The sequence below is a fragment of the Lepus europaeus genome, chromosome 22 (assembly GCF_033115175.1).
Source record: "Lepus europaeus isolate LE1 chromosome 22, mLepTim1.pri, whole genome shotgun sequence".
NCBI lineage: Eukaryota > Metazoa > Chordata > Mammalia > Lagomorpha > Leporidae > Lepus > Lepus europaeus.
Genome location: NC_084848.1, coordinates 32,287,232 through 32,431,410, shown reverse-complemented (window position 1 = coordinate 32,431,410; position 144,179 = coordinate 32,287,232). Strand labels below are relative to the sequence as shown.

The 144,179-nt window shown below is 47.4% G+C and overlaps 1 protein-coding gene across 3 annotated transcripts; it reads right to left on the bottom strand.

Annotated features, from left to right (window-relative positions):
* Positions 1–29,129: 29,129 nt before the first annotated feature.
* Positions 29,130–141,744, bottom strand: DCAF5 (DDB1 and CUL4 associated factor 5). 3 transcript variants are annotated; one of them, XM_062181263.1, is made up of 9 exons: positions 141,656–141,744; positions 102,373–102,516; positions 100,132–100,168; positions 99,069–99,208; positions 97,932–98,061; positions 73,568–73,781; positions 55,681–55,747; positions 40,059–40,186; positions 29,130–31,866 (listed from the first exon to the last, which is right to left on the bottom strand). In XM_062181263.1, the coding sequence occupies exons 2-9, from the start codon at positions 102,482–102,484 to the stop codon at positions 30,100–30,102; spliced, it is 2,595 nt and encodes an 864-aa protein (XP_062037247.1). In that variant the 5' UTR covers positions 102,485–102,516; positions 141,656–141,744; the 3' UTR covers positions 29,130–30,099. The 3 variants fall into 3 exon arrangements, with proteins under 3 accessions (XP_062037247.1, XP_062037245.1, XP_062037246.1); XM_062181261.1 differs by having other exon boundaries at positions 141,477–141,725; XM_062181262.1 differs by having other exon boundaries at positions 99,069–99,205; positions 141,477–141,725.
* Between the last annotated feature and the right edge of the window lie 2,435 nt (positions 141,745–144,179).

The window sequence follows — 144,179 nt, the reverse complement described above, 5'->3', positions numbered from 1 at the left end:
CTTGGCCAAGGACAGCCCTCCATCCTCTCAGGCCCTGTGGGTGAGAAGCAGGGAGGTGAGTGGGGAGGGCTGTGCCCCAAGTGCCTTTTCTCTGCCCTGCCTGCTTCCTGGGGAGCGTGGCTCACAGCAGGAAAGGGGGTCATCCCCCTGGAACTCATCATTGTGTAGACAACTCCGTCTCCCTCCAGCCACCTCCCACACCACAGCCCCACCCTACACCCTGGCACACACACTCTTGCACACACTTACCACTCACACACACACCCCTGCCCCTGCACGCACACACCTGTGTACACCTACCCCCAAGAACATACAAAAGCCCAAAGTTTAGTACCTGACATCATTTTTTAAAGTTTTAAGAATTGGAGAAAAATGACAAACCCAGGGCCAGCGTCGTGCTGCAGCAGGTTAAGCCCCTGCTTGTGACAACGCATCCTGCATCAAAGTTCCGGTTCCAGTCCCCACTGCGCTGCTTCCCACCCAGCTCCCTGCTAGTGCGCTTGGGAGGCAGCAGATTAGGGCCCAAATGCTTGGGTTCTTGCTATCCATGAGGGATACCCAGGTGGAGTTCCAGGCTCCTGGCTTTGGTCTGACCCAGCCCTGGCTGTTGTGGCCATTTGGGGGAGAGAAATGGTGGAAGGAAGACCTCTCTTCCTCTGGGTCTCTCCCTTATTCTCTCTGTCATTCTGCCTGTCAAATAAATACATAAACCCTTATAAAGTAAAGCTAGGAATTTCATAGCAATGATTTTTCAGAACAAGGCTAAAGTAGGCAGGATGCGATTTAACTAAAAGTGAGTGAGCTGTTTTAGAGAAGTGTCACAAGTTATGTGAATAACACACAAAGACCCCGGGCTTTGGGAAACACATGGGGGTGGGATGGGCGGCTGGGGGCTCTGACATGTGAGACCCAGGGGAGACCATGCACCTTCCAAGAAGGTGGGGAAGTTGACTTGATCGAACTTTTTCTCATATATGCTTATGAAAAATCCTCACTTCTTCCTCTCTGCTTTCTGCTAGAAGATACAACATTTTTGTTTTGAATTAATTTTTTAAAAAATATTTATTTTATCTATCTGAAAGAGATCATCCATTTCCTGGCTCACTCCCCAAATGGCTACAGCAGCCATGGCCGGGCCAGCCCAAAGCCAGGAGCCAGGAACTCTAGCCAGGTCTCCCATGTAGGTGGCAGGGGCCCAAGCTGTTGAGCCATCTTCTGCTGCTTTCCCAGGTGCATTAGCTGGGAGCTGGATCAGAAGTGGAGCAGCCAGGGCTTGAACTAGCTCTTGTACAGGATGCCGGTGTTTCAGACAATGATTTAACCCACTGTGCCACAACGCTGGCCCCTTTGAATTCATTTCTGTGTATGGTGTGGGATAGGTTCTTTTCCCCACAGGAATAGCCAGTTATTCCAGCCCAACTTGTTGATAGAACTCTTCTTGCCCCACTGGAGTGGTCGTGATCAGAATTCATGGGCTGCATTTTGTGTGGCTGTATTCGTACTCACCTACCCCGCTGAAGTCTTTGTTTATCCTTTGCCATTACAAAACTCATTCTCACAGTAGTCTTGTGGTAAGTCTTCACCGGGGGTGTAAGGCCTACAGTTTCCTCATTTTCGCTACTCCAGGTCCTTTGCATTTCCATCTAAGTTTTAGAACCAGCCTGGGGCAGCGCTGTGGTGTAGCAGGTAAAGCAGCTGCCTGCAGTGCCGGCTTCCCATATGGGTGCCAGTTTGAGTCCCGGCTGCTCCACTTCCAATCTAGCTCTCTGCTTTGGCCTGGGAAAACTGTGGAAGATGGCCCAAGTGCTTGGGCCCCTGCACATGCGTGGCAGACCTGGAAGAAGCCCCTGGCTCCTGGCTTCGGATCGGCACAGCGCTGGCCGTAGTGGCCATTTGGGGGGGTGAACCAACAGAAGGAAGACCTTTCTGTCTTTCTCTCTCACTGTCTAACTCTGTCTGTCAAATAAATTTTTAAAAAATTAAAAAAGAAAACTCAGGCTGTCCTGATGGAATTTTGATAATAATTGCATTGAATTTGAGGAACACCAACATATGTACAATATTGATTAATGAAAATCATACAAAGACCCACAAATAATTTAAATAAAATATGAGCAAGACCTGGACACTAAAACTACAACACTGCACTGAGAGACTCTAACCCTATAAATGGAAGAGCACACATTGTGCTGATGGTTAAAAGCACCAGTGTCCACGTTTGGTGCCCAGCCACTCCCCACAGGGCTACGGCCCTGACCTGTAGTAGGGATGTAGCCACTAGCTGAAAAGCAGCTTGGTCTCAGATATTCAGCATTTTCCATCTATAAAATAGAAAATGGCACATTTGTTCATTTACACAGGGGGACGCTGGGCAGCCTCTGGTTGTGGTTATGTCTTCATGATCCATGAAGGCCGTCTGAGCTAGACGTGGTCAAGTCAAAGAGGTCATAGGGAGAAATCATTTTGAATAAGAAATAGAGTTGCTAGAATATAAGCACTTAGAATATTCTAGGCAGCTGTGAACTGCCTTATTTAAAAACAACACATTACTTATCTATTAGATGTATTTTATAATAACTAACTGTATAAATAAATAGCATACAAATAATTGGACATTATTTTATCTAATTCTCATGCCAGCTCTGGAGCGGTAATTCTCTAAGTTTGGATTGCTGGACCCTGCGGCCGCCAAGACTCTTTCAGACGATCCTGCAGCGCCACAACTCTTTTCAGGATAAGATGCTGTTGCTGTCTTCCCCGTGCTGACATCGGCACTGATGGTGACTTGGCATGAATCAAGGCAGTGGCACCAAATCCCAGTGATGGTGACTCCTATTGCACTCCAAAGTACAGTGGTGAACTCAAGGAAAACCACTTGTATGATGGCCAGCTAAATTAGTCACCTTTTTTTCTTTTTAAGAGTATTTATTTATTTGATAGGCAGAGCGAGAGAGAGAGAGAGAGAGAGAGAGAGATCTTCTATCAGCTGGTTCACTCCCCTGATAGCTGCAATGGTTAGGGCTGGGCCAGGTAGAAGCCAAGGGCCCAGAACTCCAGGTCTCCTCTGTTTGTGGCAGGGACCCCGTCACACGTTCCATTCCCTGCTGTCCTCCCAGGCACATTAGCAGGAAGCTGGATTGGAACTGGAGCAGCCGGGCCTTGAACCAGTGCTCTGCTACAGGATGCTGCAGCCTAGGCCACTGTGCTGGCCCCAGTTAGTCACTTTTTTATGGCATTTCATTTGTTCTAGAAAGAATGCTTGACAAACAAACCAAGATTCTTTAGAATTGAATATTTGAGAGCCACATTTTCCAAAAATAAACAAAGTGAGCCTGCTACTTCAAAGAAAACAACTATCTGCTGCCAACAATAAAATCTGAGTGTTCAAGAGAAAATTAGAATCTAGGGAACAGATCTGCTGCTGTCAGCTGGACAGCTTCCTGATGTTTCCAGACTTCTGGTGGGGCTGCTGGTGATATTAGCCATGTGCTTTTCCTACGCTGATAATGAGATGTGTCAACTTTGGGAAGATGGGCATATTCAGTAAAGCAATGTGTGTACAAATGCTTCATGTGCAAAGCTACAAAGGCATGCAGAGGGAAAGGATCCATTTGAAGTGCAAGATAAACCCATGGATTTTAATGCAACAGCGTATGTAAAGGATGTTGATAGAGTTTCAAATTTCACAAGATAACTGACCTTTAAGAAACTATGACTTGTTGGCTTTTAGTTTGGTGTCAAAGAAACTCTACAATAATTTGAAAAAACCACTTAGTCCTCCCTTTTCCAACTACAAATTCATATAAGGTTGGATTTCCTCCGTATTCTTCAAGTGCAAGGTCCAAATCCCAACAGATTAAATGCAGAACAACTGTGAGAATCCAGCTATTTTCGTCATTATTAATAATGCCCGCAGACAGAAGGCCTGCTAAGAGACTGACACTTGGGCGCCCCCCACTCCCCCCGGCAGCAGCCAGACAGGAGAGGGGGCAGCATCCTCAGACGCAGGAGAGAACAGATCCTTCTCAGACCAATGTTGACCAAGCAGACAGAGCCAGTGCAAAGACAGAGCAGGTGAGAAATGGTGACTTTTTTTTTAAAAGATTTATTTTTTTATTTGAAAGTCAGAGGTTACACAGAGAGAGGAGAGGCAGAGAGAGAGAGAGAGAGGTCTTCCATCCGAGGGTTCACTCCCCAGATGGCTGCAACGGCCAGAGCTACACCGATCCGAAAGCCAGGAGCCAGGAACCTCTTCCAGGTCTCCCATGCAGGTGCAGGGGCCCAAGGACTTGGGCCATTTTCTACTGCTTTCCCAGGTCAAAGCAGAGAGCTGGATTGGAAGTGGAGCAGCTGGGACTAGAACTGGCAACCATATGGGATGCTGGCGCTTCAGGCCAGGGCATTAACTCGCTGAGCCACAGCACCAGCCCCATGGCTGACTTTTAAAGTTTAGACTTATTTCATTGATTTGAAAGGCAGAGAGAGAAGGAGCAAGATCTTCCACCCGCTGGTTCACTCGCCAAATGGCTGCAATGGCAGGAGCTGGGCCAGGCCAAAGCCAGGAGCCTAGGACCCATCCAGGCCTCCCACATGGGTTGCAGGGGCACAAGCACCGGAGCCATCAGCTCCTGCCTTCTCCAGCGCGTCAACAGGGAGCTGGATTGGGAGCGGAGCAGCTGGAACTCAAGCTGCCACTCCAACGTGGGATGCCGGCATCACACATGGCAGTTTAACCTTCGAGCCACAACGCCAGCCCTAGAAATGGTTGGTTAAAGGGCAGTTTCACCAGCCAACCTGCCAGGTTCCAACTCCAGGTTCCCTTCCGTCCTGGTAATCAATGTCTGGAACCAACTAGTTTAACTTGAAGCAGTGTACATGGGCCTGGAGAACAAGCCAGTCCTCATGGGGTCCACACACTGCGCACCTGCTGGGCCAGGCGCTCTGCGCTCACCCTGGACGTGCTGCTCTGGCTCGGATCCCTGCAGCCGCCTCCCAGGTGGCCTCCCTGTCTCGGCTCTTGTCCCGCCTTGATTATTTCCCATACAGCCCTCAGTCACATCATGCCATCCTTGGTGCAAAACGTGCCAGTGCTTCCGTCTCACTCAGAGCAAGACTCCCGGTCCCAACACCTGCCGGGCGCCAGCCCTCGGGTCCTCACCTTTCATCTGCCACACTCCCCATGCTCCCTGTAGCTCCACGAGCCCCCTTACCCCCCAAACCACACGACTCGCACCCCTGCCTCGGGGCTTTTGCTCTGGCCGCTCCCTCTTTCTGGAATCTCTTAGCCCTGAGACCTGTGTGATTCACTCCCTCACCTCCTAAAATCTTCTCCAAAGTCAATCTGCATCACGGAGGCCTTCTAGTGTGATGCTGTTTGAAAACTGAGCCTTGTCCCAGGTGTTCCGGCTGCTACAACACAATAGCACAGACTGGGAGGCTCATAAGCAACACAGTTATCCCTCACAGTCCTAGGGCTGGGAGGTCCAAGACTAAGTGCCAAGAGACTTAGTGTCTGGGGAGAGCCCAGGTTCTGGTTCATGGGCGGCCGTCTCTGCGCTTGCCCTGCTTGGTGGGAGGGGAGAGGGAGCGTTCGGGCACCTCTCTTATGAGGGCCCTAATCCCAGTCTTGAGGGCTCTGCCTCCGTGACCTTTGCACCTCCCAGAGACCCCCGTCTCCAGATCCCATCACCTTGAGCTTGGGATTTTAACCTATGGACTTAGACGTCCGACATTCAGTTGCTGGCACCCCCATCATCCTCAGCATCCCGACACGCTGGGTGGTTTAACGCAGCAGGTAACACCGTGCCACGCACCACACACCCTACCTGGGAACTGAGTGTCTCCTCCGTCTTCCTCTCTGGAGCATAAGATGAAGATCTCGCTGAGCTGAAGACACCTAGGACAGTACCTGGCACGTAGGGTGTGCGCAGCAAATAAAAGCGGAACTGATGCATTGCTTCTTTCTTCTTCACAGCGCCCTGGAGAGCTTGGCTCTAGTACTTCTCATAACCCACGGGTAAACGGTTATACAGTTGTTGAAGTTGCCTGACCCACTTTGTTTCCTTTCCCACAATTTGTCCTCTACCGATCACCTCGGGAAGGAGCACAAAAATTTAAAAACAAATCAAAGTTTATGATATGCAGCTAATGCAATGCTTAAAGGGAAACTCATAGCACCAACTGCTTATATAAGCGGTGTTCAGAAAGTCCATGAAAAATGTGTGTTATGAAAAAACTATGCTGGATTTTGAAATTTTTTTGCATCAAATAAACCTAATTTTCATTACATGTTCCATAATCTTTTTGGAGTTCCCTCGTATTAAAGAAAAAAAGTATTTCAAATCAATGAACAAAGTCTGCATCTTAAGAAACTACAAAATAGGGATTGGTGTTGTGGTGCAGCAGGTTAAATCGCCACCTGGGACGCCGGCATCATATACAAGAGCCAGTTCAAGACCCAGCTGCTCCACTTCTGATCCAGGTACCTGCTAATGGCCTGGGGAAAAAAGTGAAAGATGGCCCAAGAACTTGGGCTCCTGCAGCCCATGTGGGAGGCCTGGATGAAGCTCAGCCCAGCCCTGGCCATTGAGGCCATTTGGGGAGTGAACCAGCAGCTGGAAGATTCTTTCTCTATCTCTGTGTCTCTCCCTCTCTCTCTGTCACTCTGCCTTTCAAATAAACAAATAAATATTTGAAGAAGAAGAAATAGTTAACCCAAGTAAGTAGAAGAAAGGTAACAGTGTGGAAGCCAATGAAATAGGAGAAAACCAATGAAATAAAAAACTGGATCTTTGAAAACATGAACATAATTCATAAACATCTGGATAGACTGACCAAGAAACATGAAAGGGACACAAATTTTTAATATCAGAAATGAAACTAAGGACATCGATGTCGCTCCTACATAATATATAGTAAAAAGAAAATAAGGTTGTATTATGAACAACTTTATGTCAATAGTCAATTTATGCATAAATTCCCTGAAATACAACAGACAATGAAAAAGCTGGACAGCCCAGTATCTGCTAAACAAATTTATTTTTGTGTTAAAAAAATCTGTCTGCAATAGTACAAGATTTTTACTTTGGAAACCACAAAACAATGGTCAAAGAAATTGAAGATGTAAATAACTGGAAAGAGTCCTTATTCCTTGATTGGAAGAGTTTGTATTATTAACAATATTCTCCAAAATGGTCTACAGAGTCGATGCAATTTCCATCAAAATTATAATAGCCTTCAAAAAAGATTTATTTATTTGAAAGCCAGACACACACACACACACACACACAGGGGGGGGGGGGGGAATCCTGCATCTCTTGCTTCCCTCCCTAAAGGCTGTGACAGCTGATCTGGGCCACACCGAAGCCAGGAATCACCCGGTCTCCTACATGGATGCAGGCACCCAAGTACCTGGCCATCTTCTGCTCCTTCCCGGGCACATTAGCAGGGACTTGGATAGGAAGAGGAGCAGCTGGGACTCAAACGAACACCCTGATATGGGATTCTGGCATCACAAGTGGTGACTTAATTTGCTTCCCCACAGGGCCAGCTCTACAATGGTTGTTTTTTTTTTGCAGAAATTTAGGACAAGTTGATTCAAAAATTTTGTGTGGAAGGGTAACTTTGTTTTAACAATGTTGAAAAAAAAGTACAGGGGCCGGCGCTGTGGTGCAGCCGGTTAAAGCCCTGGCCTGAAGCGCCAGCATCCCATATGGGCGCCGGTTCTAGTCCTGGCTGCTCCTTTCCCGATCCAGCTCTCTGCTATGGCCTGGGAAAACCGTGGAAGATGGCCCAAGTCCTTGGGTCCCTGCACCTGCGTGGGAGACCTGGAAGAAGCACCTGGTTCCTGGCTTCGGATTGGCTCAGCTCCGGCCGCTGTGACCATTTGGGGAGTGAACCAGCGAATGGAAGACCTCTCTCTCTGTCTCTCCCTCTGTAACTCTACCTATCAAATAAATAAATAAAATCTTTAAAAAAATAAGAAATACTGGCAAAGATATGGAGAAACTGGAATCTCACCCTTGCTGGTAGGAACGTAAAATGCTACAACCACTTTGGAAAACAGTTTGGGAGTTTCTCAAAAAGTTAAACATAGAGTTGCCCTATAACCCAGCAGTCCACACACGAGAAAACTGAGGACACGTGTATATACTTCCGTATTCACAGCAGCATTATTTCTAGTAGCCAGTGAGTGGAAATAACCCAGGTTTTCATCAACTGACGAATGGATAAACAGCATCCGACCTATGTATACATCAGGAGCTCAGTCAGCAACAAAAGGAGTGAAGTCCTGATGCATGCTAACCATGGATGAACCAGGAAAATGATACACTGAGGGAAACCGGCCACAGAAGGCCACATTTTGTAATCCAGAACAGGTTAACCCATGCAGACGGAAAGTAGAATGTGGTTAACTGGTGACGGAGGAGGGCAAAATGGGAGGCATGGGGTTTCTTCTGGGGGTGATGAGAGCATTCTGGAGTGAGATCATGGCAGTGGTTGGCAAAATTTTGAGTATAGTGAAAATCACTGAACTGTACATTATAAAATGGCTATTAGGGGTCAAGCATTTGGCCTAACAGTTAAGACGCTGGTAAGACACCCACATCCCATACTGGAGTGCCTGGGTTCAAGACCCAGCTCTGACTCTTGGTCCCAGCTTTCTGCCCATGCAGGCCCTGGGAGGCAGTGGTGTCGGCTCCAGTACTTGGGTCCCTGCCTCCCACGTGAGGGACCTGGAGCTCCCGGCTCCCAGTTTCAGCTTGGTCCAGCCATTAGCGGGTATTTGGGAAGTGAAAAAGTAGATAGGAGCTCTCTCTCTCTCTTTCTATCTCTCCCCTCCCCTGCTTCTCAAATACATTTTGTAAAAATAAAATAAAATGACTGAAATGATGAATTTTATGATATAAATAAAAAAAAAGTTTAAGTAAGTTGAACTTAAAAAGAAATCTTCCCACAAGGAATCCTCCAGGTTTAGATGGTTTCCATGGTAAATTCTACCTAACAGTTAAGAAAGGAATAGGATCAATGTTACACAAACTCCTTCAGAGGACAAAAGCAAAAGGACACTGCTCGGCTCATCTTTTGAGGCCAGCGCTGCACGGATCCCCAAATCAGGCCAAAGATTTGATTATAGCATTACAAGAAAAGAAATGAATCTCTAATGAGCGTGGACACATAGATGCTTAACAAAATTTTAGCAAATCAAATCTAGCAATAGAGAGACAGGGAAATGAGGCATGACCAAATCAGGTTTACCCCAGGAATGAGAAATTTGTTTACTATTTAGAAAATCAGTCAACAGAATTCATCACACTAACATCATTTTTAAACAAAACAAAACAAAACTGTATGATCGTCTCATCAGAGTTATTGTAAAATTTTGCTAAAATGTAAAAGGTGTTCAGCAAACTAGAAATAGAAACAACATTTCTGAACTTGATAAAGGACAGCTATGGAACTTCTTGTTATCTCTATCTCTCTCTGTCTACCACTGGAATGAACAAATAAGTACATTGAAAACCTGTTGGGGTGGGTGTTTGGAGCAGAGGTTGGGCCTTGGCTTGGGATATCCGTACCTGTGTTGGAGTCCCTGGGCTGGGGTCCTGGCCGCACTCCCCACTCTACCTTCCTGCTGATGCACAGCCTGGGAGGCAGTGAGGGCTAAGCAGCCGAGTTTCTGCCATCCATGTGGAAGACCCGGATTGAGTTCCAGTCTCCCTGTGGCATCCTAGCCCAGTCGTGGCCAATGTAGGTATTTGGGGAGTGAACCAGAAGATGGAATCTCTCTTTTTATCTTTTTGTCTCTCTGCCTCTCAAAAAAAATAATAGTACAACCACTTTGGAAAACAACTTGGTAGTTTCTTACAAAGTTAAACACTTACGTGATTCAACAATTCCACCCGTATGTGTAGGTTTAAGAGAAATGAAAACATATGCCCACACAGATTTGTACACAGACATGTGCCTTTGGTCATAGTAGCCCAATGTGTGAACAGCCCAAATGCCCATCAAAAGATGAACTGATACACGAATTGGGTATGTCCATACAATGGAATACTACTCAGGGAGGAAAAGGAATACATCACTGATATGTGACCACACGGTGCATCTGAAACATACTGTGCCAAGAGCAAGAGCACAGGCACACAGAGTGCACGCTGTGCCACCCCGTTTCTTTGACTCTCCAGAAAAGACAGAAAACAGAGCTATAGTGATGGAAAGTGGATCAGTAGTGGCCAGTGCTGTGGCCATTCCACATGAGCACCAGTGCCAGTCCCGGCTGCTCCACTTCCGATCCAGCTCCCTGCTAATGCACCTGGGAAAGCAGCAGAAGATGGCCCAAGGTTGGGCCCCTGCACCCATGTGGGAGACCTGGATGAAGCTCCTGGTTCCTGGCTTGGCCTGGCCCAGCCCCCTCCATTTGCGGCCATTTGGGGAGTGAACCAGCAGATGGAAGATCCCTGTTTCTGTCTCTCCCTCTCTCTCTGTAACTCTGCCTTTCAAATAAATAAATACATCTTTTTAAAAATATATATAAATTTATAATTGTACACTTAGAATTGGCACAACAAATTAGAATAAAATTGTACTGTACTCTCCTGAAATGAAATATATTATTACTGTGGAGAATTTAGAAATTATAGAAAGGAAGAAGAAAGAAAAAAGCATCTCATGGTCCCTTCCCAAATGCCTTTGGTATGATGACATCATTCTACAGAAGCTTAAATACAACCACTAATTACTGAGGGCTCCCAGGTGTGTGCCTACGCAAGCACTAAGCTTTTTCGTTTTTAAAAGATTTATTTATTAATTTGAAAGTCAGAGTTACAGCAAGAGAAGGAGAGAGATAGAGATCTTCCATCTGCTGCTCTACTCCCCAGGTGACCACAATGACCAGGGCTGGGCCAGGCTGTAGCCAGGAGCTGGTACTTCTTACAGGTCCCCCATGCAGGTGGTAGCGGCCCAAGCACTTGAGCCATCTTCCACTGCTTTCCCACACTATTAGCCAGGAGCTGAATTGGAGCAGCCAGGACTGGAAGTGGCACCCATTGTCCACTATGCCACAGCACTGGTCCCAATACTAAGCATGTTACATACATGTTCTCATTTACTTTTCCCAGCAAATCGTTGATAAAGCTGCATTGTTCCCTATCATCAGCAGATGTAAAGGACATTGTAGAATCTATCCTAGGGGGCCCGGCGCTGTGGCTCACTTGGTTAATCCTCCGCCTGCAGCACCAGCATCCCATATGGGCACCAGGTTCTAGTCCTGGTTGCTCCTCTTCTAGTCCAGCTCTCTGCTGTGGCCCAGGAAGGCAGTGAAGGATGGCCCAAGTGCTTGGGCTCCTGCACCCGCATGGGAGACCAGGAAGAAGCACCTGGCTCCTGGTTTCGGATCGGCGCAGCACTGGCAGTGGCGGCCATTTGGGGAGTGAACCAATGGAAGAAAGACCTTTCTCGCTGTCTCTCTCTTTCACTGTCTATAACTCTACCTGTCAAATAAATTTTTTTTTAAAAATAGGTAAAAAAAAAAATAATCTATCATGGGTAGATATCGGGAAATACCTACCTCTGCAAATTTCCCCAGTGCACAGGTGATGTGACAGGAAGCTAACACCACGGGCCATGCACCATGGGCCATGCCAAACCTTTCTCTCACACAAGTGTAGCGTTTCAGCTATACCGTGAGGCACGTGTTGTTCTCTTGCATGACCAGCAATCCGAGGATCACAGAGGTTCAGGGATGTTCAGAGGCCGGGTAAGTGTGCGGGTTCTGCAATCGTAATTCCTGCTGCAAATTCCAGCTCCATCACTTGCTGTGTGACCTTGAGCCTGTTACTTAAACTCCTGGAGCCACGGTTTCTTTGCCTGTCCCACTGAACGATAAGTTATCTACTCAAAGTTCTGCGAAGTCAATGAGAGCGCGTGCACACGGTTCTCAGCACTTTCCCATAATTACGTCACAATCCCTCAAGAAACAATACTTGTGGTTAAACTGGTGAACAGGCTACAGCAAGCCTTTCCAGGGCTCCTATCTGACCTCGCCCATGTGGGGGCAGGGGCTCAAGCACCTGGGCCATCCTTCCATGCTTTCCCAGGTGCATCAGCAGAGAGCGGGATGGGAAGTGGAGCAGCCAGGACTGGAATGGCGCCCGTATGGGATGATGGCGCGGCAGGTGGAGGCTTAACCTTCTATGCCATAGTGCAAGCCCCTAAACAGCACTTAAAAAAAAAAAGACTTACTTATTTGAAAGGCAGAGTTACAGAGAGAGAGAAAGAGAGCTTCCATATAGTGGTTCACTCTTCGAATACCTGCAACAGCAGGGGCTGGGCCAGACCGCAGCTAGGAGCCCAGAACTCCATCTGGTTCTCCCATGTGGGTGGCAGGGCCCCAGGCACTTGGGCCATCTTCCCCTGCTTTCCCAGGTGCATTAGCAGGGAACTGGATGGGAAGTGGAGCAGCCAGGATTCGATTCAGTGCTTATACGAGATGCCAGTGTCATAGGAGCCGGCCCCTATAGAGCAGTTTCATATATACTGTCTTCTGAGGAAGGTATTATTATTTTTTAAAGATTTTTATTTCATTTACTTGAAAGAATTACAGAGAGGTAGAGACAGAGTGAGAGGTCTTCCATCTGCTGGTTCACTCCCCAGATGGCCGCAATGGGTGGAGCTGAGTGGATCTGAAGCCAGGAGTCAGGAGCTTCTTCCAGGTCTCCCACACAGTTGCAGGGGCCCAAGTACATGGGCCATCTTCTACTGCTTTCCCAGGCCATAGCAGAGAGCTGGACTGGAAGTGGAGCAGCCAGGACTTGAACCAGCAACCATAAGGAACGCCAGCACTGCAGACCAGGGCTTTAACCCACTGCACCATGGAGCCGTCCCCAAGGAAGGCATTATTATGATGCTGGTTTTACAGAGGAAGAAACAGAGCGGGGCTGGGGCAGGTACGTGAAGAGCGGAGACCTCACACTCACCCTCCCCGATCGGTGCTCAGGGCTCAGCAAACACAGGAGAGAGGCGTGGCAGGCCAGGCTCAGAGGCAGACACCCGCCCCTTGTCCTGACCAAGAGCAGGCGAGTGGGCACAGGTCTGGGGTCCCTGGGTGGCATCCTCCTCAAGCCAGCATCTTCACAGCCGGTCTACCTGGGTCACCCGCTATACAGACATAGGAAGGTCAGAGCCAGGTCCTCCCAGCAAGCTCTGTGGACAAAACTCAAAGGTTTCTATATATATTTTTAAATATTCTTAAAAAAAGAAAAGAAAGAAAAGAAAAAACATCAGAGACCTGCTCCTCCACAAAGAATCTGAACAGCCCTCCCCCTAAGGAAGAGAACGCTGGAGCTCCGAGTGTGAGGGTGAAGAGAAGACCACGCAGGCCCAGGGGTCTCGAGAGCCTCCCCTCACTGCTGCCCTGAGAGGTGCGGGTGGCCAGGGGGCTCCGAGGAACCCAAAAGCTGTGGGGAGCCTGCCCAGGCGCCCGGGCCTCCCCGACACCGTGGCGGTGCCACCTGGCGTGAACCCCAGGGATGCTTCGGCTTTGTCTCATTCTTTCCAGTGCGGGCTGCGGGGGCTGGCTCGCCCTCCTCCCGCGTGTCCTGAGACCACAGCCGTTCTCACTCTACATGTGAACAGGAGGCCGGCTCTCCTCAGCAGATCTGAGAGCCCCATGGGTCTCCCTCCGGACCCATTTTTAAACTAAGTGCTCAATAAATACCTCGCCTACAGCCGTAAACCTGTATCGCCAGACAAATAGCAGCTAATTATAGACAGCAAAAACCATTAGAGATGCAAGGGGAAGTCTGTAAAAATTAAAGTGGGACGTTTTCGTGTGTCTCTTAGATTAGCCAGAACTAGTCATCAAAAAATAAGAAAGAAGATGGGGCTGGTGTTGTGGCACAGCGAGTTCAGCCACTGCTTGAGTCCCAGCTGCTCCACTTCTGATCCAGCTCTCTGCTGTGGCCTGGGAAAGCAGCAGCAGATGGCCCAAGTGCTTGGGCCCCTGCACCTTTGTGGGAGACCTGGAAAAAGCTCCTGGCTCCTGGCTTCAGATCAGCACAGCTCTGGTCATTGTGGCCATTTGGGGAGTGAACCAGCAGATGGAAGACCTCCTTTTCTGTCTCTCCCTTTGTCTGTGACTCTGCCTCTCAAATAAATAAATAAAATCTTAAAAAATATATTTTCAGGGGCAGGCATTGTGGTTGAGCAGGTGAAGCCACTGGTTGGGATCCCACAATCCAATATCCGAGCATGGATTTGAGTCCCAGCTACTCCATTGGCTCCTGGCTTCTTTTTTTTTTTTTTTTTTTTGACAGGCAGAGTGGACAGTGAGAGAGAGAGACAGAGAGAAAGGTCTTCCTTTGCCTTTGGTTCACCCCCAGTGGCTGCTGTGGCCGGTGCAGATCCGAAGCCAGCAGCCAGGTGCTTCTCCTGGTCTCCCATGCGGGTGCAGGGCCCAAGGACTTGGGCCATCCTCCACTGCCCTCCTGGGCTACAGCAGAGAGGTGGACTGGAAGAGGAGCAACCGGGACAGAATCCAGCACCCCAACCGGGACTAGAACCCGGTGTGCCGGCGCCGCAGGCGGAGGATTAGCCTAGTGAGCTGCGGCGCTGGCCAGGCTCCTGGCTTTGGCCTGCCCAGCCCTTGGCTGTTGCAGGCCTTTGAAGAATGAACCAGCACATGAAAGATGCCTCCCACCCTCTCTTTCTCCCCCACTCCGCCTTTCAGAAGAAATAGACAAATAAACATTAAAAATCATTTCCCCCTGCAGTTGATCGGCTGATGGTGCAGGCCTGGTGGACTCAGAGGGCCAGCTGTGCAGGTTCTATGGGCTACACTCTCTGATCCTGATCCAATAAAGTCAGACAGGAAAATGATCCCCCAAGCTGTAATCATATAGAAATTAACAAACACACTAAACACACCTAACCCACGGGGAGGAAAGGAAATTACAACTGAAATTAAACATTATCTAGAAACTAATAAAGAAGACACGCTCCTTGGTTCAAGCAGTAGGTGTTGAGTACACACCGGGCCTGGTTCTGTCCTCAGCACAGAATGGTGCCTGGTTCATTCCCCATGGAGTGAGCACACGTTCTCAAAAACAAAACAACCGTCATGCAGTGGCGTGTGCAATACCGGCGGAGCAGGTGGGCAGTCAGGGTGGGGCTGGCTAATTCAGACCAAGTGGGCAGGGAAGCCCTCCGGGAAGAGGTGACCTTCAGACAGACTTGAGCAAGGCAGGGCAGCAGGCCTGGGGGAACCAGGCCTGGAGCTCTTTGGGATTCCTGGGAAGGAAGTCAAGAGTGAGGGTGGGTGACAGCCAGACACAGAGGTGGCTCAGGCTCTGGAAAAATGCAAGGGCAGAGGGGTGGTTCGTGAGTCTGGCCTCCCACAGTGGAACAGAGACTCGGGTACAGATCCTGTAGAGTTCTCACCAGAGCCCTGCAGCGTAGATCGTATCAGCCCCGACTTCCAGAGGCGGACGCCTGGCTCAGAGTTCAGGTCCCTCGTCCAAGGTCAGAGCTGACAGATGAGCAGGGCTGCTTCTCTCTGCCCTGCCACACGCACTGCCTGAGCCTTGCTGGCTGAGCTTCCGCGTGGGGGACCCACAGGCTGCTGTTGGCACAGAGGGTGGGATGGCCGGGCTGAGCTCTGCAGTGCCCCCCTGGCTCTCCCCCAGGAAGTCTCCTGGATCACAGCCCTCATGTCCAAGGGTGAATCTGTTCAAATGCCAGGAGCGCCTTGTGCCACAGCCCTGGGTGACCAGCCCCAGGCCCTGCACCTGGGCTCCCCAGGGTGCTAAGATCGGCTATGAAGCGCCAGCACCAGGTGTGGCACGTAGTAGGTGCTCAGTCACGGGCTGCTTAGTATACGGGACACTTGGCTTCCTTTGGCAGAGATTGAATTGGAGGCTGAATTTCCTTCTGGGCTGAGACCGCAGGGCGCTCCCGGCCAGGGCTGCGGGACGCAGATGAGATTTGTGCCTAATGGGCCTCTGGGCAAGCTCAGCGAGGAGCTCTATCGAATTAGCAGGCCCAGTGGACGCAAGGGAGGGGGCCGGGCTTCTTCCTGAGCCTGGGCCTTGCCTGCCCTCCATCCCTTGGAAATCCGATTACAGGGAGGGCAGGGCCAGGGAGGAAAGTGAGCTAACACAATTAGCAGCTCTGGCTTGGGCAGGGGAGCAGCCTGGGCATGGGCAGGGAGGAGGAGAGAGCAGACAGGAAGCCAGAGCCTCTCGCAGGAAATGACAAACCCCAGAGCGTGGACAGGGCCAGCCCAGCCCTGCCCAGCCAGGGGCCCATCCCCAGGCGGTCCCTGCCGAGCCTTGGTCAGTGGGGCCGTTCCCGTTCCCATTCCCACTGCGATAGCAGCAGCCCCCGTTTGCACCTTCCCATGCAAGCCTTCTAGTGCGCCCCGGCCGCCGCAGCAGCCAACTGGACTGTAGCCAAGGCTGCTGAGGGCCCGGCTGGGACTTGCCTTACACTAGATGTTGAACCTCAGGAAGTCTTCAGCCCAGATTTCTGACCCCAAGGCAGCTGCTGGGTCCCTGTCCTCAAAGCGCACCCGCCCTCCGCCATGGCAAGGCCAGCTCTGGTCTTCTCGGCTGGCTCGAAGCACTGCCGGCCGAGGCCTCGCCTCTCCACTCAGCCGCGGGAGGCCCGGAAGGCGAGGTGCTGCCCACGGTGGTCCAGGCAGAGCGGACCCTCTTCCCGCCCTGCCCCTCAATGTGTGTAGGGGGCGTAGAACGAGGCAGCCTGGGGCCCTGACTAGGGGCGGTGGCCGCCTCCACACCAGCCTGGGACAAAGCAGAGCCCTGAGGGCAGCAGAGGGAGAGACCGCAGCCACGGAGCTCCGAGCGGCCGCGCCAGCCGCAGGTCACCCCCATGGCCGCTCGCAGGTCCCCAGGACGAAGCAGAGGCTTCATCCAGGCTTCAGGAGGCTGAAATGCGTGATGGGCAGTTCCACTGGCCACGCCCACTCCCGTTCCCACAGGAACGGAGCCGGGGGCTCTGGGAGACGATGCCTCCTCTCACGTCCCACTGAGAGTGGCAGGAATTTTCCCAGGCCCCAGAGGAGCGTGCCGGGGAGGGCAGAGCAAGTTCCTGCAAATCTGCCCGGCTGGGGAGACACCAGCTTCCCCGGGCAGCTGCGCCGTTGAAACTGGGTCTCCATCACTTGCAGCCCAGACAGCTGACTCACAAGACCATTTTCTTCATCTTGGCTTCCCGGCAGCCAACGTGTCAGGCACGTGGGATCTCAATTAAGATTATGACTCGGGTGGGGATTTAACCCAGCAGGTAAAATGCCTGCGTCCCACACTGGAAAATCTGGGCTCGATACCTGGCTCCGGCTCCTGATTCCTGGGAGGCAGCAGAGATGGGGTCCAGTAATTGGGTTCCTGCCACCCACACGGAAGACCTGGCGTGAGTTTCCGGCTCCCAGCTTCCGCCTGGCCCAGCCCAGGCTGTTGCAAGCATTTGGAGAGTGCGCAAGCAGGCGCTCTTTTCCTCTCTCAGCCTGAAAATAAAGAATTGGAGGGGGGAGAGATCATGACTTCCCTGGACCCTTCTAACGGTTTCTCCACGTTCAAGCCTGCATCTGTATTTTGGTTTGCTGTTTGGGGCAGCATGCTGTGTTTTGGGGAACCACAGTCCCCAGGCACTGTCTGTGTACAGTACACTGACGGGTGTTCCCACACGAGTTACAACATTTACTATGGAAACTGTTCTGCTTTATTTTATGTCCACCTTCCGGAGAGAAAAACCAAGGCACAACATCACCAAGCCAGGAAGGAAATGCACACGGAGAGGTAACAAAACACCCTGGGCCCTGCATGTCCCTGTCATGGCAGCCTGGTGGCTGGCATTTTTAGGAAGCAGAGGAGATGGTCTGGGAGCTGGGAGGGGAGGTAGCCTGTCCACCCTCCTTTGGAGTCAGCTTTGAGGCAGCTCCCGGGAGCCCTTGGCCAGTGCTGGGTTTCCACGCCCGACGGGGCAGAAGCAAGGGCACCTCCTATGAGGGCAATGGCCAGGGGCAGGGTTAAGGTAGGTGACTCTCACTCAGTTCCCATATGAAACCAGAAGCACAAAGAGGAAGCACCCAGAGGCCACCCACATGAGCACCCTCCTCTGCTCAGTTTTAAAAAAATATTAATTAATTAATTAATTTGAGAGGCAGAGAGAGAATCTCATCTGCTGGTTGACTCTCCCCCCCCCCACAAATGCCCACAATGGCTGGCACCGAGGAGGGCTGGTTTGTGACCAGGCTTCCCCTGGCTGGTGGGCAGCAGGACTGGGGGCACACGGAGGAGATGGGATGGCTTCTCTCCCTTTCCCACGCAGAAGCAGTCGCTGATACACGCTCAACACCCAGGCGGCAGAGCTCCAGGGCACGCTGGTGGGGGGCAGAGGCACACTCCCCCCGTCCTTGCCTGTCTCTCGTCACTTTGTTTCCGGGACACGGCTTCCCCGGCTTCCCTTTGCACATTCCGCTCTCACCCAGCGAGGTGGTTCTTTATCCCCCCACTCCCCCATGGATTAAAGTTTCGAAAGGGAAAGACACCCAAGGAGTTGCCTTTATTCTTGGGGAGCAAGGACCTTTGCCCTCTAACACCCACCTCTGTGTGTTAAGCTGGGGAGGAGGTGCTGCAATTCCTGACTCCCTCCCTGGCACCAGTATCATCAGGAAGGGAGAATTCCAGTGACTCACTGGGGGCTGGGACTTCCGACAGACAGGAAAAGCCTTACGGAGAGAGGAGCCTGAGACAGCTCCTCTCTGAGGAAAGTTCCAGTCTGGGGGCCGTCGGCCACCTCAGCAAAGCTCGGGGTCACGGTGACATCAGCACACTGTGGCTCCACTGCAGACAGGTGGCTCCTCTGTATTTCTTTTAAAGGCAGAGTCACAGAGAGAGGGAGGGAGAGAGAGAAAACCGCCATCTGCTGCTGGTTCACTCCCCAGCTGGCCACAACAGCCAGGGCTGGGCCAGGGTGAAGCTAGGAGCCAGGAACTTCATGTGGGTCTCCCATGTGGGTGGCAGGGGCCACTGCCTTCCCAGGTGCATTAGCAGGGTGCTGGGTTGGAAGCAGAGCCATTGGGACTCAAACCAGCGCTCCCCTATGGGATCTGATGGTTGCAGGTGGCTTAACCCCTCAGTGCCACAATGCCAGCCCCTAAAGGACTCACTCAGAGCTTAGCCTGTATCCCTACACCCACGGGACCTCTTTTTATGCAGCAGATGGGTGGTGGCACTGAACCCATGTGTGCGCCATGTGAGTCCCTTTGTCCTCATTTCGGTTTCCTAAGTTTGGCTTTCTCATAACCAGCTTCTCTTTTTTATTTTAAGATTTATTTTATTTATTTGAAAGACAGAGTTACAGGAGAGGTAGAGACAGAGAGAGAGAGGTCTTCCAGCAGCTCTTTCACTCCTCAATTGGCTGCAACGGCTGGAGTTGAGCCAACCTGAAGCCAGGAGCCAGGAGCTTCTTCCAGGTCTCCCACACGGGGGCAGTGGCCCAAGTAGTCGGGCCATCTTCCGCTGACTTCCCAGGCCATAACAGAGAGCTGGATCGGAAGTGGAGCAGCCGGGACTTGAACTGCTGCCCATGTGAGATGCTGGTGCTGCAGGCCAGGGCTTTAACCCGCTGAGCCGCAGCGCCAGCCTCAACCAGCTCTTCTTACACCTGCTGGCAGACCGAGGCTGGGAGCGAGCAGGCGGTGCCTGCACAGTCTCAGGCAGCCACTGGCAGGGAAAGCCACGGCTGTGCGCGCTTGGCGTGGCCTCCAGTGCTGCCACTTGGTTCCCCTCAGCAGCTTCTGGTTTTCAGAGCCTGGCTCTGGGGAGCAGCTTCTGTGGCTGGCTTTACTGGGAAGTACTTGGGACAGAAAGGGAAGCCTGCATTTCACAACACTGCTTCATTGGCAGTTATGTCCTCGTAACTGGTGAGTGGGAATGGATCAGGAGGAGTGGACGCTGTGAAGTCACCAGGGCTGCCTTCCCCTACCTCCAGCACTTGGATTCCCAGGAGCGTTATGGCTGCTGGAGCCGTAGGCGAACAGGTTTCTGGACCTGAAGGAAGATGTGGTTATGACGGCAATCGCTGTAAGCTCTTTATGTCCGGTGCCTCCCGCGTGCCGGGCGTCATGCTAGGTGCTTGACACGAGGGTGCTCCAAAACGTCCGTGGGAAATGGAATAGAAAGATGCATTCTGGGGTGGGCTGCGGTGCAGCAGGCTAAGCCGCCATGCGGGAGGCCTGTATGCATCCTTGGAGTGCTGGTTTGGGTCCCGGTTGCTCGGCTCTCCATCCGGATTCCTGCTAATGGACAGCCTGGGAGGCGGCAGTGATGGCTCAAGCACTTGGGCCCCTGGAACCCACACGGGAGACCCAGGTGCAGCTCCTGGCTCCGTCCTGGCTGTTACAGGCATTTAGAGAATGAACTAGATGCTGGAAGATCGGTCTCTTTCCGTCTCTCTGTTGCTCTGCCTTTCAAGTAGATGAAAAACAAACATTTTTTTAAAAGCTGCATTTATTTTGGTGCAAGAAATTGGAAATCCATGAGTAGTGCATTTCCCATGACCTTTGGGGAGACGCCTCGTGTTTTTTCTCACGACTGCCCACAACCACACTGCAAGGGAAACTCACCTGCACTCGTGTGTGACCGACTGGGGTGACTGGGCTCACGTCCCAGTGCAGAGAGACTGCCTGTCTTTCTGGCCTTTGTACTACCCCTGCCAAGCGGGACCCCCACTTTCCGCCTCGCGCCCTCCCTGACTCCCCATCTCCACCCCAAGCGTCGGGGCAGGGGCTTCGCGGGCACCAGAAAGGGCCGCAGAGCTTGGGAAGTGACGCAGAGCCGGGACGCGCTGGTTAGTTCCCTCTCCGCCGGCACTGAGGGGGAGCAGTCGCTGGGGCACAGAGAGCCGGGGGCAGCTGTGGTGCAAAAGCCGCTCTCAGAGCTGCCCTCCCAGAGGGACCCACGGTGGTCCCCCTGGGGAAGGTTTGAACAGCAGAAGCCCTGGGGGAGCCGGGGCAGCTGATGCCCTCCTGAGCCCTGGAGCCACACCGAGGACCGGCAGCAGAAAGCCCCGGTGACCGCAGGCACAGCAGGGGTCCGGCGGAGGGTGCTGGGCCCGGGCTTTCCCTGTGCATGTACCATGCAGGAGCCTGGGCTCCTGAGCGAGGCTGCTGGGGAGGGGGGTGCATCATGAGAAAGGGAGACTGGGTGGGGAATGGGTGAGCTCCAGGCAGAGAGCCGGCCGTGTGCTCGGCACGGGCATAGGGAGGGGACGAGGGAGAGGAAGGGGACCTGCTGGCTGAGAGGCTCGTACCTCCCCCAACTCTCGGAGGTCCCCCGCCCCTCCCCCACCCGTGGACCCCAGTGGGGATGAGTGCAGAAGCCCACAGGGCAGGCCCACCCTCAGGGCCTACACATGACCTCGGAAGCTTCCGGTTGCTCTGGATTTTGAAGGTGGCAATCCCAGAGTGTGAGGAAGGTGGAGCCCTGGCACCAGGAATTCCAGGACTCACGCAGGTCTTCACCTGTTGTGCAGCCGGGTGGTCTCGGTAAGGGCCTGGCCGGAGACAGTGCCTTCCTGCCGGGCAAGGCCTTGCCCTCCCCCCCACCCCCCTCATCGAGGCACCCAGGGCTGAAGAGCAAAAGCCTTGCCTATCACTGGATTAGCAACCACGGGAGCCAATGCCAACTAGATTCCAAAGTCCAAATGATCCCGTGTGACACAAGCGGGCTGATGGTCTTGAATCCTGAATGTGACTATAGCTTGGCCTATTAGGCAACAGCCCGGACAACTCCAGCTTATCCTCTAAGTTTGACCTTTTTTGTGGGTGGTCCTGGAGGCCAGCTGGCCTTGTGGTCCAGTGCACGGGTGTCAGGACCAGCCTGGCCAACCCTGAGCCCCTCCCTCCTGCCCTTCCCAGTGGCCCCCCTGGACTCACCTGCTCCTGAAGTCTGCACTTCCCGCACATTGACCTGGGAGAAAAAGTGGATAAACACACTGAGTTTAGCAGGCAGGGGATGCAAACCCCACTCCTCAGGGCCACCTCAAGTGCACCTGCTGGGCTTCGGGGGGTGAGGTTGTCTCCTGGACCCCAGATCAGGGAGTGGGTCCCTCCAGGCTCCATCAGCCTCGTGAGAGCCACGCCGAGCACCCAGCTTCCCTGGGGCCCAAGCCTGTGCCACCTCCGGGGGTCTCTCCATTGAAGAGCAAGCTGGGGGAGCTGCAGGATTTGGCTTTGTGCCAACTCTCACCCCCACAGTCCTCTGACCTGGAGGGAGGCAGAGGCGGGGCCAGCTGCCACCCACCCTCCGCACGAAAGCTAAACTTGGCTGCCCCTGCCCCTGGGATTCCAACCCCAGGGGGCTGCTCAAGGAGCAAAGCTTTCGGAGCAGGTTCACTGAAAACTGGGATAAAGCTAAGAGCTGCGAGCTGCAAGCCGCCTTAGCACAGCTCATTTAGGGAAAAAAAGATCTTCCAGGACCCCGGAGGATCTGAGCCAGCCTTCTTGGGCCCTGCCAAAGGGGCAGAACCCATTAGAAACGTGTCCTTTTGCCTTCCAGCCCCAGGGTGCTGACAGCTTGAAGGGTCCCGTTCCTCCCCTCTTAAGCCGCTACATGCCTGCAACCCAGAGAACACACGTCTCACCCCCTGACCCCTTCTGTCTCTTCTCTCCGAAATGTCTATTGCTCTTTTCTGGAAGTCATTCAAGTGCTAGCTTTGTCACCCAGAGGCTGAAACATCAGCACAGACACCTGAGAGGCGTCAGTGCCCGGGAGAGGTGAGGGGGAGGGTGGCCCGCAGCCAAGCTCGGCAGGACCCAGTCCTTGCTTTGCCAAAGGTGGGACACCCCTCTCCCAGCCTCCTGATGGGCATTTCCAGGCCCTCGCTACTGGTGCACGTCCCAGTTGGCGTCCCCGGGGAGGTTAGGGTGTTTCCCCCAGTCAGGAACTGCAGCAAGACACGAGGTGAGCACTGCACCCCGCCAGGCCCCTGCCTCCCTGCATCGAGGCGCTGGGTCCCCGCGGCCGGCCACGCCCACTCCTGCAGGACGGGCTCCAGGATGCTCGTGCGGGCCTCGCTTCCTCCACGCCTCCCGCGCGGCGTGCAGGCGCCTCCTGCAGCAGATGTGTCTTATTTGAGACACTTCCCGCCCCAAGTCTAATCCCATTGCCATCCGAATTCTCCCTTATGTTTCTCTGCCTGCCCCCTCTGTGCTGGGCTCCCTGGTCCAGATCTGTCCCCAGGGCCCAGGGGGCTGGAGCTCAGCCCAGAGCCTTCTCCTCGGCCTAGTCGGACTTCCCGGAGGGTTTTGTGCGGCTTAGTTTCCTCTTGAATTAAATGTTATATTTTACACACACACACACACACACAGAGGGCTGCATGGCACCATCCAGTCAAAACTGTCAGTGGCATAGACACAGAGCTCACCCACAGCCTCTCACTTTCTGGATTCTCTTAGGGCTGGCCCCCTGCCGGATGGCAGAATTTCAGCTCCAGAGGCCAAAGAGCAGCGTGCTGCCCCAGCTCCCGGGGCCCGGGTCGCCTCCAGCACCACCATATTCACACGGCAGTGGAACAGAACTGGCCACCGCCCGCAGATCTGCTGTCACAAAGTGAGGGTACCATGCCTCTGTCGGCCACGCCTGGCTCCTTTAAGTTCCCAGCTCCCGGACCCTTGGCTCCCTAAAACACAGTTGGTGCTAAAGGCCCCCAACACAGCTGTAGTCTGGTCTACTACAATCAGAATAATTTATTCTCCTGTTTTCAGATTACGACTTGCTAATAAACAGTAAACTCTTTCCCTGCAGAACTTGCTTTCTTATATTCCTTATGTATCCTTATGTTTCATCCAAAAACACCTTCAATGGGGTGTGCACATCGCTATCAACCAGCAATAGAGCAAAAAAGAGAAGATTTGTTAATGGTGGCAAACACTTCTGTGCTAAGTACCAATGTGCTAAGCTGTGAAAGTATAGCTTATTGTATAATTATTATATACAGATGTCTTCTATGTCTATTGTATCAATACATAAACAGCTATGCCTGTATGTGCTCGATATTTTAAAACATATTTGAAAACTAGAGTGATGAAGAGGGAGAGGGTTATCTTCTATCCACTGTGTCACTCCTCAAATGGCCACAACATCCAGGACTATGCGAGACTAAAGCTGGGAGCCAGGAACCCCATCGGGGGGTCTCCCATGTGGTTGGCAAGAACCCAAGTACTTGGGCCATCACGCACTGCCTCCCGGGTGCACTAACGGGAAACTGACTCAGAATCAGAGTGGCTGAGACAAGTCAGGCACTCCGACATTGGATGCAGATGTTCCAAGTGGCGGCTCCGCCTGCTTCGCCAAAACGCCTGGCCCCGGCGTGCTCAACCCTCCAACAACATGGAGGTGCTGCGGAGGGCACGTCCGCATGTCACAGAGGACGAGCTCCGAGCAGCTGTGCACTTGCCAAGGACTTTGGCCCCCAACTGGTTCTGGTGGGCAGAAGTTACTGCAGGAATAAGAACTCGCGAGTGGGATGAGCCCCCCAGGAGCTGGGATGGAAGGAACGAGATTTTAAATTGATGAGGGACTTCCATTTCACGGTCCCCAAGAGCCTGGGCGTTGTCCCCAGGGCTAATGCAGGTGTTCCATTGAAGAACCAGTACAGAGTGCACTTGTCTTTGCTAGATCAGTGTCATGGAGAGACAAGAGCAGTTAGCCTTAACTTTTAAGGTGGGGTCTTGGTAAGGCTAGAGAGGCTAGAAAACACTGTGGAGCCAGCGCTGTGGCATAGCAGGTAAAGCCGCTGCCTGCAGTGCCGGCATCCCATATGGACGCTGGTTCAAGTCTCGGCTGCTCCACTTCCAATCCAGCCCTCCCCTATGGCCTGGGAAAGCAGTAGAAGATGGCCCAAGTCCTTGGGCCCCTGCACCTGCATGGGAGACCCAGAAGAAGCTCCTGGCTTCAGATCGGCACAGCTTCAGCCGTTGCAGCCAATTGGGGAGTGGACTAGCGGATGGAAGACCTCTCTGCCTCTCCTTCTCTCTGTGTAACTCTTTCAAATAAATAAATAAATCTTAAAAAAAAAAAAAAAAGAAAAAACACTACTGTGGAACAAAATAAGGAAAAAAAGAGGTGGCAGAGGCCCCAAATCACTAACCAGTGTGTGTGGGCAGTCAAGCAGGGAGATTGCTAGCCCATGAAGGCCTGCAGTGGTCAGCAACCCCCACCCTCACTCACCTGTCTCAGGTCATCTGTAAGCCTGCTGGTGTTCATCAGACAACAGCCCCCCAGCCCACCCGTGGTGTTTATATCTTCTAACAAAGGCGTCTGCCTAGAACATTCCCAAACCAACCTCCATTATTACTTAAGGCTCATATTTGAGGATTTTGGTTTTTTTTTGTTTGTTTTTGACAGGCAGAGTGGATAGTGAGAGAGAGAGAGAGAAAGGTCTTCCTTTGCCGTTGGTTCACCCTCCAATGGCCGCTGCGGCCGGCGCACTGCGCTGATCCGAAGCCAGGAGCCACGTGCTTCTCCTGGTCTCCCATGGGGTGCAGGGCCCAAGCACTTGGGCCATCCTCCACTGCACTCCCGGGCCTCAGCAGAGAGCTGGCCTGGAAGAGGGGCAACTGGGATAGAATCCGGCGCTCCGACCGGGACTAGAACCCGGTGTGCCGGTGCCGCAAGGCGGAGGATTAGCCTGTTAAGCCACGGCGCCGGCCAGGATTTTGGTTTTGAGTCCTAGTGACCGAATGTCTTGGAGACCAGTGCAGTGGTGTTGAATGCTGCCTCTGCGGGCCCAGGAAGCCGATGAGCCCACCTCATGTGTCATTCTTGCCATTGTGGAGTCTGCCTGAGCCCTTCCCTCCCAGCTTCCCTAGCCCACAAGAGCTTCTGTGATGCCTAAGGATTCTGGGTCAGCATCTGGCTAGCACTCTCTCCCTAGTTTTCGTAGGAGTTGTAACAGACGCAGAGGCAGACCTTGTCCGAGAGAGCATTCTGGACCTCCGCGGGAACAGTCCACGAGCTCATGACATTGGACCCCAGAGAGCAGTCCTCTCCCAACTTCAGTAATGCCCCATTTCCCAACGATGTGACAGTCTCGCGGGTGAGCACTGGCAAGAGCCTTGTGCACAGCCACAAGCAGACGCTGTCGTGATCGGGATCCGGGAACCCCTGCCTGTTCCTGGCCAAGTCAGAGCTTGGGGTCTGCATGTCTGTCCTGGGAAGCTTTTTTTTTTTTTTTTTTTTTTTTTTTACAGACAGAGTGGACAGTGAGAGAGAGAGAAAGGTCTTCCTTTGCCGTTGGTTCACCCTCCAATGGCCGCCGCGGCCGCCGCGCTGCGGCTGGTGCACCGCGCTGATCCGAAGGCAGGAGCTTCTCCTGGTCTCCCATGGGGTGCAGGTCCCAAGCACTTGGGCCATCCTCCACTGCACTCCCTGGCCACAGCAGAGAGCTGGCCTGGAAGAGGGGCAACCGGGACAGAATCCAGCGCCCCGACCGGGACTAGAACCCGGTGTGCCAGCGCTGCTAGGTGGATGATTAGCCTGTTGAGCCACGGCACTGGCCCTGGGAAACATCTTCCCACCCGTGCACGGACCATGAAACCAGCTAGGATGCAATGGATGGGATCTTCCTGTGTGCTCTCTTGTAGTGCACGTCAAAGTGATTTTCAAGTTCCTTGATTTCATCCTAGCGTGAGCTCAAGGACAACTGAGCAGGGGCTGGCACACAGCCATGTGAACCCGCCACCAGCCACCCTGCTGCTGCCCCTGGAGCCCTGCTCCCCACCTTGGGTTTCGACCCTGATGTGTCACCCCACTGAGGGGACAGCCTCCCTGTGGAAGCGCCCACTTGCCTGATGGGAGTTTTTGGTTGGCAAGAAATCTCGGTGGAAGAGGCAGAATATGAGTTTTGCTTTTTTGAAGAAAAAAAAAGTATTCAATTCATACCCGAGATGGGGCAGGAAAAACAATCGAATATTTGGAATCATCGGAAAACATCGTGTGCATGTGGGTGTGTGTTGGGGGTGGTGGTGTTTGTGATGGGTAAGCCTGGGCAGGAGACCAAGCAGACGTGGTTCCTACCCGACAATCCGCTGTCCAGGGTGGCCTCTGTCCAACCCCCAGAAGTGACAGTGACCACTGTCGGGGATGTGGCATACCACCCTGTCTTCTGGTCTTCAGCATGGCTTTGAACCAAGGTTCCGCAAGGCAAGAATTAAAACAGGAAACAAGGCAAGGAGGAGGGGTGTCTAGGCAACCAAGTCTTCCCTGGAAGAGAAGAGGAAGGCGTGAGAAGTGAGTAACAGGTTTATTTGCATATACACCAGGGAAGGAGGAGTTCTGCCGGCTGACGCGGCGGGGCTGGTGAGGAGGTAAGGCCTCGGCAGAGGAAGGCACCTTGCAGACGGACAAGAGATGCTCGGCTTGTTTAACCGAGCTCAGCGGCAAACTTCAGCTGCCCCGAGCCGATGACTCAGGGAACTCCTGTACCTGCCGTCCTTGAGAATCACTCACAAAACCGTGTGGAAGACAAAGCGGAGAAGAACGGTTCCCCGGATCCGGGCTTGCCAGGGAGCACTTTATGTACAGGACGCAGGGCCAAACAGAGGTGCTCTCGCTTCCCAAGAGCTCTTACTCTGCGCAGTGCCATGTGCACTGCGGATAAAAACCACGTGGAAGAGTCTGGAGATGAACTGTGCCCCAGCCTACTGGAAGGAGCCTGGGGGTGGGGCCTGTCAGGCTCCGAGGACCACAGCCGCAGGCACAAGGTCTCTGGAATCACGGGTGACAGAAACACGCATTCCTCAGCCGGTCCCTGGGGGTCCTGCGGGGCCTCCCTCCTGGTGAGCTGACCCCGGGCTGTTAAGGGAGTCTCTCCCAACCATGGAAGGTGTTCTCGCTGAAAGGGACCTCTCTTGGCTTCTGAAGCTAGCCACTGAACTCGAGTTCTGCATTTGGGAATGGTAAGCGGACAGCTACTTCTCCAGGGAGCTTAACTACTCCCTTGCTCCAGGAGGAGGTAAGGATGGTCCTTAGCACAGTCAGAAGAGGCTACCTGATGGGATTTAAAGGAAATAAAACAGGGGCTGTGTACTGACTGTGGAGGGGAAGAGAAACACACACTGAGTGATTATAGCTTTTCTTGTGTATAAAGGGTTAAAAATTCCAATTTAATACATCTTGGAAAAGCAAATGTAAAATGACTTGGGCTTATAAAACCGGAATTTACAATTATCTGTGAATAGTCAAAGACAAATCATAGAACCATCTTCATTACAAATCCAAAAGTAATTCTACCGTTGGTTACAGAATCACTTTCCCGTTCCCTGGGAGGAGCTCACCGTTAGTTGTCCACACCCTCACTGCTAGCACACTCTGCCGCCTTCTCCTCAAACAGCATTGTCACACCCCAGCCACAGCACACATACCAGGCACATCTTCCCTTCTGTAAAGCTTAGCAAGATGTCTCCTGTCTCCTTGTGGCTCCCACAGACCACCTTCGTTGTGTAAGCAACCCCTCGCCCAGCGCCTGAATTCCTCCAAGTCTTCAGCCTTACAGGCTGCCCGCCTCAGGTCCCAGTCCCGCCAGGGCTGAGCCTTACCTACAAGGCAGGCTGGGCCACTGGGCACACCACAGCCTCGCACCAGGGTCTCCCTATGCCAATCCCAGCTACACTCAGGGACTCTGGCATCTTTGTGCTCAAGAAGTTGCCTTGTTCTTCTCTCCCTCTCCGTCATTTTGCACCAGGGTGTCACCCTTTCAGACATATACGCTGACAAGCTATCTGGTCACTCCTAGGTCTTCTTGTCTTGCACAACCCTTCACTGGCAACCGAGTGACTACAACCACCACCGCAATGCTGCGTCTCTTGGCTTCTCTCCCTCTTCACCTTTATCTGCCTCCATCAAATGGTCTCTTCTGGAAGCCAGGAGTCTCAAGCCAGAGACTCCTCTCCTCATCCCCTCTGCCTCCTAACAGACCAACTTGGTAAGAGCCTGTTGTTACCTAGCGATGCTGACTGCCCAGCAACATCCAGCCAGGACACCGCCGCCTCTCGTCCCCGCCAGCCTGAGGGAAGACACCAGTCCCAACAGCTCTGACCAATGGTGCTGGGTTGAATGAAATGGATACAGTAGCACATGCTGCTCTTCACTACACTCTTCATAACATCCACTGCAGTGTCTCAGCACAAAAGCTCTTGAAAGCTGTCTTTCCCCCTCTTCCAATATGCCTAGACTCCATCCCACGGAGCCAAGGAAGCACCTGCTCGCCTCCTGAGTGCCACTTAGGAACTAGCACCTAACTGGTTAAAGCGTGTTATCCACAACTAGTCATATCTGATGCCCTCCATACAGTACATGCTGCAGCATGGCTCAATTTTGTGCAGTGAACCTGACCAGGGATCTTTGCTTTCTTGAATCTGACCTTAAGCGCTAACCTCTCATCAGCATTAAACACGCTGTTTGTAGTGTGTCCGCATTAAATGCTCAATGGAGATGTGCTACTTAGAGAAAACTCGGACGTCTTCCTTAACAAAGGAGCCATGCTTTTCTCTCCAACACAGCCCATGGGCTGCAGGCCAGGTCTCCTCGCCTCTCCTCTCCATCCTTTGCACATCCTTCCACAACTCCCTTCACAGGCACTCACTGTGCTAAGACAGAACACCTGCGGCACGTCAACAGCATGGAATGGCAAAAACTGCAGACCCGCAGGTCCCTCTCGGAGGACGCCTAAAGAAAGGTCTCATGGGGCACTGAGCTCACACGTGCCAGTGCGCACACGCACAGGAACAGGTCCATCCACCTGCACAGGCACACTATGTGCAAATCTCACTAGAAAGGAGTCACCTGGGTTTCCCGCCCCCCCTGCCTTTTTTAACAAAGCACAAGCCAGTGGCCAGCTAGACACTCAGACCCATTGTAGAATGTTGAAGAGAAGGGAGCAGCATCAGACACAAAATTTCAGGCCCTGGTTTTATGTGCCTTTAATACTTTTTTCCTTTCCTCTGTGTTCACTAAACAAGAATTTTTTTTTTAATAAGGCTACTTTTTGTAGCTTTTTGTTTTCCCTTTGTATTTATCATGTTTTCAACTTCTTCTCTGAGGAGGAATTCTCTGACTCTGCATCTTCCAACTCCACTCGGTGCCTTTTCAGGCCACTGTGGCCGTGAACAGCCCTGCCGCTGTCTGTGGCTGCGGGGTCAGTGGGGTCCTCTCTCGTTCCAGCACTGGGGGTCTCGCAGGCCATTTCAGACCCGCAACAATCTTTGTGTACGAGTGCCCCTGCCAGGGACGAGTTGTCATGGTCAGCGTCTGAATGTCCTGGGGAAGAGCAGGTCACCGCCTCCAGCTCCCCAGAGTTCTGCCCATTGTTGTGGGGGTGAGGGGGGCGGGGGTGCAAGCGTCCATTGTTGTGGTTGGCACAGATGGTGTCGAGACCCCTGTCCTCACTGTCATCAGACTGGGTCCTGGGACAGCCACCAGACCCACTGTTGAGAGTGGAGCCAGATGCCTTGGGGACAGGAGGAGAGGGCGGCTCCTCGGCCCGGCTGCTCAGGGCCTTGCTAAGGGCTTTTCCGTTGAGCTTCTTGGTTTCAAAAGAATGTTCTAGAGAACCAGCGCTGCTAGCGTCCTGGGAGGCGCCCTCCTGCGTGTCTGCACACGGGCGGCTGCTGTGCTCCTGGCCGGGGCCGCTGCTGGGATTTCTCGAAGTCCCTTCTTTACAGGCGTCCCTGCTGCAGCCTTCAGGGGGCAGGTCCTGGTTCCTCGGGGCCAGGGCTGAGGGCAGACAGGCGTCCTTACTCGAGGAGGGGGCTGGGTTGTCTTTGTGGCTGGTTCCTGCTCGCCCTTCTTCGGCCTCCCCCATCCCGAGGGACGACTCTCCGTCTTTGTTGTTTGAGTAAGAGATGTAGGAGTAGCGGAGCCACTTGTAAGCTTTGTAAATCTTTCGCTCCACCGACTCCATGTCGGAAGTCGGGGAGGTGCGGCTCTGCTGGATCTCCAGGGTGCTGGCGTCCCGCTCGGGGGAGGAGGCCGGGGAGGACGACAGGTCGTCCACCTTGATCTGGGGGTAGTCGTAGTTGTCTTCTCCAATGTAGGTGTTGGCGGGCTTGCCGGGGGCCCCAGGCCTCTCCTCCCGGGGCGTCTTCTGCCGGCGCCGCATGGCGTTCCGCTGCCGCGTGGAGGTGCGGCGCTCATTCAGCTCCTCCTCGTCCTCGGAGCTGCTGGAGCTGCTGGAGCTGCTGGACTCGTCTTCGGGGCTGGGGGACCGCGGCCGGGGAAAGAGATCCGTGTCCAGTTCCACCTCACAGGCGTTCTCTTCGGAGTCAGACTCATTGGAGAGGGCCAGGAGGCGCTTGTCCTGGTAGCGCCGCAGGGCCGACAGGCGCTGCTGGCGAGAGGCTGCGTCCTCACACGTGGGCGTCGGCGGAGTGGATGGCACCGTGTTTGCGCTGGTGACCCGCAGGGGCCCCAGGTGGAAGGCGCTGTCGGCGGACTCGTCCACGGTGGGGGGCGGGGAGCGGGGCAGTGAGGCTGAGGACTCGGAGTCGGTGTAGCCGGAGCGCTCGCTGACCCCGGCGTGCAGCTGCAGGATGGTGCTCTCGCTGAGGTCGCTGTCGGAGTCGGAGCTCCAGCCCTCAATCTCGCGGCGCACCAGGGAGTCAAAGAAGGCCATCATGCGGGGGTCCTCCTGGACCGACTGGTTGGCATAGTCGTGCGACAGGCCGCTCCCGCTGTTCAGCACGAGGCTGATGTACTCTTCATGGGTGTAGAGGCAGCGGGAGTCATCCTCGATCCGGCCGTCGAGGTCTCCAGTACATCCCGGCTGCTTGTACGGGCTCCAGATCTGCAGGGGAGGAGAACAGAGCAGCAGTGAGGACGGTGGGAAAGCAGCCTACAGCTAATGGTGATGGAGCGCGCCCAGGCCGAGCTTCCCAGACCCTGCCTGCTGCTGAGCCAGGACGGCAACCCGCTGTTAAAACTGGATCACGTGAGCTGCACAGGAGAACCGAGGCTTCCAGAGGCGGATGCAGGGACAAAGTGTGGTCCAGGACATGGTCTTAGCCTCCTGCCAGAATCCCGGAGTCCCGTCCCCAGGCCCAGGATGGTCACAGGCTGGCTCCCCACACGCTCCCTCCCTTCCAGCTCCTCTCTTAGCAGTTCAGACGCCATTGATCATAACCTCAGGGGATGGGGGAAGACTTTAAGGTATCAGCCACAGTGTCAGAAACGTCCACCAGACTGAGGCTGTGCACCGAGAGGTGGAAACAGACCCGCAGTCAGTGCTCTGTGACAGTTAATATTCAGCCTATAGCTCCACTTCCCCCAACTGCAACACTGCTATTTTTAACTAATGGGAGTTGCTTACTGGAGTGTGATAAGAATAGCCAAGGGCCTATACTGCGGTCCCCCTCGGACATACAAGCATCAGCTACCTAGGAAACTGCTTTCTCTTAACCAGGGAGTACCTGGCTGGCTCCACAGCTCCTCTGTTAGCGGAGGGAACAGGTAGGACACATGGTCCCTGGAGTGGTGACTGTAGCCCCATCCCTTGACATCCTCCACTCCTTGGTCATAGCTAAAAGGCAGCAGAACTAACACTTCAACGCAGACCTGATTCAAAGGCGTAACTTTGTAAGTTGGATAAGTTATGCAAAAACCAAGCTCAGGGTAATTAAGCTGTCATGGCAGATGAGACCGATCAGCTCCACCTGAGTGCCAGACTGGTCCAGAGCAGCAGAGAGGCTCAGTTACATCAGCCTGTAGCCATAGCAACTCTGATGCACTTCCAGGCGATCTGCTTGCCTGACAGGCTGGTGTCTATCTTTAGATGGCACCCAACAGAAAACAATGGCCCTCACTCCCCTTCCTCCTCCAAGACAAAGACACTGTTTTCCCAAAGGTATCTGAGGGCAAATTCACCTCCTTGGGAGAACTTCCCTGAGGCTCATGCCTGCCATGCTTTACCAGGTAATGCCTGGAGGAGGTGGCTCTTAAGTACCCCAGGTCAAAGGGGCTGAAGAGACCTTCTAGTCAGCTTCTCCCCACTATTCCCGGCTCACAGTCACTCCTCCTTCAGGTGTATTCCCCGCCCACCCCTGCTCGGATCGCTTCCCTCTCCAGTGTCCTAGTCTCACCCTGCAGAGTTGAAGACAATGGTTCCCACACTCTGGAGGTGAACAATGACTAATTACAGAGCTGACTGCCAAGAGCTGACTTAGTAAGTCTTAGATAGGCACCAGGACTGTGCATTAAAAACATTTAAAGAAATTCATTTTTAACTTGTTTGAAAGGCAGAAAAAGTCAGAGATCTGCCAGTCGCTGCTTTGCTCCCCAAATGCCCACAACAAGTGGGTGTGGGCCAATCCAAAACCAGAAGCCCAAACTCCATCTGGGTTTCCCATGTGGGTGGCAGGGACCCAAGTACTTGAGTCATCACCTGCTGCCTCCCAGGGTGTGTGTTAGCAGGAAGCTGGAATTCCAAGTGGAGCCAGGACTGAATTCAGGCAGGACCATTAGGGACGCAGGCGTCCCAAGTGGCATCTTAACCACTGTGCCAAATGCCTGCCCTGACTACGCCTTTTTGACAAGCACTCGAGATATGAGTAAGTAGGCGGGCCACCTTTTCAGAAACACTGGAATATAGTTAGCAGCAAATAAAAGGCTTGTCTAAGGGATTCTCAAATTCTTTGTGAGACTCAATGATTGAGAAACACTGAGACACCGTCTCCAACACAAGACTCAAACTATAAGTGACTCTCTCTGCAAATAGATGTCTAAAGGAATAAAAGAGTTCAGTGGCCCAGAGCAGTTGAGGGATCCAAAAAGGCAAAGCCCTTGGGCATTTCTGGACCTTATTCTTAATTCTGAACCAAATCTTTCATCTCCACGTTTAAAAATAGTAAAATGTTATTAACTACACTCTTTACTATGAAGACAGATCTACTTGTATCTCACAGAGACTCAGACTTTGCGGTGAGACGCTGCTAACTGCTCAGAGCTACTCTGAAGACTCTGCTCGATCACTCTCCACCCAGCCTCCCACACTGCCCTTCAGGAATGAGAATCACAACAGGGAAAGTCAGCTTGCATCGGGCTCTGGAATGCACTGAGCTGAGGTAGGCTGCTCATTCCTGAAGACTGGAGTAATGGAACAGAACGGTGGAGAGGCAGGACTGAGTGTGGTTCCCACTCAATTCCTAGCTGGCTGGTGACCTGGGTGAAGCTCAGCTCCCTCGGCGAAAGAGCTAATTAGATGAGTCTCACCCGACACTGGGTCCCAGGCGGAAGTCTGCGCTCTTCAATGACTGGCAGTACAAAGCTGCAGGAGCAGACACAGCAGGTGGCAGCCCCAGGTCCATCCCCCGCCACGGCCCTGTGCAAATCACTGCACCCTTCAAAGTCCCTGTCTGGTGCTGGCACTATGGCGTAGTGGGTTAAGCCTCCACCTGCGGTGCCAGCAGCACATTTGGGCTGCTTCACTTCCGATCCAGCGCTCTTCTATGGCCTGGGAAAGCAGGAGAAGGTGGCTCAAGTGCTTGGGCCCCTGCACCCACATGGGAGACCAGGAGAAGCTCCTGGCTCCTGGTTTCACATCAGCCCAGCTTTAGCCGTTGCAGCCATTTGGGGAGAGAATCAGTAGACAGCAGGCCTCTATCTCTCCCTTTCTCTATCTGTAACTGCCTCTCAAATAAATAAATCAATCTTAAAAAAACCAAGTCCCTGTCTGTCACTTGCAGAATGAGAATGATGAAATGACAGCCTATATACCACCCTGCCCAAAGCACTAACACATGTGGTGCTTTCTGAATACCTCAACCAGAGGCCTTTTTTTTTTTTTTTTTTAAAGATTTATTTGAAAGGCAGTGACACAGGGAGAGGCAACTTCCATCTATAGGTTCACTCCTTAAACAGCTGCAATGGGTCCAAAGCTGTGCCAGGCTGAAGTCAGGAGCCAGGAGCTTCACCCAGGTTTCCCACATGGGTGCTAGAGCTTAAGAACTTGGGCCATTCTCTGCTGCTTTCCCAGGTGCATTAGCAGGGAGCTGGACTAGAAGTGGAGCAGCCAGGACTTAAACCAGTGCCCATATGGGATGCCAGTGCTGTAGGTGGTGGCTTTATCTGCTACACCACAGTGCTGGCCACAACCAGAAAGTTTTAGACTTACGCTCACAGAGACTTTGACACCAGTAGTACTGACTGTTCCTATTACCTTGGTCCTCATCCTTAAAACAGCAATTGCATTTGGGAAATTAGTCATTCCTTTATTCTGAAAATCAGCAACTCAGAAGTGAAGCAATGAAAACAACTTCCTGTTACGTGCTGAGTGTCACTAGACCTGCCTCCTCGTGGGCAACAAGGCTCATGAGAAAAGCAGAAGGAAAAACAGCTTTCTCTCCAAGCCCAGCAAAAACTTTAGCCCCGGCGGTGTGAGAAAAAGGATGCAGTTCAATTCTTGTTCAAAAGTTAGCAAAATGGGGAGCAATTAAGTGACAGGTGTTTGAGCCACACAGGTGACCACAGCATACCTGTAGCTCCCAACCCTCTTCCTGCTGGTTCTGTTATTTAAATATTTATTTGAAAAGCAGAGTAAGAGAGAGAGAGGAGAGTAGAGTTAGAGTGAGAGTGAAAAGACAGAGAGCAAGAGAGCCAGAGAGAGAGAGAGAGAGAGAGAGAGAGAGAGAGAGAGAATGAGAATCTTCTACCTGCTGGTTCACTCCCCAAGTGGCAGCAACAGCCAGGGCTGGGCCAGGCCAAAGCCAGGAGCCAGGAGCTTCTTTTGGGTCTCCTACCTGGGTGCAGGGGCCCAGGGACTTGGGGCATCTTCTACTGCTTTCCCAGACGCATCAGCAGGGAGCTGGATGGGAAGTGGAGCAGCCAGGACTTGCACCTGCACCCATATGTGGGTGCACCGTAGGCAGAGAATGCTGACACTGTAGGTGGCAGCTTAACCCTCTATGCCACAAAGCCAGCCCTTGTTATAAGGAACTTAGAAAATTGTCCATCGACTGAGAAAAACTGCACAGATAAGGTACTAGATTGCTACCCAAGGGCTTCCCTACTTCCTAGTCCGGCTTCCAAGACCCTCTGGGCCTATCTCCAGCTCCCCTTCCCAGTGTGTATCTTTGTCTTCCCTTCTGGTTCTTTTCACTTCAGCCAAACATGTGGATTTTCTAAACATGTCCTGGGCTTTGCTGCTTCTGGACACAAAGCCTGGCACACAGCAGACAGAGGAGGCCAGCATCGCGCTTGGCCTCATCCATTTCCCACCTCCCTTCCTGCAATGCTTTACCCCCACACCATTCCCAGGAGAGCACATTCTTGGAGGATGGCACTGAGAGCAAAGAGAAGCACGCCAGAGCTTTTCGCCCTGCCTGTCACTATGGTCATTTGTATAGACTCCAGGTTTCAAGCGGCTAAATATGCCTCCTGGTGGGGCAGGATTCAGATCCCATGGGAACCTGCAAGCAGTGAGCTCATAGTTCAGTCTGGATAACCTCACAGGGAAAACATTCTCTTCTCTTTCTCCTCTGAGAACCTGGCTAGTTTCCAACTTATGACCTTTAGGGTAAAGACTTCAGTTGCCTAAACAGTAATTGGGGAGATTTAGCCCAGAAGCATCCCTGAGTGCATGGCCAAGCAGGGCTTTCTCTTCTAAAGGAGATGCCTAAGCAGACAGCTCCCACAGAGAGGATGACGTCAGCAGGCCCCGAAAGCACACGTTACAGTGCCAACCCATGAGTCAGAGGCCAAGGGAGAAGGAAAAGCAACGCAAGGGGAAGGGCCATTTCAGTGACTGACCAAGTGATGGCCCTGAGACGCTCATGTCCAGCAGGGGCACTGGCATGGCACACATGGTGGGACACTGGGAAGACCAAGGTCAGGGCTCTAGCTTAGCTTTACCACTAATTAGCTGTGAGACCTTAGTTAATTTATCATTTAAATATCATCTGTAGGGGCCGGCGCAATGGCATAGTTGGTAAAGCCACCGCCTGCAGTGCCGGCATCCCATATGGGCGCTGGTTTGAGACCCGGCTGCTCCACTTCCCATCCAGCTCTCTGCTATGGCCTGGGAAAGCAGTAGAAGATGGCCCAAGTCCTTGGGCCCTTGCACCCGAGTGGGAGACCCAGAGGAAGCTCCCAGCTCCTGGCTTTAGATCGGCCCAGCTCTGGCTGTTGCCGCCATGTGGGGAGTGAACTAGCAGATGGAAGATCTCTCTCTCTCTCTCTCTCTCTCTGCCTCTGCCTCTCTGTAACTCTTTCAAATAAATAAATAAATCTTTTAAAAAATAAATAAATATCATCTGTAAAAAGAAAATGTTGGCAAAAAATGGTCTGCAATCCTCATTCTAGCCTCTGGGGAAACGTGCAGCCATGAAATTCAGCCTTGACTCACAGGGACAACAGAAAAGCCCAAACAGTGGAAGCTGGGCTAAAGCCAAACGAAAACACCGACCCACACACCAACAGCACATTTCTGATAGCTTCCCCCTGCCATCAAATACAGCTTCATTTAATTCTGGACAGTGAAAGAGAACAAAAGAAAAAATTACTAATTCATCACAAAATCAATTTTTACTTTTTCTTTGAAACCTTTCTCAGGTTTTCAATGTCTTTTTTTTTTTTTTTTTTTTTTTGACAGGCAGAGTGGACAGTGAGAGAGAGAGACAGAGAGAAAGGTCTTCCTTTTTTCCGTTGGTTCATCCCCCAAATGGCCGCTACGGCCGGCGTGCTGCGCCGATCTGAAGCCAGGAGCCAGGTGCTTCCTCCTGGTCTCCCATGCGGGTACAGGGCCCAAGCACTTGGGCCATCCTCCACTGCCTTTCTGAGCCACAGCAGAGAGCTGGACTTGAAGAGGAGCAACCGGGACTAGAACCTGGCGCCCATATGGGATGCTGGCACCACAGGCAGAGGATTAACCAAGTGAAGCCACAGCACCGGCCCCAATATGTCATTTAATTTTAAATTGTCCTTATCCTTTATTTTTTTTAAAAGATTTATTTATTTATTCGAAAGTCAGAGTTACACAGAGAGAGGAGAGGCGGCGGCGGGGTGGGGTGGGGTGGGGGGTGTCTTCCATCCACTGGTTCACTTCCCAATTGTCCGCAATGTCCGGAGCTGCACCGATCCAAAGCCAGGAGCCAGGAGCTTCCTCCGGATCTCCCACATGGGTGCGGGAGCCCAAGGACTTGGGCCATCTTTTACTGCTTTCCCAGACCATAGCAGAGAGCTGGATGGGAAGTGGAGCAGCCGGGTCTCGAACTGGCGTCCATATGGGATGCCGGCGCTTCAGGCCAGGGCGTTAACCCACTGTGCCACAGCGCTGGCCCCTCAATATGTCATTTTAAGAAACATAATGAGGGCCAGAGTTGTGGTACAGTGGGTTAAGCTGCTGTTGGCGACTCTGGCATACATATCAGAGTGACTTTTGAGGCCTGGCTGCTCCGCTTCCAATCCAGCTTCGAGTCAATGTGCCTGGAAAGGCAGCAAAAAGATGGCCCCAAGTGCTTGGGTCCCTATGAGTCATGTGGGAGACCTGTAAGAAGCTTTTGGTTTCTGGCTTTGGCCTGGCCCACCCCTGGCTATTGCAGCCATTTGGCGAGTGAACCAGAGGATGGAAGATGTCTGTCTCTCCCTCTCTCTCTTGATCTGCCTTTCAAATATTTTAATAAATGAAAAGGAAAAAAAATTGAGGAATTTTAACTTTTGGGGAGAATATCATCTATCCTCAAGAATTCATCATTGGCCCTTAACCCTCACTTCCTCACATGTGAAGAAAGGGTTTCTAGCAATGGCAATGGGAATGATGGGCAGTGAGCTATCCTTCTGTAGACATGGGCCTGCCTGGGTCTGTCCATTGCAGCTATAACAATACTGCTCAGCAGAAATGAGTTCATTCACCCAACAAGCAACTGACTTAAGTATTTAGTATTCACACCCAAGTAGCCTCAATCAGAACCACAAGTTGTTTGATAGACCCTCAGATAATTTAGGGTTATAGTTCTGACAAACAATTATACCTGGGCCATATTAGGACAGCAATGAATGCAAAAAACGCATGCTGAATGAGTGAGAAGATGGTGGCTTTCCTAACTTTCAGAGAGTTAGGAATGAAGAACTGATCATACACAAAATCAAAGGCCAGGGACAGGTGTCACGGCACAGCAGGTTAAGCTACCACTTGAAATGCTGAGATACCCACATCCCATGTCAGAGTGCGTGGTTCAAGTCCTGGCTGCTCCTCTTCCAGCTTCCTGCTGATGTGCCTGCAAGGCAGCAGTGATGCCCAAGTACCTGGGCTCCGCTGTCCCTGAGGGAGACCTGGCTGGAATTTCCAGCTCCTGGCTTCTTACTGGCTCAGTCCTGGCTATTGCAGGCAATTGGGAACTGAACTAGCTCTCTTTGCCACTCTGCCTTTCAAATAAATAAATAAGGAAATTTAAAAAAAAAAAAAAAGGTCCCCGAAAACGTAATGGCCTGTGTAGTGTCTACAAGACACTGTAAAGCCTAGTGACTTGCTTTAACATGCTTCTGGGCAGGTATTATGGTGCAGTGGGTTAAACCACTGTTTGGGATATGCTCATCCCATAGCAGAGTTCTGGTTTGAGTCCTGTCACTGCTTCCAATCCAGCTTCCTGCGAGTGTACCCTGGGAGGCAGCTTGGCCTTTGCCACCTACGTGGGAGACCGGTAGAGTTCCTGGCTCCTGGCTTTGGCCTAGCCTGTTGCAGGCACGTTGGAGAATAAACCAGTGGATGGAAGACATCTCTCACTCTTTCTGTTTTTCTCTCTCCCACTCCCTTTTGATCTGCCTTCCAAATACATGAAAATAAATAAACATTTAAAAAGGTTCTAAAAATAAAGTTTTAAATCACTTTTTAGTGTAAACTTTCCAATATTTTGCAATATGTCAAAATTAATTGAGTTTTGAAGACCTTTAAGTATGTTTAACTATTGGGCCCTATATACATCATTCTAGTTTCCTCTAACAGGAATTATAATAATTTCTCTAAAAGGACAGAAAGGGAAGATGCCTCACCTTGATAATCTTTTCTACACCGGAAGAGCAGATCATGTAGGTGTGGGGATTAAAGCGAACCTGGTTAACAATAGACCGATGCCCTTTCAGCACCATGAAGGCTCCGTTGACCACCCTACCAATGCCACCTGGGAAGACAGAAGGAAACAAAAATCAAACAATGAAATGGATGAAAGTAAACAGGTTCCAGTTATGGCAGATGAACAGCTGGCATGGGAGCCAAGGTTTCTCATTAACTACGCCAGCAGCAGAACGCAGCATCTTACAGATAAAGTTGTCATGGAAAGAGGGACAGGACACCTGTCATCCCAAGAGCCTCTGCGTAGCCCGTGAGCACTGCCCTCGCCCACCTGCTACAAATCCATTGTCAGTGAAACCACAGGCACTTAAAACATTTCTTAGATTTTTGATCTCCAAGTTAGAGGCAAAGTGCTCCCTTGGAAAAGGCCAATCACGAGCAAAATGAGACAGAATTGCCTGGGAGTAGGTAGGTGGCTGAGCCAGGGACATACAGAGCCAGAGGCACATCATGACTGAGAGGCATTCACAAAAAATCTTTGATCCACTTGTCCTCAAGTTTTATGATGAAAATAGCAGAAAAACAAAACAAACCCCTCTGGGAAAAGCATGGAGGGAATCCACGTCTTGCCCACTATGCAGGCAACACTAACGGTAAAGACTTGGATCGCCTTCATAATAAGCAGGGCCCAAGTATTAAGAACCTGACTTGGGGGATGGGCTTTCAAAACATCAAACACGGATTAAAGTGGCCACTGCGGGAAAGGACCATCCTGTAGGCTGTCCTCCTCAGTGAGTGACGAGAGTACCAGAGGCCTGGAACTTAGAACACAGACAAAGATGCTGTCATTTATAAGTCTGGGGTAAACTCGAGATTCCTCTCTACTGGGAATGGTCACCTGCAGCCACTACATCAACAACTTGGGCCCTGGCCAATAGGCAGAGGGTGCTGCACCCTGACACAGATGAGGCTCAGCTACTTAATCAGGGAATACCTGCTTGAACCCCAGCAGGAGTATGGCACCCCTGGGGCACACGGCATCCTGCAGCACAGTTCCTGCTCCACATGCCCCCATCCGACTCCCAACCCCACCCTGTTCAAACATTCATTCTCAACAGTTTTCGTGTCTCCTTGTGGGACAATGACTACAGCCTACTTTCCCCAGAATCACTCGGGTCCCTGGCATAGCAAGAAGATATCCCTCTTTATTGCCATATATAAGGGTATATGTATATACATTGCCAAGTAAATAAGTATACTCCAAAACCTTCATGAGAAAATGGAATTCAAAGATGGTTAGTTTGGTGCAAGAAATTTTTGAAATCCATGTATAGTTTTCTCATAATCACATTTTCTATGAACCCTGCATACATCTCTCTTTTTAAAAAATGACTTATTTTATTTATTTGAAAGACAGAGATACATAGAGAGGTAGAGACACAGAGAGAGAGAGGCCTTCCATCTGCTAGTTCACTCCCCAAATGGCTGCAATGGCTGGGGGCTGAGCCGATCTGAAGCCAGGAGCAAGGAGCTTCTTCTGGGTCTCTCATGTGGGTGCAGGGACCCAAGGACTTGGCCGTCCTCTGCTGCTTTCCCAGGTGCATTAGCAAAGAGCTGGATCAGAAGTAGAGCAGCTGGGATTTGAACCAGCACCCACATGGGATGCTGGCGCTGCAGGCTAGGCTTTACCACTGTGCCACAGCACTGGCCCCACATACATCTCTTTATCATCACTAAAGGTTTCGGAACTGGACTGACCTGCTCCTTGGTGGTACCAACTTAGCCAGATCCCAGGTACTTACTCTATCTGGTGGGTGACAAAACGTCCCTTGCCTACATTTTTTCCCATATTTGACTTTATTAATATTTAAATTGTTCAGGACGAACAGCATATGTAAAACTATGTTTTAGCCTACCATCAGAGAGTGACTAGGGTATAGGACTGGAAGGTGTTCAATGGAGACCAGGATCAGGAAAGCACTGAGGTGAATGGCTTCAGTGGGAACCTTAATCTGAGTGTACTGTGTTCCCTGGGTGCAGTGGGGTGAGGGAAGGTGACCTGGGCCTAGCCAAAATAAAAAAATAAACTTGAGAGAATTAAGAGGAGGGATCCATGGGAATCTAAGGGACCTAAACTAGTTGAGCCATGGAGGGATCTCAGCCACACTCCAGGTGTTCTTTTGGGCTTATTTCTTTCCTAGATGAAGCTGATTTGACAAGCAGCATTCCTGTGTAGTCTCCTCTGAATTATACTTTCCTAACATCCTATTCCTACTCCTTCTCTCTCAACGTAGTCACTAGCAAAGAAGCTGAGCTAAACCTAGTACCAATCACTCTTAATCCCAGTGCTTCCCAAAAAAAGTTTTTTTGAAGTGACTCAGAGAATGTATGTGCTTTATCCCTGGTCATGCAGCCAGTGAACATCAGAATCAGGTTTTGAACCAGTCTGGCTACAATGCCTAATAAGCTTCAAGTTGTATCAGGATTTGAATAGGAATGGAGTCCACAGCCTATAACTGATCTCTACATCTTTCTGGCATCTACAAGCAGGTTGGTTGGTTTTCTTTGGAATTCCTCAGTTAAAGGGGCTGTGGACGGGGTTAACTCCTTCCAGTGGTGTGCTGAGCACAAACTTTATAGAACTTGATTTGTTTTATTTACGCTGGCATACCTGGAGTGGCGGTGGGGTAGGTAGTGGCAATGCATAAAATATAGCAGGTATACAGTAAGTACATACTGAATGACTAGTGTTCCAGGAGAGTATAATTTTAGAATAAGTAACATCAGGAGAACCAATAGAAGGTTTCATATCTTAAAAACAATCAGCTACTACATCACTAGTTTTATCAACCAAACCAATCTTTCTGTCAAATGTTACTTGGAATACAATTATAATAACTTTCAGATCCAAAGAATAATTGAAGGGTATCAATGCCTACAAATTCAGACCAGGGAAGACTGTTTCCATTAATCCTCCACTGAACTGTGACCGCATCTGACTCCTTTTCTTGGCAGCAATTTTAATATAAGGTTTTTTCTCCTTCTTCCCACCCAAACTGGTACCTAGGAAGTCAGAAAAAGAGGACTAAGGCAACAGAGCCAAGAGATTGATGGTGTAGACAGGTGCAGAAAGAAATATTGTGGCCATCTGCTGAGGTAACCAGGGCTGTGTACACAGAAGCATAGCAGTGAATGGGCTTCAGGGAAGTTCTCTATCAGCTCTTTCCTGGTTTCCAGGTTCAAATGATTGAACACAGCTGTTGCTACAGAGCTTAGCTACAATGACTTTTTGAGAACACATTTTTATTAGCCATGAAGATCTGTGTAAACCAGATAGCTTCTGCTTTAATCTGAAATGGCTAAAATTAAGATGCCGGTATCAGTATCCTGTCCTCCACCACACAGGCTGCTGGTCAACAGTAGGACCAACTGGAAAGGATTAGGCAGGGAATATTTTTTTCCCAAGAAATATCTGACTTACATGATCTCCTTTCAGGGCTCTCTCCAGCGCTGTGGGTGAGGACCTCTTACTCCTTGTGTGTTGAGCTGAGTCACCACATACTCATCAGTAATGGTACCAATGAATAAAACAGCACATTCCCAGGAAAAAGGCTATGACTCATCCTTGAGCTACTACTGTCTATACAGCTCTGTGCAAGCCAACAGTCGTGTCTCTGGGCCGTCTGCCCCGAAAATGCTGACATGCTGACACTTTGTGGGCTTCACTGGAAGTCAAAATTTCTCATCTATCTTTGTTTTCAAAGAGATGCTAGGGAGATAGAGAAGGCGATGTAAATCTCCCTACCTGTTCTATTGTAAGACCTCAGAAAACTAGAGCAGTTCATCTCCTAGAATTCCAGCATCAGTGACTCACTCCTCAGACGACCCCAGGATCCCAGGAAACTCAGCACTTAGCTAAAGACCTTCCTAAGAGACCAAGGCCAAATATGCGCTCCAGGGAAGGCAAGGCGCTGAGCCTGCAGGTCCTAATTTTCCCTCTCCTTCTCCTCCACTTAGCTTCCTCTTTTCATGACATTCAGCCAGGGGTTTAATCCCCTAACCTCTCAAAGGTCAGACCACAACTCCCATTTCTAGTCAACTTCAGTCATTTCTTACTTGCCAATTTCATTCACTACACAAAGCCCTCCAAGAATGACTACGCTTTTGGCTCAAAAAGCTAAATGCAGTCTGCTCAGGATTTCCGGATGCCTCAGGCCAGCAGCAACCTATCAATCATGCCAGGAAGTGGTTCTCAATGGCACTTGGGACTATACAACAGGACATCTCAGTGGATTGCACTGAAATCAACCCCAAACACAGAGTCAGAGTCTTGGGATTTTTCTCATCTCTCGGTAACCCATTAACTTACCTGTGGGACAAACACCTCTGTGAGCCCAGGAAGAAGTCCTGGAAAATGCTGAGATTAGGCAAAGCAAAGGGCGAAAGGAGCAGTGAGGAACCAGGACAAGGACAAGAGACCAGCTGACTGGAAGGCAATGACACAGACAGGAAACCAAGAAAACAGGAGACAACATTTGCATTACCAAGCAATATAGCACTGGCTCTCAAGAAGACAGCAATAACCGTGACCCTCCATGATTCAAATGTTGACATCCAAGATGGTAAGAACACAGCCACACATACACGAAGGTCCTGACAAACAATTGCTAAATGGAAATCACTGAAGAACACTTTTTTTTTTTTTTTGACAGGCAGAGTGGACAGTGAGAGAGACAGAGAGAAAGGTCTTCCTTTGCCGTTGGTTCACCCTCTAATGGCCGCTGTGGCTGGCGCGCTGCGGCCGGTGCATTGTGCTGATCCAAAGGCAGGAGCCAGGTGCTTCTCCTGGTCTCCCATGCAGGTTCAGGGCCCAAGCACTTGGGCCATCCTCCACTGCACTCCCGGGCCACAGCAGAGAGCTGGCCTGGAAGAGGGGCAACCGGGACAGAATCCGGCGCCCCGACCGGGACTAGAACCCAGTGTGCCGGCGCCGCAAGGCGGAGGATTAGCCTATTGAGCCGTGGCGCCAGCCTAAGAACACTGTTAAGAGCAGTATTCAAAGTCTCTATATTCAGGTTAAGGGACAAGTTTTTGTTTTGTTTTGAAAGATTTATTTGAAAGGCAGAGAGAGAAAGAGTAATCTTCCACCTGCTGGTTCACTCCCCAAACTGGCCACAACAGCCCTGGATGGGCCAGGCTGAAGCCAGGAGCCAGCAGCTTCTTCCAGGTCTCCCATCTGGTTGGCAGGGGCCCAGGCACTTGGACCATCTTCTGCTGCTTTCCCAGGTGCATTATCAGGGAGCTATATTGGAGTGGAACAGCAGGGACTCAAACCAACACCATATGGGATGCAGGCACTGCAAATGATGGCTTAATCTTCTATGCCATAGTGCCAGCCCCAAGGGATAGATTTTTGGTATTCAGCACTTCATGGAAAAGCCTCATCTGGTAGCTCTAGACTAGGGTATCAAAAAAATTCTGCAGGGCCCAGTATTGTGGTGCAGTAGGTTAAATCACCACATGGGGCACCAGTATCCCACTTAAGAGTCGGTTCAAGTCCCAGTTGTTCCACTTTGGATCTTGCTCCCTTCTAATGCACCTGGGAAAGCAGTGGAGGATGGCCCAAGTTCTTGGATCCCTGGAATCCATATGCCTATGTGGGAGGCCTAGATGGAGTTCCAGGTTCCTCGCTTCAGCCTGGCCCAACCCCAGCTGTTGTGGCCAACTGGGGTATAAACCGGTGGATGGAAGATATCTCTTTGTCTCCTCCTCCCACTTTCTCTGTAACTCTGCCTTTCAAATAAAAAAACCCTGCAAAATATACTGGCAAGACTGTGAGCAAATACTCAGAAGAGGCAGTACGACTTTAAAGAGAAAGAGTTGATGTAGACGGTGCTGTGTCATAGCAGGTAAAAGCCACCGCCTACAGTGCCAGCATCCCATATAGGTGCTGGTTCTAGTCCTGGCTGCTCCACTTCTGATCCAGCTCTCTGTTATGGCCTGGGAAAGCAGTAGAGGATGGCCCAAGTGCTTGGGCCCCTGCACCTGTGTGGGAGACCTGAAAGAAGCTCCTGGCTCCTGGCTTTGGATCAGCCCAGGTCCGGCTGTTGCGGCCATTTGGGGAGTGAACCAGAGGCTGGAAGACTTCTCTCTCCCTCTCTGCCTCTGCCCCTCTGTAATTCTGCCTTCCAAATAAATAAATCTTTAAAAAGAGACAAAAAGTTGAAAAATCAAGTAACAATAGTTATTGAAATTATATAATAGATAGCAAATGTCTATAATTACTTAGTCCTTTCCTAAAACATTAAGAATTGGGCTTGGAAAAATTTAGCATGGATAACATGATATTCACCAAAGAAGCCAATGGTTGATTCAATCTTTAAGATTTGACACAGCTGTCCCCTCTCTGACACCTTCCTTCATTTGCTTTTTTGCAGAAACAACTTTTGGGCCAGCACTGTGGCACAGTGGGTTAACGCCCTGGCCTGAAGTGCTGGCATCCCATGTGGGTGCTTGTTTGAGCCCTGGCTGCTCCACTTCCGATCCAGCTCTCTGCTATGGCCTGGGAAAGCAGCAGAAGATGGCCCAAGTCCTTGGGCCCCTGCACCCACGTGGGAGACCCGGAAGAAGCTCCTGGCTTCGGATTGGCACATCTCTGGCCATTGTGGCAAATTGTGGAGTGAACCAGTGGATGGAAGATCTCTCTCTCTCTCTCTCTCTCTCTCTCTGCCTTCTCTCTGTGTGTATCTCTGACTTTGAAATAAATAAATAAATCTTTAAAAAAAAAAAAAAAAAACCCTCTCTTGGTGTTCCTGCCATTACACTGTACTCCCTTCTCCTTTTTGGTACTTCACCTTGACTTCTAAACATAGGAATGCCGCAGGGCTCAGTCCTGAGCACCCTGCCCTTGACTAGCTATTCTTGCCGGGTGATCTTATGCTTTAATTACTATCTACATGCTATTAAAGCTTGGAATGTTATGCCCAGTCTACCCTTCTCTAGAACCAAGAACTCTGAACTATTTATTCAGCATCTCTACTAGACATTTAAGAGACACCTGAAACTAACTGCCATCCCACCCAACCCTTTGGCCATCTTCAGGAAATCCCAATGGTTTACCTTCAAAATATATCTGGAATCCAACTCCTACTCCCTTGGTTCAGGTCACCACCACTCCCCTGTATTAAGAAACACTTCTACTGGTTATCCCCGTCACTATCCTTGGCAGCCCCATTCCCATCAGCCATCCTCAGCTTGGCAGACAGACAGATCCTCTTAAAACAGGTCAGATCATGTCACTGCTCTGACCAATATTCTCTACTGACTGCGCACTTCACAGCAGGAGCTTCAGGACTGTATGCTCCCTGCCCCATACAACTTAGATTTCCCTTCTGCTCTTCTCCCCACTCCTTTGTTCTGTCTCAACGTGTTGGCTTCCCTGCTACTTATCAAACACAGTAGGTAAACTCTTACTTCAGGAAGTTCATATTGGCTCTCCCTTAAATGTTCTTACCCCAGGTTTCTACAAGGCTCTGTCAATACCAACGGTTTTTCAGTGAGGCTTATACTGAGCATCCTATTTAAGCTGCATTCCCTGACCCTCACCCCCATCACCTCCTATCCTCCGTGCTTGGCTCTACTAGTCCCACTTCTACCTTTACACATACGATAAGATGTGTCTATTGCTCCACGTCTCTCTCCCCTGCTAGCGTAGAAGCTCCATAACGGCTAGGCCGGTCTCTGCTATACTAAGTCTCTACAACAGTGCCTAGAACACACTTTTCAATAAATATTTGATAAATGAATAAAAAGATGTGAATATACACTGGAATACAAATACACAGGAAAAAGAAAACTCTCCAATTGTGGGCTCCATCTCCCAACCCATATATTATCCAAGTGTTTCTCTTTCTCCGGGTTCCTGGCACCAGTTTCAGACATCTCTTTTATATCATTTTTACTGTAGTAGCAGCAGAGAAATAAGGGGGCTGAAATCCTATCTTTCAGGGTCTTTAAAATGTTAATTCTATGAAACTTCACCAATCTCCTGAAATCTCTTCAAGCTCCCCTTAATTATCTCGTACATCAGCCTGGAATCCAGTTTTAAACTGAGAGTGTGTGTGTATGCACATACAAGTCCCTTTTCTCATCTCTGTTATATTTCAGGTTCTTTGAAGACAAGAAAATGTTCATCTTTTGATGGTTCAGAGTTTTGCAAAATGTCTTACGTAAAGACAATACAAGTGAACAAGCTGAAGTAATAAGCTTGCAACAGACTGAAGGAGAAGATAACAATCTGTTAAAATGAGGTTTAATAAGTAGCTGTTACGACAATCTATTTCATTCGTCGCTGAATTAAGAGTTTACTACTGGGGCCCGTGTTGTGCTGCAGTGGGTTAATACCACCTGTGATGTGAGGATCCTATATTGAAGTGCCACTGGAGCCCCAGCTCTGCTGCTGCTTCTTTTTTTAACAGAAAGCTTTTATTTAATAAATATAAATTTCGTAGGTACAACTTTTGGATTACAGTAGTTCTTCCCCCCACACCTGCTCTCCCACCCCAAACCATCCCATCTCCTACTCCCTCTCCCATCCCATTCTTCATTAAGATTCATTTTCAATTATCTTTATATACAGAAGATCAACTCTATACTAAATAAAGATTTTGACACTCTTATTTATGACGTCAGTGATCACCCGAGGCTCTTGTCATCAGCTGCCAAGGTTATGGAAGCCTCTTGAGTCCACATATTCCGTCAGTATTTAGATAGGGCCATAATCAAAGTGGAAGTTCTTTCCTCCCTTCAGAGAAAGGTACCTCCTTCTTTGATGGCTCCTTCTTTCCACTGGGATCTCACTCACAGAGATCTTTCATGTAGGTCATTTTTTGCCACAGTGCCTTGGCTTTCCATGCCTGAAATGCTCTCCTGGGCTTTTTAGCCAGATCCAAATGCCTTAAGGGCTGATTCTGAGGTCAGAGTGCTTTTTAGGGCATTTGCCATTCTATGAGTCTGCTGTGTGGCCTGCTTCCCATGTTGGATCATTTTCTCCTTTTTAATTCTATCAATTATTATTAGCAGACACTTGGTCTTATTTATGTGATCCCTTTGACACTTATTCCTATCTTTATGATCAGTTATGAACTTAAATGATCACTTTAGCTAGTAAGGTGGCATTGGTACCTGCCAACTTAATGGGATTTGGAGTCCCATGGCACATTTTTCTAGCTCTGCATCTAGTCCAGTTCCCTGCTAATGTACCTGAGAAAGCAGTGGAAAATGGCCCAAGTTCTTGGGCCCCTGCCAATGTTGAAGACCCAGATGGAGTGCCAGGTTACTGGCTTCAGCTTGGGCCAGCCCTAGCCATCACAGCCATTTGGGGAGTGAACCAGCAGATGGAAGATCTCTTTCATCCCTCTGTCTCTCCCTCTCTCTGTCACTCTGGCTTTCAAATAAATAACAGAAATCTTAAAAAAAAAAAAAAAAAGTTTACTGCTACTATGAGGACAAGGTGCTATTCCTCTTTCTGGCACATTTAAAAGAGGTACCCAAGCAATCACTTAGCATTGACAAAAGGTCTAGTGATCAGATGCAGTCTTCAAGTTTTAATGCATAAAGAGAAGTACAATCAAGGACACTGACAATACAGGGAGAGAGTGGTTACCTTCTGGGGGGCACAGAACAACCTGAGAGATGAGAAAAGCCAGATACTGTCAGTAAAACTCAGATCCATAGGCAGGAGTGTTTGTACAAAGAAGCCAGTTATTCTGAGTACTTCTTCTTCCTTTTTTTTTTTTTAAAGATTTACTTTTTTATTTGAAAAGGTTACAGAGAAAGAGACAGAAAGACAGAGGCAGAGGCAAAGAGAGACAGAGGCAGAGACAAGAGATCGATCTTCCATCCATTGGCTCACTCCCTAAATGGCCACCAACAGCCAGGGCTTGGCCAGGCTGAAGCCAGGAGCCAAGAGCTAGGAGCTAGGAACCAGGAGTTTCTTCTGAGTCACCCAAAAGGGAGCAGGGGCCAAGTACTTAACTATCCTCTGCTGCTTTCCCAGGTGCATTAACAGAGAGCAGAATTGGAAGTGGAGCAACTGGGACTTGAACTAGTGCCCATATGGGATGCTGGCAATACAGGCGGTGGCTTTACTCACTACGCCACAGTGCCAGCCCCACATATACTGATCTTACTATAACAAGAAGATATATAAAAAAACCTTTATGGGAATGGGATTAAAAGGTGAATTTATAGTTTATTTTGGCATAAAAATATTTTTGAGGGGTGGGCGTTTGGCTTAGCAGTCACTCCTGCATCCCATACTGGAGTATCTTCAAATTTCAGCTCTGGTTCCAGATTCCAGCTTCCTGTTAATGGACTCCTTGGGAGGCAGTGGTGATGGCTCAAGTTATTGGGTTCCTATCACCTACATGGGAGATCTCGATTGAGTTCCCAGTTTCCATTTTCAGCCTGGTATAGCCCTTGGCCATCAAGGGCACTTGGAGAGTGAACCAACAGATGAGACAGCACACGTTGTCTCTCTCTTTCTCCTCACATAGTGTCTCAAATAAATTTAAGAAAAAGTGTTATTATTTTTTTAATACATACACAATGGGGTCTTCAAAAAGTTCACAGAAAATATGCATTATGAAAAAAAACTTCATGGATCTTAAAATTTTTCTACCAAGATAAACTTATCTTTCAACTCCATTTTTCACATTTTTTTTGAAGTACCCTTATACACAGCAAAAACACTGTTTTACATTTGTATGCACACAGCTTTCAGAAAGCTTCTGAGACTATTAAATAATCACACAATATAAGGCAGGGTGGAAGTATTTTACAGAAGAACTTAGGCTTCGACAACTAGTGTTACACTATCTGCCTACAAGTCATCTGATGGCAGCACTGGCCTTGAACCCAGGTATGATTCTAAGCATAAAGTTCCTTCCACTATTCCAGTTGGGCTTTCTAATGTAACTATTGGTCTACTTATTTTATCTTTAGTATCAGCACATTAAAACAGATACCCTTCCTACCTACTTCAGCAGTGTAAAATATTCTGATGGGTTTTTTTCTAACACAGCAAAATTCATAGTCTATTCCTTCTTCTGATTTTTAAAGTGATTTCCAGATACAAGTTATTATTTGACATCAACTAAAAAAAGTGGACCTGATCTTGCCATGTAGCAAGTTTTCTGGTGAACACAGGTCTTACATCTTAAAACAATCTCAGTCCACTAGGAAGTCTGTGACTTACGCAGCCAATTCATTAAGTCAGTCTACTTTCACACAGTAAATGACTTTCATCTGTGTGGAGTTTGTACAGCATTAAGAGAAACTGGCAGTTTCCAAGCAGGACAATGGAGAACAACATGCCCTTGCCTTTGGCCCACACTCAGCACGGATCTCCATCCGGTTCTCTCAACATTTGGCACATACTGAAAAGCACACAGCAGGCGTTCAATAAGTGCTGACTGCTTGTCATCGAAAGTCAAGTTTTGACTATGACATGAAGGTATAGAACAGCAAGTCGGCTTCCCTGTGTAGCTTGCCTTAGTGTATTATATTCAAAAAGTCTGCACAGTGAGAGAGTGTGTAAGGGCCCTGTGTAAGCCAGCAAGGCAAGAGGCTGGATGAGAGGCCTCCTCACAGGATTTCTGCATCCAGGCATTCACAGCTGGAACCCAAGGGATACATCTTTGGATGGCAGAACCTCTTTGGTCTTTTTTTTAATCTGTGAATTAACTGCCAATATTTAAAAATACAGATATCCCATATAAAAATGAGAGGTGCTAAGTATTCCTGAAGCCAGTTGAAAAGTGGGCTAAAAGCAGTGTATCCAAAACACAGTGAAAGAACAATGAACCATCACACTCCCCTGAGTGCCCCTTCCCGACACAAGCAGAGGCCTGGGAGTCGCCAAGTGCAGTTGACTGAAAAAAGTTTCAGAGTCGGTCAAACAATAATAAATGAAATATTTTTAAATAAATAAATATAAAAATAAATAAAAAAGAAGTCTCAGACTGGGGACACAAGAACAGCTGGTGGAGAGGTTTAATAAAAATATGTACATCGGATTCCCTTATTTAATTCTTAGAGCCACAGCTTAAGTGCAGGCAAATGCCCTCCAACTAGGAGATTGAAGATGCCTCTTTTGGGAAATTGACTGATTTCAATAGTAGAAAGTCAATCAAAACGTACAAAGTTGAGAATTCAGTAATATTATTAGCACATTATAGGGAGAGATATGATACAATCATGTTTTTTTAAAAAAAAAAAACAACAAGATCTATATTGATTCAAAATTGTATACATGTATAACTTTGAAAGAGAAGTATTTAATTATAGAATAGGAAAGGAGGAAAAAAGAAACTTTATAAAATTATGAGAAGTATTTAACTATAAAAAATAGTAGAAGTAGAGAAAAAAAGAACAAGAAGGAATAATAGAAAGGAAATGGAAAGATTCATCAACAAAGGGGGAAAAAAGAAAGTGGGTGGGTTCTGTCAAAGCAGAGGCAGGAAAGCTGTCCCCAGACGAGGCGAGGCTCAGGGTAGGCACTGCAGTGCAGCAAGTGAAGCTGCAGCTAGGGTCGCCTGCGTCCTGTGTTGGAGTGCTGGTGCAAACATCAGCTCCTCCTCTCCGGATCCAGCTTCCTGCTAATAAACCTGGGAGGCAGCAGATGATGGCTTATGTGTTTAGGTTCCTTCTACCCAAATAGGAGACATAGTTGTAGCTCCTGGCTCCTAACTTCAGCTGGTCCAACCCTGGCTATTGGGGGAATGAACCAGTGAATGGACAATCTCTTTTTCTCTATCTCTAGTCCTGTCTTTCAAGTAGATGAAAATAAATAAACATTTCAAGAAAATAAATTGCTTTAATTATATGCAAAGCAAGATGCTGATCAAACAGACTTGCTGTGATTGATGATGTAACGTTGAAGAGTGATTCAGAGAAAACAGACTCCTCGACTACCAGTTAAGGAACCCAACACAAGAATAATCATAAAGTCCGCTTCCTCTCCTTGTGTGCAAAGAAACCCAAGTGTGAAGTAAAGGCGAGGGACCCAGGTTAGACCACAGCCCCTGTGGAAACAATGGGGCTTCTAGCCAAGCCTGGGGGTAGGCAGATCATGGGTTCTGTGGCCTCCAGAACAGCTTATGTGATGGAATCAAGAAGCCCAGGATTTTCCACTGGCCTCGTCAGACTACTTTGGCTGAATTTATTCAGTTAATCCTTAAATAGGAGATCAAACAAATTCAGAGGGAAGTCAGTACAGCAAAGAAACTGACATCATTTCTCTGAGGAACTACTAAACAGACGTGAGGGCACTATCTCCAGAGAGCATGCAGGAGTGGCCATGAGTGTTAAGAAGAGGAAGGGACACTGGGGACGCACGCTTACAGAGAACGGTGAGGACACAGCGAGGAGGCAGACATCTGCAAGCCAAGGACAGGCTCCGGAGAAATGAAAGCTGCTGGCGATTTAATCTCGGACTTTAGCTTCCAGAGCCGTGGGAAAGCGCACTCCTCTTGTTTAAGCTGCTCACCTGTAGTATTTTATTATAGTAGTAGCCCTGGTAAACTAGGTGGCCCATACTCTAAGTCAGTACCAAAATTAGCAAGGAGAGGGAAAAAAGAAAACCCTAAAACATTATTGCCAATTCTTTTCCATTCATGTATACAAACATGAAAAAGGTTTGAGAGAATGGCCTTCTTCTGGGGGGAACGGGGATGGGAGGGGATTAATCACTTTCTTTTTGAAAGTCACACTGACTTAATTAAAAGCTTTCCAAGATCAGGTAAACGACACAGTTAAGGCCAAAGATCATTTCTCAGCTAATCAATCTAGGCTGCATAGGGGCGAGAGAGTCAATCCAGAATGACCTCCAGCTAGAACATCTCTTCATTCCGGGAGACCGCTGCCATCCCACAGGTTGTGCTTCAGAGGTAACTGCTTCACTTACGCTTTCAAATTCTAGAACAGGAAAAGCCTTTTCCCAACTTGTTGGCAACCAGACCACAGCAACTGGATAGTTAAGCTGAAAATGGACCTCATCAGGTTTTGAAAGGCAGATGTTTGATTAACAATATTGTTAATTCAGCAACAGGCAAAGTTGAAAGTTTCCCCTAAACTCTGAGCAATAGGCATATTTGTGTAATACACTTGGCACAGTGCTCTATTATTTTCCTAATGGCCATTTTCCAGTTTGAAGTCATGAATCACCTGGAGCAGATGGCTGCACTGAGCCGTCTCTAAGTATAAAGGACAGACATTTTTCTACCCAGCAGGTAATGTTCACTGAGCCCGTGAAGATACTATTATCAAGAATGAAGAATGGTCCATACTGTTTGGAAGTTCAGATGGCTTAGATCCAAATTTATGGGAAGTACAGGCTCTTCTCAGAATATATCTAGAGCAAATGCAGAAACACTTTTTTTTTTTTTTTTGGACATCTGGGCTCGGCAAAACTCCAGGGAACATACCTGTCCATCAACAAAGAACGCATCACCAGGGAGGTTAACATCACCAGGGAGACCAGAGGACAAGAGGAGGCCCTAACAACTGTTTGTAGAGTAATGAGCAGGAACATAGAAATGGATAATAAAAGAAAAGCACATAAAAGAAGACAGAAATATTTCAGGTGTGAAACAGGAAGAGAGAGGAAATAAAAAACACAAAGATCCATGAGGCCTACCAAAAGCTTTAGGAGGAAAAAAATTTAAGCACTGTTTATATCAGAATAGGGTATCTTTGAGAGATAGTTAAAATCTGGCTTCTAATTTTAAAATTTTTATTTATGTATTTATTTTATTTAAAAGACCAGCAGAAAGAGAGAGAGAGAGAGAGAGAGAGAGAGAGAAACTCCTATCCATTGGTTCACTCCCCAAATGCCTGCAGCAGCCAGGGGTAGACCAGACCTAATTTAGGAACTGGGAACTCATTCTGGGCCTCTTACATGAGTGGCAGGGACCCAAGTACTTGAGCCATTACCTGTTGCCTCCCAGGGTGCATATTTGTAGGAAGCTGCAAATGAGCAGAGCCTCAGGACTTTAACAGAGTCAATCTGATATGGGGTGTGGGTATTCACAGTCAAATACTTGACCCTAATTTTTATTTTAAAATTTCCTTTGGTCACTTTCTGACAAACTGTTTATCATGTTAACAGAGAAATATCTTGGGGCCAGTGCTGTGGCTTAGTGGGTTAGGCCGTCACCTGCAGTGGCGGCATCCCATATGGACGCCAATTCAGGACCTGGTGGCTCCACTTCTGATTCAGCTCTTTGCTGTGGCCCGGGAAAGCAGTGGAGGATGGCCCAAGTCCTTGGGCTCCTACGCCCGTGTGGGAGACCTGGAAGGGGCTCCTGGCTTCAGATCAAAACAGCTCTGGCCTTTGCAGCCAGTTGGGGAGTGGGCCAGCAGATAGAAGACCTCTCTCTCTCTCTCTCTCTGTGTAACTCTAACTTTCAAATAGATAAATACATCTTTAAAAAAGAGAGAGAAATATCTTCCTGTGTTGTTATAGATGTGTGATCTCAGGGCACAGCACGCCAAAAGTCAATAGAGCCACAACAGAAGGGTTCACTCTGGGGCGACACTCACCTGCTTCTGGATCTGCAGGAATTCTCCACATGTACAGGTTGAAGTCATCAGAGCCTGAGAGGATATACTGTCGGGACAAATATACTCTTATTATTACTTTTATACTGTGGACATAATTATCCAATTATAATATATGATAACTGTATATAACACAAACATATACAGACTTATATATGTAGCCCCCATTCAGAGAGACATATAAAGAAATAGATAAACAAGACAGATGAGCATATAACTATAAGGGACACCACAGAGCAAATATCCGCTAAAAATACAATCAAAATTTGTTGAGTTGGATAAAACTCAATAAAAACATAACCAAATTGAAAAATGAGCAAAAGACTTGAACAGACGTTTCCCCAAAGAAGACATATAAATAGTCAAAAAGTACAGGAAAAACAATTAAATATCACTAATAATTAGAGAAGTGTAAATTAAAATCACAATGAAATGTCACTTCCCACCTATCAGGATGGCTACTGCTAAAGAAAACAAACAAGCATTGGTGAGGATGGGATGAAAATGGAGCTCTTGTGCACTGCTGGTGGGAATGTACCAGCCCCGTGTACCCCTGTGGAAAACTCGTCTGACGCCCTCTGATCCAGCAATTCCAATCCTAGGTATACATCCAAGAATTGAATGCACAGACTCTAAAACTCTTATTCAGTCTTTAAAGGAAAGAAACCCTGCCATATGTTTGTTACAACATGGAAGGACCTAAGGACATTATACAGAGTATGTAAGAGTAGTGCAATTTATAGAGGCAGGAAGTAGAACAGTGGCTGTCAGAGGCTGGGGAGAGAGGAGGATGGAGTTATTACTCATTGAGTTTAAGTTTGATGAAAAAGTACTAGAGATAGATGGTGGTTGTGAATGTCCTTAATGCCACTCAGTTGTAATTTTTTTTTAAATTTAGAGTGGAAAGTAAGAACTAGGGGCTTCCCAGACACTCTCATGCAAGGCTAAGCATCCTCAACTTCCTGCTGTCAACTGACATCTTTGAGCAGGAAACCACTGCCAACCCAGCCACGAGTTAGTGCCAAGGACATAAGCAATCCTTTATGTGGCAGCTTCAAATTGCTTGATCTCCAAAGGCAGGACACAAAGCCAGATCTACTCTAATTTGGACTCACAAAAGCATTGTCTAACACCGTCTAACAGCAACAAGTGAACACAGTAAGAGCTCATTCATTTCTGAAGATTAACAAAAGTGTTTTACTTTAAATTGAGGTCAGGATCACTCCCTGTCTTTTTGTTCCATCTGCTTATTTTCCTACAAAAAGAAAAGCCTACACTTCCAAAAAATTTAACTTGAAAATGATACTATGAACAATTCTAAAAAAGTGTTAAGTCCAGCATACCTACAATCTCATGCCTAACATACAAAAGGTTCGTGGGAAATGTGTATTATGAAAAAAAATACATATGGATTTCAAAACATTTTTGTGCCAAAATCAACTTGTCTTTTAAAAAAAATCTATTTATTTATTTGAAAGGCAGAGTTACAGAGAGAGGGGGGGATAGAGAGAGAGAGAAAAAGAAATCTTCTGTTGGTTCACTCCCTAAATGGCTGCGGTGGTTAGAGATGGGCCAGTCTAAAGCCAGGAGCCAGAAGCTTCATCTCGGTCTCCAACATGGGTGCAGAGGCCCAAGGATTTAGGCCATCCTCTGCTGCCTTCTTAGGCACAGCAGCAGGGAGATGGATTGGAAGTGGGGGCAGCCAGGACTTGAATCTGTGCCCATATGGGATTCCATATGGAATGGCAGCTTCAACCACTACACCACAGCACCAGCCCCTAAACTTGTCTTTTAATTCCATTTTTCTAAGGATTTTTTTTTTGAGTGCCCTTATATTTTACTAAATACTCTGCAAGTCGTTCAAAAATCAATTTAGTTCAAATCACTTCGAACAGGAGAAAAGAGGCAAAGGCAGGCAGATTTAGAGGTAAAGCAAATGCTCTCCATAAGGGCGAGGTGACTGCCCAGGGCACAGTGGAAAAAGCAGCAGGCTCAGTTTCTCATCTGCAGAATGAGAACTAGACTGGTTCTTCCAGGAGGCTTATTTAATATTCTTCAACTACTCCATGAAGGAATGGCTGGGAGCCAAATCAGACCTGAGCATCCCTATGCTGCCAGCCTAAGTGACCTGAAAAATGACTACACAGAATGCTCAAGAAAAGGACATTTATCCATCCCATTCCTGTTACAATTCAAATATAAACTTTCCTTAACAGTAACGACAGAAACAAACCTAGCGGTACCTAGAGTAGTCAAGGCACAGAAATAATGTAGAACCTTGGTTGTCAGGGCTTGGAAGGCAAAGCAACAAGGAATTATTATGTAATGATACAGAATTTGAGTTTGAAATGTTGAGAAGGCTCTGGAAATGGATGCTGGCAATAATGGCTGCACAACAAAGTGAACATAGACTACTGTTTGTCTTTATACTTCAGGAACGTTTCTTAAAAATTCTCCCTCTTTGTACTGACTTTAGAGGCTCCCCTGTCACTTCCTGGAGCTCTCGACAGATACTCTGGCTAAAGTTACGCAGCTGGTACTCAGGAGCCCAAGCCTGTTTCACAAAATAACCCACAGGGTTACGGGGAAATGTTTACACTGATGGAGAACTTATATGTCAGGCACTCTGGTGCTTACAGAGATATGTAAGGTAAAACCTGGGTTTCCCAAGCAGCATAAATCTATTAGAAAATACAACACAGGTAGGTATACAAGTACCAGTCTGTGAAGTCGTAATCGCTAGGTGTCTTCATGAGAAATAAGGCGGCTAGTGATTCGCAGACACATCAAGATTTGAGCACTGAGCCAACCTTAGGGAAAGATGTGGCTTAAAAGGTGAAGGGATGAAGGCACAAAAGCCAAACAGTGGCATTCATGGAGTCTACAACAGCAGAAACAGGAAGCGGTACAGCTTTCTCTGGTGTTCTGCCCGTGTCCCTCAGGCCTCAGTGCTGTGGGGATGCTTTGCCTGATCTCCAGCTGCCAGTGTCCACATCTGTGTGCCTGCAGGCTGCTCTGGGAGTGAACCCATCACAGGAGCAGCCCTCAACCAAGGACTGGAGGGATTGCTACATCAGTATCCCCGTTTCCTCCTCCCCAGAACAGTAACTCTGATGTGTATCCTCCATACCCTTTCCCCACCCTCCAGGATCAAACTCTATCACCTGAGGCCACAGCCAGCTCCTCCATCACCCCCCTCTCTCCCCTTCACTTCTCTCCTCCTCTGCTATAGTTTTCTGCATTTCCCAATCAACTATTTGAATGCAAAGTAAGACAAAGAGGGAGGGGGACAGAATACAAAAGAACTGTCCACTGATCAAATGTTCGATCTACACTTTATTTCTTCCTCAACAGCTCATCATGCTTTGTGTTTCCAAGAGGCTATAGACTTCATGGAGAATGCCAGAGACCCTGCTCCCCTCCCACCTCTACAAGCTAAACAAAAATACATATTAAAAAAGAGCGCTCCACAGCTGAGCTTCTCAGAGGTTTTACGCATTGTGAAGGATCAGTGCTTTCCAACTTGCTCAGCTGTGCGCTGGGGCAAAGACATGAAAAAGGAAAAGGAGACTCCTGCACAGAATGCTGACTAAGAAGCCTGCCTTAGAAGGAAGAAAACTCCAGAGTTCAGCCCACTGGAATCAATGTGACAGCTGGTAACTATGCAGAAAATGTGTAGAATGCAAGCCTTCCTCTTAGGGCAGGCCTAAGGGCCACTCCTCTCTTTCTCTTAGAACTGCTCTTCCACGCCCTGACAAGGGAGCAGCCTGGGTGATTTCCAAGGAGAGGGGTCCTGACCCACTGACGTCTACTCCAGCTGTTTTTAAGTATTCACACACACCGGAAGCACAGAGCAGCTCTAAGGGATTCATTTATGGCATTTCATTCCATGCTTGTCTGCTGGACCTTGTCCAGCATTAGAATCTGGCTGCCTGGGACACTGCTGCCTATGAGACTGAAATAAAAAGGAGTTCATTCTTTATTCATTAAACAAATATTTACTGAATGTCTGCTAAGAGGTGGGCAGTGTTCCAGGGAAGGGAATGCAGAGCTGACCAAGAAACTGTCCTTGTCCTCACGAAGCTTACATTCCACACGGCGGGAGAAGAAATTAGATGCATATGAGGGACTTTAAAAAAATGGGACCGGAGTTATGGTGCAGCAGGTAAAGCTGCTGCCTATGATGCTGGCTTCCCAGATGGGCGCCAGCTTGAGTTCTGGCTGCTCCACTTCTGGGTCCAGCTCCCTCTCAGTGGCCTGGGGAAAGCAGCAGCAGATGGCCCAAATGTTTGGGCTCCTGTTACCCACGTGGGAGACCCAGATGAAGCTCCTGGCTCCTGGTTTCAGCCTGGCCCAGTCCCAGCTATTGTGGCCATCTGGGGAGTGAAACCAGCAGATGGAAGATCTTTCTGTCATTCTGCCTTTCAAGTAAATAAATCTTAAAAATAAATAAATAAATAAAGTTTGTGGATAAATAGAATCAAAGGTTAAGTTTATTTTGGTGTAAAAATTTTTTTGAAATCCATAGTTTTTTCAATAATGCATACTTTCTATGACCTTTAAAAAATGTCCCATATGCATAGATTTAAAATTTTCTTTATACCAAAATAATCCTTTAATTCTACTTATTCCAATGTTCTGAAGTTTCTGAGAGTCAAAAAGTTTAAAAAAGAAAGTTTGTGTGTGTGTGTGTGTATGTACCTAGTGATGGTAAGTGCTAAAGAAAATAATGAAACAGTAGGTTAGGGCATACACAGAGTACTGGTGAGGGAGGGCCAATGGTTACTTTCTGCTTTTTATACAGTGGTCAGAGAAGGCCTCTCTGATGAAATGGCATTTTGAGCAAAGTCCAGAAGGAAATGAAGGAGCAGGTTATGTGCATGTCCGGGAAAACAGGGTTCCAGAAGGGAGAACAGAGTGCTGTGCTATTTGAAAATACAGGCAGCTATTAACTGCCTTTGTCGTCTTCTTCTTTTTAAGATTTATTTATTTGAAAGTCAGAGTTACATAGAGAGAGGAGAGGGAGAGGGAGAGAGAGAGGGAGAGAGGGAGGGAGGGAGGGTGGGTGAAGAGAGGGAGAGAGAGAGGTCTTCCATCTGCTGGTTCACTCCCCAAATGGCCCCAGTATTCCTCTGCATCTCCTACATAGGTGGTAGGGGTCCAAGCTCTTGTGCCGTCCTCCACTGCCCTTCCCAGGCCATTAGCAGAGAGCTGGATCAGAAGTGTAGCAGCCAGGACTGCAGACCATCACCCAAATGGAATGCCAGCACCGCAGGGGGTGGCTTAACCTGCTGCCCCCTTTTAAGGCTATGTGGAAACAGAGACTAGTTCAAGTGGGTTAGGTCCAAAGATACACTCGAGATTATCAGAGCAGTTGGAAAGATTCTTCTAAACCTCTGTTGCAGGGGCTGGTTTTCTGGCACAGTGAGTTAAGCTGCCGCCTGTGATGCCTGTATCATTTATCAGAGCACTAGTTTGGGTCCCAGCTGCTCCACTTCCCAGCCAACTCCCTGCTAATACACCTGGGAAAGCAGCAAAAGATGGCTCACCCTTTCAAATAAAATAAAATATAAATAAATCTTATAAATAAATAAAGCTGTATTGCCTCCTGGACTTGGGCAGGATGGTGAGTTATCAAGAGGACCAGCAGGACACTGCAAGTCTTGGTGATCCAATCACAAATATTTGCTGCAGGATCCAAAGAAAAATCAACAAAAAAAAAGAGACCAAAAGGCCAATGCCAATAAAACCAAATAGACCCAAAATATAGCTACAGAAACAATAGAGGCCGGTGCCGGCACACCGGGTTCTAGTCCCGGTCGGGGCACCAGATTCTGTCCCGGTTGCCCCTCTTCCAGGCCAGCTCTCTGCTGTGGCCCGGGAGTGCAGTGGAGGATGGCCCAAGTCCTTGGGCCCTGAGCCCACAAGGGAGACTAGGAGAAGCACCTGGCTCCTGGCTTCGGATCAGCACGGTGTGCCGGCCGCAGCGCGCCGGCCGCGGCGGCCATTGGAGGGTGAACCAACGGCAAAAAGGAAGACCTTTCTCTCTGTCTCTCTCACTGTCCACTCTGCTTAACATGTCTCATTTCCTTTTGTGAGGTAGGACTTCAGAACTGGCATTCACATTTAAAACTCAACTGGTGGTTGGGCATTTGGCCTAGCTATGAAGACAGGGTTGGGGCACCTGGGTCCCTTATTAGTGTGCCTGGGTATTAGTTCCAGCTCCGTTCTAAGTCCAGCTTCCTGTGAATGTGCAGCCTGGGAGGCAGCAGGTGATGGCTCAAGTACTTGGGTCCCTGCCACCACTGTGGGAGACAAATGCCCAGCCGGAGCCACTGTGGGCATTTGGGGAGTAAATTAGTGGATGGAAATGTGTGTTCTCTTTCTCTCAAATAAGTAAATAAATAAGAAAAAAAAAGCACCACTTCGAAAAAAACTTAAGCTTACTCCTCAGTTTTAGAAAGGCAGAAACAAGATAAGGTAGAGGTTATTTTGTGGCCAAGAAAGGACATGAATATGAAGAATTCATTGCCTTTTATAAGTTTTTATTTTGCCTCGTTCTAAATAGTCAGCAGAGTAAACAACAAACTAAAAACTCACTTCATGTGAGTCTTTACCTTGCACCTTCTGAGGAGAGTCGGGAAGGACTCAGGACTCCAAAGGAGGGGAAAGAATGTTTTAAGTACTCTGTTATCTAAGCAACAAGGCCCCATTTCCCAAAATGCTGAGTTGAAGGGGAAGTAGAATAAGATACATAGACTGCTGCTGATCAGAGAGTGGAAGACATACTTAATTTTAGTTTATTTTTCAAGAGAGATGATAGCACTGCAAAATGAGCATGAGTTGTTCCATAATTCTTCTCAACTGTCCACAAGGGTTAACAGCTGGCCACAGTCAGACCCATGCCTCTGTTTATTCATACCGGGGTAAAAGGGCAACCTGTTTATGACCTGAACGCAGCCCAGACACAGTACATGGCAGGACTGTTTCTAGCCTGCTCAAAGTATGAAGCAGGAACTTGCTCGAGGATGAGGACAGATCAGCAACTGCTCTTTCTCAACACAGAAGGAATCCCACCGTGACCGCCACCTCTAACTCTTAAGAAAAGAGCACAATAGTGCTCTGCCATTGTCTCATTTGCCAAAAGTTCCTGTGTCCCTTCATTAACCTTCACAGAAAACAAGCCACTCACATTATACTCCATACTCTCTGGTACTACTACAATGCCCAGCAACCCCTCCAAGAAATTCTGCCTCTTTTCCATCTCTTAAATTACACATATTCTCTAAAAAAATCTTTTTCTATTTATAAGATGTTTTGCTAGTCGAATACCCAGAGACGGCCATGCCTTTAAATAGTCCTCCCTTGTAGAGTTACCCAAGTCTTAAGAAATTTTTAGTGACTTGAAGTTTCAAAAAAAGGATCTAAACATGGCTGGCCACAGCAAAACTTCATGGAAATAGAACCTTCATGGAAAAAAATAAAAACTTTCATGGAAAAAAAATCACTTAATACCTTTACTTAAATCTTAATGGTTAAACAAATTAAAGAAAGGACTGATTTGGAATCAGATAACTCGCAGCCATTTATCTTCTAAGATCTAATAGGGTTTCAAAATATAAATATAAACAAAAAATGTCCCATCCCCAAAAAGCCAAGCTAAAAAGAAGAAAAAGTTCTGGAAAGCAGAAAGACAAGCCATCCACATGAAATAATCCAAGAATAACCCAGCATCTGACCGGGCCCTTTGCTAAAAGAAAAATCTCTCATGGCTTTCTCAACAGAGTGTGTGTGTGTGCAGGTGCCCGCACAGCATTTGATTCCCCAACATCTGCTGATGGAGAAGGAAACACATCAATCAGTGGCTATTCACTGAGTACTGATCAACTTATACAGCTCTCTCCAAAGGCTGCTTCCATGGCAATTGATTAATTTTATTCTCCAGTAAATGGCGATGCCTGTCTAATTAACTGTATTGACTAGGACAGAGAAACCAGAAGGCTCTCTAGCCATCAGCAACAGCAGAGAGACTGCCATTTTAACAGTCAAGTCAAACACCGCTCTCATTCTCCACCTCCCCATCTCATGTCAAAAGGGAAGACAACACGACTGAACAACCTTGTGATCTACTCTCCAGAAAGACGCTTGCTAATCGGCACATAATACACTTTTGATCATCTCATTTACACTCTGCCTGCCACAAATAATATTCAAAGCAGTTACAGCACATGTTCTTTACAAAAGGACTTATTTGTGGTAGGAGAAAGAGAATTCCATTGGCTTCCAATACAAGCATACAAATATGCATAGCCCTAGATTAAATTATTTCTATTTGTGCATGTGAGGTCACAATTTTCTTATTTCTTTTGCCCATTTACCATTTCAGATCCATTAGGATCTGAGAATCCTTTAATAACCAATCTTTAGTGTTTAAGTAGGAAAATTCTATTAATAAAAATATTTATATAAGCAGCTAATAGGTCAAATAATCAATAGCAAAGAAATTTTGCCCAGCAGCTGCCTATAACAAAGTACCTGTATTACTTAAAGATGAATCTTTATTTGGCAAAACATTTGGAAGCCTGTGCAAAATGAGGGGCCACCAACCAAAAGGCGTTCATCATTCAATCTCTCCTTTCTGAGCCTTGATCATTGTATGTGAGAATTGGGAGGAGGGCAGAAGGCATTGCTCCCTGCAGTCCACAGGTGAGTATGTTTGTAAGCTTTCAGTCAAGCAAAGCTCCAAACATTCTGAGGAATGAACATGAGCTTCCTTTTTCTCTAAAACTGAAAGACACCTGCACAGGGGGAACAGTTGGGGCTGGCACTGAGGAGCAATAAGTTAAGCCTCCACTTGCTGTGCCAGCATCTGATCTTTCTCTCTGCCTTTTAAATAAATAAATCTTAAAAAAAAAAAAAGGCAGAGTTACTGAAAGTTAAATCTCTAAGGAGGTCAATATGGCAGGTAAGGTAGGAAAGGTTATATTCTGGTCCTTTTCATTGCTATCTACCAGGGATTCCCTAATGGGGCCCAGATTCCCAGGCAGGAACTATGCATTCAAGGATAACTGTCATATCATGTCAACAGATCACATCAATTCCACTTGTTCCTAAGAAGAAATCTAGGTTGTCCAATGTTCTTTTACAGCTCCACAATTATCAACCAGACCAAATATAGAAGTCCTACTCGCACACACTGCAAAACCTGTTAATCTTTCTAAGTTCTAAACAGCATCAGTAAATGGACTCAAAGATGATCTGATCTAAAGGAAAATCTTAACCCTGGATTGGTAATACCTAAGCTTCTAGGTTTCAGGAGTCCCCATAAACCCCTTATCATTTTATACAAAATTATGTGGATATGTGCATTTTTTTCGATTTATTTATATATTTGAAAGGATGACAGAGACAGAGAGATCTTCCATCTGTTGGTGCACTCTCCAAAGGCCAAAATGGCCAGGACTATCCAGGTGGAAGCCAGTAGCCTGGAACTTCATTCAGGTCTCCCACGTGGATAGCAGGGGTCCAAGTACTTGGGCCATCTTTTGCTGCTTCCTAGGTATCAGAAGGGAGCTGGATCAGAAGTGGCGCAGCGGAGATTCGCCACATCTGATGTGGGATGCTGGCTTTGCAAATGGCTGTTTAAACCCATTGTGTCACAGTGCCAGTCCCATATGCATTTTTCTGAGATGAGTATGCATAGCTTTTAGATTTTCAGAGGTCTAGCATTCACAAAGAGTTTTAAATGGCTGATTTAATGAGGTCTTTTCAGTCTACCTTCTGTTTATAAAATAAAAATCTCCTAAAATTTCATATACAAGGAATTCCTCCACCACACATCTACATTTAGCTCTTCCTCATCAGTCCGTGGAAGACCATAGCATCATGACTCAGTCCCCGTACCACAGGTGGCAGTGTGCCTATGAGGAAGAGGGTGCCATTGGAAGAAAGAGACTAAGTCCTGTCTTGGTTCAGCTAACAACTCAATGTGTAATTCCAAACTACTGTGGGCTTCAGTATTACACGGGGATGAAATCTGTTCAACTACATACAACCAAAGTCACTGGGAGCATTCAGGTATGACAGCGGATAGCAAAATGCTTTAGAAGTTAAAGGACCAGGGCTGGCGCTGTGGCGTAGCGGATAAAGCCACTGCCTGCAGTGCTGGCATTCCATATGGGTGCTGATTTGAGACCCAGCTGCTCCACTTCCAATCCAGTTCTCTACTACAGCCTGGAAAAAGCAGTGGATGATGGCCCAAACCCTTGGGCCCCTGCACCTATGTGGGAGACCCAGAGGAATCTCTTAGCTTCTCTTTATAACTGTTTCAAATAAATAAATATATCTTTAAAAAAAGAAAATACATAATAGAGAGGGGCTGGCGCCGTGGCTCACTTGGTTAATCCTCCGCCTGTGGCGCCAGCATCCCATATGGCCGCTGGGTTCTAGTCCCAGTTGCTCCTCTTCCAGTCCAGCTCTCTGCTGTGGCCTGGGAAGGCAGTAGACGATGGCCCAAGTGCTTGGGCGCCTGCACCCGCGTGGGAGACCAGAAAGAAGCACCTGGCTCCTGGCTTGGATTGGCGTAGCTCAGGCTATGGCAGCCATTTGGGGGGTGAACCAACAGAAGGAATACCTTTCTCTCTCTCTGTCTCTATCTGTCAAATAAATAAAAAAAAAAAGAAAAGAAAAAGAAAATACATCAGAGAATTAAAAAAAAGAAGAAGAAGTTGTTAAAGGACCAAAGTTTTAAGATATAAAAGAAAGGCAAGGAAACAACTCCCTCTGCCCAACCAAAAAAACAAACAAACAAAAAAAAAAACCAAAACAAAACCAAAACAAAAAAACCCAATAACAACAAAGTATGGAATCCAAGAATCCAAGAGAGCTGAATATTCCTCCCATTAAAAGTACATCACACTCTGCCTGTCAAAAAAAAAAAAAAAAAAAAAGAAAAAAAAAAAAGGAAAAAAAAAAAAAAGAAAAAAAAAAGAAAAAAAAAAAAAGTACATCTGGAATTTTCACCAAGATGGCACCAAAGGCAAAGCAGGAAGCTCCTGCCCTTCCTAAAGCCAAAGAGAAAGCAAAGGCTTTGAGGCCAAGAAGGCTATGCTCAAGGTGTCCACAGCCACAACTAAAACAAGGATCCGCACATCCACTTTCCGTTGGCCCAGACACTAGGCCTCCTGGGAACAGCGCCCCCAGGCAAAATCAGCTTGACCACTGTGCCATCAACAAGCTCCCCCGACCACTGAGTCTGCTGTGAAGAACACAGAAGACAACACCACATTGAGTTCCGAGTGGATGTCAAGGCCAACAAGCACCAGATCAAACAGCCTGTGAAGGAACTCTACAGACTGACATGGCCAAGGTCAATGTTCCAGCCAAGGTCAATACTCTGGTCAGACCTGACCAAGAGAAGGTGGCATATGTTTGACTGGCTCCTGACTATGATGCTGTGGACGTTGCTAACAAAACTGGCATCACCTAAACTGAGTCTGGCTAATTCTAAGTATGTTTTTTCACCATACCAAAAAAAAGTGTATCTGGAGTTGGTGTGTGTGGCACAGTGGTTTCAAGTTGCCCAATCCCATATGAGAGTACCTGTTCGAGTCCTGGCTACTTTGTTTCTTATCCAGCTTCCTACTCATGCACATCCTGGGAGGCAGCAGTGATGGCCCCAGTACTTGTGGGAGACCCGAACTGAACACTGTGCTCCTGACTTCAGCCTGGCTAGGCCCTGGCTGTTGCAGATATTTGGAGGGAGTGAATTAGTGGATAGAGCTCTCTTTCTCTCTCTCTTTCTGTTCTTTTCTGTTTTTCTTTCAAATAAAATGAAATTAAAAAATAATAAAGAAATCTATTCCTTTAAAAAAAGGTGTGTGTGTGTGCGTGGGTGTACCTATCTATATTTCAGACAAGGAAGAACATATGGCATGCCAGACCCCCGGTGGTCTTAATCAGGGTGGCATGGAGTTCTTTAATAAGCAAAACTATACCTTTACTGGGTGTTGCTCTGGTCTGGAGAGCACTTACTGGTGCATTCCTGTACCTCTGCTATACCCACATAACATCAACACGGAGAGGTTGAGTGCTGATGTAATGTCTGGGGCCAGGCCATGCATTCAAGCCATTTTGTTGGATTCACAGGGTACAAGTCAGCTCTTTTCTCCAGGGAATGGGATAGGATGCTTTTATTACCACAATTTGGGGGGTCTTGCAATTTATCAAGTTCAAAAGAAGGACCTGTGTAAGAGACTGCATTGCTCAGGACCACCAGTGCTCAGGCTTTTTAGGGAAACTTGATTACACTTTCTGCCCATCCCACCTCTCTTTCAGGAAGATGTAGGAGCTATGCAGGTCAGGCCAGAGAAGATCTGTAAATGACCAGGCTGTCCATTTCCAGGCACACATGCCTGTTAGCTTGAAAGACTTTCTTCCCAGAAGGCTAACACACTCCACTGGACTCACAACCTAGGACAAGAGCCATTTAAGGAATTGTGAAAGAGTGGGGACAAGAGCAGAGTGCTGTCCTCCAAGTGTGTCCCAGAAGAGCTAGCAGGTGAAACACTGGCATTCTTTTTTAACCCTGCTAAGAGCCTGGCTCACTGAAGGCACAGAGGGGTATGTGGAAATAAGAAGGCACAATGTAGGCAGGCAGGCTTCAAGGAGAGAACAAAGCCAAACTCCAAATACAATGCAGAAGCAAGGGGGGAGAGCCTGGGCTTCCGGCAGCCTCCAAAGGAATGTGGTTCTACTGTAACATTCCTCAGTATAAGGTAAGAACAGAAGGTGGGCTGGCTTAAAAAAAACACGGAAGTCTTTAGTGGAGCTAATTGTTTCCACTGGTACCCAGCCAAAGTGATGTCATTCTATCACCTGATCTCATGGAAGGAGTTATTAAAATCAAACAATTAAAATATTATACTAGAAATAAACAAGCCATATGGTACATACAAAATGAATAAAAGTCTCAAAGAGGGTACTGTCTGGCAAGATCATGAGAAAGTGTCTCCCACAGCATCTGGGGCACAGCAGATGCATCGAGGGAATGGGCACAAGGGTAGGAAGAGCTCAGTAGGAGCCAGGAGGAAGGAATCTGTCTCCACTCATCCACAATTCAGTGGCCGACAGACCATGGAACCAAACAGGAGAAAACATATCCTGCTGAAAGAAACAAAGAGGTTTCAAGCTAGTGGCTGTGGAGCAGAATAGGTATGGTGCACAGATTTATTTCGTTCATACAGTGAAGTATGGTTTGTTGCATAACTAAAAATCATGAGACATCACATAAGAAAACTACATTGCCTTGAAAAAAACCAAAGGCCCACATGGCAACAATGGGCTGAAACTGAACAGAAGCCGCCCCTTTAGATGGGACATAGGTTTTTCCAATTAACCTCAGTTCCCACCACTTCCTATTGTTACTCTCAGCCCAATTCATTGATTGTCACTGCCTGCCTTGTTCCTATTAGCATCAAGTTATGAACATTTATACAGTGAAATGAAACATTTATACTGAGAGCCTAGAAATTTGGGTTCCATCCGGGCGCAGGTTGTATATTTTGTGACTTGCCTAACTAACTTTTCTTAGTTTCAGTTTTGTCTGGTTTTTGTCAGGTTTGTACAAAATGATCTTTAATACTCTTATAATTAGAACTCATCTACAAAGGTGGCAATGAGCATGGGGAAGACACAAATTAGGCTTAGCATATTTCACACTTCATTCCCGGAAACCAATTCCTTGAAATGTTAATTTCATTTTGAGGCTAATGAATTACCTATTGAGCCTAAAATAATCTTAAAAAAGCACAGGCTCTCTGGCACAGTATTGAGGTCCATTTGTGTGGACTGACTAATCTCATCGTAATTAAAAGCCAGAAGACTGTCTCACACAGAGAGGATCCCTGACTGCTGTTCTTGTCCTTGTTCCTTCCTATTATGGAAATTCTCAGATTCCTCTCTGGGATGGTTACCCAAGCCATGACTAAATGAAGAGTTCCAGAGCACAGAGTCTCAGGCTGGGGGAGTTCTCAGGGCACCCAGGAACAAGGTCAAACATAACGATCAATATAAGGAAAGGGTAGGATCTGGAATTTAAAACGGGCAAAAAAGATCTTGTCTAGACCAAAGAATACAACATGGCAGTTCTGCAGATCATACTGTGACTGTGGTAGCTGCTGCTCTAGCCCTGTGTGTGCAGTCACAGCCCGCAAATCACCTTTAAGAGACATGTTCCAGGGCTGGGACATGCACAGGGTTGGCCTCTTGTATTAACACTTAAAAGCCATAAGCCCACTAGATTACTTTCACTGTAAATCCATTATTTAATTCATCTCACTAAAGCCCCCTGGAATTTCTGTAGGAAAAATGATATGTATCTATCCTAAATTACAGTTAGAGATGCCTTAAGCCCAGGGAGCTTAATACCATACATTGATTGAAGTATTCAAGATTCACTTCAATAAATATTGTGTTCTCACTGCATGCCAGCATTTGGATGCAAGACAATGATGAGTTTAGCCCCATTTCTTAGTCCCCAATGAATGAAAAACATACAAACAAATACACAGAAATCTCTGAATTCCTATTCCCTACGTTATATGCCTATGATAATCCATGTGGGGACTAAGAACAGACTTTTAAGACTTAATAACTGATCCAAAGTTAGATTCATTGACTTTCTATCCTCCTCCATCCAAACCACTTATTCCAAGAAATATGCAGTGTGGTATGTCAGAGAGAAAATAATGCCCACAAACTCCTCCCATAGGACAAAAGCCACAAATAATAAGTTGGTCAAATATGAATAGAGAAAATCAAGCCACTCAAAATTTTTATCATTATGTATAACATTAAAGACAAAAACTACTTCATCTTCAGTGTTCATACACAGGACCAATACAAAACACCTTGTGTGGTCCGGCCTGTGGCAATACTTGCCCCGCTGCTTCTGGGCAAAATGGGTAGTGACAACTGAGATCAGAAGTCTTCTACCTGGGACATGTTTCCCCTCAGGGGACATCCAGCCATTTCTGGAGACTTTTTTTGGTTGTCCACAGGACAACCGAGGATATTCCTGGCATCTAGTGGCAAGAGGCCAGGGAACCTGCTGAGCAACCGACAATGCACAGGAAAGCCCCACACGACACGGGGTCATCCAGCCAAAATGTGAGTGGTGCTAAGGCTAAGGAATGTGGTCTAGGTGCCAGGCATTTTGGCTAGAGGCCTTTGTTTGGCGTCTTCCAGGCATTCTGTGCAATGAAGCTCAGGCTCCCATCCACAACCTGAAGGAACACCCATTTCCCTTGACTTTCACTTGTCCCTCAACCCCTGTGTTTCTGGCAATAAAGCCAAATAGACCACTACATTCACTGTATGTTCTTTATTACTCATGAACTATAAATCACATGCGTAAGAGGTTGAAAGAGGGTGGCAAATCAATAGAAAGAAGAAAGGAAAAAAATAAGAAAGAGGGGTGGTGAGGAGGGCCTTGGTTCCCATTTCCACAGCCAGATGAAGCTAAACCAACCACTCCATGTAACAGGCAGTTATCCGCTCTCTTGTAAATCTGATATTCTCCAGAAACTACTTCTTCCCACCCAAGAAACAAAGAGCCTGAAGTAACATACACGCAAATTAAAACCAAGTCATTGGAAAGGCGCTTCGTGCAGCGGTTAACGTGCTGCTTGGAGTGCCCACACCTCATTTGGGAATGTCGGATTTGATTCCTGGCTGCTCTGCTTCCAACCCAGTTTCCTGCTAATGTGCGCCCTGGGAGGCAGCAGCTGATGGCTCAAGTCCTTGTATCAATGACACCCATGTGGGAGACCAAGAAAAAGCACCAGGCTCCTGGCTTTGGCCTAGACCAGCCCTGGCTGTTGCAGGCATTTGGGGAGTGAACAAGCAGATGGAAGATCTCTCTGTGTCCGTCTCTCTTTCAAATAAAATGAAAACAAATAAACAAAAGTGCTTTTAAAAAGTCACTCAGGTACTATGTGGTCTCTTAGACATGGCTCATGAATATATAACTGGGGCCACCTAGTGGTTGGCAGTGTGGATCTCAGCTCAGTAAGCCCTAGGATTTTAACTTCAGTATAAATTCTGAATTTGGATACAGTCTCTATTTATAAAAGGGGAAATGCCTAGCTTGGAAAACTTAAGGGATATTCTTACCTTTGTATATGCAGCTCAGTTCTAACTAGTATTTATCCTGTTCCTACTACATATGCCAATCCTTAAACTACAACATTTAGGGAGCCTCTAACAACCTCAGTCTACAGAAAAAAAAAAAAAAGAAAGAAATCCTAGCTTCCTTCAAAAATATGGTGTTGGCAGATTCCCAAAGAATTGTTCCTCTTATGTATTATGCCCCAAAATAACTCTAAAGAGGTGGAGTACAGCCTGTAAAAATTATATGTCACAATTTGACACATTTGATAGGTCCAAAGATATAAGAAAACCGAAGCATTAGTAAGAGACCCGATGCAAAGGTCTGTTGTGCTGGGAGTGCACAGGGAGCTAATGTTCCGACACCAGTTAGAATGCCTAAGTCGCATAGCAGAGTGGGGAGGTCTGAGGCCCAGCTCTACTCCTGACTCCAGCTTCCGGCTAACGCAGACCCTGGGAGGCAAAGGAGATGGTTCAAGTAGCTGGGTCTCTGCCATCCATGGGGTAGATTTGGGGTAAGGTCCCAGCTCCTAGCTTTGGTCTGGCCCCATCCTGGCCATTGGGAAGTGAGACAGCAGATGGGAGTGTGCTCTCTCGCTCGCTCTCTGCCTTTGAAATAACTTTTTTTAGAAAAGATGATTTTATTTATATATTTTCAAAGAGTTACAGAGAAAGAGGGAGAGACCTTCTTTCTGGTGGTTCACTCCCCAGACGGTCACAACAGCCAGCACTGGGCCAGGTTGAAGCCAGGAACTTCTTCCAGGTCCCCCATGTGGGTAGCAGGGCCCCAAATATTTGGGCCATCTTCCACTGCTTTTCCCAGGCCATTAGCAGGTAGCTGGATCATAAGTGGAACAGCTGGGGCTTGAACCAGCACCCACATGGGATCTCAGTTCAGAGGCACCAGCTTTATGGGCTAAGCCACAGCACAGGCCCTGATAACATTTTTTTTTTTTAATTAAGACTTGTTATGCTCAAGAAGAAAAAAAATTCTATTTGTTGATTTGGTCAATCTTTATATTTGCCTTTAGTCAGCTCAATTACTCAGACCAGTCACCGACATCCACTTCAGAAATTCCTTCGCTAAGAAGACAGGTGCAAGAATGCCAAGTATGTTTTAAAACTGGCAGTTCTGAGTGTACATCAGAAAAAAGGCTGCAAACTTACCTCTGGGCTCTCCGTTCCCAGTTGTGATGCTGGCCAGAGTCAGCATCTGGTTCTCTCTCAAATTTAACTGCTCAACCCATTTCAGCCAAGAAAAAAGTTGCTATTCCAAGATGCCCCTTAGGATTAAGATGATTAAGATGCGTGTCTCCTGGAGGGTACCAAGGGCATTTATTCAACTTTGGGTTTTACTGAAACACCCAAAAATGTCTTGCTGACATCACATGCTAATTTTCCATGGACTTCCTCCTCTATTTTGAAATGACATGCTCTCAGAATCAAAATCTGTTCACAAACGTGGCAGCGTCAGGTTCTTTAAAACCATACTGGCCAGCCTCAGGTTATCACGTGTGCCTCACATGCACCCAGTGTCAGCTTTGAAGAACAAACTCACTTTTAAGCCAAAAGGTCCCCAGATACCCACTGTTTTCCCTCAACCACTGTTAACATGGTGCTAAAATGAAGGCAGGCCAGTATGGAAACAATCAGAAGAGAGCAGCACGAAGGATACAGGATGCAGCAGGCGAAGGACACTCACCTGGTCACGGTCTCCTGCAAAGCAGCAGCTCTTCATGGTGCACGAGTTAAAGTAACCCTGATTGTCAAACTGGAACACGGGCAGGCGAGAGTGGATGTCATAGAGCACAGGGGGCAGCCGACGCCGCAGGGCCAGGAGCTGGGTCCCATTGCTGTTGAATCGCACACTCATGGCGCTCTGGAGGGACAGGTTGCCACCATAGCGCAGGAGAGAACTGGGGGAAGAAAGCACAGGGATCAGGCTTGGGGCTGCCAGACCACAGCAGAAAACACATGGATTTGTTTCTTCCAGTGTCCCGGACCTTTCAGGCTTATGTGCCTGAGTTGTAGCAAAGGGGTAATGATGTGGGTAGGAATGCCTCCTGGCCACATTAAGTAAGTTACTTAAATTATCAGTCCCCCTTTTCAATGTTGAAAAGTGAACTTCATTTAAATTTACAAGAAAATAACAAAAACATCTTGAAAAAAAGACATATTATTTGTTACTTTGTTTATTCAAGTTGACCGCACAGCTCATCAAGATCCTGGGATCTGAGTCCTGTGTACTCTTTCTTATTTAAAGTTTTAAAGATTTTTTTTTTTTTTTGACAGGCAGAGTGGACAGTGAGAGAGAGAGAGACAGAGAGAAAGGTCTTCTTTTTCCATTGGTTCACCCCCCAAGGGCTGCTGCGGCCTGTGCACTGCGCTGATCTGAAGCCAGGAGCCAGGTGCTTCCCCTGGTCTCCCATGGGGTGCAGGGCCCAAGCACTTGGGCCATCCTCCACTGCACTCCCGGGCCATAGCAGAGAGCTGGCCTGGAAGAGGGGCGACCGGGACAGAATCTGGCACCCCGACCAGGACTAGAACCCAGAGTGCCAGCGCTGCAGGTAGAGGATTAGCCTGTTGAGCCACGGCGCCGGCCTATTTTATTTATTTGAAAGACAAAGTTACAGAGAGGGGTAGATACAGAGAGAGAAAAAAAAATCTTCCATCTGCTGGTTTACTTTCTAAATGCCCACAAAACCAGGAGCTTCTTCTAGGTCTTCCACGTGGGTGCTGGGGCCCAAGGATTTGGGTTGATCTCTGCTGCTATCTCAGGCACAGCAGCAGGGAGATGGATTGGAAGTGGAGCAGCCAGGACTTAAACCAGCACCCATATGGGATGCTGGTGCCGCAGGCCAGAGTTTTAACCCACTGGGCCACAGCGCTGGCCTGAGTCCACTCTAATAGGCAAACCATGGATAGTATTCAGGCGGTTTGTTTATCCTTTGTATTAGAGATACAATAACCATCAGCAAAACAACACTTTGTTTATTCTGGATATTTTTTCAGTAACAATCATTTTATTAATTAAGCATAACTATCAAATATTTATTCATTTGTTAAATGCCTGTCCCTCCATATCTTTATTTTCATTGTTTCCTAGTATGCGCTATGACTCTAATTAGGCCAGTTTCCTTCCTGTCTTCCATATTCACTGCAGTAGTTTGTGTTTTTGGTTTTTTAATTTTTTTTTTGGGGGGGGGGAGGTAAAATAGCAAGGTTTATTAGGGAAGGGACATCTGTCAGGATGGATGGGCACCTCTCCAGACAGGACCTGGGAGAGAGTGCATGTTTTTTTAATTTGAAAGGCAGAGTTACAGAGAGGGAGAGAGAGACCTTCCACCCAATGGTTTGCTTCCCAAATGGCTACAATGGCCAGGGCTAGGCTGGGCTAAAGCAGGAGCCAGGAGCTTGCTTCTGGGTCTCCCACACAGGTGGGAGGGGCCCAATCACTTGGGTCATCCTCTGTTGCTTTCCCAGGCCGTTAGCAGGGAGCTGGATCGGAAGTAGAGCAGCTGGGACTTAAACAGGTACCCACATTGGATACCAGCATCGCAGGCAGTGGCTTAGCCTGCTGTCCCATGATGCCAGCCCCCACAAGCATTTATTTTTAATATATTCACAATTTTTATATTCCACATGGTTTAAGTAGACGTAGATACTAAAGATAATTTTTAAATTTAAATGCACAGCAGTGTTACATTTGAAAAAGGGAGATGACTTATTTCCATTTAACAATTCTCAAGTTTATATTTAACTTTGAAATATACTTTGGTTAATACATTTAATTTCTTTTTTTTTAAGTTTATTTAATGAATGAATTTTTTCATAGATACAACTTCAGGAATATTGTGGTTCTTCCCCCTATACCAACTCTCCCACCCCGATTCCATCCTACCTCCCTCTCCCATCTCCTTTTTCATTGTGGTTTATTTTTAGTTTGATTTTATAGACAGAGGACCAACTCCATGCTAAGCACAGATTTCAACAGTTTGCACCCACACACACACAACATATAGAATGCAGTTTGAGAACAAGATTTGCAGTTGATTCTCATAGTTCTAAGGGTACAGCCTAAAACCTTGTCATGGGACTCCAAACCCATTAAAATTGGTGGTATAAATGCCATCTTAACTGTTAAAGTGATCGTATTAAATGTTAAAGTCAACATGTAGATAGGTCTAAGTGTAAAAGTGATCATATAAATAACATCAAATGCCTGGTAATAATAGAATTAAAAAGGAGGGGCCGGCGCCGCGGCTCAATAGGCTAATCCTCCGCATGTGGCGCCGGCACACCAGGTTCTAGTCCCAGTCGGGGCGCCGGATTCTGTCCCGGTTGCCCCTCTTCCTTCCAGGCCAGCTCTCTGCTATGGCCCAGGAAGGCAGTGGAGGATGGCCCAAGTGCTTGGGCCCTGCACCCCATGGGGAGACCAGGAGAAACACCTGGCTCCTGCCTTCAGATCAGCGTGGTGCGCTGGCCGCAGCGCACTGGCTGCGGTAGCCATTGGAGGGTGAACCAACGGCAAAGGAAGACCTTTCTGTCTCTCTCTCTCACTGTCCACTCTGCCTGTCAAAAAAAAAAAAAAAATTAAAAAGGAGGGAATGTCCAATACGGTAAGCAGTCCTCACAGCAGACTCCTAGAATGACTTTCGCAGTAACTAACACTCTGACCTCAGAATCAAGCCTTAAGGCTTCCTAGTCTGCCGAAAGGCCTGTGAGAGCATTTCAGGCATGGAAAGCCAAGAATCTGTGGCAAAAAAAAAAAAAAAAATCCACATCCAATCCAGCTGTCTCCTATGGCCTGGGAAAGCAGTGGAGGATGGTCCAAGTCCTTGGGTCTCTGTACCCACATGGGAGACCTGGAAGAAGCTCCTGGATCCTGGTTTCGGAACAACCCAGTTCCGACCACTGCGCCCAACTTGGGAATGAACGAGCAGATTGAAATCCTCTTTCTCTGCCACTCCCTCTGTCTCTGTAACTCTGCTTTTCAAACAAATAAATACATCTTTAAAAAAAAAAAAAAGAAAAAGACATGGGGCCAGTGCTGTGGTGCAGCAGGTTAACGCCCAGGCCTGAAGCGCCGGCATCCCATATGGACGCCGGTTCTTATCCCGGCTGCTCTACTTCTGATCCAGCTCTCTACTATGGCCTGGGAAAGCGGTGGAAGATGGCCCAAGTCCTTCGGCCTCTGCAGCCACATGGGAGACCCGGAAAAAGCTCCTAACTCCTGGTTTTGGATCAGTGCAGCTCCAGCCAATGCAGCCATTTGGGGAGTGAACCATCAGATACAAGACTTCTCTCTCTTTCTGCCTCTCCTCTGTGTAACTCTGACTTTCAAATAAATAAATAAATCTTGTTTTTAAAAGACATGATGCCATTTATTTTGTTAGATTTTTAATTTCACTGAGATAATACATTTAATTTCATCTAGCCTCACTAGGGAGTGGTCTTTTCTAGTTCACCTAATCCACGTCTGTAGTTTCATAATGTTCCTAATATGTTTAAAAAGTTACACAGTACGATTCTAAATAACTGTTAATTTTATTATTTTATTTAAAAGGCAGAGATCTGCTGGTTTACTCGCTATCATATCACAGAGAGATGACTGTTCATTGCCTACCCTAAGTCATAAGCAAGTTCTCTTTCGTGTCTGGGGTTTAATGTGAGTGGATTCCACAGAAACTGGTGCCACATCAGAACCCAACCGCATGCAGCCTCACCCAGACACTGCTGTCAGGGAATGGACATGACTCCAGTAGTATCAGAGAAAAAAAGCTTATAGACTCAAGAGAATCAATGGGCTGAAAATGGCTTCAAGATACCTGCATCAGAATCTGGCACATTTATCTGAGATGTTTTTAAGGAAGCAGTTTTAATAGCATTTTATCCAAGTGAAAAATTAAAGAGCCAGAGGTTATCAAAAGAGATTTAATACTGAACAGCAACATTTTCTTTCTTTCTTCTTTTGGCAAGGGAGTGATGGGGGAAGACTAAAGGGACAAGAAAGGAGATATCCCAAGGAAGAAACAGCCCCAAACCCCAGTGCAGAAGCAGCACCAACCTAGCTTGGTCATCAAAACCAGCTGTCCCAGCACCAGCCACAGTCAGTCCTGTGTGACTCCCACCACATGCAGTGTTCCCGGGAAGGGGAAGAAAGTTCTCGTCCTGTAGCTACGTGTAAAAACAAGCCTTGCACAAAACAGCCTTTAACTGTCTTATGATTACAATAAAAAGAGAGGAAAAGATTTAGAAAACCATCCTGGAACTCTAGACATCAAGAAGTAGGGCATTCCTATAGAGAAATGTTCTTAGAATGGCCCTAAACACAGGCCGAACTTCTTCACATATAGAGAATGAATAACAGGGCTGTTAGAGCCCAGCCGCTTCCTTTACCAGATGACCTGGCTGGCAGAGGCAGGTGGTGTTATCTAAACACTGAGCTCAAAAACAATGAGAGGCTTTCAACCTAAGATCAGCGTGAAGTATGCAAATAAACCAGCATCTGTAGGACTGACTGGTGGGAAATGGGAACCAGACTCAACAGAGAGAAACTAGACCCCAGCCACAGAGCAGGGGCTTGCGGCAACCCAGGCATCCCTGACAGAAAAGCTGGGACCTCGAGTGGCAAACACCTATCCATTGGTAGGCAGAACCTCCTCTGCCCATTCTAGTCACACCTGCAGAGGAGTCCGCTCCTAACAGACCCAAGGGCTCATTCCATCCCGACTTGGGGCCACTGACATGGGTCTGTTTGTAGGCTCCAGGATAGTCACTTTTCTTTTGCCTATGTTTCTGGACAAGGAAATTCAACCTCTCACACAAAGAAGGTGCATGGAAATCTTGCTCCCAGGATGCCGGGGGTGCTGGCAAAATAACAGCAGCTACTTGCACCAAAGATTTCATGTTTATAAGACTCAATTCTTTCCAGAGGGGTGGAATGACACCTGAAATACAGGCAGTGCACAGCATTAACTGATTTCCTTTTAGCCAGGGTCCTGCAGGGCCCCTTCTGGTAATAATGATCTAGTCTGCCAGGGACAGAAGCAGTTTGTCCTCGGTCAAGATACAAAGATACTATCAAAGATTCTGTACTTTGTGGTTTGAAGTGTAATGTGCATGAGATATCATCTAGGACTTTTTAAAAATGTAGATTCTCAGGATCCACCCCCAGATATTCTAATTCAATCTGGGAAGTAGGCCCAAGGTATCTGAATTTAACAAGCAACCCCAGTTAATTCTGGTGCAGGTGATTTTCAAACCTCACTTTGAGAAACATGATTTTATTCTGGAATTTGGGAGGAGGGAAGAAATAAAGTGGAAGAGATAGGGCCGGTGCTGTGGTGTAGTGGGTAAAGCTGCTGCTTGCAATGCCAGCAACCCATATGGACGCTGGTTTGCATCCCAGCTGCTCCACTTCTGATCCAGCTCCCTGCTAATGGCCTGGGAAGTGTCAGAAGATGGCCCAAGTGCTCCCTCATGGAGACTTGGAGGAAGCTCCTGGCCCCAGCACTGGCTTTGGTGGCCATCTGGGGAGTGAACCATCAGACAGAAGATCTTTCTCTCTATAACTCTGACTTTAAAATAAATAAGTACATCTTTTTTTTTTTTTTTTTTTTAAAGGAAAGTGGAAGAGAGATTACCAGAAGCTCAAGAAAAGTCAGCCACAGCATGCAGTGCCCTGTGCAGCCCCACAGCTGTCAGCAGGAAGGACTCAGGATCAGAGTTCCACTCCACCAACAACGCCTGATATTTTTTCCCCCTATCCATAACATATTCTCTGAAGGAGAAGAAATCTCTCACTTCCTCTGCAAGAACTGAGAGTGCTTATATGCAAAAATGCCTCAATCTTAACTTGCTTTCTGAGTGCCAATTTTTTTTTAAACAAAAACTATTTATTTATTTGAGAAGCAGAGAGAGTGAAAGAGAGAGCTCCCATTTGTCAGTTCACTCTCCGAAGCCTGAGTCAGCAGGGGCTGGACAGGGAGAAAGCAGGAGGCTGGAAACTCAATCCAGTCTCCCATGTGGTGGTAATTATTTGAGCCATCAACATGGTCTCCTAGGGTCTGCATTAGCAGGAAGCTGGAGTCAGGAGCAGAGCTGGGGACTGAACCAGGTACTTGAATGTGGGGCATAGGCATCTTACCCCACACTCCAACTAGGCCAAATGCTCACTCACCCTTAGAGGCTAACCTTGCTAACAGCATCACCACCATCCAGACTCCTCCAAGTGCTGTGAAAGGACTATCAAAGTAAGAGGACATTTGAATAAAAACATTCCTGTAAGAAAAGTAAAAGGAACACATCTATTCCCAGTCTAACTTCAACCGGAGACGTGCCGCAAGAATGGAGTCGGGGTGCTCCAAGGGTCAGCATGGAAAGACCTAGTGTGAAAGGTAAGAGCATCTCAGAACATCAAGAAAACATTCTTCACTGTATAGTCTCCTGTGTTTTGATTTTTTTAAAGGAACAATCTCCTCCCTCACACCCTTATCTCAAAAACAAAACAAAACAAAACAAACACACAGCAAACCTCAGTTGGACTCCTTCATTGCTCTGGTGGAGTAACAAGAATACATTTTTACAGTAGTTGGCTAAGGAACAGAAGAGAACAAGCCAGGGCTGTCCCGAGGAAAGTGACTGGGAATATCATGTAGGGCACAATAAATGAAATTGAAAAAGCTTTCCAAATCAGACTCCCTGAGTCTAGATCACCATCCGGCCAGCCATTGAAGTTATGTCTCTGATGCTACCTGACGGTGCCCACAAGGTCTTCCAGAGCCCGCCAGCACGAACGTCCTCACAGTCTCCGTGTAAATGCTCCACAAGCACTGCTACTCCGACCCAGACACCAGAACCGGCTCAGACCACAGGCAGAGAGGCGACAGCAGTTCCTCTCCATGGCGTCTCTGCTTCAGGTCAGGGTTAGCATAGGGAATGGGACATTTTGTACTTCTTGAACACAACCTAGAGCATACGACAAATCCTGGAAGACAGTCCATGGAAAAAGTAAACAAGCCCAGGAAGTCAGGTCCACGTCTGTCCCATTCAAATGGTTCAGGTTCTCAGTATTTCCTTAACCAGTTCTATGTGAGATGGAACAGGGATGAAGAACTTCTCTGTTATCTGTCTAACGCAGTACATTCCTCATTCCCAACTCTGAACCTTCTAGAGGGAACTAGAACTGTTGGACAACCAGACCAAGAAAAACACATTGTCATTTTCATTTGTGACTAATCAACTTATCAGTATTTTCCCTGAAACATGACTCACTGGCAAGCTTCTCTGGCTTGAAATACAGATCCGAGTTAAGCATATTTTTAATATCTAATTCTGTCAGAGAGACAGAAACAGACAGACAGACAGACAAAGATGTCCCACCTATTGGCTCACTCTCCAAATGCCTACAATGGCCTCAGGATGGACCAGGGGCCAAAGCTAGGAACAACCCAGCTCTTCCACACGGATGGCAGGACCTCAATCACGCATCACCACAGCCCCCGCAAGTCTGCATGAGCAGCAAAGGTGGAGCCAGGAACAGAGCTGGTCACTGAGCTCAGGCACTCAGACATGGGACACTGGGCACTCAAACAGCATCTCAAACACGAGGTCAAGTGCCTGTCCCCAGGACACTTTCTGCAAATGCCCGAGTTGAAATGTGGCTGGGGTTGGCAGAAGGGCTTGCCTACAGTTCTCCTGAAGAGACATATCCAGTCCTCCATGAAGCAAACACGTTTAGCAAAACTAAAACTTAGTTACTTGATTTTGTCAAAAGACCCAGCTTATTCAAAAGGCCCCTCTACCACAAATTTTGTAAAGCAGAGAGGAGATTCCTAAGCAGCCACTTAATCTTCATCTTACAGAGCACAGTGCTGACCTCACAGTGCACAAAACCAAGGGAGAAGAGCTGGCAAGAAGAGAGAAGCAAAGGAGAAGGGAGGTGGAGATGGCGATCGCTGCAGGAGGGGTGTAAAGACGGCGGGTACGTGGACAATACTGACAGCAGGAGAAGACACTGGATGCCGGAGCGCAGTACCAAATGGAGGTGACAAGGCCTCAAAGCTACAGGAACGCTCAAAGGAAAGCAGAGTCTGGAAAAAAAAACCCCAAGCACAAGAGGGTCTGAAAACAAAAACCAAACTCATGATCTCGAAAAAGAACCCCTATGCAGATAACAGAAAAGAAAGGGAGGAAGATCGAGGAAAGAACCTTCCTCACGCTGCCTGCTGAGACGCGATCATGCACTTCACACAGGAGTCACTCCCAAGAACGCACCCAAACACCAACGTCATCTCTAGATGGCGGCAACATGAATGCCTTAGAACAACCACTTCCAAACCATCTTTTCAAAGATGAATTTATGTTTTTACTTATTTGAAAGAACAACAGAAGGACAGGCACACTCACGCATAAATAGAGACACAGAGATCTTTCATGACAGACAGAGAGAGACAAAGAGAGAATCTTTCAGTTGCTGGTTCACTCCCCAAATGTCTGCAACAGCCAGGACTGGGCAACGCTGAAGCCAGGAGCCAGGAGCTCCATCTGGGTCTCCCACATGGGTGGGGCAGGGGCCCAAGTACAGAGTCCTCACCTGCTGCCTCTCAGTGTGCACAGGAGCAGGAAGCTGGATTGAAAGGGGAGCCAGAACTGGAATGCAGGCATTCCCACACGGGATGTGGGTGTCTCCAACAGCGGCTTAACTAATGTGCCCCAATACTTACCCCTTGACTCATGTGCCTCCACACTCGCCCCTTCCACATTACAACACTAACAGTGTTTTATACTCCATCCCAATACCCAGCATAAATCCATTACTTTACCTACCACTTGCTAAACGCATTGCTCTGCTTTTCTATTCTGTATTTTTAGAATTTAATAAATACCTAAAAGGACTTCATGACACACTCGATTATTAAAAGAGCTCTCTGCCTGTCTGTCTCCTTGCTTCCATCACGGCCGATGTTTCAGTTCATGCTGAACAAAGCAGCCAGACGGGTGCTGAAGCAGGAATCTGACCACCCTGCTCCTTTGCTGAAACCCTCCAGTGGCTCCCCATTTTAACCAGAGTCAACACCCAATCCGTGTAACACCAACAAGGCCTCTGACAACCCCGATTTTTTTTTTATTTAAAGATTTGTTTAGTTATATGAAAGGCAGAGTTACTGACAGAGAAGGAGAGACAGAGAGAGATCTTCCATCTCCTGGTTCACCCCTTAATAAGCCGCAACAGCCAGGGCTGGGACAGGTAGAAGCCAGGAACTTCTTTTGAATCTCCCACATGGTTGGCAGAGGCCCAAGCACTTGGGCCATCGTCCACTGCTTTCCCAAGAAATTAGCAGGGAGCTGGATCAGAAGTGGAACAGCCAGGACTTGAAAAGGTACCCACATGGGGTGCCACAATGCAGGAGGCCGTTAAACTTGTTTCACCACAATGCCAGGCCCTGGAAACCTAATCCTGAGAGGCAAGTAGCACAGCAACATAAAATCAGAGAAGCAGGAAGCAGGAGGCTTGTAGATCGTGATTCAAAATCCTCTTTCATCACACAGAACTACAGCCCAGAAAGTAAAATGCTTTAGCAATGATCACTTGGGTCTCCTCCTCTTTACATGGCACCACCATCCTTTAGAGTTAAATTCATCCACCGTCTGCTAATCTTGTAAGTGGCCAACAAGAAGGATGAATTTAACAGGTATTCACATATTTTAATTATATCCTGCCTCTCAAAGCAAGTTTCTGTTACTTGCAGAAAAGAAGTTCAAAAGGAAAATTAATAATTGCTTTAAGAAGCCAAGTACAAGTTAAAAAGAAAATAGATTCATGTGATTTCAGAAAGTGACCAGTGTAATAAATCTGTAGGTACCAAATACCTGCCCTTTCCAATCATAGTTTAAAACAATGGCCGGCGCTGTGGTGTAGTGGGTAAAGTCACCACCTGCAGTGCCAGCATCCCATATGGGTGCCGGTTTGAGTCCGGGCTACTCTACTTCTGATCCAGCTCTCTGCTGTGGCCTGGGAAAGCAGTGGAGGATGGCCCAAGTCCTTGGGTTCCTGTACCCATGTGGGAGACACAGAAGAAGCTCCTGGATCCTGGCTTCAGATCGGAATAACTCTGGTCGTTGAGACCAATTGGGGAATGAACCAGTAGATGGAAGACCTCTCTGTCTCTCTGCCTCTCCTCTCTGTGTAACTCTGACTTTCAAATAAATAAATAAATAAATAAATCTTTCAAATAAATAACTAAATCTTAAAAAAAAAAAAATCCCATTCTAAGATATGTGACTTGCAACAGATAAAATTTAAGTGGTCAAACTTGTGATCAAAAAATAAAAAGTTCAAACTATAAAGAATTCACTGAGTAATTATATCTAAATAGATACCCTTAAAGAAGTTAAGCAATTTATTAATTTCCAGTATGCTTTCACGTATTCTGTATTATATAATCTTCAATGTAATCCTACAGAGTAGAAGAGGGAGTCACATCCCAATTTCACACTGGAGGAGACCAGGGTCCTGAGGGATTGTTACTTGGCACCAACCACACATTAAACAGTGGAAACAGGGCACGTTTTTTCTGCTTCTTAGTTTGATCAGATTTCACAGAATGCACGGTGGAAATGGATTATTCCACCCAACAAAGAGAACAGCACTGGATTGCATGCATCAAGGTCCACAGATTCATCTGAGCCATTCACCACTTGTTCACACGTGCATATCCCTGCTCACTACCCCAGGTGCTGTGCCAGACACATGATTCAAAGATGAGCCACAGCCCTCCTGTACGAGGACCCAGTGCGTCTGGCTCAGGGCGGGCTCTCGTCAGCTGGACGTGTGGGGGCCAGGCGTTTGGCCTAGTGGTTAAGATGGCTGCATCCCACATCAGGGTGCCTGGGCTCGCACTCCGGCCCCACCCCCCATTCCAGCTCCTGCTGATGCCTGGGAGGCAGCAGTGATGGCTCAGGTGGTTGGGTGCTGGCCATCCACACGGAAGACCTGGGCTGACTGCCCAGCTCTCAAGTTTGCCCAGACTCCTCCTTGGCCATTGTCGGCGTCTGGGGAGTGAACCAGCAAGTGGGAGCGCATTCTGTTTCTGTCTCTGCCGCTCTGTGTCCCTACCTTTTGAATAAAAATTCACTTTGGGAAAAAAATAAATAAAAGATGAATACGCATAATGACTAATGGGGGACAAGATAGGCGAGTTTCCTTCTGTAACGTGCAGCTGCTGCAGTAGGGAAGATGTGCTGTGACGCTGTAGGAGAACCACCCCCACTGGGGAGACAGGAGTAGGAGAGGTCACAAGACTTCCAGCAGGAACAACCTCAGGGCCGGCGCCGTGGCACAGTAGGTTAATCCTCCGCCTGTGGCACCGGCATCTCATATGGGTGACGAATTCTAGTCCCAGTTGCTCCTCTTCCAGTCCAGCTCTCTGCTGTGGCCAGGGAGGACAGTGGAGGATGGCCCAAGTGCTTGGGCACCTGCACCTGCATCGGAGACCAGGAAGAAGTACCTGGCTTCTGGCTTTGGATCAGCATGGCTCTGGCCCTGGCGGCCATTTGGGGGGTGAACCAACGGAAGGAAGACCTTTCTCTCTGTCTCTCTCTCTCACTGTCTAACTCTGTCAAAAAAAAAAAAAAAAAAAAAAAAAGAAGAAGAAAGAAAAAGAAATACAAGAGAATTTCAAAACACTCATGGAAAAATGGAATTATTTCCATGAAGTTTTTTCCTTCGTAATTTTAGACTGAGAAGAAGATAAAAAAAAAATGTACCTTCACCCAGCATCTTCCAAGGCTACCAAACTGTACAACAATGGGAAATGACCAAAAGCAGGAACTTCACATTGGTACAACTCAAATAGCTGAATCAGATTTAATACTCACAGAGGCTCTCATCGCCGTGTGGGTATGCGGCTCTATGTAATCACACCGCATCTGCAGCTCGTGGAACTACCATCATGAGTAAGAGACTTCTCTGGAACACCACCACAGTCACCACAAGCCTCCACCAGTTCCCTTCCTCTGCTCTAACTCCTGGACACCACTGATCTGTCCTCATCTCTCTAATTACATTATTTCACAAAAATCAAACAGAATCACAACAGCACGTATCCTTTTGAGAGCGTCCTTTATCATTCAGCAAAATTTCTCTGAAGTTCATCCAAGTTATTGCAACATCAATAGTTCATGCCTTTTTTTTTTTTAAATCACTGAATAGCATTCTATGGTGTGAATGTTCCAAAGTTTGACTATTTGCCACTGAGAGGCCCATGGTAGTGTCTGTTTAAGAAGACAAAATGTTCATCTCTCCTGGACAAATGCCCAAAATGCAACTGCTGGGTCACATGGCAAAATCATCTTTCACTGATAAATTAACTACCAAACTTTTCCAGAGTGGCTGTGCCCTTATACATTATCCCACCAGCAATGTGTGATCCATCAATTGCTCCACATCTTCACCAGCATGATTTGTATTTTAAAAAGGTAAACAAAGGAGTTTGTCAAAGTACTCTAGAACCAAAGGAGGGATAACTAGAAACTAGCTTTGTTACATACAGAACATCGTCTATGCAGCACAACACATATGATAATGTACCCAATATCATCTATGAAGTATTGCTGTAATCATTAAAAAAAAAAAAGCCTCTGGATCAAATACCAATTTATAGGAGAAACCACGGTCAGAGGGACATGCTAATGACAGTGCATACAATCAGCATAAGCTAAAATGTAAGACATTCCATAAGATAAATAATCTATTTTCTTCAATAAATTGTGAGGAAAAGAATGACAGGCAGGAGAACCTGCACACCAAAACAGACATGGAAGCCATCTCAACCAACTGTTCTCTATGAATCTTACTGGAATATTGATTCATAAAAACCAACTGTAGCAACTAAATACACAGAGTTAACCACAAGAAGCAGCAATTCCACTCCTACTTATAAATACTCAAAAGAATTGGAAACAGGCCCTTCAGCACTTGTTAACAAATTGATGCCCATCAGTGAACAGACAGATAAACACGTGTGCACACACACAGGGGCTATTACTCAGCCACAAAAAGGAACTATGTACTCGTATACATGCTACGACATGGATGGATCATGAACCCTTTATGCAAAGTGACTGAAGCCAGACAAACTGTCACATGTACGAAATAACCAAAACTGGTAAACCCACAGAAACAAAGCCCAAGTCAGTGGCAGTGAGGGGCTGCAGCATGGGGAGCAGCACTCTGAGGAGGACTGTTGAATGGGCACGGGCTTTATCTGCAGATGTGACAAGTTCTGGAACCGGACAGCGTGGAGGCTGTGCACCGCTCTGAACCCATGGCAGGCCACTGACGGGCGCACGTTTGGAGCAGTGATGAAGATGCCATTTGGGAAGCCTGCATCCCCCACAGAATGCCTGGGTTCCAATCCGAGCTCTGCTCTTGACGCTGGTGTCCTGCCAATGTGTCCCCTGGGATATCAGGTGGTGCCCTATGTGGTCCTGCCACCCACACAGGAGAACCATACGGGGTTCAGCCTGGCTCAGTCCCGGCTGTTGCAGGCATCTGAGGAGTGAGCCAGTGGATGAGAAGTCTCTATCTCTCTCTGCCTTTCAAATAAATAAAATAATTTTAAATGCTTACTTTTATGTTATGTGAATTCTACTACAACTTTTAAAAAAGAATGATCTTTTAGGTACAGATTATTTACAAAGGAAACGGTTTAATGCTAATACGAAAATTGATTTAAATTAATTAGGAAGGAGGGTTACAAATGAATAAATCAAACAAGATTGCCCCTGGGTTGACTGTAATTGAAGCTGGGTGAAGGTAAAGTGGAGTTCATTTTAATATTCTACTTATGTATATACTTGGAAATTTTTTTTTCCATAAATTGCTTTTAAAAGTCAACATTTGGCTTTAAAATAAGAAAGCCCAGCTGAGTTAGGGTTTCACATCACCCGCTCTCGAAACCTGGAGCTGGGGAGTATCAGAGGAAGGGCATGGGACGGCATGCAGTGCCAGAGCCCCACCCGTGAGACGGCCCCAGACTGATGGTGTGACCTAGGACATGTGCATTTGGTGAAAATGAGTGACATTGGGAAGCTCTGGCCTAAAGCCCAAAGATGCTGGTCCAAGAGAACTTGGTAGCAAATTTAATACAGCCCTCTGAATACTGCAGTCTCCACCTTGAAGACAAGCCAATCTGGCAAATCACCCGGGCTGTTCATTTAAAAATGGCCGATGCGACATGCTGTTCCAGCTAAGACGGAAAGGGGAGGGCCCTGCAAGGAGATGATCTTGCGTGAAGCAAGAGAGAAATCACAGGTAGCACAGAGGCAGCAGGTCCAGAACTGAGAGAGTAACTCAGTGGGGAATCAAATCTGGCCATTCAACGCGAGATCACCAGTGGGGCTGTGCTGAGCTCACCTAGGAGATGGTACGGAGGGCTAAAAGGACTGAAGTCTCAGAACTGAGCTGATCTCCAAAAAGAGAAAGATCTCAAAAATGAAATGAAACTGGGAGAGAAACTTAGTGTGAGTGATTTTCCAGAAGTTCAGGGATGTGTGTGCTTTAGCACAGAGAAGGCATTCGGAACATCAAAATTAAGAAGGGAGAAGGCCGAGCATGTTGTGGGCGGAATCGGCAGCTCAGGGTCCCGGGAGAGACCATGTGAGACAGCCATGTGTTCCAGGCATGTGTCAGACAACAACAGCGACCAGAATGCCTAAATGGAATAGCAGACAACTGCAGATCACTTGAATGTTTGAACTGTCCCTCAAGCAATCCTGACAGTGAGAAGTCTGAGCTAAGACGAGGTGCTGTGAGGGAGGGACACAGCTAGGACCATTTAAAGACACATACTAAGCACAAAAGTAAGTATTTTTTAAGTTGAAAAAAAATACACCAGAACGGGCAGGTTCCACGGTCCCACCCCAGACCAACAGTTCAGCCTGCGGGTATGGGCTCCAGGAAGCGGCTCTCTCCCAAGCTCTGCAAGCAGCATCGGCTCCACGAGACACCAGGGACCTTGGGTCCAGAGGGCAAAACTGACTCTACAGCGCCACCTTGTGGCCTAAAGCCAGAAAGCAACCCCACAGAATCCCTGGCTCTCTCCCAGGTACCTAACTGACAGGAGGCTTTCAAAGCCCAGCAAGAACCCTTACGTTTCCTTTTATTCCTTAGACAGAACATTTTGATCCATGCCATTGAACTCATGGATCAGTAGGCCTATAAATACTATAGAAATCTAGTTTTGAAAACACACTGTTTTGAGATGCATATAACACCACACATTCATTCCAATAGTCACTGTTTCTGTAACAATCCACGCACTGTGCTGGGCACTCCACAGGGAAGACGAGCGAAACGTGGCCCTGCCCTTAAAATTCCAGTTAGTAGTGCAGATCAGCACAGGAGCCTTCTGTCTGAGAAGTAGGTCCTGGACATGAGGAAGGCATCGCTGTTGGGAAGACAGAGAGAAGACAGAGTCATATTAAAAAGATAACTGGTGATCTGGTGAGGGCAAAAGCAGCAACTGAGACACTCAACGGGAGTGCTGCATAAGCACTTTCCAGAGATTCTGAATGGAGAGGCCTGGTCCTCTCATCCACTCCACGCCTGCTCTGCACCCAACTGCTGGTGCTGCAGACACGAGCCAAGGAGGCCTTGAGTGTGCGGCAGGCAAGCTCTTCTTGTGCTGCCACTTGATTTGAACTAGGTAAGGAAGGTCACGGAAAAAGCAGTCCTCCTCTCCATGTGCGGGGAGGAAGGTAAGAGCAGCGTCCCACACTATAGACTCCAGAGATTCAGAGATGGACACAGATGACAAGACGCCACTCAAACTCCTGGGGACGGGGAGGGCAAAAGTGAGGTCTAAGGATATGTGCCACCTGTTCAGGAAGGGATGGAAGGAGAGAGGAAAGAGAGGCAGAGACGGAAAGAACTTTCATCTACTGGTTCACTCCCCAAATGTCTGCAACAGCCATAGCCGAGCCAGGATGAAGTCAGGAGCCAAGAACTCCACCTGGGTCCCCTCCATGGGTGGCAAGGACCCAAGTACATTGGTAGGAAGCTGAATCAGAGGCAAAGAAGCTGAGACTAGGACCAGCACTCTGATATGGGAGGTGAGTGTCCCAAGCAGGGGCTCAAACTTGCTGTGCCACAATCCCCATGCCAGAAGTTCTTAATTTTAATGAAATCCAATTTACTGAGTGCTGCTTAAGAACTTCAGGATGGGGCCAGCGCTGCGGCATTGCAGGTTAAGCCGCTGCCTGCAGTGCCAGTATCCCATATGGGTGCCAGTTCGAATCCCGGCTGCTCCACTTCTGATCCAGCTCTCTGCTAAGGCATGGAAAGCAGTGGAAGATGGCCCAACTCCTTGGGCCCCTGCACCTGCAGGGAGACCTGGAAGAAGCTCCTGGCTCCTGGCCTCGGATCGATGCAGCTTTAGTCATTGCGGCCAACTGGAGAGCGAACCAGCAGATGGAAAACTTCTCTCTCTCTCTCTCTGCTTCTCCTTCTCTCTGACTTTCAAATGAATAAATAAATCTTAAGGGAAAAGAAGAATTCAGGAACCCTTTAGCCCAATGGCCTTGCGTTCTGGAAGGAAGCAGGAGGGCAGGGAGCCTCGCCGTCTCAGCACGCGCGGGAGCACCAGGGCCTTTTCCAGCCGTGGTGCTGAAGCCCCGAGCTCTCCTCTTCCTTCACAGTTCGAGGAGCCCGCAGACGCAGTACGGCAGGGTAGTCTGCCTCAGTCAGGGGCAAGGAGTTACATTTAATGCAGTGTCCACAGAAGCAGGGCTTTCAAGGCCTCAAAGAACAGACATTTGGCCTAGAGGTCCCCAAGGCCAGACGAGGTCCCAGGAGCCCTTTCCTCTCATGGTAGGAATTCCCATCCACTACCCAACTACGCCCCTGTGAAAGCACCATCTTAAAGGGAAGTGTTTATTGAGATTCCTGGCTTGCCAGATTTTATTGCTGAACAGCAAAGAACTCTTCTCTTTATTATCCTTGTCAAAGCAAGACACCACTAGCTGTCACAGAGCTAACGGTTCCTGACAGAAACTAAAGAGATTACAAGAGAGGTGGTGAATCAGCAGACAGCTAACACAGGCTATGAAAGGGTGAGGGAGACGGGCAGTGACAGCAGGGGAAACGGGCTGTTCCGAAATTCCCTGGACGCTCTTCAGGGCAGCTCGGGTTTTTTGTTTTGTTTTGTTCTGTTTTGTTTTTGACAGGCAGAGTGGACAGTGAGAAAGAGAAAGAGAGGTCTTCCTTTTGCCGTTGGTTCACCCTCCAATGGCGCACCACGCCAATCCGAAGCCAGGAGTCAGGTGCTTCTCCTGGTCTCCCATGCGGGTGCAGGGCCCAAGGACTTGGGCCATCCTCCACTGCCTTCCCGGGCCACAGCAGAGAGCTGGACTGGAAGAGGAGCAACTGGGACAGAATCGGTGCCCCGACCGGGACTAGAACCCGGTGTGCCAGCGCCACAGGCAGAGGATTAGCATAGTGAGCCGCGGCGCCGGCCGGGGAGCTCAGTTTTGAACACTGCTCCTGGGGCCACTGCCACAGTCCAAGCAAGGCTACACTAGGATGGTGACAGTGACAAAGGAGGACAGTTGTGAAAGACATCAGCAGAAATAATCTAAGTGAAAGAAACAAAACTTTCAATATGCAACGTATTCTTGCATGTGTGAGTTTTCTCTCCTAACCACTCCTGTGGCCAAGTGTCCCCTCCTGATGGCTGACTCAGCACCACATCTCTAAAGCACACCTTTCCAACTCCAGTGTTCCCAGGGCCAGACAAGCAATGTGTAGGAAGGATTACACCTGCATTAAAAAACGTCAAGGTGAAGGGCCTGCCCTGTAGTACAGTGGGTTTGGCCAGAGCCTGTGACACCACATCCGATATGAGTGTCGGTTCTAGTCCTGGTTGCGCCACTTCCAATCCAGCTCCCTGCTAATACGCCTGGGAAGGCAGTGGAAGATAGACCAAGTGCTTGGGCCCCTGCCACCACTCCACCTAGATGGAGTTCCGGGCTCCTGGCTTCGGCCTGGCCCAGTCCAGTGTGCGGTCACTTGGGAGTGAACCAGTAGATGGACGATCTCTCACTTTGTCTTTCCCTCTGTCTCTATAACTCTGCCTTTTAAATAAATAAATCTTAAAAAACAAAAACAAAAAAATCAAGCAGAGTGATGGTGGGCCCCTTCATGTATCACACAAGTTTAAAGAGGAATCCATGGCTCATTTTGCTTGACTGTTGCCACTTAAAAAAGATCCAATGGTATCAGATCTTCTGACTTTTTCAAGAGATGTTAGAAATTGCAATTTGTGGCCGGCGCCGTGGCTTAACAGGCTAATCCTCTGCCTTGCAGCGCTGGCACACCGGGTTCTAGTCCCGGTTGGGGCGCCGGACTCTATCCCAGTTGCCCCTCTTCCAGGCCAGCTCTCTGCTATGGCCCGGGAAGGCAGTGGAGGATGGCCCAAGTCCTTGGGCCCTGCACCCGCATGGGAGACCAGGAGAAGCACCTGGCTCCTGCCTTCGGATCAGCGAGATGCGCCGGCCGCAGCGGCCATTGGAGGGTGAACAAATGGCAAAAAGGAAGAGCTTTCTCTTTGTCTCTCTCTCTCACTATCCACTCTGCCTGTCAAAAAAAAAAAAAAAAAGAAATTGCAATTCGCTTCTGTGTAATTTTCCAAACACACATCATATCATATAGACCAAACAAAATATCTTTGTGGTTGAACTTGGCCTACTTTGTGGTTGAATTTGGGTAGTTAGTTTTCAGTCTCTGTTCTAAAGCTTTGCAGCAAAATAAAGAGCACATGCAGGTTTCAGGGTTAGAAAAGCAAGAAACTTGGCAAGTCAGCACGTAAACAGAAGCTGAGCCTGAGACAGTGAAAAGAGGATTCACTTCTAGGGCTACACAGAGGAAAGTACTCAGACCGCGGAGCTGGACAAGCCTGTACTGAAAGCTTTGACAGGAATTGTGACTTATACTGCAAGAAGGCAAAGATGAAATAGGAAGCCTATTCAATACAGAGAAAAGGGGACACACACACACACACACACTAGCTATCTTACTTCTCTGTACCTTGATTTCCTTAAAATAAGAGCAATAGAACCCATTTCCTAAGATTGTCTTAAGGATTAACTACAGTAATTACTCATATACTTGTCATTGCCCCTGGTGTGTAATGTTTAATGTTAGCTATCATGAGGCATTGAGAGGTGAAGCAATCTGCTCAGGACCACGTGGTGGGGCCGGTGCTGTGACCTAACAGATAAAACCACCACCTGCAGTGCCGGCATCTCATATAGGCGCCAGTTCAAGTCCCAGCTGCTCCACTTCTGATTCAGCTCTCTGTTATGGCCTGAGAAAGCAAGAAGATGGCCAGGTCCTTGGACCCTTGCACCCATATGGGAGACCTGGAATCGGCTCCTGGCTTCAGATCAGCCCAGCTATTGGCCACTGCTGCCATCTGGGGAGTGAATCAGTGCATGGAAGATCTCTCTCTCTCCCTCTGCTTCTCTGTAACTCTGCCTTTCAAATAAATAAATAAATATTAAAAAAAAAAAAAAAAAGACCACATGGCAGGGCCAGCGCTGTGGTACAGAGGCTTAAAGCCTCAACCTGCAGCATCAGCATCCTGTATGGATGCAGGTTCGAGTCCTGGCTGCTCCACATCAGATCCAGCTGCCTATTTCATGCACCCAGGAAAGCAGTGGACGATGGCCCAAGTCCCTTGGGCCCCTGCACTCAGATGAGAGACCCAGAAGAAGCTCCTGGCTCCTGGCTTCAGATCAGCTCAGCTCTGGCCGTTGCAGCCATTTGGAGAGTGAACCAGTGGATGGAAGACCTCTCTCTCTCTCTCTCTCTCTCTGACTCTGTCTTTCAAATAAATAAAAAATAAACGTTTGGAAAAAAGACCACATGGCTCCTGTGCCCAGGAAGCGTGGCTGCAGATGCTACACTCCAAATGCTCAGGCTCTTTTCAGCCTCCCCTGACCCTGCTGAGCATATTTCTTCTTATTATTATCATTTTTTTTTTAAGATTTATTTATTTTATTTGAAAGACAGAGTTACAGAAAGAACAAGCAAGAGACAGAGAGATCGTCCCATCTGTGGGTTCATTCCCCAAATTGCTACAAAAGGCCTGGGCTGGTCCAGACTGAAGCCAGGAAACAGGAGTTTCAGCCATGTGGGTGCAGGGGCCCAAGCACTCTAGGGTCATCTGCTGCTGCTTTCCCAGCCACATTTAGCAAGAAGCTGGATGGGAACTGGAACAGCTGGGACTTGAACCACTGCCCAAATGGGATGTCGGCATCACAGGCAGCGGCTTAACCCACCATGTCACAGCACCAGCCCTAGCTCTTTCTTCATCTTGTATAATAAGGAAGTCAGATAAGACGATAACTAAAATCCTTTCCAGAGATGACATTTTATCCTGCCCTTTAAGCTATTTCAGGGCAGCAGTGGCACACAAGTGACTCTGCTCACACATCTACTGGCTACCAAGCTAACGTAGAGAGGTACCGCTCAGGCTTGGGGTGGGCCAGAGAAACCATTCAAGCATTCAGTAATGCCCAGGAAGGAAAAGGTGTTCAGTCTGAGGCCCCCTCATTGCTCCCAGGAGACAGCATCTGTTTCCAGGAGGCCGGTCAGTGGCCCTTCTGAGTGGGCTCTGCACTCTGCCACACGCCCATGCTCTGGGACCTGGAAAGCAGCCACGGCAGGCTCTGAACCTGGCATCTTCAGAACACCGAGCAATTCTCCTCTGAGGTCAAGGGTCTTTACAAGGACCTGGTAAAAGCTACACACGCGCCCACTGAGATAGCACAGCACACACAACTGTACCTGCAATTTTAAGGGGTGCACGAATCCCCTAGAAGACTGTAAATACCCCCAACCTTGTTCCAGGCTTGTCTTCCCGAGGGATTCAGAATTGCCCCAGGATCTGGGTCAGGGTTTCTAGGCAGCTGTGCTCAGGGGACGAACCATCTATTGCGACTCAGCATAATTAAGCCTACACGGAAAAGACAAAAGGCCCTCTCTCCCTCCCCCACACCAAGTCATACTGAGGAAATTCAAGCAGAAAAGATCTGTAAGCCATCCCCAAACTCCAGTAGATGCGAAGTTAAGATGTATTTCAAGAATATTTCATGTCCTTTCTCTGCCACACACCCAAAAAACCTCAAAGAATCTTAGAAGAGTTTAAATAAACAGGCACAAACTTCCTAGCCCCCATGGCACTGTGCTCCTTTCATTTCAAGAAAGAAATAAGTCAAAACTGCCAATTAGCCTTATTAGATCATTTTTCCCCCATATGGGCTTTGAAATCTATAGGTTGCCAAAGAAACCATATAACTGAAAAAGAAATCAAAACAATACAAGACGAGCATCAGTTTCCATGTCAGTGGGGTCTGGAGAAACATGTAGTCTCAAACCCAGTGTAGGGGTTTGAAAGTCAGTGCAGCCTTTGGTGTGGATGCCCAAACACTTTTTTTTTTTTCCCTTTTTTTTTTTTTTTTTGACAGGCAGAGTGGACAGTGAGAGAGAGAGACAGAGAGAAAGGTCTTCCTTTTGCCATTGGTTCACCCTCCAATGGCCGCCGCGGTAGCGCGCTGCGGCCGGCGCACCGCGCTGTTCCGATGGCAGGAGCCAGGTGCTTCTCCTGGTCTCCCATGGGGTGCAGGACCCAAGGACTTGGGCCATCCTCCACTGCACTCCCTAGCCACAGCAGAGAGCTGGCCTGGAAGAGGGGCAACCGGGACAGGATCGGTGCCCCGACCGGGACTAGAACCTGGTGTGCCGGCGCCGCAAGGCGGAGGATTAGCCTGTTGAGCCATGGCGCCGGCCCAAACACTTTTTTAATTGAAACTTAAAAACATGCACTTTATTGTTTTAAAAAGAAGATCTATTCATTCATTCATTTGAAAGGCAGTGAAAGAAAGAGAGAGAGAGGTTCTTCTCTCTGCTGGTTCACTTTCCAAATAGCCACAAAAGCTAGGGCTGGGCCAGGCCAAAGCCAGAAGCCAAGAACTCCACCCAGGTCTTTCGTATGGGAGGCAGGGAGGGATTCAAGTGCCTGAGTCATCACCCCGCTGCACCCTAGTATTACCAAGGGCTGGATCAGAAGTGGAGTAATCAGGACTCAAACAGTCCAATATGAAATACAGGAGTCCCCAGCGGCAGCATACCCACTGTGCCAGAACACTGGCCCCAACATACACCTCTGGATGCAAGCAATTCTCTAAAGACATTTTTGCAAAATTGGGCCAAGACAGATGTGTAACCAGGACGCAGCATTATTTATCATGATCAAACACAAGCAGTCCTGGTTGTTGGAATATCACATAGCCACTAAAAGAATGAGCTAGACTTGTAAATGCTAACATTCAAAGAGTGCTAAGACACAATTAACTGAAAAAAGTCAAGGGGCAGGCATGCAGCCTAACAGGCTAAGTAGCCACTTGAGAAACCCACATTCCATGTCAGACTGCCAGGGATCGAGTCCTGCCACTGCTTCCAATCCATCTCCCTCTAATGTGTCTGAGAGGCAGCACGTGATGGCCCAAGTGCTTGGGACTTTGCTGCCCTCTGTGGGAACTCTGGGAGACCTGGATGGAGTTTCCAGCTCCTGGTCTTGACCTGGCCCCAGTCCCAGCTATCACAGGCATTTGGGGAGGGAACCAGCAGATGGAAGCTATCTCTCTCTCACTGTCTGTCTCTCTCTCTGCTGACATCATGAATTACTCAGGCTTCCGCCTGAGGAGAAATAGCTCGGTGTCTCACTTCCGTTGCCAACTATTCACCACGGTTGTAAGTAGGGGACAGAATGTGGTGGCAGGAGGCTGGTGTACTCCAAACTCTGCCTCGTATGACATGGATGAGGCAGCACAGTCCCTGAAGAGCCCGAAAGGACAGAGGACACTGTGGCTGGACACAGGCAACCGTCCTCCTGGCAGACAGCAGCCTCCACAAGCACAGTGCAGAGGCGCCCTAGGGCCCCTGCCGCTGCAGGTACTGCAACAGTGTGGCAGAGCAACGGCCAGGTGCGTCCAGAACCAGGAGGCCAGGAGCAATCCTCAAGGAGAAATGTCTCAGGCCTCAGGAGGGACATCCCTCTGGGCTATACAGACCTGCCGCAATAGTTCCCACCCCGCTGACTTCCGCCGAGAGGATCAGCTAGGACTAAAATCTTCTGTGTTCAACCACCCCTTTCAGCTGAGGACCATGAAATAAATGATAAACTCACTAACTTCCCATACTATTCTTCCTGCAATATGGCTTTACAAAGTGGGGAATCGCTTCCAGGTACAATTTCCGGAGGAGCCGGCTGCAATGGTGCAGGCAGTGTAGAAGGTCATCTGTCCCATGGGGGTTCAAGAACACAGCAGTGCCTCCCATGCTCCTCCACCTCATCCCCGTCCCCTTCAATGACGCCTGAAATCCCCTAGTAGTGACTGGTGCCATCAGCTCAGGATTGTCCTGAATGTTCCCTTTCAGGAATGCAAACAAAAGGAAAAACATGTTAGGACCTTAACACCACAGTGCACTGGGGCTTAACCTTTTGTTACTGTCTTCACTGATCCTTTAGAGAAACTGGGAAAAGCAAACAAACTCTGTCTCAGGAAAATGCATTTACACAGATACACACTAGGTAATTTTCATATAACCTGGGGCGTCACAGTCCTCCTCAAGCTCGTGTAGATGCCCTCCAGCCTGAGTTAAGCAGCCCTGGCTCAGCAGCAATGAATCTGGCAAATCTCTCTTCACCGCAGGCTACAGTTCCTGTGCACCTGGGGAACCTGGGCAGGACTGAAGGGAGGCTCTCACTCCTTCATCACCTGCCCAGGACTGACCCTGGCTAGAGTCTGGACCTGCCCAGCAAAGAGTGCTGATTCTCATGCTGCCTGCTGCTTGGGAACAGCCTCTCCCAGCTTCAGAGACACCAGTGCATGAGAGGAGACCCACTGCCAACCAGGTTCTCACCGCACATGCTGGCTGGCCACACACCTGCGAACGGAGGCCGGGAAGCTGCAACCTTGTCCATCAAAAGGGGGCTCACCTCTGAGGTTTTCGAATATCCCAGAGTCCCACTCCTTCTTTCGAATTGGCTGTCGCCAATAACCTGGGCTCTACGGGGTTGAACATGACACTGTGAAAGGCTGATGGATAGTTTGCCAGGCAGAAGGGCTCTGTGAAGAGAAATTATGGATGATCCGTTAGTTCCAGGCACCTTTGGGCAGGTGCCTAATATGCGAACTTCTCTTGCATCTAGGTAGCTCCTAATCAATTTCACCTAGAATGTTGGCCTGCCTTTGTGTCAATCAGCAGGTGCCAGGTGAGGGAGGAATCCCTTTGCTACCAAGGAGGACATGCTTCGGTGGAAGCTACTGGAGTAACAGCACTTCTCAGCTCAGGATTCCACACGCAGTACAGCATTCACAGGCCTGCTACTACCTTAACCTGGCTGGCCCTCAGAACCAGCTTCTAATAAGCCTAGGAGCACAGCCCAGCATGTTAAGTGCTTGAAATATAGAAAAATAAAAAGATCCAGATGCTGCCAGACAAAGCAGGCTGAATAGTAACTCTGTGTACACAGGCACCATTACAAGACTGCATGTAGGGGGCCCTGGAGGAAGGGGCCTTTGAAGACAGAGTTACAGAGAGAAATGTCTCCGCAGGAAATAGCTGAGAAGACGCATTTCCTGAAGAACTCTGGAGAAAAACTAAAAACCAAGCTCTTTGTTTTATACATCAGAGGCCCAAAGAGCACATTTGGAGGAGACACCCAGGGAGGTCCCCTTAAACGGAGTGTGCCTGCCATCATATGAAGATCCTCCAACAGGTAAAGTGCGGTCTGTGCTCTTTAAACCAAATACCAAGCCTAGAACTAGAATGCACAGTGCCACTCAGCACCACACACAGAGCTCGCCCTCGGTGGCCCTCCACATTCTCTCCTTGGGGCTGTTAAACACCAAGGTGCAAGTGTTTGTGGGCATTCACGGGAGGCTGGAGACCTCTGACCACTGAGAATTGGACGGCTTCAAAGACACACACCTATGCCCCCACACAGGCGTCTCATGTCCTCCCCTCCCTTGATATCGTTCATACTCAGATACTCATGTTATAAAGGGAACTGCAATGACCTTGACATCAAACCATTTAACACAATCCAACAGGCTTTTATACAATGACCTACCTCCATGGGGAGATTCCCGGATGTCCCAAATGAGAACTCGGCCATCGTCTGAGGAGCTGGCAAAAATGTTGTCGTTTACTGGGCTCACCGACAAGCCATATACTGCATCTTCATGAGCAAACACGTCCAAGGTCTCACTGCTGAGAGACAGAGCGAGAGAGGAACACAGGCACACACACACAGTACAGAGCCCATGCCCTCCACCACCGAGGGTACAGTCGCTCTCATTTCCGGCAGAAAGTCAACGTCTCTAAACCCAAAGGATGTCACATTTCCTAAAAATTAGGTATTTAACTTGGAAGTAGAAACAAGACAAAAAGGCACTACTAAAGAGGTTGTTTATAGATTTCATGATAATTTCCATTCTAAATAGCATATTTAAAAGTGACTCAACAGCTAAGTTCTGTGTTTCTACTCATTGCAGATTGTATCTGCTTGAATACAGATGTGGGGGTGCTGGTTGATTTCCAAAAAGCAAGGAAAAGCTTTAAAGCACAATGGCCACAGGCGTGAGAAAGGCTCTCCTAACTAAGAGGTAATCTCATAACAACTTTATTTTAAAAAATTGATTAATTACTTAATCTGAAAGGCAGAGTAACAGAGAAAGAGAGATCTTCTATCCACTGGTTCACTTCCCAAATGGGAACAACTGCTGGGCTGGTCCAGGGTGAAGCCAGGAGCCCAGACCTCCATCCAGGATTGTCACACAGCTGGCAGGGGCACAAGCATACACTTGGGCCATCTGCCATTGCTTTCCCAGGCACACTAAAAGGAGCTGCATTGGAAGCAGAATGGCCAGGACTCAAACCAGCACTCTGGATGCCAGTGTTGCAAGCAGCGGCCTAACCAGCTACACCATAACACTGCCTCCTCCCCACTTTTATCTGTTAAATCAAAACTTTATTTCACAACTATCACAGAAAACTTTTTTTTTTCCAGAAAAAGGCTTCTGATTTCAAGTCATTTTCCTTAAAAGTGAAAACTATTTAGTCTAAAGAGGTATCTGCCTTTTTTCATATGAAAAACTGAGTCATTCACCTTCACACACCAACAATCTATTTACCTTTCAACATCATGGAGGATAACTTGTTCGTCATTTCCTACAAATGGAAAAAGCAGACATTTAATGATTCTGCAAGGTGATCCCTGTCCACATTGATAGATAATTTAAAAAAGTAATAGCAACTAGGTATAATAACAGTTCTCAAGATATATTATCCAGGGCATGACAAAAAAGCTTTGGCTATTAAGAAACAGCACCACATGATCATGGGCAAATTAATTCACTCATCCTAGCTAGTTTCCCTCCTTTCCCCACAAACATTGTCAGATCAGTTGTGTTATCTTTAAAATAGGGACAGAAACTACACCTACCTCTCAGGGAGATTGTGACTCTAAGAGTACATGTGTGAAGGCATTCAGGATAGGGCAGGGCAGTTAACAAGCCGCAAATAGGAGTGAATGTTTGCTACTGTTGTCGCTCTCCTTGTCTTTGTAGTATTAATATTTGATGACTATGCGATTCCAAACAATGGAAAAGTTTTTAATCTACAACTTGTTTTCTTGCTTTTCTACTATTCTACCAAGGGACCTATAAATATTACATTCATGCTATGTATAGTCCTGTCTTCAAATGGTTTATATAGCAAAACAATTGAAACCTGAACATGAAAAACAAAAATGTATTCTATGCTTAAACACACAACCTACAGTCATTTAAATACAATGCAAAAGAAGCAGCAAAGATATGGACCAAGTCATCTTAAACCAAACACTGGCTATAAATTTTATTGTGGGTATATACCAACTAAATCAAGAAACCCATACTAATGCCTCCTAGGTATCACGCACAGTGCTAACGGCTAGGATACGAGAAGAATAAGATTCTGCCAGGTCTTTGAAGAATTCACAGTCCAACTGCTCAAATAAGTAATAACAAGTGACATGACCTTTCACTTGCTGCAGTGGCATGACCTAGTTATGGGGAAAATTATTTCCTTCACGGCAGAAAGTAACTACATGAGAAACAACTGAAAACGTTTGCCAATAGGAGGTTTCGGCAAACTAGAGGGGACTAGAGAGTTAAGGCAGAAGAACAGCATGAGCAAAAAAGCACAAGAGCAAAATAGTGCAGCGCATCCCCGTCAGAGGGCAGGGGGTTTAGTGGGCTGGAGTCTGGGAATTAGGGCAGGAAGTGAGACCAGGCAGGTAGATCAGGGTTCAGATCTTACTCTTTGGGCACTATATGGTCAAAAGTTCACATGGTCAAATCTGTATTTTTAAAAGAAAACTTCCATGGAAGGAGGGTTAGAATCTAACAGCAGAAATCACTGCGGCTCTCCAGGCCAAGGATGAGAACCTGAATCGAAACAATCAGCACAGCAAGAAATCAGAAACTGAAGGCTCAACAGGGATGCTCTCAGGTTAGGTGACAGGGCTGGGTGACTGGCTGGCTGTGTGAATGAAGGAGGCAGGAGAGAGGACGACGTCAAGATCGCCACAGGGTGACCACGCGGAAGGCCACCTCTGTGAACTGGACACGACACACTGTCAGCAGTTTCTGCAAGTGGAACCGACCCGCTTGTAAGAGGCTACCTCAAAAAGTTCGTGGAAAATGTTAGTAAGATGAGCTTCTTTTGGTATCAAAAACTTTGAAATTTGTGCATAGTTTTTCCATAATATGCATTTTCTATGAACTTTCTGAAGACATTTCCTAGAGTTGAGTGAGTGGTAGTTAAGTGAGGAAGGGAATCCAAAGGATAACAAGAAACTCTGGGGCAGGGAAGGACTAATAATCTCGGCTGTGGATCCACTGTATGTAAATTGCTTTTAGAAAACAGGGAGATACCCAGTGGGAAATCTACAGCTCAACCCATCACCAAGAGGTTGGCTTCTAATTATTCTAATTACTCCTAACACATTGTATTACAAACAGAAGCCATCCATAGGTCGTGTCAGCAATTTCAGTCACAGGGAAATAGAACAGAATTTTAAAATAACATCAGAGTATACCACATAAAGTTAAGTATCATTTTAAATATGTGTGTTGATGTATTTCTGAGTACTAGGTTGCTATAGGGAGGGGAGGAGGAGGAGGAATAGCAGCAGCAGCAGCAGCGACAACAGGAACCTAATGCACGTGTCTGAACTGCTGTAACACAAAGAAGACAACTCCGGGGACCAAGTAATTCTACAGCTCACCTCAATGAGATGCAGGAAGTAAAATTAGGAGCCCTTTAGCACTCCATTCTTTAGAATCCCAACCACAGTGAATTTCCCAAGGCAGAATCCCCCCTCTTCTCACCTCCAGAGAACACTTTGGTGTTCCCACTGTTGAAAGCCAGGCAAAAAATGTTGGAGTGGTGCTCTCCTTTGAGCTGGATGGGCTTGACCCTGGAGTGGATGGCTTGTTCCATGTGCCACAGCAGGACCCGGCGGTCGTCTCCTCCTGGAGAGGGGTAAGAATCTACGTTAAAACAGGCGACAGCACAAGGCTGACACTTGATTTTACCAGCCCCCAATCCCATCCTTTCTAAAACCATGCTTCCTCAACTCCCTAAGACTCTAATAGGCACATAAACCCAGTCCCTCCTCACTTGAGCATAAGCAGGCCCAAGACTCCTCTCTAGGTTACTCACTCTCTCCCAGGAACTGAATCTTAAAGAGATACACAGAGATTAGAAGGGATGAGCACTGACAGACTCCCAAATCCATCGTCTTCCTATCTTCTCAGAGGCCTTGTTGTTGAAATCTCTTCCTTTCCTACCTAGAATCTTTGACTGAAGTCCTGTTTCGTCTAACAGAACCTGAGTTGATTTCTACTGCTCACAACCAAAGAATTTTAAAGTAAAATATTTTTAGATACAAGTTTTCAAAGCAACCTCCTCTGTGTGATCATCGTCTAGAGAACACTAACAAATGACAACCACGGAACTGCCTGCCTTTCACAGCAGACAGACAAGAAGCTAGACAAGAAGCTCAGCCCAGCTACTACCTCTGCTGCTCTCAACAGTCTGAATTAAATGAGTAATATTACACCGTGAGAATCAGTTCCCAATAATGAAAATATACATGTTCCACAAAGTCTTTATATTTGCCTTTAAAGAGTCTGGAAGGACAAGCCGACCACTAACAATGGTTACTACCTATAGGGAATATGATTAGAAGAGAGGTAGAAGGGGGCCGGCGCTGTGGTGTTGCGGGGAAAGCCACTGTCTGCAACACTGGCATCCCATAGGGGCACCACTTCATGTCCCAGCGGTTCCACTTCTGACCCAGATCCCTGCTAATGGCTTGGGAAAAGCAGAAAATGGCCCAAGTGTTTGGGACCCTGCCACCCATGTGGGAGACCCAGATTCAGTTCCTGGCTCCTGGCTCCTGGCTTTGGCCTGACTCAGGCCTGGCCATTACAGTCATCTGGAGAGTGAACGAGTGGGATGGAAGATCTCTCTCTGTCTCTCCCCCTCTGTAACTCTTCCAAATAAAATAAATATTTTAAAAAAGAAAAAGAAGTAGAGGGTAGATGAGTTTTTTGTTTTACTTTATATATTTGGGTTGGTTTTTTTTTTTTTTTTTTTAGGATTTATTTACATGAAAGTCAGAGTGACAATGAAGGAGAGACAGAGAGAGAGAGACAAAGATCCTCCACCCACTGATTCACACCCCACACAGCCAGGGCTGAGATTGGAAGCAAGTGGTAGGATTCAGAATGGCACTTCAATATGGGATGCCAGTGCTGCATGTAGCAGCGTTACCAGCTGCATCACAAAGTGGGCCCATTTGGCTTTCTCTCTGGCTCTTTTTTTTTTTTTTAATTTATTAATTTATTTGAAAGTCAGAGTTACAGAGAGATAGAGATCTTCAATCCACTGGTCCACTCCCGATAGCCCCAGTGGCCAACAGCAGGTCAGGCTGAAGCCAGGAACCAGAAGCTTCATCCAGGTCTCCCACATGGGTGGCAGGCACCCAAACACCTGGGCCATCTTCTGCTTCTTTTCCCAGCCATTAGCAGGAAGCTGGACTGGAAGCAGAGCAGCCAAGACTTAAGCTAGCACTCCAATATGGAATGCCAGCACTGCAGGAGGCAGCTTACTCTGCTGTTGCACAGACCTGGACCCTATGTAAAACAAATTTTAAAACACTCCATTGGGGCTGGCACCATGCTGCAGTAGGTTAATCCTCCGCCTGTGGCACCAGCATCCCATATGGACACCGGTTCTAGTCCCGGCTGCTCCTCTTCCCACCCAGCTCACTACTATGGCCTGGGAAAGCAGTAGAAGATGGCCCCATGAGAGACCAGGAAGAAGCACTGGGCTCCTGGCTTCGGAACTGTGCAACTCCAACTGTTGCGGCCATTTGGGAAGTGAACCAGCGGTCAGAACACCTTTCTGTCTCTCCCTCTCACTGTCTATAACTCTACCTCTCAAATAAATAAATAAAATTAAAAAAAAAAAAAAACACTCCACTGATAGCAGGACTCTTACTGGTTTGTTTACTGTGGAATCCCAGTACCTAGATGAATGTCCCAAAGAGTAGGTACTGAATGAATGTTTATGTTTGCATATTTATGCTCATATTTGCAGTCATACTTAGATGGCTATAACAGACGGTGTTTATAAAACCTATCATAATTGTAAGGCTGGCATTAGAAGACTTGTCTTATTGTGGTAAAATATATATAACATGAAGTTCACTACTTTAACCATTTTAAGTGTACAATTCAATGGCATTAAGTCTATATTTATGAGGCATAAATAACTACTATCCATCTCCAAAACATTTTTGTCACCCCAAGATGAAATCCTATAACCAACAATTCCTGAAAGCCCATGGTAAAAATCACTGTTCTGCCTTCTGTCTTTATGAATTTAACTCCCAGGTGCCTCGTGTAAGTGGAATCCTACAGTATTTCTTTTTTTTTTTTTAATTTTGGTTCTCATGTTTGTTTCTTATTAAAAAGATTTATTTATTTATTTGAAAGTCAGAGTTACACAGAGAGAAAAGGAGAGACAGAGAGAAAGAGGTCTTCCATCCACTGGTTCACTCCTCAATTGGCTGCAACGGCTACAGTTGCGCTGATTCAAAGCCAGGAGCCAGGAGCCAGGAGCTTCTTCTGGGTTCCCACGCAGGTGCAGGGGCCCAATGACTTAGGCCATCTTCTACTGCTTTCCCAGGCCATAGCAGAGAGCTGGATTGGAAGTGGAACAGCTGGGACTCGAACCGGGGCCCATATGGGATGCTGGCACTGCAGGCAGCAGCTTTATCCACTACGCCACAGTGCTGGCCTCATACAATATTTCTCCTTTTGGGTCTGACTTAGCATAATGCCTTCAAGGTTCTTCAGTGTTGTAGCACATGTAAAAATTTCATTTCTTTGTAAGGCTAAACAATACTCTGATGTATAGATATATTTTTAATCTATATTTTATTTACTCATTCATCAAACAATCGGCATTTGGATCATCTTTTGGCTATTCTAAATAACATTGTTATAAACATGAGTGTAACATATCTGTCTGAGCCTCTACTTTGGGTATATGTTGTTGGAAAACTTTTAATTTTTACTCCCTTCTGTACTGTTAGATTTTCTGCCATAAACATATTTCTTTATAATAAAAATTAAAAGATACAGTAGCCAAATCATACTTATTTTCCCCAGAACCCTATCCTGAAAAACTTATCTTTGCACCTTGAGTTCATTTCATGAGTTCCTTCGTTCTTCCATCGTTGCTCAAAACCAAGCTCTGTGTCCTCCAAAATATTTCATTATCTACTAGAACAATCCCTGAAGTGCAGCCCACAGTGTTCTGTGTTTATGATTCCAACTGAGTTCTCTGGCCTTGGAGGGTCTCTAAATTCTGTAACTCATACAAACTTACCACTTTATAAAACATCAAGTTAAAGAAATGAAAATAACGATTTAGGTTTCTGTTTTATTAATGAAAACGACACAAAGGGCTTTTCGTCCTGCTGATAGATTTAGACATGGCATGGCGTTTCAGTTCCCTAGTCTCTACTTGGAGGCAACGAGTCAGGACTTAACAGTGTTTTCGCTACTGTAATTTTTAAGGATTTATTTATTTATTTTGAAAATCACAGTTACACAGAGAGAGGGGTAGACAGAGAGGGAGAGAGATAAGACAGAGAAAATCTTTGATCCATTGGTTCATTACCCAGATGGCCACAACAGTTGGTACTGGGCCAGATGGAAGCCAAGAGTCAAGAGCTTCATCCAGGTCTCACACACGGATGGCAGGGGCCCAAACACTTGGGCCATCTTCCACTGATTTTCCCAGGTCATTAACAGGGAACTGGATCAGAAGTGGAGCAGCCAGGACATGAACGGAGCCATATGGGATGCCGGTGTCCCAGGCAGTGGCTTTACCCACTGTTCCACAACACCAGCCCCTACTGTATTTTTTTACATTAGAAAACTATTTCTCTATACCCAGCTCTCTATCAAAAGTGGGAAATTAGGGGCAGGCACTGTGGTACAGCAAGTTAAGCCACCACTCGGGACACCCACATCCCACATCAGACTGCCTGGCTTAAGTCCTGACTACTCTGCTTCTGATCCAGTTTCCAGCTAACATCCATCCCAGGAGGCAGCAAATGACAGCTCAAGTACTTGAGTTCCTACCACCCATGTGGGAGACCTGGATGGATTTCCATGCTCCTGGCTTTAACCTGACCCAGTCCTGGCCATTTGGGGAATAAACAGTGAATGGAAGGTATTTCTCTTTTACTCTTTCAAATAAATAAGAATAAGTGTTTTTTAAGTGGAAAATTAAGAAGGCCCACATGGGTGTGCGTTTGGCCTATGGTTAAGGCACAGTTAATGTGCCCAGGTCCCACATCACCGCAGTACCTGGGTCTGAGGCACCTTCCCAGCTCCTGATTACAGCTGCATGCAAAGTCGGAACCCGGCAGCTGTGGTGATGCCTCCGCTAACCAGGTTTCCACACTCACGTGGATGACCTCTATTGAGTTCCCACCATCTGGTTTGAGCATGGCCCAGCCCCAGCCATCCTGGACATTCGAGGAGTGAACCAGTAGATGAGAGTGCTCCCTCCTGCATGCGCTCTCTTTCTCCCTCTGTCTCTCAAATAAAAACATTTTTTAAAGAGGTCCATATCTTTCTTCTACTAGCTCGTGTTTCTAATTTAACCTCCCTGAGCCTCAGATTTGTCAAATAAAAAATGAAGATCATAATGGTTCTTCTACCCCCAAAGGTTTTATAAAGCCAAGTACAAGAGTTAATAAGTTACAAAGATGACACAGCAAGTACAGTAGATGAGCTAAGATTCAAAAGCAAGTAGTTAAAACTCTACAGCTCCCACTCATAACCATTACTCTATTGCCAACCATAAAGAACAAAAAACGAACCATAACTGACGAAGCAATTCATAGGTGAACAACTAATTCTCTGCATCAGTAACGTAACTCAAAAAATGTTTATGTAAGAACAACATAAGGAAGCACATGAGTAAAATCATTAGTAGATTAAACTGGAGTCAACTGAAACCAGGATAGAGTTATCTGAAATTACAAGCATTCTTAGCAAAGCACAGAACTGGTTCTGGCTTACTATCTACAATATACAAAGAATTTCCACCAACAATTTTTAAAACTCCAAAGGGAAATGAGGCAAAGGAAGTGACAGCTCACAGCAAACAGATATTATAGAAGATCTGAAACTACAGTAATCAGGAAAATGCAAATTATAATTTAGACACATTTTCACAAAGTGGCACAAGGAAACACATAAGAATGTTCACTAAATCACTGTTCACAACATCAGAAGAGGGGCTTGCACTGTGGTGTAATGGGTTAGCCACTACCTGCAGTGCTAGCATCCCATATGGGTGCCGGTTCATGTCCCAGTGGCTCCACTTCCAATCCAGCTCCTTGCTAATGCTCTTGGGAAAGCAGCGGCAGATGGCCCAAGTGCTTGGGCCCCTGCACCCAGGTGGGAGACCCAGAAGCTCCTGCCTCCTTGCTTTGGTCTGGCCCAGCCCCAGCCATTGTAGGCATCTGGGGAATGAATCAGCAGTTGGAAGACTTCTCTTTCTCTCTACCTCTCCCTCTCTGTAACTCTGCCTTTCAAATAAATAAATGAATCTTTTAAAAACAAAAAATGTCAAAAGAAAACTGTAAGCAACATAAATATCTATCAATTTAGGAATAGGTAAGTTCCTTTGTGATACAAATACAAACAAAATCTAAACATAATAGAACATTCACAAGGTAGTTAAATCAGAGATATGTTCCAACACGAAAAAAATCTTGAAAATCTAGTGGTCGGCCGGCGCCGCAGTTCAATAGGCTAATCCTCTGCCTGCGGCACCAGCACACCAGATTCTAGTCCCGGTCGGGGCACTGGATTCTGTCCCTGTTGCCCCTCTTCCAGGCCAGCTCTCTGCTGTGGCCCGGGAAGGCAGTGGAGGATGGCCCAAGTTCTTGGGCCCTGCACAGGCAGGAGAAGACCAGGAGAAGCACCTGGCTCCCGGCTTCAGATAAGCGTGGTGCGCCAGCTGCAGCATGCTGGCCGCGCCGGCCATTGGAGGGTGAACCAACGGCAAAATAAAGACCTTTCTATCTGTCTCTCTCTCTCATTGTCCACTCTGCCTGTCAAAAAAAAAAAAAAAAAAATCTAGTGGTAAGTAATAAAAGAAAGTTTCAGAAGTAAATGAAAGGGATAAAATTTAAGTAACACTTAATTACATTTTAAAATATATAAAACATTACTATATATTATTTATGAATAGATACACATTTATAAAAGAGGCCTTTAACTGTCTGTAGGATTTTTTTCCTTCAAAAAGCAATATATAAGTAATTATAGCAAGGTTGTGGCTTATAAACAACAGCAAAAAAAATTAACCACTCTCCTAAATACCAGCAATGAATAAGTCGAATTTTAAATTAAACCCATATTATTATTTATAACAGCATACAAAAAAGTAAAATACTTAGGTACAAATTTAACAAAATACATACAAGATCTGTGAGGAAAACAATCAAAGTTTGATAAACAAATTCAAAGAATTAAATAAATGGAGAATTTAGGTACTCAACACAATCCCAGTGAAATTCCCAAGAAGTGATTTTATGGACATCAACAAACTGATTTTAAAGTTTACATGGAGAAACAAAAGACCCAGAACAGCCAACACAATACTGAAAAAGAACACAGCTGGAAGAACGACACCACCTGACTTCAAGGCTTAAATCAAGACAATATGGTACTTGGGGATGGTGCTATAGTGTGCTGGGGCGTGTCGCCACCTGCAGCACGGGCATCCCATATGGGCACCAGTTCCAGTCCCAGCTGCTCCTCTTCCGATCCAGCTCTCTGCTATGCCTGAGAAAGCAGTGGAAGATGGCCCAAGTCCTTGGGCCCCTGCACCCACGTGGGAGACCCGGAAGAAGCTCCTGGCTCCTGGCTTCGGATCGGCACAGCTCTGGCCATTGCAGCCAACTGGGGAGTGAACTATCAGATGGAAGACTTCCCTCCCTCTCTCTCTCTCTCTCTCTCTCTCTCTGTAACTCTGACTTTCAAATAAATAAATAAATCTTAAAAAAAAAAAAAAGATGCATTTGATAGAGGGCTGTTATCCAAAATATATAAAGAACTCTCAAAACTAAACAATAAGAAAACAACCAACCTGTGGTGGGTATTTGGCCTGGTAGTTAAGATGCCACTAGGGGTGCCTGCATCTCATATCACAGTGCCTGGGTTCTGGTCCTGGCCCTGCTCCCAATTCCAGATTCTACTAATGTACACACTGAGAGGCAACAGTGATATCTCAAGTAGTTAAGTCCCTGCCACCCTGTGAGAGACCCAGATCTTGGCTCCTGGCTTTGGCCTGACTTGATCTTGGCTGTTGTAGGAACTCAGTAAGTGAACCAGTCGGTGGGAGATATCTATATATATTTGTTGTATCAAATAAAAAGGGAAGAAAGAAAGGGATGGAAGGAAGCAAAGGAAAAAAGGGATAGAGGGAGGGAAGAACAGAGTGAGAGAGAGAGAAACAAAAACAATTTTTACAAAGTGTGACAGGGCAGACATTTGGCCAGCAATTAAGATACCATTTAGAAAGCTTATATCGCATCAGAGTGCCTGGGTTCAAGTCCCAGGCATAACTTTAGCTGTTGTGGACATCTGGGGAGTGAACCAGTAAATGGAAGATCTTCCTCTTTCTGTCTCTACATCTCTTTCTCCTTCTCTGCCTTTCAAATAAAATAAGTAAAAGTTCTTTTTTAAAATAGTCCAAAGACCTTAACAAATACCTTATACCAAAGAAGATATAAAGATGGCAAACAAGGATATGTAAAGATGTACCACATCATATGTCATCAGGAATACGCAAATTAAAACAAGATACTGGGGCTGGTGCTGTGGCATAGTAGGCTAAGCCTTCGGCTGTGGTGCCGGCAACCCATGTGGGTGTCAGTTCAATCCCTGGCTCTCCTTTTCTGATCCAGCTCTCTGCTTACAGCCTGGGGAAGCAGCAGAAGATGGCCCAAATGTTCGGGCCCCTGAACCCATGTAGGAGATCCGGAAGAAGCTCCTGGCTCCTGGCTTCAGATCGGTTAAGCTCAGGCCGTTGCAGCCCCTTGGGGAGTGAACCAGCAGACAGAGGACCTTCCTCTCTGTCTCTCACTCTGCCTCTCAAATAAATTAATAAAACCTTAAAAAAAATACATGATACCACCACATATGTATTAAGATGGCCAAAATCTGGAACAAAGACATCAAATGATGACAAAGACGTGGAGCAACAAGCACTCCCATGAGAGTGCAAAACAGTACAGCCAATCTGAAAGAGTTTTGCAGTTTCTTATAAAACTAGACATATTCTTTTTTTTTTTTTTTTTTTTGACAGGCAGAGTGGATAGTGAGAGAGAGAGACAGAGAGAAAGGTCTTCCTTTTTTCTTGCCGTTGGTTCACTCTCCAATGGCCGCTGCGGCCGGCGCATCGCGCTCTGATCCAAAGCCAGGAGCCAGGTGCTTCTCCTGGTCTCCCATGCGGGTGCAGGGCCCAAGGACTTGGGCCATCCTCCACTGCCTTCCCGGGCCACAGCAGAGAGCTGGCCTGGAAGAGGGGCAACCGGGATAGAATCCGGCGCCCCAACCAGGACTAGAACCTGGTGTGCCGACGCTGCAAGGCGGAGGATTAGCCTGTTAAGCCACGGCGCTGGCCTAAAACGAAACATATTCTTACTATTTGATCCACCAATCATGCTCCTTAGTATTTACCCAAAATAGTTGAAAACTTATTTCCACATAAAGATTTGCAGGTGGATATTTATAGCAGCTTTATTCATAACTGCCAAAACTTGGAAACATCAAGATGTCCTTCAGAAATAGTATTGCTCAGTGCTAAAAAACAAAAAAAAACCTCTCAAGGCACGAAGACATGGGGAACTTTATATTACTAAGTAAAAAAAGTCAATTCAAAAAGGCTTTCATACATTTTATATGATTCTAACAATATAACATTATTTTTGAGGAAAACTTCAGAGACCATAAAAGTTCAGTTGTTGCCAAGGTTGTGGGAGATTGAAGAGGAACAACACAATGGGTCTTTAGAGCGCTAGAAACCCCCCAAGTAACATAAATGATGTATACATATCATTATACATTTGTCCAAATTCCATGGATTATACAAGACCATGAACAGGCCCTCATGTAAACCATGGACTCTAGGTGATTATGGTGTGTCAATGTATTTTCATCATTGTGACAAAAATATCATCCAGGTGGAGGATGCTGACAGTGGGGAAGGCTGCGTAGGTGTGGGGACATCTCTATACTTCCTCTAAATTATGTTGACAAACTAAACCTGCTCTAAAAACAAAAACTAAAAAAGTAATAAATGGGATGTAAATTTACCAAATTATCAACATTCTGTCAAATCCAATTGGTATCTCTCTACTTTATGTTCAAATATTTCATGATATTAAGGAAGTATTGTTATGTCTCAGGTATAATAAATCACATTGTGGTTTTGTCAAAAAAGAAGAAAGTCTTTAACAGGAAGGGATGCATACTGAGGTAGGTAAAATGGCCTATGTTAGAATTTCCTTTAAAACATTCCTGGGGAGAAAAAGAAGGTAGGGGAATAGTTGATTTTTAAGATGTGGACAACCGTTGTTCATGTGTATACCTTACTGTTCTATGCATGAACATTTCCATAATAAAAATTTTGGACTTTTAAAAACTGTTCACGATAGGAAAAAAAATTAAAAAATAAGACTTTACGAAGGACTGGGATAGTCATGGCAAAGAAACATAATTGAGGGCACCTCTATGTTTATTCACAGACCCATGCCAGGCAGCACAATCTCTCTTAAATTAGAGGAGCAAGGAGGGGGAAACATTCTATTAAAAACAGGGTATCTGTACCTTTGTACTCAATGTTTTAACCATTCTTGGTCTAAGGTCTTCCCCAGTTACTCAAACAGCATTATCATTCTAGGCATTTATAGGTTGATTTAACTTTATCAAACGCTTAGGAATTCAAAATGCATGACTATGTTGTTGAGTGCCTCCAGATCATTCAAGTGATGTGTGCTTGCTACCTAACACGATGTAAGAGCCCAAGAATTGCTGAGGCAATAATTACTACTGTGGCAGGCTTCTCCCTTCCCCCATGCTCTCCCTCTCATTTCCTTAGGGGAGGTACTGAGAGGCCTGTGCAAAGATCAGGTGTTGGTAAAAATCTCAGTGGGCACAAACTGAAGTGTAACCTGAACTGCTGGGCTGCTTTAAAGCCAGCAGAGGGAGCAGAGCAGCTGAGCCCAAACCTCTGATCCCACAAAGTGAAGGAAGGCTGGTGAAGCAAGGGAGGGGTATGCAAGCCGGTTCAGAATGTGAAAGTTCTGCAGTTCGCCTGTCTCTTTGAATCACCTTGTCAATTAAAACAAGGCACAGGTCAATTGTGTATCTGCACACAGAGAGACTGCTGACTTGCAAACAGTCCCAGTTCCGTGAGGCTGGCAGTTGAGTGTATCCAGGGTCAGCCACAGAAGAGAAGACCAGCTCTGGCCTCTCAGGGCATTTGAAGAAGAGCGCAGGGAGCTCTCAGGAAGGTGGCCTTTCTGCTTGGTGCCAGTGCCAGCCAAGGCACAAGCAGAGACCAAGCCTTCTGCACCTGGTTTCCTCACAAATTATTGCTTAAATTCAACTCATCTGAGAATCCAAGAGACTATCGCTACTGCAATTCTGATTATGCAGGGATAATTTCATTTTGCACTAAAATCACTAATTCAGAGCTGGCATTGTGGAACAGTGAGTTAAGCCGCCGCCAGCATCCCACATGACTGTGGGTTCGAGTCCCAGATGCTCCACTTCGAGCCAGGTGCCTGCTAATATGCCTGGGAAAGTAGCATAGGACAGCTGAAGTCCTTGAGCCCTGCACCCATGTGAGAGACTTGGATGGATTCCCGGGGTCCTAGGTTTGGCATGGTGCCCAACCCTGACCACTGAGGTCATCTGGGGAGTGAACCAGAAGATAGCAGATCTCTCCCTCTCTCTCTCTCTCTGTGCCTTTCTCTAACTTTGCCTTTCAAATAAATAGTTTTTTTAAAATATCACTAATTTGTAAAATTAAAAATAATATGATCAGGGACAGGTGCTGTGGTATAGCACATAAAGCGCCGCCTGCAGCACCAGCATTCCATATGGCTATCAGTTTGAGTCCCGGCTGCTCCACTTCCAATCCAGCTCCCTGCTAATGCACTGGGAAAGCGGCTGAAGATGGCCCAAGCACCCACATGGGAGACCCAGAAGAAGCTCCTGGATCCTGACAGGCCCAGCTCTGGACGTTGTGGCCATTTGGGGAGTGAACCAGCAGATGAGGATCACTCTCTCTTTGTAACTTTCTTTTTTTTTTTTTCCCCTACCTTTCAATAAATAAATAAAAATATGGGCCAGCACTGTGGCATAGAGGGTAAAGACGCCGCCTGCAGTGCCAACATCCCATATGATTGCCAATTCATGTCCTAGCTACTCCACTTCCAATCCAGCTCTCTACTATGACCTGGGAAGGCAGTAGAGGATGGCCCAAGAAGCTCCTGGCTCCTGGCTTCAGATTGGCGCAGCTTCTGCTGGTGCAGCCATCTGGGGAGTGAACTAGCAGATAGAAGACCTCTCTTTCTCTGCCTCTGCCTCTGCACTCTCTCAAGTAAACAAATAAAATCTTAATAAATAAATAAATAGGGGCCAAAGCTGTGGCACAGCGGGTTAACACCCTGGCCAGAAGCACCAGCATCCCATATGGGCACCAGTTCTAGTCCCTGCTGTTCCTCTTCCAATCCAGCTCTCTGCTTTGGCCTGGGAAAGCAGTGGAAGATGGCCCAAGTCCCTGGGCCGCTGCACCTGCATGGGAGACCCAGAAGACGCTCCTGGCTCCTGGCTTTGGATCAGCGTAGCTCTGGCTGTTGCGGGCCAATTGGAGAGTGAACCAGCGGATGGAAGACCTTTCTCTCTGCCTCTCCTCTCTCTGTATAATTCTTTCAAATAAATAAATAAATCTTTTAAAAATAAATTAATTGATTAATAAAAATAAAAACAAGATATGTGAGACATATCTTGTGAGACATGCAGGCTGAGTCTGGAAATCATTGACACTTGTATGGAAGTTAATTTCATACACACACATCTCATTTAATCCTCATTTGTGAGTTAAGAATTATGCAGACTGCTTTTCTAGAAGAGGATCACAAAGACAAACTGACTCTCTGATAGTGCAAGGGGCTGGGCCCAGAGACTAAAAATAACCTGTACCCATTCTACCAACACCCAGAGGCCAGAACACCACCCATAATTCCTAAGGATTTTTATATTTGTATACTGGGAATAAAAGCATTTTGCATTTTTGTCCCCATTTAATGACTGGCTTTAAAAAAATATTTTTAAAAAAATTTTCAAGGAGCCGGCCCCATGGCACAGTAGGTTTATCTTCCACCTGTGGCGCCGGCATCCCATATGTAGTCCCGGCTGCCCCTCTTCCAATCCAGCTCTCTGCTTTGGCCTGGGAAAGCAGCAGAAGACGGCCCAAGTCCTTGGACCCCTGCACCCATGTGGCAGACCCGGCAGAAGCTCCTGGCTCCTGGCTTCCGATCTGTGCAGCTCTGGCCATTATGGCCATTTGGGGAGTGAACCAGCAGACGGAAGACCTTTCTGTCTGTCCCTCTCACTGTCTGTAACTCTAACTCTCAAATAAAATAAATAAAATCTTAAAAACATTTCCACATTGTTGTGCATGTTTTCATCTCTCCAAACACAAATTCTATACCCAGTATTCATTCCCCATAACCCTGACAATCACCATTCTTCCTCTAGAAACACCATCTGTTTCTCCACATTTCACTACTCTAGGTACCTCATAGGCTCCAAGTAAGTGAAATCATATGCAACATTTGTCTTCTTGTGACTGGCTTATTACACGTAGCACAGTATCTTCAAGGTTCATCTATGTCATAGCATGTCTTCAAGGTTCATCTATGTAATAGCATGTGTCAGAATTGCACTCCTCTTAGAAGCTAAAGAATATTCTACTGTATATACAGGATGACATTTTGTTTTTGCATTCATCCACTGATGGATACTTGAGTTGCTTCCACCTTTTGGCTACTGTGAATAACACTGGAACATGAGTACAAATATCTGTTTAAGTCTCTGCTTTCAATTACTATGAGTATATATACAGAAGTGAAATTATTGGATCAGTGAAATTATTGAGAATTCTTTTTAGTTTTTTGAGAAACTGCCATACTGTTGTTTTCCACAGTGGCTGCACTGTTTTATATTCCCATCAGCAAAGCACAAGAGTTCCAATCTCTCCATATTCTCATTGTTGCCTTCTGGTTTTCTGATATAGTCATCCTAATAGGTGCTAACTGTTTGCTGGCCTTCTTAACCGTCAACTAAGTAAGAACTATATTCAGTAAGGGCTCTCCTAATTCTAGAAGCAAATCGAGTTCTTTTTCTTCATGTGTTACTTTATATTTACCTACTCTGGAACTCAATTACTGCTGTTCTGCTGTCACTCCACTCAAAATGATCTGCAGATCATCCCCACTAACTGGGCATGTGACCACCTGAAGAACTAACAGCATATATAACCTGGGGAACCCTTTCTTATGCGCCTTCTCTCCTCAAATCACTTACAGACACTGATCTATCTACCCAGGCCTGCCATCTCTGCTGTTTGATCCACCCTAGAGGTGGTTTAATACGGGGCAACACAGCCCAGAACTCAACCGGCTTAGCACACAGGCGCACAGTTCAACACTCAGCGTTGCTAGCACTCGCAATAACTACCTTTGGGCATGTTACTTAACCTCTCTAAATTGCAGTCTTCCCATTTGTAAAACGGAGAAAATCTACCTATTTCATTGTATTATTGTTAGAACTAATGAGACAGATCTGTAAAAAACCTGGCCCACTGCCTGAGCCACATTAAGAGCTATACAAATGTTAGCTAATTATTACACTATTTGAACTCAAACAACAATAGGTAACGCCAGCTAAACTTACTCTGAGCCAAGGACTATCCTAAGGGCTTTACATGCAGTGGCCCTTCTAATCCTCTTAACAACCCCGTGAAGTAGGTATTGTTACCCTTATTATCCAGATGAAACCACAAAAAAGCTACAGCATATGAAGACACACAGCTACTCTGAGTGGGAGTTTGGATCCAAATTCAAGTGATCTGGTTGCAGAGACCAGGCTCCTTACCACAATGCAATCCAGCGTCTTAAATATAACAGGGGCCAGGCAATGAAGCCAGATTAAGGGCAGACTGGAGAATACGCGGCCTTTTTTAAAGAACAAGTCACCACTCGGCTCTAGTCGTCACTGCCATTGAGGCATGCAGTTTCAGCATTGCCAGATCTGAATTTTTCAAGAGAAGCCAGCAACCTGATTTTCGCAGGCTTAAGGCAGGCTGCACTTGGCCCATGGGTAAGTAAGGCTGGTGTCTAATGGCACTTCCTAAGCTACAGGAGGGGGGATGCATGTGCAGGCAGGTGGAGAGATGAGGAGAGGTGAGAGGGATCCCAAGCACTCACTTCTGCTGACACCCTGTCTTTACCCACCACCCTTCTTTTGAAGTTGAGTGCATTTACCTACCTATCATTCTTTCGTATTTCCCATTAGGTAACTAGGACAGAAACATTATCGCCATTTTAAAGATGCCAAAAGTTACTGGCTTGCCTGGGCTCCTAGCTTGGACACATTACATGGACAGTGGTGGGGAACCTTTTTTCTGCCAAGGACTATTTGGATATTATTAACATCACTTCAGGCCACACACAATTATCAACTTAAAAATTCACCAGCTATCGGTCTGTTGAATTTTGAGTCCCAGCTGCGGCTGCCTCAACAGGACCAGACCAAATGATTTTGCAGGCCTTCTGCAGCGGCCCAGGGGCCAGATGTTCTCCACAACTGAAACAGAGAACACCACAGCCCCGTGGTGACCGTGCCTGCCTCTCTTCCTCACCATGTCTTCTCACAATACTGTAAGAATCAAGATTCCAGATCAAAAACAAAAAACAAAATTGCCTAATTTCCCAATGGATTTCAAAGAAAATTGGTGGTAAAAACAGGCCCAACTCCAAGAAGAGACACTGGAGAAAAACCAAGCAGCGTCTATGAGGAATTGTGCTTGAGACGGCACACATACTTACTGTGTATCGAGGCCACTACCGTCTTAAATGTATCAAGCTGAAAACCTCATGGTTGTCTGGATACCTGGACAAGTTTAATTGGGGATGTGACTGTCTCTTTTTCTATGCCCTACACTAATGGGTTGGTTCAGTAATAAATATGTGAAACATTAAAAAAAAAAAAAAGCAACAGAACTGGCACTGTGGTGTAGCAGGTAAAGCCACCACCACCTGCAGTGTCAGCATCACATATGGGTGCCAGTTTGAGTCCCGGATGCTCCAATTCTGATCCAGCTCTCTACTGCAGCCTGGGAAAGCAGTAGAAGATGGCCCAATTGCTTGGGCCCATGAACCCGCATGGGCATGGGAGACCCCAAATAAGCTCCAGTTTCCTGGCTTTGGATTGGTGTAGCTCCAGCTGTTGAGGCCAACTGGGGAGTGAACCAGCAGATGGAAGACCTCCTCTCTGTCTCTACCTCTCTCTGTTACTGTCTTTCAAATAAATAAATCTTAAAATAAATAAATAAATAAAGTGCATTGGGGGGAAAATACAGCAAAAAAAACACATGACTATATTACTATATATTACATATATGTTTTAGTAATATAGCTTCCTTCCAAATACTGTTTTCAGGGGAGTCAACTTAGAAACAACTGTTAAGTGATAGTTAAGTGAAAGCGCTTACATACAACAGAAGTTTAAACAATGGGCTGAAATTGCTAAAATTTTGGAGAATAGGTTACCAGGCACCTTTACTACCTCCTTAAGAGAGAAGGTCTCTAATCTGGGGCCAAGATTTGAGGCACACTCAAAGGCAAACAGGGTTACCAGGTAATAATCTCAGAAGGCATTAGGAGAATGTGACCATTGTAACAAAGAAAGCTGCAACCTAATCAGCCCCACGGCAATCAGCTGGAAGGAAAACTACCAAATGGCCACACAAAGCAGAAAAACATTCTGCCTCACGGTAAGCCACCTTAAATCAGCTACGAGGATAAGAAACTTTTACAGTAATACCGTTATCATATACTGACTGAACTGAAAAAATAATGCTTGGCAATAGTCATGGTGTAGTCTTTTTTTAAAAAGATTTATTTATTTATTTATCAGAAAGGCAGGTTAACAAAGGAAGGGAGAAACAGAGAGAGACACACACAGATCTTCCTTGTGCTGATTCACTCCCCAAATGGTCACAATGGCCAGGACCAGGCCAAAGCCAGGAGCCTGGAATTCCATCCAGATCTCCCACGTGGGTGGCAGGGGCCCAAGTACTTGAGCTGTCTTCTGCCTTCCCAGGTGATCAGCAGGGAGCTAGAAGGAAAGCAGAGCAGCCAGGACTCAAACCTTCACTGCGAGAGTCACAAATGTTTCATCAACCTGCTGCACTACAACACCCATCCCTATGACTCTAATTGTTGTTAAGATTTAGAGCCTGACATTGTGGAGTAGCAGGTAAAGCAAGAGACTGCAACACTGGCATCCCATATTAGTGCGATATTGGTGCCAGTTTGTGTCCTGGCTGCCTCATTTCCAATTTAGCTCCCAGCTAATGGCCTGGGAAAAGCAACAGAAGATGGCCCAAGCGTTTGGACCCCTGCCACCCATGTGGGAGACCAAGATGAAGCTTCTGGCTCCATTGTGGCTATCTGGGAAATGAAACCAGCCCCTGCAATTCTAATCTTTAACAAACTTCTACCTGTTGAGCTTTGATATATGATCAATGAAGTATAAAAACAGCTATCTAAGGCATTAAAATACTCTTCCAACTACACATCTAAGTTTGAGTTTTCACCATATACTTTAATTAAATCAATATCTCGCAACAGATTGAATGTAAATGCCTTCTATTATGACAAACATCAAAGAGACTTGGAAGAATAAACACCTCCACTTGTCTCATTTTTGTTATTTTTGAACAGTGGGCCGGCGCCGTGGCTTAACAGGCTAATCCTCCGCCTTGCGGCGCTAGTCCCAGTTGAGGCGCCGGATTCTATCCCGGTTGCCCCTCTTCCAGGCCAGCTCTCTGCTATGACCCGGGAAGGCAGTGGAGGATGGCCCAAGTCCTTGGGCCCTGCACCCGCATGGGAGACCAGGATAAGCACCTGCTCCTGGCTTCGGATCAGCACGATGTGTCGGCCGCAGCGGCCATTGAAGGGTGAACCAATGGCAAAAAGGAAGACCTTTCTATCTCTCTCCCTCACTATCCACTCTGCCTGTCAAAAAAGAAAATACAGTGATATTTTCGTTAAAATATTTGATAATATAAGGTTTATTATTGTACCTTTTTTAAATGAATTTTTAAACTTCTTCAGTTTTGAATTTTAATACAATAAAAATCACAAATAAAATACATATAAACTGAAGTTTTCTTAGATATTCAATGTATAAAGAGATCCTGAAACCAAAACATTTAAGAACTGTAGCTTTGGCCGGCGCTGCGGCTCAATACTAATCCTCTGCCTTGCGGCGCCGGCACACAGGGTTCTAGTCCCAGTCGGGGAACCGGAATCTATCCCAGTTGCTCCTCTTCCAGTCTAGCTCTCTGCTGTGGCCTGGGAGTGCAGTGGAGGATGGCCCAAGTCCTTGGGCTCTGTGCCCGCACGGGAGACCAGGAGAAGCACCTGGCTCCTGGCTTCAGATCAGTGCGATGCGCCGGCCGCAGCGTGCTGGCCCCAGCGTGCCAACCGTGGCGGCCATTGGAGGTGAAACAATGGCAAAAGGAAGACCTTTCTCTCTCTCTCTCCCTCTCTCACTGTCCACTCTGCCTGTCAAAAAAAAAAAAAAAAAAAAAGTATGGGGGCCGCACTGTGGTGTAGCAGGTAAAGCCATCGCCTGCAGTGCTGGCATCCCATATGGGCGCAGGTTAGAGTCCTGGCTGCTCCACTTCCAATTCAGCTCTCTGCTATGGCCTGGGAAAGCAGTAGAAGATGGCCCAAGTACTTGGGCCCCTGCACCTGCATGGGAGACCTGGAAGAGGATCCTGGCTCCTGGCTTCAGATCGGCACAGCTCCAGCTGTTGCAGTCAATTAGGGAGTGAACCAGCAATAGAAAATCTCTCTCTCTGCCTCTCTGTAACTCCAATAAAAATATGTTCTCCCTGATCTGTGAGAACTAATAGAGCACTTAAAATCTATAGAAGTGAAATTGACACTTCAAGAGGAATGACTTGAGCTGCCCTTGTCATGACTATTGAGGAACGATTTTGTTTTTTCATCTTTTTTGTTCTTCATACTATTTGTTGAACTCTTTACTTAACATAGAGTTAATCATATGTGTATAAAGTCCATTGAAAATAGATCTCAGTAAAAGATAAGAGCAAGAATAAGAGAAGGAGAAGGAAGTTTGTAACTGTAAAGCTGTATAGTTCTGCAAACATTCCTATGGACTTACAGTACAGTTTAAAAACTTGTCATGGCACTCCAAATTCCATTAAACTTGGTAAAAATGTCATCTTAAGGTTTAAAGTGATCATATTAAGTTTTAAAGTGAATATATCGATAGGATTAAGTATTAAAGAGATCATAAAAATAGGATCAAGTACCTGGTAATAATAGAATTAAAAAAGGAGAGAATGCCCAACATGGGTTGCAGTCCACACAGCAGACTCATAGAATGAAATTGCTTTAAGTAACACTCTGACCTCAGAATCAGCCCTTAAGGCTTCCTGGTATGGCTGAAAGGCCTGTGAGAGCATTTCAGGCATGGAAAGCCAAGACTCTGTGGCAAAAAATGTTCTACAAAAGGATCTCTGTGAGTAAGACCCTAGCAGAAAAAAGTGGTCATCAAAGTTCCATAGTGCACATATCCCATAATTTAAAAAAAAAAAAAAAAGTGGTCATCAAAGAAGGAGGTACTTTTCCCTAAAGGGAGGAGAGAACTTCCACTTTGCTTATGGCCTTGTCCAAATACTGATGGAGTTAGTGAACTCAAAAGGCTTCCATAGCCTAAACAGCTCATTTCAAGAGCCTCAAGTGGTCACTGACATCGTACATCAGAGTGTTAAATTAACAACAGGAGTCACTGTGTACGAACTTCCCATGCAGGACCTCTTTCCTCAATTAGTTGTATTGAGAGTTAACTGTAAAACCAATTCTCAGTGTTGTGTGTGTGCACAAATTGTTAAAATCTTTACTTAGTTAGACTTGGTCTTCTGTGCACAAAGTTAATTGAAAAATCAATCTTAATGGAGAATGGGACTATCAAGGAGAGAAGAAAGAAGAGGTGGGTTGGGAGTGTGTGTGGGAAGGCTGATATGGTGGGAAGAATAACAATATGAAATTTGTATTCCTTAAAAATTTTTTAAAAAAGAAAAATAAAAATAACTGTTGCTTTAAAAAAATGGTTTCCAACCTGGGTGACTTTGTACCCTGGAGACCATTTGGCAATACCTGGAGACATTTTGGATCATCACAACTGTGGAGATGTTACTGGTATTTACTGGGTAGAGGCCAGGGATGCTGCTTAATATTCTCAAACACACAAGACAGCTCCCCATAACAAAGATTTATCCAGTCCAAAATGTCAGTGCTGCTGAGGGTTGAAAAACTCTGTATTAGAATGTTCAATGACACATAAACAAGATAGTTAAAAAAAAAAAAGTTACAAACAGCAGAGATGGGAGCTGGCATTACAGCAGCCAGTTAAGCTGCCACCTGCAGCCAACTAAGCTGCTGCCTACGGTGCCAACATCACGTAATGGAGTCCCAGTTTAAGTCACAGCTGCTCCACTTCTGATCAAGCTCCCCGCTAAAGCACCTGGGAAAGCAAGCAGTGGAAGACTGTCCAGATACTTCGGCTCCTCCTACCCACATGGGATACTCGAATGAAGTTCTGGGCTCCTGGCTTCAGCTTTCAACCAGCCCCAGTAATTTCAGCCATTTGGGGAGTGAACCAGCAGATGGAAGATCTTTCTCTGCCCTTCAAATAAACAAATCTTAAAAAAAAAAAAAAAAGCAGATATGGCATATGGCCTGATTCTGACTTTATCTTAAAAATATGTAGGGTCCAGCACTGTGGTACAGCAGGTTAAAGCCCTGGCCTGCAGCACCGGATCCCATATGGGCGCCAGTTTGAGTCCTGGCCACTCCACTTCCAAATGCCGCTCTCTGCCAATGCACCTGGGAAAGCAGCAGAGGATGGTCCAAGTCCTTGGGGCCCTGCACCCATGGAGACCAAGAAGAAGCTCCTGGCTCCTAGGTTTGGATTGCCTCAGCTCCAGCCATTGCAGCCATTAGTGGGGTGAACCAGCAGATGGAAGAACTCTATCTCTATCTCTACTGCTATCTGTAACTCTGTCTTTCAAATAAATAAATCTCTTTAAAAAAAATGACAAAAAAAGTATATATAAACAAAAGAAAAACAAAAAAAGTACATATGCACACCAAAAAAAAAAAAGGCTAACTATCTTTCAAATATTAACAATGGTCATCCTGAGTAGGTAAAATTACTAGTTGCTTTCTTTAAATCAAATGCCCTAGAATACATCGTTTTTAAAAGTGTAAGTTGCTAAGAGGCATAGCCTACAAATGCCATATTTTGATGTATGATTCAACAGGACATTCTCAGTAGTAAAGTAGGCAAGAGGTGACATGTCAGAGAATAAAAATTCTTCAAATAGAGATTGAGGGACACCAGAAACAGGTTCTCAAGGCCTGGACAACAGTAAAGATCTACCAGGAAGTTAGTAAGGAGTGGGTATTACACTGGAAGGTGCTCCCAGACCACAGAGCGTCTTCATCTCCAGTCCCACCTCTTTCATCACAGGGAACTCACCTGGACCACATGCTCTCCTAATTAGATCACAGACTCCTCATTCATCCTGAACCGTTTTTTAGTTTTTGTATATTTAGAACACTCCCTACCTAGACTTTCCAAAATTCCTTGTATAGGCAAAATTAGGGGTCGGCACTGTGGCATAACAAGTAAAGCCGCCGCCTGCAGTGCCAGCATCCTATATGGGTGCCGGTGTCCCAGCTGCTGCACTTCCGATCCAGCTCTCTGCTATGGCCTGGGAAAGCAGTAGAAGATGACCCAAGTCCTTGGGCCCCTGCACCCACGTGGGAGACCCGGAAGAAGCTCCTGGCTCCGGATCGGCGCAGCTCTGGCCGTTGCGGCCATCTGGGGAATGAACCATCGAATGGAAGACCTCTCTCTCTGCCTCTGCCTTTCTGTAATTTAGTCTTTCAAAAAAATAAATAAATCTTTAAAAAATAAAAAAAAAAAGTATAATTAACAACCAACTACAACACTGCTTTGTTTTCTTCTTGGGCAATTCTAAAAAGACTAAGTCAATGCAGGCCCCAGTACTTCCACAGTCCTTTTAGTCAGGTCTTCTATACCACCTACCCATAAACAGAGATGTTAACTGACACTAAATTAAATGCTGCTTAAAGCCAGCTGCCAAACACTGACAATTCAGTGGTTTCTTGCCAACGTGTCTAAGGCAGAGTACAGGCTGCAGCAACCTACAGCAGCTATCTGCACCAGGCCATCAAACACGGCCAAGCCAGCTGTACAAAAAGAAATACAACAATCCTCTGAGTTCTAATCAGTCACGTGACCCCAAGTAACATCACAAGAGATACAACTAGAATGTACGTACTAGAAGACTTGAAGGAAAATTTGGAATGGGGGAAGTTATACACCAAGATTTTGACAGGCGTCAGGATTTACAAAGAATCCCTGAGTAACGTTCTTAGAAGAAAACAAAGGCTTTCCAAGTAAGGAAGTATATGTAGCTCAGAGGCGAACAATCAAAACTGGAGACTCAGAGTGACAGTCTACCTCCTACTTGCTCTTCTGTAAAATAACGGGCACCGGCCGGCGCCGTGGCTCAACAGGCTAATCCTCCGCCTTGCGGCGCCGGCACACCGGGTTCTAGTCCCGGTCGGGGCACCGATCCTGTCCCGGTTGCCCCTCTTCCAGGCCAGCTCTCTGCTGTGGCCAGGGAGTGCAGTGGAGGATAGCCCAAGTGTTTGGGCTCTGCACCCCATGGGAGACCAGGAGAAGCACCTGGCTCCTGCCATCGGAACAGCGCGGTGCGCCGGCCGCAGCGCGCTACCGCGGCGGCCATTGGAGGGTGAACCAACGGCAAAAGGAAGACCTTTCTCTCTGTCTCTCTCTCTCTCACTGTCCACTCTGCCTGTCCAAAAAAAAAAAAAAAAAATAACGGGCACCACGAATTTAACCAAATCAATCAGATTCAGGGACAATGAAACTACAGACAGAATATTCTGGGCAAAGCAAGTCATTTAAAGAGTTGAACACTTTTATTTGAGTAAAGTCCTTTAAAACGCAGAACCTAATATGACTTTCCCTGTTAAAGGAACAGTTCAAAAGACAGAGATTTTAATCCTGGTTAGACTACTTACCAGTGAGTCCCTGGGCAAATCCCTCTTTGTTCCTTTGTTTCCTTATACAAGCTGAGTAGCTTTTATCCAAAATCCCTGGGGCCCAAAGTGTTTAGGACTCCATTTTTTTTAATTTTTGGATTCTGGAATATTTGGTTGTAGTTTTTTGTTGTTGTTGTTTTTTAAGATGTATTTATTTGGGGGGGTGGCACTGTGGTGTGGAGAGTAGAGCACCACCTGCAGTGCTGGCATCCCATATGGGCGCCGGTTTGAATCCCCAACTGCTCCACTTCCAATTCAGCTCTCTGCTATTGCCTAGGAAAGCTGTGGAAGATGGCTCAAGTCGTTGGGCCCCTGCACCCTGATCCGTGCAGCTCCGGCTATTGTACCCATCTGGGGAGTGAACCAAGGAATGGAAGACCTCTCTCAATCTCTCTATCTCTGCCTCTCTGTAACTCTGCCTTTAAAATAAATACATCTTTACAAAAAACAAAAAAAAAAAACAAAAAAAAAGATGTATTTATTGAAAGGCAGAGCAAGAGCTAGATATATATATATAGAGAGAGAGAAAGATCTTCCATCTGCTATTTCACTCTTCAAATGCCTGCAACAGCCAGGGATGAGCCAGGCCAAAGCCAGGAGCCTGAAACTCCATCCAGGTCTCCCACATGGGTGGCAGGGACTTGAGCCAACACCCAGGATGTACATTACCCGGAAGTTAATCAGAATCAGAGCAGCTGAGATTCAAACCAAGCACTCTTACCTGCCACTGCACCATAACACTCAACCCTTAAGGTAATTTATAAAAGACTTTCAGTGTGATCCACTGTGGAAGTCGGGCATGGAATTTTCCATTTGTGGTATCATGTCAGCACTCAAAAAAGTTTCTGATTTTAAAGCGTCACAGATTTTGGATCTAGGGATAAGGGATGCTCATCCTGTATATAAAATGAAAGACTTCAGGGCCAGTGCCATGGCTAACTTGGTTAATCCTCCGGCACAGCGTTGCCCATGGCGGCCATTTGGGGAGTGACCCAAAGGAAGGAAGACCTTTCTCTCTGTGTCTCTCTCTCTCTATAACTCTACCTGTCAAATTAAAAAAAAAAAGAAAGAAAAAAGAAAGACTTCAAATAGATGATCATTAGCTCTTTCCAGAAACAACATTCTGTAATTCTAAAGAGGCAGAATTTCAGAAGCATAAAATCATACGAATGGTAAAATCAGAACTACACCAAGATCTCTTAAACTTCTTTAATCATGACATCCCACAACAAGAAAGATATTCTACAGGAAATAGGTCACCCACCTAAAAAACTACAATTCCTGAAATCTCAGTGCTCATGTATACACTTGAGAACCAAGATTTACTGGTGTTGGACGGGCACACCACAAAATTAAGCCTGTAGTAATACATAATATAATTATCCTATCCATTTTGGGTTAAAAACTCCTCAGGTGGGAAAAATGTCAATGAATAGAGAATCATTCCTCAAAATGCCTTCCCTCAAAATCAACTCTTAGAGCAACAATTCACAGGAAGACTTGTTTTTAAGATTTGTTTATTCATTTCAAAGGCAGAATTACAGAGAGAAAGGAGAGCCAGAGAGATCTTCCCTCTACTGGTTTATCCCCAAAATGTGGCAAAGGCCAGGGCTGGGGCCAGGTTGAAGCCAAAAGCCAGGAGCTTCTTCCAGGTCTCCCACATGGGGGCAAGGGCCATTCTCCACTGTTTTCCCAGGCACATTAGCAGGTAGCTGGATCGGAAGTGGAGCAGTCAGGATTTGAACTGGCACCCATATGGAATGCCTGTGCTACAGACCATGGCTTAACGTGCTGTGCCTCAGTGCTAGACCCTCACAAATAATTAACAATGGGGGCCAGTACTGTGGCCCAGAGTCTGCTGCCGTCTGCAATGCTGGGCATACCTCAAGGGCACTGGTTCAAGTCCCAGCTGCTCCACTTCTGATCCAGCTCTCTGCTAATGCACCTGGGAAAGCAGTAGAAGATGGCCCAAATACTTGGGCTCCTACATTCATGTAGGAGACCTGATGATGCCCCTGGCTCCTGGCTTCGACCTGACCCAGCCCTGGCCATGGTGGCCATTTGGGTAGTGAACCAGCAGGTGGAAAATCTGTCTCTCTCCCTCTCTTTTTTTTTTTTTTAGATTTATTTTTATTATTTATTTGAAAGAGTTACACAGAGAGAGCAGAGGCAGAGAGAGAGGTCTTCTATCTGCTGGTTCACTCCCCAGATGGCCGCAACAGCTAGAGCTGTGCCAATCCAAAGCCAGGAGCCAGGAGCTTCCAGATCTCCCACATGGGTGCAGTGGCCCAAGGACTTGGGCCATCTTCTATTGCTTTTCCAGGCCATAGCAGAGAGCTGGATCAGAAGTGGGGCAGCCAGGACTTGAACTGTTGCCCATATGGGATGCCGGCACTGCAGGCAGCAGCTTTACCCACTAGGCTACATCGCTGGCCCCAGCTCTGCTTTCAAATAAATAAATAAGTGAATAAATAACACAGTACAACAAGTGAACAATAGAACAGAACTATAAAAGAATGTATACAGAAAAGAAGGGGTAATTTAATCACTTCTGGACCTGGCATTTTCTTAACAGTCTTAGCCTCCCCCGACCCCTTCCTAATGAAAAGACAAGAAGAGGACAAACAGTCAACCATGCTGCCTGTCTGGCTCTATCTGGTACCTCAGAGTTGGCAGCTTTGAGATCTGAAGTTGAGAGAAGGGAAGCATGAAGGCTTTTCCATCAGAGGCATTTGATGTTACTCTGAGGAGTTAAGAGATTGAGACTTTGGTTGTACTTGAGTACCAGACAAGTTAGATGATTACAGGTACATGACCATAAAATATACTATCAAGGGGACAGTGCTATGGCATAGCAGGCAAAGCCACTACATGCAGCGCGGGCATCCCATATGAGCACTGGTTCAAGTCCCAGCTGCGATCCAGCTCCCTGCTAATGTGCCTGGGAAAATAGCAGAAGGTAGCCCAAGTGTTTGGCCCCTGCCCACGTGGGAGACTTGGATGAAACTCCTGGCTCCTGACTTCATACTGGCCCAGCTCCAGCCACTGCAGCCATTTGGCAAGTGAACTAGCAGATGGAAAATCTCTGTAACTCTACCTTTCAAATAAATAAATAAATCTTTTTTTAAAAAAAAGTTTGGATGATATAGATTTATTTATTTATTTGAAAGGAAGAGCAAAAGAGATAAGGTAAGCTTTCATTGGCTGGCTCACTCCCCAAATGCCCACAACCGCTGGGGCTGGGCCAGGCCAAAACCAGAAGTCAGGAGCTCCATTTGGTCTCCCACGTGGATAGCCCAGGCACTTGGGCCATCTTCCACTGTCTTTCCAGAGGCATTAGCAGGAAGCTGCATAAGGGATTTGAAGAGGCAATCTGATATGGGATGCCAGTATCCCAAATGGTGGCTATAACCCACAGTGCCACAATGTGGCCCCACAAACTCTTTTAAGAAGGAAAGGAATACTTTCCAATTTCATCAGGACAATGGGCAATTTTAGATAGTCTCAAGTATACCAGGATATACCATCACCTACATATATATTGAACTCCAGCAGGCAGAGAACCTCAAGTTATCTTAGGAACCTTATAAAGTAAAGGCAGAAGGGAGGATGGGTATCAGCCTTTCTGCCTACATCCTCTCCACTACCTGGACCTATCACAACCCTTTCCATTTCCTGAGATGCCATTCTCTTATAGCTTCCTACATACCTCAGTCCGAAGAAATATAACTTCCAGCTTAAAATTAGCCCTGAGAGTTAAAACAGTACTACACAGACTTGATCTCCAACAAATACCAACTCTGCACCTGACAGGCACAGGATAGAATCTGATACTCAACACTGCAAAGAGTAAAGGAGTTACCGACAGACACTACAAAGGCAAGGAAATTATGAACATGAAGACAACCAAAGTGACAAACTACTACTCTCAAATCTTTCTCTAAATTCTTGACTTAAGAAAACTGATGTTGGCCAGCACCACAGCTCACTAGGCTAATCCTCCACCTGCGGCGCCAGCACACCAGATTCTAGTCCCGGTTGGGGTGCCTGTTCTGTCCCGGTTGCTCCTCTTCCAGTCCAGCTCTCTGCTGTGGCCCGGGAGGGCAGTGGAGGATGGCCCAAGTCCTTGGGCCCTGCACCCGCATGGGAGACCAGGAGGAAGCACCTGGCTCCTGGCTTCAGATCGGCGCAGCGTGCCGGCCATAGCAGCCATTTGGGGGATGAACCAACAGAAGGAAGACCTTTCTCTCTGTCTCTCTCTCTCAAAAAAGAAAACTGATATAGGAATGGGCATTCATTTAGTTATTTATTTTTATTTATTTATTTGAAAGGCAGAGTTAGAGACAGAGACAGAGAGAGAGAGAGCAAGCAAGCGAGCGAGAGAAAGAAAGGGAGACAAAAAGAGAGAGACAGAGAGAGAGAGAGAGAGCAAGAGATCTTCCATCCACTGGTTCACTCCCCAAAATCCACAACAGCCAGACCTGGGCCAACCCGAAGCCAGGACCCAGTAGCTTCCTCTGGGTCTCCCAGTGGAACAGGGGCCCAGCAACTTGGTACATCCTCCACTGCTTTCTCAGATGAATTGAAAGTGGAGCAGCCAAGATGCAAATCTGCACCCTTATGGGATGCTGATGCCACAGTGCCGGCCCAAGAAATGGGCATCGAGTCTAGCCATTAAGAGACCTGTTTTCTCACACTGGAGTGCCTGGGTTCTACACCCAGCTCTGGCGCCTGACTCCAGCTTCCTGCTAATGCAGACCCTTGGGACGGGGGTGATGGCTCAAGCAATTGGGTTCTTGCCACCCATGGGGGAGACCTGCATTGCATTTCCAGCTCCTAGCTCCAGCTAGGCCCAGCCCTGCTCATTGTGGACATTTGGGGAGCGAACCAATGAACAGGAGCTCGCTTGCCCGTCCTCCCTCTCCCTCCCTCCCTTCCTCTCTCTCTCTGCCTCTCAAATAAAGAAAAATAAATATTAAATTAAAAAAAAAACTGATAAAGAACAATCTGAGTCCAGGATCAGAACCCACATATCACCCAAATTGTTCATCCACTCAGTGAACGATCCTGGAAATGAAATACCCTTTTGTTCCACAGAAACAAAGTGAAGTTGCTGGTACAGAAGTAATTTTTCTTGCAAGAACACTGTGATTCAAGATATCAAGGATCAGGTGGGTTTATCATCCGCTCTAGGAGCCCTCCCCACTCCCGCCCTTTATGATCCCGTGTCTCGGGAAAAGTGCTTCCAAATGACTATCCGTGCTCTCTGTGCACTCAGCCTGAGTTACACGTCCACACCTCCTTCCACAAAGCGCTTTATTCCTCCATGCCCCAAGCACAGGTATTTCCTCCACGTGTATATTTATATGAGGAAGGATACCTATTTCTGTTGACCAAGTTTCAGCCAAATTATACTCAATCAGCATGCTCTTAGCCAATATCAAACTCAAATTACAGGCTGTACCTTGCTTGTACATTTAGTTGGGCTAATAGATAAGCGAAACCAACTTGGTAGCCAGAGTGTGCCTGCTCCTAACTAGACTGTGGTATGTGAGTTGAACGAAAGGAACGTGGTTTATGTAAGCAGGGAGAGAACACACAAAGTGTGGGGAAGAAGATTTTGGAAGATTGCAAAGACCAAACCCAGGAGAGGCGATCTCTAGCACCCAAGGAGGTCGTGTGGAGGGTAAGCGTCATGACCATGACCCTGCTTACCGCACCCAGCCCTTGGCTCCATCTCCTCAACCCCATCCCCTCTCCACTCCCACATAAAGGGGGAGAAAGTCATTAGCAAAGTATCAGAGTGATAGCAGCAAATGATGAGAATGGAAGAAGATGTTGTAAGCAAACACAATGGAGCAGTTAGCAGAGATTCTCTGAGAGACGCAGATTCAGCCTGGAAGCCCAGCTCCACCAAACCACGGGAGGTCTCCGCAGTCACCTGACTGTCTCTGAGCCTGTTTCCTCATATGCAATATAAAGACAACAGTATTAAAGCATAAACGGTAATAGTTCTATTCCTACCTTGGAAAATATTCTTGCAAGCATTTGATGTGATCATATACGTAAACGTGGCCGGCCCATCAAACACCACAGATATTAACCAATAAGTGAATGTCATGCTCAGATATGAGCTATTTATGTTGTTACAGTTATTCTTATAAATCGCAATACCTCAGCTAAACATGGGTGAGCCACTGGGAGAAACTACTACTCAATTCAATCGGCACTGGAGAACACTGTAGATTTTGGGACTGGCAGAGGATGTGAGGTAATTAGAGTTTTGAGAAGCTTATATCATAGAGGCAGTGGTGACTAACAATTATTAAAGCTGAAAAGAACAAATACTTGGGAAGCATTTACTGGAACCAAATTTTCTACAAAGACTAAGGTAAAAGGCTAAGCTAATAAAAATCTTTTTTTCATTCCTAGAATTATATTTCACTTCCTTCTCACCACCAAAAATGAATTCTAACGTCTATTTACCACAAATGCCTTGCCAGTCTCTGTGCCACAGATCCCTCAATGATCATTTATCAATGTCCTGTCTCGATTCTTCAGCACTCAGTTATGACAACCAGCAGAGAGTCTTCAAGTCCCCTTGCCTTTCTAGACTACAGGGAACACGGACTATGTTCCAAGTGACAGTCAGACAGACATAGAAAGCACTCAGCAGGCCGGCGCCGCGGCTCACTAGGCTAATCCTCCGCCTAGCGGTGCCGGCACACCGGGTTCTAGTCCCGGTCGGGGCACCGATCCTGTCCCGGTTGCCCCTCTTCCAGGCCAGCTCTCTGCTGTGGCCAGGGAGTGCAGTGGAGGATGGCCCAAGTCCTTGGGCCCTGCACCCCATGGGAGACCAGGAGAAGCACCTGGCTCCTGCCATCGGATCAGCGCGGTGCGCCGGCCGCAGCGCCCCAGCCGCGGCAGCCATTGGAGGGTGAACCAACGGCAAAAGGAAGACCTTTCTCTCTGTCTCTCTCTCTCAATGTCCACTCTGCCTGTCAAAAAAAAAAAAGAGTAAAGAGAGACAGGCCGGCGCCACGGCTCAACAGGCTAATCCTCCGCCTTGCGGCGCCGGCACACAGGGTTCTAGTCCCGGTTGGGGCGCCGGATTCTATCCCGGTTGCCCCTCTTCCAGGCCAGCTCTCTGCTATGGCCCAGGAAGGCAGTGGAGGATGGCCCAAGTGCTTGGGCCCTGCACCCGCATGGGAGACCAGGAGAAGCACCTGGCTCCTGGCTTCGGATCAGCACGATGTGCCGGCCGCAGCGGCCACTGGAGGGTGAACCAACAGCAAAAAGGAAGACCTTTCTCTATGTCTCTCTCTCTCCCTGTCCACTCTGCCTGTCAAAAAAAAAAAAAAAAAAAAGAGTAAAGAGAGACACATAAAGTATATTCAACAAATATTTTTACTGAATAAACATACTTAAGTAGAACACATTAATTACAACAAAAACAGATACGACTTATCACTTAAGAGGAGCAACGTATCTTCCAAAAATTGCTAATATTCAGCTTTCAATTCACTAAAAAACAGTCCAGAAAAGGTGGCCTGCCCATTAAGAAAGAAAAAGAAAGAGAAACACAAAGAGGCAATTTTAAACAGCACTGGCCTGGGAGCAACGAGCCCTACTTAGTACCCTTGACTGCCACAGGCTAAGCAGGCAGCTCTGGACAAGCCACCTTTTAAGGTCTCTGTTCTCTTTTCCATAAAATGAAGATCCTTCCACCCTCAGATTCCATGAGGAAGAAAGAAGATATCAAAGGGCTACCTACTGCAATAGCCCCCCGGCTTCCATCAGTCCTGATCTCCTGCCACATCCGCACAATACCGTTACCATCATTTTAGGGGGACGCCAGCACCCCATATGAGCACTGGTTCGAGTCCCAGATGCCTTACTTCCTGTTAATGTGCCTGGGAAAGCAGTGGAAGATGGCCCAAGTACTTCAGCCCCTGCCAACCATGTGAGACCTGGATGGAGTTCCCAACACCTGGCCAGTCCCGGCAGTTGCGCCTATCTGGAGAGTGAAACTGCAAATGGATACCTCTCTCTCTCTCTTTCAAAAAAAATTTAAAAATCTTCAAATTACCTTTTTAAATGTAATCTCACCTTATGTAGTAAATACATCAAAACTATTTTATTCACATTCATTAATTTTTCTAATGTGTATAAAAATAATATTAACTTTAAAAATTTAAATTCTCTTTCAAAGATCAAATTTAAATACACTCTTTCAAAGATTCAGCATATATACACAAACTTTAGCAAACAGCAACCTCATTATTAAAACTTAAAAAATTTTAAAGGTCAGAGTACTGTGGAATTTCATCTTCTCACAATAATCTAAGGGTTAATCCTAAAAGGTTAATATTCAGTTATTATATTAGAAAGAAAAAACCAATACTTTTAAAATTATGTGAGGCAGCAAAAATTTAAAACAATTGATTCCTTCTTAACCTACATAACCCTCATCTGCATTAGGGTTTTAGTTCCTTTAACTTTAAAAGACTTTAATTCCACCCTTGAGTAACTAAATTCAGACTAAAATAATAAGAAAATCAATTATTTTCTCCTTTCTTAAAAATCACCAAAAAAATAAAAACACTAAAATTAAGCACCATGTTTTATTAGCAATGAAAGTCCTCTTATAGGGGCTGGCACTGTGACACAGTAGGTAAAGCTGTGGCCTACAGCACTACCATACCATATGGGCACCAGTTCATATCTCAGCTGCTCCACTTCTGATCCAGCTCCCTGCTCATGGCCTAGGAAGAGCAGTGGAAGATGACCCAAGTGCTTGGGCCCCTGCCACCCACAGAGGAGACACAGATGAAGCTCTTAACTCCTAGCTTGCAGCCATCTGGTAAGTAAACCAGCAGATTGAAGATCAATCTCTCCCTCTCTCTAATTCTTTCAAATAAATAAATAAATCTTTTTAAAAAAGTGTTGCTCTTAATTTTTTAAAAAAGATTATTTATTTATTTATTTATTTGAAAGAGTTACACAAAGAGAGGAGAGGCAGAGAGAGAGAGAGAGAGAGAGAAGTCTTCCATCCACTGGTTCACTCCCCAGTTGTCTGTAATGGCCTGAGTTGAAGCCAGGAGCCAGGAGCTTCTTCTGGGTCTCACACATGAGAGCAGGGGCCCAAGGACTTGGGCAACCTTCCACTACTTTCCCAGGCCATTGTAGAGAGCTAGGTCGGAAGAGGAACAGCCAGGACTCAAACCAGCACCCATATAGGATGCTGGCACTGCAGGCAGCAGCTTTACCTGCTATGCCACAGCACCAGCCCCAACTACTACTCTTATAAACATGCTCTCTTTGCCTCATTCACAACATGGGAAGACAAATGTACCCACTTCTTAACTTAGAATATCAGGCCAGCGCCGTGGCTTAACAGGCTAATCCTCCACCTTGCGGCGCCGGCACACCGGGTTCTAGTCCTGGTCGGGGCACCGGATTCTATCCCGGTTGCCCCTCTTCCAGGCCAGCTCTCTGCTATGGCCCGGGAGTGCAGTGGAGGATGGCCCAAGTGCTTGGGCCCTGCACCCCATGGGAGACCAGAAGAAGCACCTGGCTCCTGGCTTCAGATCAGCGAGATGCGCCGGCCGCAGCGGCCGTTGGAGGGTGAACCAACGGCAAAAAGGAAGACCTTTCCCTCTGTCTCTCTCACTATCCACTCTGCCTGTCAAAAAAAAAAAAAAAAAAGAATATCAAGGGCAGTATCCATTTGAGCCAAGTTTTACTGGTCAATAAAGTCTCCCTGATCTAAATCATTCCAATCATACTTTATAATCAAATCCACTGATAACCAGTGAATCCCTTGACTGATACCTTCTTTCAGCACAGTGGCCAGGGTACATAACTGAGGGCTACCGATCATCTCTGAACTTCCAGCAATCAAAAACACATCTGCAATGATCCTCACCAACACTGAACCCAAGACAACTTTTTGATCAGTTAACAATATCTGATGAGACTGATGGCCATCAGTTAAACCTCACTAGATTATTTTAAAGCAGAAGTGACAAACTTCAGCATAATTCTAAATCTGCCAATCTTTGATGAGTATCAATTGTCTAACTAAAGAACAAGTGGGACAAATAATGTACATCTATAAATATCCACACTACTTTATCCTTCTGGCATAATCCCCATAATTTATCATAATCCCCCAAAACCATCTCTATGGGCCTCCTTTCTTTACTCCCAGACCTCATATTAAATACTGCAAACCAGTGGCTGGCGCCATGGTGTAGCAGATAAAGCCACTGTCTGCAGCAGCATCCCATCTGGGCCCCAGTTCAAGTCCCAGCTGCTCCACTTCCGATCCAGCTCTCTGCTATGGCCTGGGAAAGCAGTAGAAAATGGCCCATCTCCTTGGGACCCTGTACCCATGTGGGAGACCAGGAATAAAATCCTGGCTCCTGGCTTCAGATCGGCGCAGCTCTGGCCGTTGCAACCATCTGGGGAGTGAACCAGTGGATGGAAGACCTCTCTCTCTGCCTGTGCCTCTCTGTAACTCTGCCTTTCCAATAAATAAATAAATCTTTTAAATAAATAAATAAATAAATAAATACTGCAAACCAGAAAAAAAAAATCAAATGTCTATTAAAGTATCATAAAGCAGAAAGAAAAAATTTTAAAGGACCAGGCATTGTTACATGTGAGACCAAACACTCCCAAATTGTCAGCTTCTTGGGAGTATAACTTATGTCTGATTCATCACCCCTATTCTTCTCATAGCTGTTGACTTATAAATAGTATACACCCAACTATTAGTTGAACTAACAAACCAAAGAATAAATGTAAGTGCCTTCCCAGCAACAGATTATCAGTACTTTTTCATTTTTAAATCCCAGAAAAAATTCAGGAGTCAATTCCCTGATCACCTTGACAAAATGTGTATTTTGAGAAAATTTTTCACAGAAATCTGCCTTACCACTGGCCACATTTCACATGATAACCACTGCACCAAGAAGTCCATCTAAATAGTTTTAATAAAGTCAAACTTTAACTGGCTAAAGCCAAACACCTTACCTGTAGATAATGTGCTTATAGACTAATTTCATTTACAAAAAACTGAATCTGTAAATGTGGTGTAAGTAATGACCGGGCAACAGGAACGGACCACTAACAAATTAAGCATAGTTATAATCATTGTTATTACTTGATGCTTAAAAATATGCTATGATGACAATACTGCGGTTGATATTACTAAGCATTTTTAATAGCTCACCTTCTTGATTGTCACCATTGTACTGTGCCACAGACAATAAAGGTTGTATGTTGAAGGTCTCAAGCTCCAAAAGTTTCTCCTGACGCTCGGTGACACAATTATAGTTACAGCAGCGGTAGCAACCAGAGCTACAGGCTGAGCCAGGCCCTTGTGCTAAGATGCTTCCAAGTGCTATTTCACTTAGTCCTCAATACAACTTGGTGAGGTATTACTGTCCTCAGATAGAAATGCTGGGCAGGCCCTGTGGCATGGCGAGTGGGACCACCACCTGCAGTGCCAGCATCCCATATGGGCACCAGTCCCAGCTGCTCCACTTCCGAACCAGCTCTCTGCTATGGCTGGGGAAAGCAGTGGAGAACGGCTCAAGTCCTTGGACCCTTGCACCTGCATGGGGAGACCTGAAGGAAGCTCCTGGCTCCTGGCTTTGGATCGGCACCACTCCAGCCACTGTGGCCAACTGGGGAGTGAATCGACATATGGAAGATCTCTCGCTCTCTCTGTCTCTGCCTCTCTGTAACTCTGCCTTTCAAATAAATAAATTAAAAAAAAAAAAAAAAAAAAAAGAGGCTGAGAGTCAGCCAGCACGATGGTACAGTGGGTAGAGCCACAGACTTCAGCAAGCCAGTTTCCCATATGGTGCCAGCTGGAGTCCTTGGGACCCTGCAACCACGTAGGAGACACAGAAGAAACTCCTGGCTCCAGGCTTTGGCCTGGCCCAGCCCTGGCCATGTGACCATTTGGGGAATGAACCACTGAATGGAAGACTTTCTTTCTGTAACTCTTTAAAATAAACAAGTAAGTCTTAAAAAAAAGAGACAGAGAGAGAGGGCAAGTGCTTTGTCAAAGGTAAGTCAGTTATTGAGTAGCTGATGGGACAAGCTCTGGCTGTCTGACTCCAGGGTTCATACCCATAATCTCCCTCTCTGTACCTATGGATCCTCCTAATGATCAATAAGGTTAGAAGCCCAAGTGGAACAGAAATAAGCTGAACAGTTAATCCCCCGCTTACAAATATCATGACCAAGCATTTAAATACCTCTCCCCATTGTACAGCACCAACTTAATTAACTCTTTGAAAATAGAATCAGGGTATTTTTCCTACATTTAGTCATAGGCATAAAAAAGAGATGATAATCTTTCTGTAATTCAAAACTTCATACTTATAAAGCTGCCAGTCGGCCAGTTCGAAGGGTCCAATGCTTTAAATCTCAATTCAGGACAAATAATATTATAGCAACTCTCATCTCCAAAGAGCTGAATCTTTCCTGTTGTTTACTGCTAAGATTCTGGTTACACAAACCCTTTACAAGCTAAAGGCAGAGTTATAATCCAAGGCAGATACACACAGAGCCACGCTGTGATTGGTCTTCTAGTCAGATCCCAGAGAGATGTTCACCTTCTTCCCAAAGAAAATAGCACACACAGAAAGGACCCCATTCAAGGGAAAAGGGGAAGTAGAAGAGGAGGCAGTGAAGATAATACAAAGTACTAGATGCAACCAAAGACCCCCACGGTAAACCCAGACAGTCCAGAAACACGTGCAGTAACGTAGGCTTCTTGCTGCTGTTAGGGTCTCTCACAAACAGCGCTTCAGCAGCCAGTGCCGCTTCTCTATCCCCAGAGGAGTCACACACTGGAATATTCTTTAATAAGCCCATCATCACTAAGCCTGGGCTGCGCCTTGTATGTCATGACCACTCAGAGCCACGTGGTTTGTAAAGCACTCTCACATACACCGTCTCAGCAGCCACCCTGTTAGGCAAGTCGGGCAATCTGTTCTGCTCATTTCACAGAGGAATGACGGGATTTACCCAAATTCTACAGCCTGTGACTGGTACAGCCTCCAGCTCCAGTGAAGTCAAGGCCCTCTACCCGGGCCTTCCACACCCCAGTGAGCCTCCTCTTCCCAATTGGCACAGCCTATTCCCAAAACTGCAGGAACAAATGTCAGCTATTAATGACACCAGGTGTCGGATGTACAAAAGGGAAAGAAAACCACAAAGTCAGCATTTTCGCAGAGAGGCCTCCTACTCTGTTCAGCACCCAACCTATACTTTCCCTAAAGCACTCGCAACAGCCCTTCAGGTGGGCAGTGAGATTCCCAACGCGCTCCTCAAGAACCCACGAGGCTTCCTAACTTGACTAAGGTCACACTTGTACAACACAGTGAGGCCAAAGGAAAGCGCTTTTCAGGTAAAAATATTTCAGTGGTTTAAAATGTCAAGCAACCTTTGTCCCACTTGTTGCTGTCATAATCTCAGCAGAGTGCCTTTTTTCCTGCCTGATTTTCTCTGGTTTACCCTTATCATCGACTGGCTCGCTGTGCTCTGGAAAAAGGTTAAAGTGATACAGCCATAGGAGTTATGGAAATATTACTTGCACCCTGGGTCTAAGTTAATTTTATCAAATGGTATGTGTCAGTTACAAGAAATGTGAGCCTGCCCGAACAATTATGAAATGAAAGTAATGAATAAACTATGAACAATCTATCACTTAAATCACCGCTCTCTGAGGGCTTTAACCAATCCAGACAAGATACAAAAACAACACCAAATGCCTGGAAGGAATCTCACCACCGTGCCAGAGTCTGAGGAGATTATTGTGAATTATTAAGGACAGATAGCATTAGCCTCAAAACACTATGTGCCCCTCCCTCAGATGTAATGCTAATGAGGGACAATGACAGATAAGATTATTGAAGGATTTCCCAGAAAAAAATTAATTAACTTTAACAAATTAAGGTGTATTATGACTCCCCAAGCGGGGCTTCCTTATCTGAAGCAAACAAGAGGAACTTTCCCTTAACACAGGCTGTACTCACAATGGAAGGCTTCTAACCCAAACTCAGTGCGAAGGGAACCAGAACAAGTAGGTCTGTGTGAGCCAACCTGGAGGGCTCAGAACAAGGGCAGGAGCAGATAAAAAGGAAACAGGAAGAACTGAACTGGGAGTGTGGGGGCAGGGAGGGGCAAAAAAAGCTGAAACCCAGGAAGTACTGATGGAGATGGGCAACTCAGGCCTGGAAGGGGAGGAGGTTGGCCAGAGCCGGCCCTGTGGGAAGGACCCTCCTCTCCACAAGGAAACCGACAGACCCAGACCAAGGGGAAATGGAGTTGACTGAAGGTATGGGGTAGGTCCTGCACAAGGAAGCAGTAACTGGTAGAGAGTGGAGGGAGCTTTTTAAGTGCTTTCCAAACATGTATTCACTTTAAGGAGGCGAGTCCTATGGTATGGAACTCTTATCTCAATAAAGCTGTTTTTAAAGTGTGTCAAACTGGGCGATGTGTAAGTTATTTACGATGTTCCGCTGTCTGTGAGGGGCCCTCAGATTCCCTCACTCACAACAGCCGGTTTTACCTGTGTCTGGGAACACCTCGCTTGGAATCCATCCTTCCGGGAGGAAGTCAGGAGTATTTTGAGTATACAAGAAGTATTAAGGGGAAACACAGCGAACTCTTTAAAGAGGTCTTCTCCCACTTCTGCCCTTAAATTCATTGGATAAAAAACTTCCTGCGGTGGCACCGCGGGGGAGGAAGCTTTTGTTTGGGATCCGCCTTGAAGCCGGGTATTCCCTCCAGGGAAGGATGACCTTCTAGGGCCAAAATCTACCTAACAGAAGAGAAAACGGCGCAGGGTGGAATCCCTCAGGTCAGTTCTGAAGAAACCCCGGGGGGTTTATCACGAAATGATCACACAGAGCCTGTCTCTGCTACCCCCAAACTGGACCGTGCACCCCGTGTCACTTCCGACTGTAACTCGCCAAGAAGACGGACGCTATGCCATGATCCCAGAAGTTTCTGGCCAGCTGCCCACTGACGCAAATTAGAAAGCCATCCGAGGGCCGACCTGGGTGAAGCCAGGCGCCACGTCCAGCCCTGGGCTCCCCCGCTCCAGCCCTCCCAATGTGGGGGGAGGGACCGAGGAGGCCACACCGCGAGCGCGAACGCCAGACCACCCGCCTTCGCCCTCCACCCCCGGGCTGGGTTTCGGGGAGCCGCCGCCCCCGCCCTTTGCCTCAGGTCCGCGACCCCAGGGAGCAGGGGGCCCGGCGCCGAGCGGCAGGAGCGCCTCCCCCGGGGCAGCTGTCGCCGCCGCCCGGCCGGGGCCTCCCCGGGAGCAATAGGCTATCGATTCAGCGGCCTGTCGCTAGGAGCCCCGGGAGAGCGAGGCCTACACCGCCCGGCCGGAGCCCCGGCCTCGATTTCGCCACTTTCCCCACACCGGAGGGGAAGCCCGGGGGCAAGCAGACCCGGCCGGGCGGGAGGGGGGAGACGCGGAGACCACCTGCAACGGCAGCCGCCGGGGGAAAACGGGTGCGCGGGCGCCGAGCTCCGGCCAGAAAGTCTCCCGGGGGTCGCCCGCCTACCCCCTGCCTCGCAAGTTGCGCATTCAAGTTCACGCTGGCGGACGCCAGCCTGCAAGCCCTCGCCACTCCCGAACCCAAAATAAAAACAAGACGCGGAAGAGGCCGCACCAGCACGGAAGGAGCCGGGCCCCGAACAGCGCCGAGGGGGGCGGCCAGCCAGCGACCCGCCCGCCGGTCCCCTCCGCTGCCCCCGCCAGCCCCGGGGTCGCGGCCCCCCGGCCCCTCGGCGTCCGGCCCTGTCACCGCCCGGCGCCGCAGCCCCCTTCTCCCTGACACCGGCGGCGGAGACTCCAGCTCCCCGCTGGCCTCAGGCGTGCCTCGGCCTCCTCCCGCTCCGGATCCCAAAAATGTGTCCTCCGCACCTTTCGAGTACGCGGAGGAAGAGTTTGCCATCAAACTTTGTGCAGCGGGAACCTCGCCCCCTCCCCGACCCGCACTTTCGGGGGCAGGGCTCGGGAGGGAGCACTTTGCACTTGGGATGCAGCGAATTGGGGACCTGTCAACCATTTTAGGTCTTTTTTTTTTTTTTTTTAATAGAAGACATCCTCTCCTTCCCCTCCCGCCCGCCCGCCCTCCCCCTGCAATGGTCTTCATTTGACACCAAACCTCCCCACCGCAGAAGGGGTGGGGGTCGACAAGGGAGGGGCTGGGGGCGGAGGGCAGGAGGGGGGTGGCGAGGGAGGGCGGAGGGGGGGAGGCGGGGAGGGGGCCGGGAACGGGGTTGATTTACCTGAGACCAGCCACTGGCCTCCATTGTTGGAGAATTCAATGGCATTGACACAGCCGAAGTGGCCCAGGAGGTCCTTCTTGTAGAGGTTTCTGCAGCCCCGCAGGCGTCTCCTCTGAAAGTCCTGAGTGAGCAGGGGGTCCCCATGCAAGCCCCGCTGGGACAAGAAGCCCACCACTGACCTCATGCTGCCCCCCAGGCCAGCTCTCCTCTTCATGCTGGAACCGCCGCCGCCGCCGCCGCCGCTCGCGCCGCCGCCCCTCCCTCGGCCTCCCGCGCGGCCGCCGCTCTCCCCCCGCCCGGCCCAACCCCCGCGCTGCGATCCGGACGCTCCTTCAAGCAGCCATGGCAGCCCGAGCGAGGTGTGCAGACACTCGGCGGCGGCCGCGGCTTCCTCACAGCCGCCGGCTGCCTCCCTCCCCTTCCCGCCGAAGCTCCTCCCTCCGCTCCCCGCCTCCTCCGGCAGCTGAGCCGCAGCTGCGCTCGCGCTCGTGCGCGGCGGCGCGGCCCTGGCGCCGGCGGCGGGGACCCGGAGACCGCGGGCGGCGGCGGCGGCCGGAAGACCGCGGGCGGCGGCTGTGCCTTTGCCCTCGCAGCTCCTTCCCGCGCCGGGACCCGAGTGGCGCTGGGCGGAGGCCCCGCGGCAGCGCCAGCCCCGGCGCTCGGGGAAGTTGCTCGCGCGTAACAATCAGAGCGGCCGCCGGGCTGCGGGCCCCGCTCCGCGCCCTCACACGGCCGGCGGCTGAGGCGCTGCCTGCGGGCCCGGCGCCCGGACGCGGGTGGAGGCAGGGCTGCGGGCTGCGGGCTCCCGGGCCGCCTCCTTCAGCCAAGCCCCCCACCCCGGAGGCCGCCCTGGCCTCAGCTAAAGAACCCGGACTTGGGACTGGACGCTTGGAGGGACGTGGCCCGGGAATTGTGTTAGCGCCACCCGCCTCTTCCCCCCAGTCCTTGTCCCCCCAATTCAGTTCTCTAATTGTCCCTTCACGTAAAAAAAAAAAAAAAAAAAAATAGGGGTGGGGGCGGCTAAACTGTTAGCCAGGGTGACAACAGAGCAGTACATGAGGGAAAGAGAGGATTCGTAGGTGACCAAAAAAAGTGCCAAAACCGAGTTAGGAAAGTGCCCAGAAGCGGGAAGTACTTCCGCCCGCCTTGGTAACACAAGACGCATCACTGGGAGATAACGACGAAGCAGGCTCCGGCCTAGTGACCAGCGCAGCCGCATCCCGCTCCGAGGGCCTGGGCTTGGGTTCGAGGTCCGGCTGGGCTTCGTCCCGGGCCTCACAGCTAAGGCAGCAGTGGGGCGGCTCCAGTCGTTGGCTCCCCGCCAGCCACGAGGGAGACTCCAAGTCGGAGTTCAGCTCCTGGCTTTGGCCTGGTGCAAATGGCGGGCTGTTGTGGGCATGTGTGGAGTGAACCAGAGGGCGGGCAGCTCCTAGAGAGCCTGAATGCGCCGCCGGCTGTTGTAGAAACGAGTGCTTCCGGGGCCCAAGGTGGCTGCACCCCCATAGGATGGGGGTCACAGAGTTGATGCCGCTGAGGAAACTGGGTGCTTTGGAATTCTACCAGACACAGTTGAAAACGCCCTAATACGTGGTTGTACTTTTTCGAGACGCTGTCGCCTGTCATTAAACAGCAGTAAGCTGCTGAAATAGGCAGGTGTCAGTCTGGCCCATTCAGGGTGGCAGGACGTCTGTCCCCTGTGGATCAGAGCCAGCACAGGAGCAAGCTGGGCACAGCCACCACTGAGAGATGGGCTGCACACGGAAGAGGGTCACCTGTCAAGCAGAATGATCAGCTGGGTTTTTAAAAAAAAAAAAAACAGTAATAAGATGAATTTTTTTATATAAACTTTTTTTTAAAAAATTATTTATTTGAAAGAGTTACACAGAGAGAGAAGGAGAGGCAGAGACAAAGAAGTCTTCCACGCGCTGGTTCACTCCTCAGATGGCCACAACAACCAGAGCTGGGTCAATCTGAAGCCAGCAGCCAGGAGCTTCTCCTGGGTCTCCCATGTGGATGCAGGGGCCCAAGGACTTGGGCCATCTTCTACTGCTTTCTCAGGCCATGGCAGAGAGCTGGATCAGAAGTGCAGCAGCCGGGACTAGAACGGGCACCAGAATGGGATGCCGGCACTGCAGGCAGCGGCTTTACCTGTTATACCACAGCTCCAGCAATAAGATGAATCTTAACAAGTATTCAAATGTTTAATTTGAAAATGTGTGTTGTAACAACTATTGCTAAACTTAAAAATTCACCAAATTCCAGAAATTGAGCTTTAGTAGAATATTGTTCTCCTAAGTAAGAGAAAAGTGTACTCTTTTCTTAAAAAAAAAAAAAATTTTTTATTCTCCAGATACCTTATAATAACAATCATCTGCCATGTTTTTTCCTTGCAATCTCCCCATAACAATCAGTAGTATGCCAGTTTAATTAGAGATGTTTAGCACCAAACATTGATATCGTAATACATAATCATTTTGGTGACCCCACTCTGCTGAGATCAGAGACCATGTCACTTCTGCTCACAGGTGTATCCAGAGATGGTGCGTGCTGGCATTTAGTGGTGTCTTTACTGTTTGCTGCATACCTGAGTGACCCTGGGAAATGAGGAGGAATTTGGAGGCAAAGGTAAGGATTTGAGTTTTGGATGTGTTGAGATTGAAGTATCTGTGCTTCCTTCCAGTGCGCCCAGCCTCCCATCTCACT

What these genes read in the sequence shown, in the direction of transcription:
- DCAF5 (XM_062181261.1), bottom strand. Translation starts at nt 141,690, where the DNA reads ATGAAGAGGAGAGCTGGCCTGGGGGGCAGCATGAGGTCAGTGGTGGGC. An exon ending in ATCCTCCATGATGTTGAAAG is followed by an intron (nt 99,209 to 100,131) that starts GTAAATAGATTG and finishes TCTGTCTCTCAG; the next exon opens with CAGTGAGACCTTGGACGTGT. An exon ending in TCCTGCAGATCCAGAAGCAG is followed by an intron (nt 40,187 to 55,680) that starts GTGAGTGTCGCC and finishes CTGTCTTCCCAG; the next exon opens with GTGGCATTGGTAGGGTGGTC.